Source organism: Papio anubis, chromosome 20 (assembly GCF_008728515.1).
Source record: "Papio anubis isolate 15944 chromosome 20, Panubis1.0, whole genome shotgun sequence".
Classification (NCBI taxonomy): Eukaryota; Metazoa; Chordata; class Mammalia; order Primates; family Cercopithecidae; genus Papio; species Papio anubis.
Window position 1 is genome coordinate 8,936,668 of NC_044995.1, and position 138,208 is coordinate 9,074,875.

At 51.2% G+C, this 138,208-nt stretch overlaps 8 protein-coding genes, 1 long non-coding RNA gene and 2 pseudogenes across 16 annotated transcripts in view; 4 read left to right on the top strand and 7 right to left on the bottom strand.

Annotated features, from left to right (window-relative positions):
• Positions 1-3,216: 3,216 nt before the first annotated feature.
• On the bottom strand, positions 3,217-17,573 carry TMC4 (transmembrane channel like 4). The gene is given in 24 exon segments (XM_031660372.1): positions 3,217-3,493; positions 3,582-3,669; positions 3,975-4,130; positions 4,227-4,321; positions 4,323-4,358; positions 5,149-5,334; positions 5,706-5,733; positions 5,735-5,802; positions 6,061-6,187; positions 6,756-6,880; positions 6,882-6,923; positions 7,480-7,523; positions 7,526-7,628; positions 7,630-7,650; positions 8,306-8,338; positions 8,476-8,584; positions 12,779-12,900; positions 13,056-13,285; positions 13,915-14,060; positions 16,503-16,624; positions 16,626-16,720; positions 17,362-17,394; positions 17,397-17,460; positions 17,553-17,573. Coding segments are annotated over 24 exon segments (2,160 nt in total). The 3' UTR covers positions 3,217-3,427.
• Positions 17,574-17,727: 154 nt separating this feature from the next.
• On the bottom strand, positions 17,728-24,662 carry MBOAT7 (membrane bound O-acyltransferase domain containing 7). Its single transcript, XM_031660373.1, has 2 exons — positions 24,535-24,662; positions 17,728-18,842 (listed from the first exon to the last, which is right to left on the bottom strand). Exons 1-2 carry the CDS (start codon positions 24,660-24,662, stop codon positions 18,494-18,496), a joined length of 477 nt encoding a protein of 158 aa, XP_031516233.1. The 3' UTR covers positions 17,728-18,493.
• An 11,131-nt stretch (positions 24,663-35,793) lies between these two features.
• Positions 35,794-39,659, top strand: TSEN34 (tRNA splicing endonuclease subunit 34). Of its 7 annotated transcripts, none has more exons than XM_009195278.4 (5): positions 35,794-36,168; positions 37,331-37,577; positions 37,693-37,936; positions 38,088-38,345; positions 39,168-39,659. In XM_009195278.4, exons 2-5 carry the CDS (start codon positions 37,335-37,337, stop codon positions 39,353-39,355), a joined length of 933 nt encoding a protein of 310 aa, XP_009193542.1. In that variant the 5' UTR covers positions 35,794-36,168; positions 37,331-37,334; the 3' UTR covers positions 39,356-39,659. The 7 variants fall into 7 exon arrangements, with proteins under 7 accessions (XP_009193542.1, XP_009193544.1, XP_009193541.1 ...); XM_009195280.3 differs by lacking the exon at positions 35,794-36,168 and adding an exon at positions 36,236-36,330; XM_009195277.4 differs by lacking the exon at positions 35,794-36,168 and adding an exon at positions 36,274-36,456.
• A 4,694-nt stretch (positions 39,660-44,353) lies between these two features.
• On the top strand, positions 44,354-51,246 carry RPS9 (ribosomal protein S9). Of its 2 annotated transcripts, XM_031659000.1 has the most exons (5): positions 44,354-44,508; positions 44,780-44,901; positions 45,128-45,250; positions 49,890-50,076; positions 50,998-51,246. In XM_031659000.1, the coding sequence occupies exons 2-5, from the start codon at positions 44,805-44,807 to the stop codon at positions 51,173-51,175; spliced, it is 585 nt and encodes a 194-aa protein (XP_031514860.1). In that variant the 5' UTR covers positions 44,354-44,508; positions 44,780-44,804; the 3' UTR covers positions 51,176-51,246. The 2 variants fall into 2 exon arrangements, with proteins under 2 accessions (XP_031514860.1, NP_001162349.1); NM_001168878.1 differs by lacking the exon at positions 44,354-44,508 and having other exon boundaries at positions 44,805-44,901; positions 50,998-51,175.
• A 9,882-nt stretch (positions 51,247-61,128) lies between these two features.
• Positions 61,129-66,476, bottom strand: LOC101016809 (leukocyte immunoglobulin-like receptor subfamily A member 6). The gene is made up of 12 exons (XM_031660230.1): positions 66,142-66,476; positions 65,663-65,747; positions 65,463-65,498; positions 64,995-65,279; positions 64,546-64,848; positions 63,804-64,100; positions 63,249-63,551; positions 62,894-62,944; positions 61,876-61,992; positions 61,520-61,623; positions 61,399-61,436; positions 61,129-61,172 (listed from the first exon to the last, which is right to left on the bottom strand). Exons 1-10 carry the CDS (start codon positions 66,193-66,195, stop codon positions 61,580-61,582), a joined length of 1,575 nt encoding a protein of 524 aa, XP_031516090.1. The 5' UTR covers positions 66,196-66,476; the 3' UTR covers positions 61,129-61,172; positions 61,399-61,436; positions 61,520-61,579.
• Positions 66,477-72,452: 5,976 nt separating this feature from the next.
• LOC116271725 lies at positions 72,453-81,164 on the top strand. Its single transcript, XR_004180447.1, has 3 exons — positions 72,453-73,766; positions 74,542-75,392; positions 80,952-81,164. It is a non-coding gene; the product is annotated as an uncharacterized LOC116271725 (long non-coding RNA).
• A 978-nt stretch (positions 81,165-82,142) lies between these two features.
• LOC101004814 lies at positions 82,143-105,388 on the bottom strand. Its single transcript, XM_031660374.1, has 25 exons — positions 105,129-105,388; positions 104,930-104,965; positions 104,458-104,742; positions 104,011-104,310; positions 103,263-103,559; positions 102,716-103,018; positions 102,338-102,388; positions 102,000-102,050; positions 100,837-100,953; positions 100,456-100,519; positions 100,336-100,373; positions 100,011-100,063; positions 98,971-99,129; positions 98,767-98,892; positions 93,784-94,171; positions 93,365-93,648; positions 88,108-88,294; positions 86,606-86,761; positions 86,406-86,441; positions 85,939-86,223; positions 85,491-85,793; positions 84,751-85,047; positions 84,201-84,503; positions 83,537-83,896; positions 82,143-82,637 (listed from the first exon to the last, which is right to left on the bottom strand). Exons 1-25 carry the CDS (start codon positions 105,160-105,162, stop codon positions 82,483-82,485), a joined length of 4,668 nt encoding a protein of 1,555 aa, XP_031516234.1. The 5' UTR covers positions 105,163-105,388; the 3' UTR covers positions 82,143-82,482.
• LOC101001531 lies at positions 92,719-94,297 on the bottom strand (annotated as a pseudogene).
• Positions 105,389-114,931: 9,543 nt separating the features above from the next.
• On the top strand, positions 114,932-116,067 carry LOC101001877 (annotated as a pseudogene).
• A 10,363-nt stretch (positions 116,068-126,430) lies between these two features.
• On the bottom strand, positions 126,431-131,941 carry LOC116271753 (leukocyte immunoglobulin-like receptor subfamily B member 1). Its single transcript, XM_031660375.1, has 12 exons — positions 131,919-131,941; positions 131,722-131,757; positions 131,248-131,532; positions 130,799-131,101; positions 130,277-130,573; positions 129,724-130,026; positions 129,029-129,076; positions 128,286-128,408; positions 127,896-127,971; positions 127,781-127,818; positions 127,472-127,524; positions 126,431-126,586 (listed from the first exon to the last, which is right to left on the bottom strand). The coding sequence occupies exons 1-12, from the start codon at positions 131,935-131,937 to the stop codon at positions 126,431-126,433; spliced, it is 1,737 nt and encodes a 578-aa protein (XP_031516235.1). The 5' UTR covers positions 131,938-131,941.
• A 4,934-nt stretch (positions 131,942-136,875) lies between these two features.
• Positions 136,876-138,208, bottom strand: part of LOC101006962 (leukocyte immunoglobulin-like receptor subfamily A member 2) — an 8,182-nt gene continuing 6,849 nt past the window's right edge. The window contains 2 exon segments of the mRNA XM_031660376.1: positions 136,876-137,700; positions 137,851-137,893. Coding sequence (XP_031516236.1) covers positions 137,513-137,700; positions 137,851-137,893 — 231 coding nt within the window. The 3' untranslated portion in view covers positions 136,876-137,512.

The window sequence follows — 138,208 nt, forward strand, 5'->3', positions numbered from 1 at the left end:
TGGGTCGCTGCTTCCTCATGACCCTCCTTCTTTCTGCTGCAATTGCCTTCTCACTGCTGTGCTGCCTCTTCTTCCCCAGATGCTTCTGCTTGCATCTCCGGGCGTCCACAGACGGCTCTTTGATCTTCTCATCTGGGCCACAGGCGGGGCCCTCGCCAGCCCGGGGTAGCAGCTCATGGGTCTGTGCCCACTGCACTCTGGCCCAGGTACGTCAGGATGCCCAGAGCTTTTCCTCTTTGCCTCCGAGGGGGCCAGGTAAATGGCTAAGAGATGGGATATAATCTTCCAAGGTGTTAGGTGGCTTCCATGTTAGGAATCTAAGCAAACAGGTGCTCCAAGGCTTGTCAGTGAACCACAGTTGTACCAGGTGTGGACCCACACTAACACAGAGGGCCAAGTTTCCCCTGGGGACAAAAGTGTGGTACAGTAACAGAAGAGAAGGGCGGAGCCACTGTTCAGAGGCAGGCATCTTTGCAGAGAGACTTGAAGAGAAGCCTGAAGGGATCAAGCAAAGCAGAGGAGCCATGGGTGGGTCAGTCCAGAGACAGCAGGTGAGTGACAAGAGCTCACATGTACTGTTTTTGAGATGGGTCTCGCCTGTTGCCCAGGCTCTAGCGTGCAGTGGCACCATCTCGCCTCACTGCAAACCCTCTTCTGCCTCCCAGGTTCAAGCAATCCTGCCCAGCCCCAGCTGGGATTACAGGCAGCATGCACCACCATGCCCGCTAATTTTTGTATTTTAGTGAGATTTGCTTCTAGTTACACACAGAACTCCTTGGACTCAGGTGATCCATCCACCTTTGGCCTCCTGCTGGGATGGTGTGAGCCACCGTGGCACTAATTGCCAGACATATTTTACACTTGATCTTAGCCAAAAGGCAAGAGCAAAAGCTTAATGATTTTGTTTTGCAAGTGAGATGGGTCTGCCCATCAGAGCTGGAGGCAGTATGCAATCTCAGCTCACTGCAAGTAACTTCCACCTCCCGGTCAAGCCATTCTTCACCAGCCTCCAAGTAGCTGGACTGGCTGGTATGCAGGCACCACCACATTCTGGCTTATTTTTGTATTTTAGAGATACCATGTTGACCAGGCTGGTCTTGAACTGCTGACTTCAGGTGATCCACCCGCCTCAGCCTCCCAAAGTGCTGGGATTATAAGCATGAGCCGCAGCTGGCTCATTTACATTTTTAAAAGCCCATCAGGTTTCAGACCCCTCCAGTTTGGAGAACTGAGCAGTTTGCCTAGCAGCTGGGGACCTCTAGGCATCTACTCCCCAAGCCCCGTGGTGCTCAGATGGCACCACCTCCTGGCGTCATGCTTGCATGGTTTTAAATTCTGTGTGTTCGCTCTCGCTGGACTTGGATCACAAGCAGTGGCTAAAGTGCTCCTCTCCTCAACCTCCATGGCTCTAATGAAGTGGGTGGTGAGGCTGGGCTTACTTTCTCCTGTCGCTTTTCTTCCTCGTACTCTTTATTGCCTCCGATCACCTCTTCCCTTTCCTCCCAGCCTCCCTGGAACAGGTCCGCTGGGCTGTAGAACTTAGTCTCATCACAAGTTTTCCTCAAGCTCAGGCAGTGAGTTCTGATGTCTGGCTTTCTCAGAGGGAATTCCTGGTAATGGCCTGCAGGAAAGTTATAGGCAGGGCATTCAGAACCTAGAGGTAATTCAAAATCAGAGTCAGTGGTGCCCAAACACACAGTAGCCCAGTGGGGTTATAAGAAAGTGGAGCACTTCAGATTTCAAAAAGAGGCACCTGTCCTGGCCAAAGTGAGGTAGGCAAGATGAGGCAACGCCTGGGTTTTGTAAACTGCCTTTCAAATCGTAAACCACGGATCATCAAGGATGGCTGGGAGGAGGTCCCTGGCCTAAACCAAAGGGGTTCCTAACCTCAAGTGAGACACTGCCGAATGCAGTGACCAAACTGCATTAGGGCCAGACGAGACACAGCCATGGCTCCAAGTCAATACCCTTGTCGACGCTGACCTGTCCCCTGCCCAGAGACGCGGATTTCAAACAGCGCCTGTGTTCAGGAGAGATTCTAAAAACCCAGACTACCTCCCACCCACTGTGGAGGATCAGACTAGCTAAGGAACTGAAAGTTGGGTGTACACCAAACAGATTTAAGCATGAGCCACAGAAAGCCCGCTTGTGTGTACATGTGTTCAAAGGTGCTGGCCTGCCCGATGGCGTGGAGCCTACCTGCCCCCCTCTCCTGTAAATGTGCTCTTCTCACACTGAAGCCATCTCCGTGCAACAGAGATGCCACAGTGCCCCTCTAAGAACGGACAGTGCCTATTGGGGATTCCGCAAGTCAGGCGCTCTGCATGCAGTTAGCATACACAGGCAGGTGCTCAATAAAACAGGCTGCGCAGGCAAACCAAAAGATCCGACTTCCTTTAACGTCCAAGCTCAAGTATGTATTAATATTAAATGTTTTTAAGCTTTTTTGTGCTAGACACTGTTCCAGCCATGTGAAATACATCAGTGGGGGGAGACTAAGACGAAGGCGAGAGCAAGGGAGGTTTGGTGGAGTGGCCAAGGTTTGCGGCGAGCACCGTCCTCGAAAAGGGATTCGGCGCCCTGTCCAACACCCCTCACACACGTGGGCACACTGAGCCTGCGCAACGCCTCCGGGCTTCCGGTCCCAATCAGTGCGTTGGCTCCGGCGGTGGCCCGGCCGGCCTCCGAGCTTACCTCTTGCTGAGCCAGCAGCGCTCTCCGCTCACGCTCCTTCTCCTCCTCCCGGGCCTGGGCCTCGTCACGCCGCACGCGGGCAACATTGTCCTTAACCTGACGTACAGCTCTCTTAAGCAAGATATTCGGCGTCAGAAGCGTCCAGGACTGGCACGCCCGCCTCTCTTTTGCCAGGTGACCACTTCCGACGAGGATGCCCCCTTTTCTTGTCCCTACTTCGACCGCGTGATTATGTTCCGGAATTATTGCACGGCCCCTGGCCTGTAACGACAGGTGATTGGCTGAGACGTCCTTTTCACAGCGAAAGTTAGGCGTTCGGCGCATGGTATCCCCTAGCAACCGCCTCTTATCACAGATCTGAACCAATCATAAGTTGGCCCACCCCTGATGGTACGCCAGATGTACGCCGTATTGCTATGACTGCTGGAAAGTCTCCCCAGGGGCGCCTGCACCGACAAACATGCCCATACATTTGATTGGCTCCTGCCCTGCGGTAGCCCTGCCCCCCCCTCAGGACACAGATTTCAGAGCGCGCTCAGCAACCTCGGCTGTATTTATTGATACAAGAAAGATCACCCGAGAGTCAGGGACGTGGCGGCGAGGGGCCCTGGAAATCTCCAGATACCAAAGCTGGAAGGGCGTGGAGTCTTCTCCAGTTCTCCTAGTTTACAGATGTTGTGACCTAGGCTTACAATGGGCCTGGGGTCTGAAAGTGGGACGTGAGCCGCGGGGGTCAAAGAGCCGGTTTGGTGGAGGTCAGCGCCACAGCGCGCCGTGCCAGGAAGACTTTATTCTGCGCCTCCTGCGGCAAAGAGAGGTGGAGGTGTGACAGCCCTCTTCCCCAGCCCCTTTCCGTGTTCCCCATTCTCTCAGGGGTCCTGCCTGGCTTCACCGTCTCTCTCTGACAATGCTTGAGTCAGGAGGATGAGGCGTCCGTAGGAATTAGCCCGAGCCACAGTGTACGCCATCAGGATGCTGGAGGAGAAAGGAACGGAAGCCACTCCTGACACGCTCTTCGAAGTCAGGGATATGGACCCCCAAGCCCCTCCTCGTCCAGGCCCAAGGAGTGCAGTCTCCCAGCACCTCCGCCTTCAGATCCAGGAGTCCAAGTCCCGCCCACCTCCCTCCTTCGGACCCAGCAGTCCAGGAGCCTAGGCCTCCTCCCTCAGACTCAGTACATTGCCTGCTCCCACCCCCAAGCCTTTCCTCTCTTGGACGCAGGTGGTGGCCCCCAGATCACACGCATTCAAACCCAGACCCAGAAGTCTGGCCCACCTCACCTGGAGATCAGCAGAAGGGGCGCAGCAAAAGCCTGGGTCCCCAGGAAGAAGAGGAAGTTCTGGGTGGTCTCAGGGAGGCTGGAAATAGACTCAGGGATCTGGGCCCAGATGGACGACTGCCCCCGGAATGGACCACACGGCTTAGAAGGCGGGATCCTGAAGTCAAGACAGGCTGGGCTCAAGTAGAGCCAGGAGTCTGAACACTGAATGGGGGGAGACGGAGGGAGAGAGGCGGGAACCTCTCGCACTTACAGGAAGATGCTGTAAAGCAGGGGAACGCTGGAGATGGCCAGACCCAGGAGAAGAACCAAGGGGAAAAAGAAATTCGCCGTGGAGGCCCGGAAGGTGTTGTGCAGCCGGAGAGCAGGTGGAGAAGAGGGTAAGCTGGTGGGGGTAAGGCACGGAGAAAGGGGATCTGAAACGCAAGAGTCTGTGCCTTTTTTGTTTGTTTGTTTGAGACAGTCTGTCTCTGTCGCCCAGGCGGGAGTGCAGTGGCGCTCACTGCAGCCTCCCCTCCCAGGTTCAAGCTATTCTTGTGTCTCAGCCTCCCAAGTAGCTGGGATTACAGGTGTGCACCACCACTCCCGGCTAATTTGTTTCGCTGTTGTTGTTTGTTTTCTGTTTTGAGACGGGAGCCTCGCCTGTCACCAGGCCAGAGTGCAGTAGCGACGAAGCCACTCGCACCTTTCACTCGGTTCAAGCAATTCCTGCCTCAGCTTCCCAAGTAGCTGGGATTACAGGCCGCCACAAGCCTGGCTAAATTTTTTTTTTGTATTTTTAGTAGAGATTTGGTTTTGCCATGTTAGGCTGTGGCTGAGCAAAGGCAAACTCCTGACTCAGGTGTGGTCAACCCGCCTCAGTCTCCCAAAGTACTGGGATTACAGGCGTGAGCCATCACAGCCTCGCCTACTCCGGGGCCTCCTTTTCTCCTGAACCAGGAGTCTGAGCCCCTTCCTTATCTAGGACCCCGGAGTCTAAGTCCCCGGATCCTCACACATAGAAGTCAGAATGCCCTAGACTCCTCCTTCTCTCAGATCCAGGAGTCTGTCCTCCAACCCCCTCCTCTCTTAGGACCTAGTAATCCAGGCCCCCGTGATCTTCCTTGCTCAGGACCCAGGAGTGCGGGCCCCAATACCTCCTGCCTCAGACCCAAGAGTCCCCCCTTACCCCTTACCTTCTTCAGGTAGAAAAGCAGCAGGAACTTGACCGTGTTAAGCAGGGGCAGCAAAGGGCAGAAAAAACTCCCCACCCAGACCACCGTCATGCCAGATATGAGCCCCAGCACCTCGTCGGGCACCTGGAACTCCTGGGTCCGCGCCAGACTACCCAGCGCCCCAGGACAGAGGCCACAGAGGAGCCTGAAGGACGGGGCGGGGGCGGGGCCGGGCCCGAGTCAGGGGCGCGGCGACTTGGAGTTTTCCCGCCTCCACCGCCCTGCCCGCCAATAGGAAGCAAGCATATCTAGGAGGGGCGGGACTTTCAAGACTCCACGTGAAGGGGGTGTGTCCAGAGGACTAGACTGGACCCAGGTGTCGCGGCGGTAGGGGCGGGGCCACAGGGAAGTAAACCCACTAAAACAAGGGCGGGGAGTGGGGGAGATCTGCGGACCTAGGGCAAGCAAAGGGAACCGGCAGAGGCGGGAACAGTAAAAAGGTGCGCGGTGAAAACAACAGCGCGATGGGGCAGGGCCTGGGTCCTAGGGGCGTAGCCACAGCAGGCGGGGCCTCTACCTCTAGGAAACTGGATGATAAGGATCAAGCAAGGCAGCCAGCAGACTTCCAAAGAGCAGAAGTTTGTACATTTCCTGGCCCAGGACAGTCTCCCAGCACTGAAGAAGGAAGAAATAGGTCAGAAAGACCTCAGGACCCGAGCACCTGGAGGCCCACGCGTCCGAGTCTCCACATCGCAAGCCATGAGACCCTGTCAATACTTTCTCTGGGGGTCCTCGTTTTCAAACATTCATACCCATGGGAGAGTGTTCCAGCATCCCGAGCTCCCCTCCGCCCAAACCGAGTCTGGACCCACCTAGCTCCATCTTTCCTTCAGGGACCCAGGAGTCCCAGGCAGATCCCATGTCAAGCCTCACCGGAAGTTCTTTGTAATTGTAGCCACAGGTTTTGCAGTCCTTAGCCTCGGAGTCGCCCCCACAAGTGATCTATTTCCAGAGAGAGAAGAGCAGGACCACCAGGGAGGCCAGGCGAAGAAACACGGTCCTGGCGTGGGGAAGGCAGAGAATGGACCCTGATCCGGTACCCACCACGTGGCAGTCCCCTTCAGTGGAATAGCTTTATCTAAACTCCATCTCTACAGATGAAGAAGCAGTGCCCAGCTACAGTCAGATTTCTTTCTTTCTCTTTTCTCTCTCTCTTTCTTTTCTTTTCTTTTCTTCTTTTGAGACAGGGTCTCACTTGTCAGACAGACTGGGAGGCAGTGTGTGATCTCAGCTCACTGCACTCCTCTCTACCTCCCAGGCTCAAGCGATTCTCCTGCCTCAGCCTCCCGAGAAGCTGGGACTACAGAAGCCACTATCGCCGGGCTAACTTTTGTATTTTTACTAGAGACAGGGTTTCACCGTGTTTGTCAGGCTGGTGTTGAACTCCTGACCTCAGCCTCGGCCTCTCAAAGTGCTGGGATTACAGGTTTGAGCCACCACGCCTGGCCAGCGGAGTCAGGATTTGAATCCTGCATCCGACATCAGCAGGATTTCCGTGTCTTACCTGTCAGCCACATCCCTCTGATCACTCCCTCCATCATTCCCAGCCATCCCCATGAGGCTGGAACCTGAGCAGGATAAAAACGATCTGGCGACTTCTAGTGTAGCCTTCCAGTGGAGCAATGAGCTTGAACACGGGCGGCAGCACAAAGTTGACCACAGCTGGCGAAGATGGGATCTGGAGGTAATTCACTGACAAGCTTCAGCAGTGGCAACTGCTGAACAAGGGGTGTCTCCTGGGAGAGGGAGTGGACCATGAGTAGAGGCTTGGGGTCCTGGAGGAGCTGAAGCTTAAGGTCCTCCTCCAGACCTCTTCTTTGTTGTTTTTGTTTTGTTTGTTTCTTTGTTTGTTTTGAGACAGAGTCTGGCTCTGTCACCCAGGCTGGAGTGCAGTGGTGCAATCTTGGCTCACTGCAACCTTCATCTCTCCCGGTTCAAGGGATTCTTCTGCCTCAGCCTCCCAGCTGGGATTACAGGCGCACCACCACCGTGCCTAATTTTGCATTTTTAGTGGAGACGGATTTTCTATGCTGGGGCTGGTCTCGAACTCCTGACCTTGTGATCACCCCACCTCAGCCTCGCAAAGTCCTGGGATTACAGGCGTGAGCCACTGCGCCCAGTCTCTCTTCTTCCTTTAAAACCCCGAAGTCCAGGGTCCAAACATACCCTCTCCCATACTTCCTCTGTAAGATCTCTGGTATCCCAAACTTCCGTTCCCTCCCTCCATCGTAGGAAATGTAGGTTCCAGGACCCCCCGGCTTCCTCTTCTTTCCAAGACCCCTCCCTCCAGACCTGCAGCTTCACGGTTGTCTCTGTAGCCCAGTAGATGCCAGGTTGCCTCCCCTGCTGAGTGCTAGGATCACCTGTGCAGGTTGGAGCAGCACCCGCACTAACCAACCCTGGTTGGGGCCCAGAGTCCGCACAGCAGCCTGGCGCCGCACTCACTGTCTCCTCCAGCTCCACCTGAAGGCACGAGATGCCCGCTTGGACTTCATTTCCCAAGGCGCTGGCCTCTGGGTTCCCAGGCTCTCCAGAGATCCTCCTCAACGTGAACTGATGCAGCCGTCTCCCCACCCGCTAACAACCTCTGTAGTCTCCGTGCCTCCCCACCCGGCCCGGCCGGTAAGAAACCAGTGGCCCTTTTGCCAGCCCTTGCCCCTCCTGGGCTTTCGGCCGGATCCAGCAACCCCAGCCCCCATCCCTGCGCGGCCAATCTTCAGCACTCCCTGGCCTCACTGAAGCTTTTTCTCCGCCTAACACCCCCCAAGACCTACCGAGGGTGGCTCTGCCCCCTGCTGGCCTCACATGTATGCCTGGCCTGAAGTTCCAGTTCATCTATATCAAGACGCCCCGCTGGCCGCCCCATCACTTAACTTTGAACCAAATTGCCTTAAAGCCCCGCCCGCTTCTTGTGCTTACTTTTTTTGGTAGAGAGGGAGCCTCCCTATGTTGCCCAGGCTGGTGTCGAACTCCTAGACCTGCGCCATCCACCTGCCTTCGTCTCCAGTGTCAAGTTACAAGCATGAACATCCCAGCGCCTTGTGCATCTTTTTCCTACACCCTTTGATCTCGGGCAGCTTTATCGCGGCCTCCTCTCAACCCTCTCATTCCCCAGGACCTGCCTTTCTTGGAGAAGGAGCTGCCTGCTTAGCTGCCTTCCTCGAGGCCCCATCACCGGGTTAGGCCCTGTGTTATCTCAGCCCAGTCCTGTCTGGTCCTACCCTGCATAACCCGCCTCTAACGACCTGTAATTCGGCAATAAGATGATGCTACGCAGCTTTCTCAGACGCGGGATCGCTCGCAGAGGCCGAAGTTCCAGGCTGAGAACACCCGGTGGCTGTAGCTGGTCAGATCCCCGGACTCCGCCAGCAGTGTCTGCTTCAGCCCGGACACCGAGCTGAGAGGGGAGACAGGATGTGAAAGGACAGCCAGGAACGGGGGTTATGGGGGCATCCTTCATATTGGGACCAACGGGGAAGACGAACCCTAAGGCCTTGGGTACTAGGGGAGCTGCCACCAGATGGGGAAAGAGTCAAAGAGGCGGAGACACCTACAGTCATTGAAGGCAAAGTCCAAGGGAGATTCAGAGACAGACCTGGGGCACAGGCACCCCACAGAGAGAGGCAGAAACCTAGGAGACAGGGACAGAGCCCGGGAGCGAAGGGGGCAGAAACCCAGAGTGAAAGGGACAGAGGCCCTGAGAAAGACAGAGATGTGGAGGAGAGACAGAGGCCCCCGAGGGAGATTCGGAGAAAGGGAGACAAAGACAGTGAGAAAGGAGAAACTAAATCTACAAAAGATGGGGGTCAAAGACCCATAAGAAGTACAGGCACCCAGAGAAGGGGGCTGGGCGGGAAGACCCGAGAAGAAGACAGAGACCCAGAAAAGATGGCAGGTAAAGACTTAAGAGACGGGGGCACACCAGGCGCCATGGCTCACACCTGTAATCCCAGCACTTTGGGAAGCCCAGACGGGCGGATCACGAGGTCAGGAGATCGAGACCATCCTGGCTAACACGGTGAAACCCCCTCTCTACTAAAAATACAAAAAACTAGCCGGGCGAGGTGGTGGGCGCCTGTAGTCCCAGCTACTCGGGAGTCTGAGGCAGGAGAATGGCGTGAACCCGGGAGGCGGAGCTTGCAGTGAGCTGAGATCTGGCCACTGCACTCCAGCCTGGGCGACAGAGCGAGACTCCATCTCAAAAAAAAAAAAAAAAAAAAAAAAATTGAGACTTCTTCCTAGCATAACCTGCCAGAGCCTACCTGATCTGACCCTTCCCTACTTCTCAAAGCTTAAATCTCTGTCTTTTTTTTTTTTGACACGGTCTTGCTCTGTTGTTCAGGCTGGAGTGCAGTGGTGCGATCTTGGCTCACTGTAACTTCTGTCTCCCAGGTCCAACTGATTCTCCTGCCTCAGCTTCCCAAGTAGTTGGGACCACAGGCATATGCCACCATGCTCAGCTACTTTTCATATTTTTCATAGAGATAGGGTTTCACCATGTTGGCCAGGCTGTTCTCAAACTCCTGACCTCAAGTGATCCGCCTGCCTCAGCCTCTCAAAAAGCTGAAATTACAGGCATGAGCCACCGCGACTGGCCCTGCCCCTTCTTCTCATACAGGCCTTTTATTTCTCAGAACACCTCAAACCTCTTTCCTACCACATGGCCTTTGCACTTGCAGCTCCCTCTGCCTGGAATGCTGGTGGCTTGGCTGTTCACCTGCCTGGCTCCTTCTCTTTCTCTTCATCTGCAGGTCCCTTACTCCAGATAGAAAGGCTTTTACCACTCCATCTAATGAGGGTCCCTACCCATTATTCTGTATCACAGGGGTTGGCAAACAAGACGCCATGGGCCAAATCTGGGCCAACCACTGTTTTTGTAAATAAAGTTTTATTGGAACACAGCCACACCCACTCATTTGTGTATTGTGTGTGGCTGCTTTTGCACTACAGTGGCAGAGTTTGGTTGAGTCCCAGACTGCAAGGCCTTCAAAGACGAAAATATTTACTTCCTGGCCCTTCACAGAAAAAGTTTGCTGATTCTTGCTCTCTATTCTCACATCCCATTCGTTTTCTCTATAGTATTGCTCCCAAACTCAAATAGTTGATTTGCTTGTTTATTTTATTACTATTATTATTATTGAGATGGAGTTTGCTCTTGTTGCCCAGGCTGGAGTGCAATGGTCCGATCTCAGCTCACTGCAACCTCCACCTCCTGAGTTCAAGCAATTTTTCTGCCTCAGCCTCCTGAGTAGCTGGGATTATAGGCATGCACCACCATGCCTGGCTAATTTTGTATTTTTAGTAGAGATGGGGTTTCTCCATGTCTGTCAGGCGGTCTCAAACTCTCAACTTCAGGTGATCCACATGCCTCGTCCTCCCAAAGTGCTGACATTACAGGCGTGAGCCACTGGGCCCAGCCTGCTTGTCTATTTAACAGTCTGTCCCACAGTGTATCTCCCCTACTAAACGGTAAGCTGTACATATGTTTGGGGACTCCCAAATGGTTCTCCATGTCCTAGTACAGTGCCTGGGCTAAGGAGACACTACACTACAATATATATATATTTTAAAGAGTAAAATTGGGCCAGGCGCGGTGGCTCACGCCTGTAATCCCAGCACTTTTGGAGGCCGAGGCGGGCAGATCACCTGAGGTTGGGAGTTCGAGACCACCCTGACCAACATGGAGAAACCCCCGTCTCTACTAAAAATTAGCCGGGTGTGGTGGCACAGGCCTGTAATCCCAGCTGCTTGGGAGGCTGAGGCAGGAGAATTGCTTGAACCCAGGAGGCGGAGGTTGTGGTGAGCTGGAGATCACACCATTGCACTCCAGCCTGGACAACAAGAGTGAAACTCCTTCTCAAAAAAAAAAAAGAGTAAAATTGACTGGGCGCGGTGGTTCACGCCTCTAATCCCAGCACTTTGGGAGGCCGAGGTGGGTGGATCACTTGAAGTCAGGAGTTCGAGACCAGCCTGACCAACATGGTGAAACCCCATCTTTACTAAAAATACAAAATTAGCCAGGTATGGTGTCGCATGCCTGCAATCTCAGCTACTTAGGGGGTTGAGCCAGGAAAATGGCTTAACCCAGGAGGCAGAGGTTGCAGTGAGCTGAGATCGCACCACTGCACTCCAGCCTGGATAACAGAGTGAGACTCCATCTCAAAAAAAAAAAAAGTTGACTTTTGGCCAGGCACATTGGCTCATGCCTGTAATTCCAGCACCTTGGGAGGCTGAGATGAGCAGATCTCTTTTTTTTTTTTTTTTTTTTTTTTTGAGACGGAGTCTCGCGCTGTCACCCAGGCTGGAGTGCAGTGGCCGGATCTCAGCTCACTGCAAGCTCCGCCTCCCGGGTTCAGGCCATTCTCCTGCCTCCGCCTCCCGAGTAGCTGGGACTACAGGCGTCCGCCACCCCGGCCGGCTAGTTTTTTGTATTTTTTAGTAGAGACGGGGTTTCACCGTGTTAACCAGGATGGTCTCGATCTCCTGACCTCGTGATCCGCCCGTCTCGGCCTCCCAAAGTGCTGGGATTACAGGCTTGAGCCACCGCGCCCGGCCTGAGATGAGCAGATCTCTTGAGCCCAGGAGTTTGAGCACAGCCTGGGCAACATTAGCAAGACCCTGCCTCTATAACATTTAAAAAAAAAAAATTTAGCAGGGCATGATGGTGCGTCCCTGTGGTCCTAGCTGCTCCAGAGGCTGAGGTGGGAGGATCAGTTGAGTTCCGGAGGCCCAGACTTCAGGTGAGCTATGATTGCACCACTGTACTCTACCCGGGTGACAGAGTGAGACCCTGTCTCAAAAAATAAAACAGGGTGGGCGCGGTGGCTCACACCTGTAATCCCAGCACTTTGGGAGGCCGAGGCAGGTGTATCACCTGAAGTCAGGAGTTTGAGACCAGCCTGACCAACATGGGAAAACCCTGTCTCTACTAAAAATACAAAAAATTAGCTGGGCGTGGTGGCAGGAGCCTGTAAACCCAGCTACTTGGGAGGCCGAGGCAGTAGAATCCCTTGAACCGGGGAGGTGTAGGTTGCAATGAGCCAAGATCGTGCACTCCAGCCTGGGTGACAGAGTAAGACTCTGTCTCAAAAACAAACAAAAACAAATGGAAAAAAAAAAATCCCAAGACCTTTATTTATTTTATTTTATTTATTTATTTTTTTTTTCGAGACAGAGTTTTGCTCTGTCGCCCAGGCTGGAGTGCAGTGGCCTGATCTCGGCTCACTGCAAGCTCTGCCTCCTGGGTTCAAACCATTCTCCTGGCTCAGCCTCCGGAGTAGCCGGGACTACAGGCGCCCGCCACCACAGCCAGCTAATTTTTTGTATTTTTATTAGAGACAGGGTTTCACCATGTTAGCCAGGATGGTCTCGATCTCCTGACCTCGTGATCCGCCGGCCTCGGTCTCCCAAAGTGCTGGGATTACAGGCGTGAGACACCGCGCCCAGCACAAAACCTTGATTTGAACTCACACAGAAGAAAGGGTTACACCGCAAGACTGAGGATTCTTGGGGAGGGAGTTTCTGCCACCACCACTTGCTTCCCTACCCCAACCCGTCCCGTCGCGGGGTCAGGGGTGCAGGTGCCACTGACCGATGCAGGATGAGCAAGAGGCAGAGGAGGCCAACTGCAAAGGCCCAGCACAGGTAGGTGACCGCCAGGCGTGGGCGGGGCGGGTAGAAGCCATAGAAGAGAGGGGACCATTCCAGGTAACCCTGTGGGGGAAGGCGGCGCGGGGGCCACTGTGGGAGGAGGCGGGGCTCCTGGAGCTGCACAGTCAGGGTCTGGGGTCAGGGTTTGATGTTCGTGTCATTGAAGGCACTGGGCTCACAGTTGGGCGGGGGAAACTCCCAGGGCCCCAGGCACCTACTTCTGAGAGCAAGTTGAAGACCTGGGTGGCAAAGGTGACCAGGCCCTGGGAGTGGGGGTTATAGGAGCCGCAGGGCGAGGAGCTGTTGGAGCCGGGAGGGCCTGGGGGAGCGCCTCCCAGCCAGGTGGGCAGCAGCGTCATGCAGGCCATAAGCACAGAGGCCAGCACGTTGAGGAGGAGCAGGAAGCGCAGCAGGGAGAAGTAGGACTCCGTGCCGGCGCCAAACTGGCCTGTAGGGGGCAGCAGAGAGGCTCAGGTTCCTTCCCGGGAGCAGGACCAGCTCCTCCCATCCCGGCACTGGGGGCCCAGCCGTGCCTTGCTTTCTTTCTATTTTTATTATTATTATTGTTATTTGTTATTATTATTTTTGAGACGGAGTCTCTCGCTCTGCCGCCCAGGCGGGAGTGCAGTGGCGCGATCTCGGCTCACTGCAACCTTCGCCTCCTGGGTTCAAGCAATTCACCTATCTCAGCCTCCCAGGTAGCTGGGATTACAGGCACGCGCCACCATGCTCAGTTAGTTTTTGTATTTTTAGTAGAGACGGGGTTTCACCATATTGGTCAGGCTGGTCTCGAACTCCTGATCTCAGGTGATCCACCCACCTCGGTCTCCCAAACTGTTGGGATTACAGGCGTGAGCCGCCGCGCCCGGCCCAGCCGTGCCTTTCTCAGACCCAAGAGTCCAGGCCCCCAGCCCCTTCTCCCTCAGACCCAGATCCCAGCCCCTCCTCCCTCAGATCCAGGAGTCCAGAGCCCAGCCCCTCCTCCCTCAGACCCCAAAATCCAGGCCCAAGCCCCTCCTCCCTCACACCCAGGAGTCCAGGCCCTGCCCCCAGGACATCATCCGAACCCCACCGCACCCCCAATCCTCTTCAGTGTCCATGACCAGGGCTACAGGCTTCGCAAACCTTCCTTTGTTTTCTCCTTGGACCTCCAAAGTAGCCGCGCCCATTGGTCCCTCCTAGTTCCAGAGCCATAGACCACCTGGTCCCTGGCATTTCTTTGCCTGGGAGGGCAACAGGCAGAAAATGAGGGGTTTTGCAGCCCCAGACTGGGAACCATCCGAATGTAGAAACAACCCAAAAGTAGAATGGAGAAGTAAATTGTGGCCTATACATAAGATAGAATACTCTGTGGCAATAAAAAAGAAACCAATTGGGTGCGGTGGCTCACGCCTGTAATCCCAGCACTTTGGGAGGCCAAGGTGGGTGGATCATCTGAGGTCAGGGGTTCGAGACTAGCCTGACCAACATGGTGAAATCCTGCCTCTACTAAAAATACAAAAAAAAAAAAAAAAAAAATTAGCTGGGCCTAGTGGTGGGCACCGGTAATCCCAGCTACTCGGGAGACTGAGGCAGGAGAATCACTTGAACCTGGGAGACAGAGGTTGCAGTGAGCGGAGATGGCACCATTGCACTCCAGCCTGGGTGACAGAGTGAGATTCCTTCTCAGAAAAAAGAAAGAAGGAAACCTAATGCTAGGCAGAAGAAAACAGCACAGAAGACTGAAGACTGCATGATTCTATTTGTACAAAGTTGCAGAGCACAGAGCTGGCAAAGCGGGAGGCTGGAGTGGGAGAATCTCTTGAGCCCAGGTGTCGGAGGCTGCAGTGAGCTGAGATCACACCACTGCACTCCAGCCTGGGCATCACAGCGAGACTCTGTCTCAAAAAAAAAAAAAAAATGTTGGGGGAGAAGGTTACCATCTCCTCGTGAGGAGAAAGGGGGTGTCAGGGGAGGGACGCACAGGGTGTTGTCATGCTGTGCCGCTTGCCCTAGCTGGAGTTTATCTGGGCTCTCACTTTATAAATACAATCGTCCCTCAGTATCCATGGGGGTTGGTTCAAGGACTCCCCAAGGATACTGAAATCTGTAGATGCCCAAATTCCGTATATAAAATGGCATAGTATTTGCATACAGGCTACACATATCTTCCTGTGGTTTTTCAAATTTTATTTTATTTTTTATCTGATTTTTCAGAGACAGCGTCTTGTTTTGTTGTCCAGGCTGGAGTGCAGTGGCGCAATCATAGCTCAATGCAGCCTCAAATTTCCAGGCTCCAGCAATTCTCCCGCCTCAGTCTCCCAAAGTGCTGGGGCTACCCGTGTGGGCCACTACACCCAGCCCTCCAATGCACTTTAAAACCAATCACCTCTAGATTACTTACAATACCTCATACAAGGTAAATGTTATATAGATAACTGTTCTTTTAATTTGTATTTTTTTGTCATATTGTTACTTCATTACTTTTTTTTCTTTTCTTTCTTTTCTTTTTTTTTTTTGAGACGGAGTCTTGTCTCACACACCAGGTATTTTCGGAGTGCAGTGGCTGACCTCGCTCACACTGCAAGCCTGGCCCCAGGTTCACACCATTCTCTGCCTCAGCCTCCTGTGCAGCTGACGCCACAGGCTTCCGCCACCACGCCTGGCTAACTTTGTATTTTTTAGTAGAGACGGGTTTCACTGTGGTTAGCCAGGATGGTCTTGACTCCTGACCTTGTGATCCTCATCTGCCTCCCGCCTCCCAAAGTAAGTTGGGATTATGGCCGAGTCTACTGCCTGATTATTACTTTAAAAGATACAGATGGGGTCTCGATATGTTGCTCAGGCTGGAGTATAGTGGCTATATTCACAGGCACAATCCCGCCACTGATCAGCAGGGGAGTGGTGATATATTGTTGATTTTTATTGTTTTTTCCATATATATACTATATATATATTTATATTTGAGATGGAGTCCCGCTCTATCACCCAGCTGAGGTAATGGCACCGAGACAGCTCACTGCAAACTGCATCTCTGTGGTTAAAGCAATTCTCCAGCTCAGCCTCCCGAAAGAAGGCTGGGATTACAGGCACATGCCACCACACCCAGCTAATTTTACTTTTTGCAGAGCCAGCTCTCATGTTGGCCAGGCTGGTCTCAACTCCTGACCTCAGGGTGATCCACTACTGCCTCCCAAAGTGCTGGGATTACAGGTGTGAGCCACTGTGCCGGGCCCACAATCATTTTTGAAGGAGGCACCTGCATTTTCATTGGGTTCACTGGGCCCTGTGAATTATACCGGAGAATGGGAAAAGAAAGAAGTTAAAGAGAGGGAGGCTTTGAAGAGGAGGCAAAGATGAAGGAAGGCATAAAGCAGAGAGAAATAAATATGAACAGATTTTGGACACACACAGAGAAAAACTGAGAGGCAGAGATGCATTGGAGGAGAACAGCACTCTGTCCTGGAGGCAGGCGCAGGACCCTGGTTTCCAAGCACCCCACCTGGAGTCCGAAGGAGAGACAAAGACGAGGGAAAAAAAAAAAAAGAACCAAGAGGAAAGTGCTCTGAGCAAGGCAGAGAGAGGCCCCAGAAGCCAGGAGTGGCAGAGGACAGAGGGAGGAGACCTCCATGGCCCATGTATGGGAGAAGGGCCCGTCCAGCAACCCAGCCGAGGTGGGGCCTCACCTGTGTGCCCGTCTGGCCTGCATGGGCCAGGGCAGTTCCTGGGAAGGGTGAGGGTCCTGCAGCTCCGTCTGGGTGACTTCTGTGAAGGCCTTCTGCTCCTTCCTCCAGCTCTCTCCTCCCTCCCTCCTCCGGGCACCCCCAAGGCAGCAAGCACCCCAGGGCCTCGTGAATTAAGGTAGCATCTGCAGTTCTGTCCAGCACAGAGGACAGCGAGTGGCCTGGGAGGGCAGGGCTGTGCCACCTGAGTCTGGGCCCAAATTCTCCTCTCCCTTGTGACTAGGGAAACCAGGCCTCAGTCCCTTCTTCCCTCAGACCCAGGAGTCCAGTCTCAGCTCCTTTCCTCTTTCCCTCAGACCCAGGAGTCCAGACCCCAGCCCCTCCCTCCCTCAGACCCAGGAGCCCCAGGCCTCAGCTCCCCCTCCTCCCTCAGACCAGGAAACCAGGTCCCCAGCCCCTCCTCCCTCAGGCCCAGGAGTCCGGGTGCCAATCTCTACTTCCCCTGGACCCAGGGGCCCACAGTCCTCAACTCCATCCCCAGGGCGCGTGGACCTCATACTCCAGGACAGTCCCAGTCTCCCTAACTTCTCCTTTTTCCTTCTAGCTCAGTGGAACCCAGTTCTTCCTATTCCCAAGACACCCAAACTCCCAGCCCTCAGCCCTCCCCTCCTTCCAGACTAGCCTGGTTCTCTAGGCTTCTCCTCCTCAAACCCCAGAGTTTCAGCCTTCAGTTCCTTTCTCCCCCATAATATCAGGAAGTGAACCTTCTCTTTAGCCCTTAGACTCAGGAGGCCTTTCCTCCCGCAGGACTCCCACCTAGCCTGAAGGTCCGATGGATCTGAGTTTCTCCTGGCATCCCTACCTCCTCTGGCCTCCCGGGGGGCCAGCCACCCCTGGAGGAGCCCCAGGCTTCTGATTCCAAGGTTGGGTTTTCTTTCCATGGCCCCAGGCTGGGCTGTTTCTAGTGGCCACCAGCAAACACTGCCCCAGGTAAGGGAGGGGCCCGGGGCAGGTGTGTACTCACAGTAGGTGGGTCTCGAGGGAGTAAGGTACACTTCCTAAGCTCAGGGCCATGGATGCTGGGTGTCCTGGGAGCTGAAGTCCCTCTGGTGCCCCAGGCCTGACAGTTTGGTTCCTGGGCTGGGCAGCTGGTAATTTCACCCTGACTCCCCGTGGCTCCAAGTCCTTCCCAAGCTTATCACCCAGATACCTGCACAGACACAATGCCTTGTGCAACACTTTATTGGGAAAGATTTACACATGGTGACCTGTCATAGGCCAAGGGATGAGAAGAGGGTGCCAGGAGCGTTGGGGCCCCGAGGTGGCTCAGATGGAAGCCATGGGACGGCCGTCCCCAGGCCGACGCATCTACACCTCAGTTTTTGTGAAATGGGAAGCTTATGCTTCCTTCCAAGTCTGCAATATCGGTGCAATGAGCTAAAAGTGGAGCGAAAGACACAAGAGGCTTCCCACTCCCAGGACCTGCCCCCAAGCTCTGACCCCACATTGTGGATGCAAAGAAAGGGAATTTGTCCAAAACCCACTGCCCAGGGGCCCCTTCCGTTTTGGGGAAGTACAGTGCTCTCTGGATACCCAGAGGCTGGAGCAGGGGCCCAGGAGACTCTTGTCTGGACAAAACTTTGATTTTGTAGGAGTGGAGGTGGTCCCTGGGCGGAGGGCAGGGAGGACACCCCCAGGTCTGCTTCAGTTGCAGGCAGAGTATTAAGCTGGGGAAAAGGAAATTCTCTCCAGGACCCTCTCCAAGGTAAAGACTCTTTCTGGGGAGGAGACAGTGGCCTGATTCACAGAATTCCCGGGACCAGCTGGCAGAGGGGAGCGTCACGGAGCTTACTCCTCCCGGAGCTTCTCCGGGGCAAGGCTGGTGGGCTGGGATGCCACCTTCCTCACCGGGCCAAGGCTGCCCCCACCCAAAGCCAGCCCCAGCCCCAGGGCTGCCAGGGCCAGGAAGTGGATACAGAAGCGCAGATTGAGGCCTAGCACCGGGCTGTCGCGAGAGCACGGCCCATGCACATGTAGTCATAGGCGCGCATCTTCAGGAACCAGTGCACCCAGTCCCAGGCCTTCTGGCCCCCTGGGCTCAGCCGCCCCCACAGGGCTGACTCCAGCCGGCCCTCGGCAGCCAGGCACAGAGGGATGGTCAGGAAGCTCAGGTAGTAGCCCGGTGGAGGCCGTGACAGTAGGCGCTCAGCAGCATGGTCCAGGCGCTCCTGAGGAGGAGGCTGGGGGTCAGGACCTGCAAGTCCAGGTCCCCAGTGCCCACTGACACCAGATCCAGGAGTCCGGGGCTCCAGCCCCTCCTCCCTAGACCCAGGAGTGCAGTGGCTCCCACTCGCCCTCCCTTTCAGTGACCCAGGAGTCTGTGACCCCACCCCTCCCTCCTCCCTCAGATCCAGGACACCAGGCCCCAGGCCCTCCCCACTCAGACCCAGGAGACCAGGCCCCAGGCCCTCCCCGCTCAGAACCATGCCCCTAGCTCCAGAAGGTAGAGGCTATAGGTCTCCTTCAGAGATCCAGGAGCTCGCAGCCTCCCATACACACTCACAGTCCTATGAAGACCCTCTCCTCCTTTAAAGATTTAACATTTTATGTTCCACTGCCCTTCCTCTCCCAGGACCAACAAGTCTAATTCTTCAGCCCAGTGGTTTTTTTTTTGGTTTTGTTTTTGAGACGGAGTCTCTGTCACCCAGGCTGGAGTGCAGTGGCTGGATCTCGACTCACTGCAAGCTCCGCCTCCTGGGTTCAAGTGATTCTCATGCCTCAGCCTCCCAAGTAGCTGGGATTACAGGCAAGCGCCACCAAACCCAGCTAATTTTTGTATTTTTTGTTGTTGTTCAGACGGAGTCTCGCTCTGTCACCCAGGCTGGAGTGCAGTGGCGCAATCTGGGCTCACTGCAACCTCCACCTCCTGGGTTCAAGTGATTCTCCTGCCTCAGCCTCCCGAGCAGCTGGGACTATGGGTGTGTGCCACCATGCCAGGCTAATTTTTTTCACCATGTTGGCCAGGATGGTCTCGATCTCTTGATCTTGTGATCCGCCTGCCTCGGCCTCCCAAAGTGCTAGAATTACAGGCGTGAGCCACCGTGCCCGGCCATTTTTGTATTTTTAGTAGAGATGGGGTTTCACCACATTGGCCAGGATGGTCTTGATCTCCTGACCTTATGATCCATCCGCCTCGGCCTCCCAAAGTGTGGGATTACAGGGGTGGGCCATTGCACCCAGCCTCTTTTTTTTTCTTTGTAGAGATGGAGTCTTGCTGTGTTGCCCAGGCTGGTCTCGAACTCCCGAGCTTAAGTGATCCTCTCACCTTGGCCTCCCAAAATACTGGATTTACATTGCACCTGGCCAAGTCCTGTTTTCTTGAGAAGGAGGACCACTGGTTTTCTGGTTCTTCAAGAGTGTGGAGGCTGGGGGCAACGGCTGGCGCCTGTAATTGCAGCACTTTGGGAGGCTGAGGTGGGAGGGCTGCTTGACGCCAGGAGTTCAAGACCAGCCTGGGCAACATAGTGAAACTCCATCTCTATTAAAAAGAAAAAAGGGCCAGGCGCGGTGGCTCACACCTGTAATCCCAGCTATCTGGGAGGCCAAGGTGGGCAGATCATGATGTCAGGAGATCGAGACTATCCTGGCTAACACGATGAAACCCTGTCTCTACTAAAAATACAAAAGATTAGCTGGGCGTGGTAGTGTGTGCCTGTAATCCCAGCTACTCAGGAGGCTGAGGCAGGAGAATCACTTGAAACAGGGAGGTGGAAATTGCAGTGAGCTGAGGTTGCACCACTGCACTCCAACCTGGGCGATAGAGTGAGACTCAGTCTTAAAAAAAAAGGGCAGGAGTTCGATTCGAGACCAGCCTGGCCAACATAGTGAAACCCTGTCTCTACTTAGAATACAAAAATTAGCCTGATGTAGTGGCAGGCGCCTGTAATCTCTGCTACTTGGGAGCCTAAGGCAGAGGAGAATCACTTGAACCCGGGAGGCAGAGGTTGCAGTGAACTGAGATGGTGCCACTGCACACCAGCCTGGGCAACGAGATTGAAACTCCGCCTCAAAAAAAAAAAAAAAAAAGAAAGAAACCAGGAGCCCCCAGCCTCCCATTCCTCTATACAGCCCAGGTCCCCTCTTCCTTCAGGAACTCAGGATTTCGGAAGCCTGTCCCCCTTCCTCCCTCAGGGCCCCAGGAGTCTCTACTCCTTTCTTTTTAGGGGCCCAGTTCATCTCCTCCCACCCAGAGTCCCTCCCATCCTTTCCCTCAGGACCCGGGATTCGGAGTCCCAGCCTCTTCTTCCTTCAGGGATTCAAGAATATAATTCCTGCCTCCTGAAGACTCGGAAATCTCCAGCCTCGGTCGCCTCCTCTTTTGGGACCCAGAGTTTTGGTCCCCTCTCCTCATATACCTGTAAATTTCATTCCCTAACCCTTGAAGACCTACAGAGTCAGGCTCTCACCCCATCTTTATCAATGACAGAGAAATCGCTGTCCATCTCACTCCCCATCTGTGTATCTATCAGTGAGCTTTGCCACAGACGGTGACCTGAGGGAGGTCTTTCCTGTCGTGGTCACTGACTTGTCCCTGAGACACATCTGAGTGCTAGAAGCACAAAAGTAACCCGATGATTAAAAAAAAAAAAAAACAAAAAAAAAAACCTCTGGCCGGTGCAGTGGCTCACACCTGTAATCCCAGCACTTTGGGAGGCCGAGGCAGGTGGATCACCCGAGGTCAGGAGTTCAAGACCAGCCTGGCCAATGTGGCAAAACCCGGTCTCTACTAAAAATACAAAGATTAGCCTGGCATGGTAGCATGTGCCTGTAATCCCAGGTACTAGGGGGGCTGAGGCAAGAGGATCGCTTGAACCCAGGAGGGGGAGGTTTCAGTGAGCCGAGATCATGCCACTTCACTTCAGCTGTAAAATAAACAAAAAGGATGAATCCTGTGCATTTTAAGGTGTTTAGGAGCATCCCTGGCCTCCACCCACTACATCCCACTAGCACCTTCCAGTTAAAACAAAATGTCTCCAGGGATTGCCACGTGTCTCCTGGGGGTGCAGCAGCAGCACAACTGCTCCCAGTTGAGAAGCACTTGTGTAAACACTGGGGTGCTCTGGGCTTTGACCTGGCTTCAGCCCCAGAGCTTTAAGTATCATCTATATACCTGGCCAGATGCAGTGGCTCACGCTTGTAATCCCAGCACTTTGGGAGGCTGAGATGGGAGGACTGCTTGGGGCCAGGGAGTTTGCTGCAGCCTGGTTGCCAACACAGCCATGATCTCATCTCTATTTTTAAAAAAAGTAAAAAAAAAAAATTAATTGTGTGGCTTGTCATGAACTGCAGCATTTGGAAACAGGCGGTGGATCACAGGCTCAGATCTGCACTGACCTCTGTGGGTTGCCGGGCGAGGCCTGAAAGGCTGAGAAGCTGAGTGGCGGAGACGTGAACTCCAGGAGGCGGAGCTTGCAGTGAGTCGGTAGACGCCACCGCACTCCAGCCCTGGCGACAGTGAGACTCCGGCCTCAAAAAAAAAAAAAAAGGCCGGGCGTGGCTCAAGCCTGTAATCCCAGCACTTTGGGAGGCCGCAGGATGGGCGATCACGCAGGTCAGGAGATCGAGACCATCCTGGCTAACACGGTGGAAACCTCGCTCTACTAAGAAATACAAAATAGCTGCCAGGTGGGCGGGCTGCAGTCCCAGCTACTCGGGAGGCTGAGGCCGGAGAATGGCGAACCCGAGGCTGAGCTGTGAGTGAGCTGGAGATCCGCCACTGCACTCCAGCATAGAGCTTAGACCCGCCTCAAAAAAAAAAAAAAAAAAAAAAAAATTAATTAAAAAATTTTGGCCAGGCATGGTGATTCACACCTGTAATCCCAGCACTTTGGGAGGCCGAGGCAGGCGGATCACTTGAGGCCAAGAGTCTGGGAGACTAATAGCCTGGGCCACATGGTATGTAAACCCTGCGCCTACTCTGCATGAGAACTACTTGAACCCAGGAAATGGAGGTTGCAGTGAGCTGAGATCACACCACTGCACTTCACCCTGGGTGACAAAGCATCGAAATAATAACAACAATAAATAATAATAATAAAAATTTTTAAAGGTATAATTTACACCTAATGCCACTCAAGCGTCCCCTTTTAAGAGCGACTTTTCCCTTAAGCGTCAGAATCACATAATCATATATCCAATAACCTCAGCTGGAAATCTAATAGTCACCTCAAAGTCAATCAGATAAAACCCAAGCCCTGTTTCCTCATCCTTCTTACTCCCAAAACTTACCCCTGCTGGGTCTTCCCCTTCCGCCTTTAATTTAATTTAATTGATTAATTAATTTTGGCTTTTTTACTTTTTTATTTTTTTGAGATAGAGTCTTTTCTGTTACCCAGGCTGGAGTGTAGTGGCGCGATCTCAGCTCACCGCAAGCTCTGCCTCCTGGGTTCATGCTGTTCTCCTGCCTCAGCCTCCCGAGCAGCTGGGACTACAGGCGCCCGCCACCTCGCCTGGCTAATTTTTTGTATTTTTAGTAGAGACGGGGTTTCACCATGTTAGCCAGGATGGTCTTGATCTCCTGACCTTGTGATCCGCCCGTCTCGGCCTCCCAAAGTGCTGGGATTACAGACGTGAGCCACTGTGCCCAGCCTGTTTTATTTTATTTTGAGATGAAGTTTTGCTCTGTTGCCCAGGTGACCTTGGCTCACTGCAACCTCTGCCTCTTGGGTTCAAGTGATTCTCTTGCCTCAGCCTCCTGAGTAGCTGGGATTACAGGCGCCCGCCACCATGCCCGGCTAATTTTCTGTATTTTTAGTAGAGAAGGGGTTTCTCCATATTGCCCAGGTTGGTCTTCACCATATTGCCCTGACCTCAAAGTGATCCATCTGCCTGGGCCTCCCAAACTGCTGGGATTACAGGTGTGAGCCACCGCACCTGGCTATGAATTTCTACTTCTTTTTTTTTTTTTTTTTTTTTGAGACGGAGTCTCGCTCTGTTGCCTAGGCTGGAGTGCAGTGGCGAGATGCTGGCTCCCTGCAACCTCCACCTCCCGGGTTCAGGCCATTCTCCTGCCTCAGCCTCCCGAGTGGCTGGGACTACAGGTGCGCACCACCACGCCCAGGTATGTATTTTTAGTAGAGATGTGGTTGCACCATGTTAACAAAGATGGTCTCAATCTCCTGACCTCGTGATCCACCCGCCTCAGCTTCCCAAAGTGTTGGGATTACAGGCGTGAGCCACCACCCCCGGCCTTTTTCTTTTGAGACAAAGTCTCACTCTGTCGCTCAAGGTGGAGTGCAGTGGCATGATCTCAGGTCACTGCAACCTCCGCCTCCTGGGTTCAAGCGATTCTCCTGCCTCAGCCTCACAAGTAGCTGGGATTACAGGTGCGCACCACACGCCTGGCTATTTTTTGCATTTTTAGTAAGGACAGGGTTTCACCATGTTGGTTAGGCTGGTCTTGAACTCCTGACCTCATGATCCACCCGCTTGAGCCTCCCAAAGTGCTGGGATTCCAGGCGCGAGCTGCCGTGCCTGGCCTGAGTTTCTGCTTCTAAAGGCTGCACAGATAACAATATCAAGCACAGAGTCTCCTTTCAAGAAATACTGGAGAAATGAAAAACAATAAAAACGAATACGTAGCACACGCACTTACCTGTCAGGCCTCACATTAAATACATTTCACATTTTATCGCATTTAGTCCTTCTATCTACCCATGAAACCAGTAATAAACAGCATTAACTCCATTTAACACTTGAGGCAACTAAGAGGTCAACTAACTCCTCAAGGTTTCTTTCCATAACCTGGATGGCCAAAATTCCAGGAAGGCTGGCTGTTGAGTCCAGAGGACTCAGTACATTGCTTCTGTCAAGTGAGGCTGACTTTACAGAAGTAGAAACTGAGGGCCCAGAGAGGGGGAATGGTTTTACACCAGCATGCTGCCACTAATTAGAGGCAGGGCAAAACCAGGCTAAACAAACTACAACTCCTATGAGCCTCTGGGGCAGAAGCCCAGCCAGGGAAGCTGCAGGCTACCCTGGGGCTTGCTGGGTGATGTAGTTCTGCAGTGTCACCTGAGGCTGGTGGGACTCACTCACACCGCCTTGGGACATGAGCAGGTGTGTGCCCGTAGTGCCATGCGCCAGCCACCACTGCACCGTCATGTTCCAGTACACGCCACCATAGCAGCACTTGCATGAAAGAAATCCTGTGCCGTGGCAGTGGGTGTTGGCAGGATGGTCTCATCGTCACTCAGAGAGGAAGCGCCTTCTCCCGGACTGGGGTGGAGGATGAGGTAAGGAGACAGACAGCCACAGCTCAATGAGCCCCTCGGCCTTCCTGCAGTGTCCTTGGATGCTGGGAAGGGATCCACAACCAGCCAGAGCAGCAGCCTTCTGGCTGTCAGACTTGCTAGGGCAACAAGGAGGGTATTTGAGAGAGGGGTGCCTGTGGGGAGGGCGATGGTGGGCCGGGTAATTTTAGTTCACTGACAATGGGCTTCTTCTTCTTTGGGTACCTATTAAGGACTACCCACAGCCATGAAAAACCACTTGAGGGAGCCTGGTTTACTCAACTATAAGTCCTTTATAACAACCAAGCTCAGTGTAATTCAGAAAGCCTCAAGGTCCTTCTAATGTTCGGACACTGCAGTGCCAAGGGAGGTGTGATTATCATCCCTCCTCATAACAGGTGCTTCAGCAGTTGCACAAGGGGAGATGTTCCAATTTCCAATTGAGGTCTACGATCTGTTGCCCAGAAGGCATTCCTTAACAGCAAGGAGCCTGGGATATTTAGAAGGCTTTTTAAGAAAGGGGCGTTTTCCTAATTCATGATAATTGTGGAAGTGTCTTCTAACAATACAGTGGTTCCCTAAATCATTGGTGCGGCAAGCCCCAGCATGGGAAGCAAGCCCACCACCATAGAAACCTTGGTGGCCTCTGATGATGGAGAGAGGAATAATCGCTTTGGTGGACCATGTGAATTTAGAAAAACCTTCAATTCCTGCTTGGATTCACTGAAGAAGGACCTCGTCTGTCAGCAGCTGGGGAATCAAGAGCATGGTTGACATTGAGGCAATGGTAATAAATTCACGTGGGGTGTCGCCCCAACCACAAAGGGAAATGTGATTGGTGACGACAGGACAAAACTAGCAGAGGAGGTAGTTCATCATTTACATCGATGGGCTGTTCCCCAACGCGATCCAAACCCCTAGAAATCTGACTACATGCGAGGAGGAACACAAAGACGTCTACTCCTGGTTGCCGAGACCTGCATTTCCCCTAGCAACAGAACAGCTCTTCCTCAGCCACAAGAGAGTCCACAGCTATGGCCAGTACACATGCTGCCTAACAATACCGGTGCTGGGGGACAGGGGGTGGAGCCTCCTCTGGCAACAGAGGTCAACCTGGGTGCCTGCAGGAGGTTGGCTTCCTTAGCAACAGTGTAACCACAGTTGGTAGGAATGGCATGCCCTCTGCTGGGGAACAGCACTGGTCAGGATTGGGAAATTGCTATTTCCTTGCAAACAGAGGGCAGCTGAGGGCTGCCATGTGAGGATCCCACGGGATGGAGCAGTGCTAGCTCCTAGCAACAAGGCATGACCAGGAGACCATATCTGCAGCAACAAGGCAAAACTACTGTGAAAGGTGATACTGTTGCTAGGGATCACTTCCCCTATGGAAAATAGCAATGTTCATTTACTGGGAACCGTTCCCTAACAGAGGGGGACCCACCACTACCAAAGGATGGCATCCCCAGCAAGCAGGAACAACCTGGTTCTGGGGGTGACACTTCCGTGGCAACAGAGGGGTGGCACAGGGTTGCTAAGTTACCACCTTTTCCTAGCGACAGGGGGCAGTTCACCATACTGCGGGGTGACAAGCGCTAGCAACAAGGGGCATCTGTCAGTACCAGGGGTCTTTTCCCTACCGACAGGGGCTGGCAGGTCGTGGTTGCTGAAGTGACCTCTGCTAACAAAGATGGTGGCCCTATTTTGCACTGCTCCCCAGCTCTCCTCCTGCTGAGGTGACCAATAGGTGGGGCTGCTGGGTCTTGGGAAGCCTCCCTCACTTGCATGGCCTGAGCCTGCTGGGGGTGGGCGATATTGGAGGTGGGGCATGCCCGGCAGACTTTGTGACGAGTGAGCCCCGGCTTGACGGCAATCTGGCCGCCCTGCGGCGGCAATCAAAGACCCGTGAAAGCGCGCTCACGGAAAGAAGTGAAGAAGGCAGGATCATGTAAGAAGTGAGGCGGGCCAGCAGTGAGGCGTGTGAAAGGCGTCTGTGCTGCACGGCCTCAGCGGGAAGAGGTGAGAGAAGGAGCAGGAACAACCCAGGCGAAGCCCGGGAGCCCGGCCAAGCAGCGGCGCCAGCAGGGCAGGCTGGGCAACCCGGGAAGAGCTGCTCCAGCCGATCAGGTAGGTCTTGATAGCGGAAGAGCAGACCTGGGGGCGAGGGGAGGAGAACGCCAATCAGACCCGGCCAGCTGAGCGGAACTCCAGTCTGCAGGAGGAGAGAGGAGCTTAGAGGAAAGGTGGGAGAGGAGAAGAGGGCAGAGACGCTGAAGCCTTGGGGGAGACCCAGGGGTGGACAGAGACAGAGATGGGGATAGAGAGCAAGAGACAGAGGGACAAAAGCTCAAGAGAGACAGAGACAGTGAAAGGAGTGGAAAAAGGGGGCTGGCCTTGGGTGGCTCACACCTGGAATCCCAGCATGGGAGGCCTGTGAGACTAGCCTTGAGCCAAATTCCGAGACCAGTCAGAGCAACAGCAGAAGTTATCACTACAAAAATAAGTGTGTAGCCAGTGTGGTGGAACACCTGTAATCCCAGCTACTGGGGGAGCTGAAGCGGAGGTCGTTTGAACCCTAAGGCTGCGTGAGCAGTGACTATTCTGCATTCAAACCAGGGAAGGAGAAAAGGAGGAAGGAGGAAGGAGGAAGGAGAGGAAGGGAGGAAGGAAAAAGCAGGAATAAGCTGTGGAACTTTGCTTCCTAACATGATGAGTGGTGATCTGGCCTATAGGGAGAGTGATGTGGTCTGAAAAGGACCAGGGTTAAAATTTTTGTATGTTCACAAAAGACCATATATGTTTTAAATCAGCCATAGCATGGTCCATCACTTTTTGCTTGGCATCATCAACTCAGGCATATGTTGTGTGATTCCATTATTAATGTAAGTGCAAATATCCGGGCAATCTGAATGAAAGGAATCAATTACTGGTTTCCAGGGATGGATGGAGGTTTGGGGGATGACGGATATGGGGTTTCTTACAGGTACATAAATTGTTCCCCTAAAACCCTTCTACACAGTGGTCATGTTTTGCCTATGGTGATGATCTACTAAAATCAGGGAGTTGTGTTGGTTACTATTTTTCTTTTCTTTTTCAAATAAAACCAAGAGTTGTATATTTAAGTGTGGATGACTATGTGAATTAGAGTTCCCTAAAGCTGTTATTGGAAAAAAAACTTTGATGAGGTAAACATTAATGAAAAATTTTTTTAAATTTCACACATATATATACATATATATACACATATATATACACACACACATTATATAAATATGTATATATATATACATTGTTTGAGGCCTTGATCTTATGTCGTCAGGCTAGAGTGCAGTGGTAGTAATCTTGTCACTACAATCATCTGCCTCAGGTTCACACCATTTTCCTGCCTCAGCCTCCGGGTAGCTGGATTCCTGGGGTTACCCTTCCCAGCCCAGCTAATTTTTGTATTTTTAATGCCGAAGCCCAGTTTCCACTGCTGTGCATGGAGATGCGTCTCGATCTCAAACCTTGTAATCCCTACCACTGAGCCTCCCAAAATGCTGGGATTACAGACCACCCGCCTGCCTTAACTTATACATATATATTTTTGAGGCGGAATCTTGCTCCCCTTTGTTGGAGTGCAGTGGTGCAATCTGCTTCCTCCTGCAGCTTCCTCTTGCCTCACTGAGTTCAGCGATTCTCCGTCTCAAGCCTCCCAAGTAACTGGGATTCCCATTTTTCCTACATGCCGACTAATTTCTGTAACTTTAAGTAAAAAGGAAGGAAATGGAGTTTCACCATGTTATTACTGACGCTAGTCTCAAGCGCTCCCCAACCTTAAGAATCTACCCACGTCTAAGCCTCAAAAATTACAGTTGAAGCATGTGATGTCGTCCAGCCCTTTTAATTTTATGTTGTTGTTTTTAAATAAAGGGGACGGAATCTTGCTTCATTTGTAGCCGGTGGATCTTGAACTCTTGGCCTCAAGCCATCTCTGGCCTCAGCCTCCCACAGTGCTGAGATTATGAAATCAGTCTACGCATGAATGAAAATATTTCCTTAAACTGAAAGTGGACCCTAAGCTGTGAATATTTGTTATCTGGGCAGAAAACATCAGTTGACATAGATCTTTACCTCCTTTCTCTCTTCTCTCCCTTGCTCCCCTTAGCTTCTGGAGAAAGAAAACAAAATCACCAGGCTGAGAACAGCCAGCTTCTACCCCAAAGCAGCTCTGGTCCAGCGGAGGCATGAGACGTAGACCCAGACACATGCTCACCCTCACAGCAGCAGATGCTAGGATGGAGGTTGCCCCGGGCAGGACGGGAACACAGAACAGGCACTCAGTGCGGCGGAGGAACCCAAACTGGCCAGACAGGCCCCTCACCTGTCATGATTCCCCATGGCAAAAGCTGCCTGTGGCTTCAGGCGTCTCCCGACATCAAGGGAGCCGTCGGGGCAGCAACCCAGGGTGGGCCTTACTTTGAAACAGGCCGTTCGCCAGGCCAGGTGCAGGTCCTGGACTTCACCCCAGCCCAGAGCTCACCAGCTTCGTGGGAAAGGTGAGCAAGGAGACAGATCAGACTTTGGGCCTCCCACCACCATCTCCTGTGCTGCCCTCTGCAGCCAAGAGGAGTCACATCTCGCAGCTCTGTGTGTATCTAAGAGTTGTGTGTGTAGCCTCCTAACTTTAAGCAGTGTTCCCAGGCTCAGTCCCAGGCCTCCTCCCGCCTTCCCACAATTCGCAACTAACCCCACCTGCTCTCCAGGCGATTACAGAGGTTCGATACTATCACACTGATGAGTGGCAAGCTGCTGACCCCAGACCTATCCATCAAGTGGCTTATTGGCATTTGAACTCTGGATATGCTCCCGTGCCAAATGCTGGAAGCGGAAGGCGATGTTGCCAGCCCACAGTAGTCCTCTTCTAGTGTCTCCCCTGAAACAGATTACAAAAATTATTTCAAACCCAAAAACCTCCCCACTCACTTCCTCCTCCCCAAATCCGATCTCTTTTTGAGACAAGTTTTGCTCTGTCACCCAGGCTGGAGTAGAGTGGCACGATGTCGGCTCACTGCAACCTCCGCCTCCTGGGGACTCAAGCAATTCTCATGCCTCAGCTGGCCAGGCTGGTCTCGAACTTCTGGCCTCAGTAATGCGACCTTGGCAAATCCATAAGTTTGTCTGTTGCTCACTGTCTCCTCACGGGCTGGAGTCTGTTGTACTCTCCACCCTTTCCCACCAGTCCCAAGGTCCACCCTATATCAATAGATCTCGTTCTTCCAGCTTGTGGCTGGGTTGTCCATAGAAATCCCTGGTCGGAGTCGGACAAAGTCAGGAGAGGGAGGGCAGGGCTTTTTATTCCCCACACCTGCCAGTGTCTTCAGGCTGGCCATCACCTTAAGCAAGAATCGTTTCAAAGGTGCGTTGGCTCCTCTCATCCTTTAAAAATAATGTTGGCGGTGTGGTGGCTGGGCGCCCATTAATCCCAGCAGCACTTTGGGAGGCTGGTGGGCAGAATCCACCTGGTCAGGAGTTTGAGACCAACCCTTGACCAACAGGAGAAAATCCGTCTCTACTAAAGCCACAAAATTAATGAGCATGGTGGTGTGCCTGTAATTCAACTACTCAGGAAGCTTCCAGAGGCAGAGAATTGCTTAAACAGGAGGCAAGGAAGTTTGTGTGGTGAGCCAAGATGGTGCTATTACACCTCAACCTACAAACAGCAAATGAAACTCATCTCAAAAATACAATAAATAAATAAAACTCATCATAAAGCGTATATATATGTATATATATAGAGGGCCTGGCATGATGTGATGGTTCATGCCTGTAATCCCAGGACTTTGGTTGGCCTAGGTGGGCAGATCACTTGATGTCAGGGGTTTGAGACCAGCCCGGCCAAGATGGTGAAACCTCGTCTCTACTAAAAATATAAAAATTAGCCAGGTATGGTGGTGGGCACCTATAGTCCCAGCTACTACACGAAGAGAGGCTGAAATTGGGAGGAAAATAACCAGAACACTGGGAGCAGAGGAGGTTGCAGTGACATCACACCACCACTGCACTCCAAGCCTGGTGACAGGCCCGGTCATCTTAAAAATTATTTTTGTAGAGACAGTCTCACTATATTGCCCAGGCTGGTCGCCCAAACTCATGGCCATGTCAGCAATCCTCCTTTGCTGACCTCCCCAAGCTGGGATTAACCCTGAGTGTGATCACTGCACCAGACACCTGTGCACTGTCAGGTGCCACAACCTGAGCCTCACTTCCTGAGGCTGTGAGTTGGGGCGGCTCTTGCTGCTGGTCTGGGGTTCAGGCACCACCCCTTTTTTTTTCAGGCAGTCTTGCTCTGTCACCCACGATGGAGTGTAGTGGCACTATCTCTAACCACTGCAAGCTCCCGCCTCCCGAGTTCACCATTTCTGCTACCCTCAGCCTCCCCAGTAGCTGGGACTACAGGTGCCATGTCACCTTGACTAACTTTTTGTATTTTAGTAGAGAACTGAGGGGTTTCACCGTGTTAGCCAGGATGATATGTCTCACAAGGCGTCTTCATTATAAGTCCACCCACCTCTCTCTCTCTCCTCCGGCCTCCCAAGTGCTGGGATTCACAGTAGTGCGCCGCCGACTGCCCTTTGCTGGCTCTCATCCTGCCCACACGATTTGTACTCCTTCAATCATCCTACAAATCATTTCATAACGCGCTCAGACCTACCACGTACGACTATTATTGCATGTCAAGAGCACCCCACAGTCTGTCACCTGGACTTGGATAAAGGGATCCTTTTTATTTGGATCCCTTTATATAGGATAAAGGAGGATCCCTTTATCCAAGTCCATTCCATCTTGCCCTGTTCCACTTCAATTCTCCTTCAGCATTCAGAACAAGTATTTTTGAAGTGGTCTACGCTCTGTGTGTGTGGCCAGGCTGGAGTGCAGTGGCCGGATCTCAGCTCTTTCACCAGGCCTCCGCCTCGGGTTCCTTCCAGTCTCCTGCCTCAGCCTCCCAGTAGCTGGATGGCGCCCCAACCCCTTGACTAATTTTGCAGCGGCAGCATATTTTTAGTAGAGCGGTTTCACGTGGTCGATCTCCCCCTGATGCCAACGATCATACCTCATTCCAAAGTGCTGAGATTACAGGCTTGAAACCTGGCCACGGCCTTTTTATTTTTATTTTTGAGATGGTCTGGCAGCCGGGGAGGCCCAGGCTGGAGTGTGATGGGTGGGATCTGGCTCACTGCAACCTCTACCTTTCAGGTTCAAGCGATTCTCCTGCCTCCACCTCCCAAGTAGCTGGTTAGATTGTCGCCACACGCTGCCTGGCCTAAAGGCTGATATTTCCATTTATTTAATGCAGAGGCCAGTTTGGGCGCTCTTGTCACCGGACTGCAGGAATTAGCAGTGGCTGTGATCTCAGCTCACCCACAACCTCACCTCTGGGTTCAAGCAATTCCTCCTGCCTCGGCTTCCAGTGGCTGGGATTGGTGATCACCACCTGCGCCAGCCTATTTTCCTTATTTTCATTGAGACAGAAGTTTCTCCATTTTGATCAGGCGTCCTGTTTCCCGACCTCAGGTGATCACTTCCTCAGCCTCCCCAAAGTGCTGGGATTACAGGCAGTGAGTACCACCCCGGCAGCCAACCCAGAACAAGTATTTTAAACATGACTGGTCACATTGCTTCACCCAGCGCAGCAAACCAAAAGATCCTCTCTCTTCCCTGACACATCTCAGTCACTCGTGGGGAAGAAGTCCAAAGTCCTCACGGTCGCCAGCCAGACCTAGCATGCTGTCAGCCCTGCTGCCCATTCCCTTTTGCTCTTCCCAGAAAGCGCGTATTGTGCAGCTGGGGTGCAGCAGAACACGTGACCATCCTGCTCCCTCACACCTGCAGAATCATCATCCCTCTTTGACCTGCGTGCTCTCTCTAACCCCTCTCATCCCTGCTCCTTATACGCCTTTGGGCTCCAGTGGGGAACTGGCATTCATGGCTGAGCCGCTCCTAGCATGACCGCTGTGTTCACACCACCAGATAGCCTCAAGCTGAGAAGCCATGACTCTGTGGGTCTGGGGTGGGCCCTGGGAGTCTGTTTTCACCCATCTTCCCAGGCCAGAATGAACCTGGATGCCTAGTTTGTGCCCTTCTGTAAGTACTTTTCCCCAGGCTGCTTTTTCTCATGCCAAAATAGCTACAGGGGTTGAGACAGTATGTTGGTAAACCACAGCTGACTCTGGCTCATGGCTTAATGCTTCCTACTGTTACGCCCATGGGGTTCTTCCTCTGGGAGGAGCTGGGGGTGAAGACCTACAAAGAACATGCAAATGGGAACCCATGCCCCAGACAGCAGTGTGGTGTGACCCACCCAGAAGTGTGGAGGTAAAATCGGGAGGCGGCTGGAGGAGTAAAAGTGGGGGCGTGAAGGGGAGGCCTGGGGGAGGAAACTGGAGAGGGGAGTGGCAAGTCCCGAGTCTGACCTTCAGCGTCAGTAGCAGCTGGGCCAACGTGGTGAAGAGGCATTAAATTGGCATGCGGCCAAGCAGTGAGCTGGAAGGAACAGAATGGAAGAGAAAAAGGTCAGGCCAGAGCCAAGAGTGGCAGAGTGACAAAAAGCAGGTCACGTTGTGTTGACTGAGAAGTCTGTGCCAGCCTACTCGGTCTAAGCCACCAATCCTCCCCCAACTCTCCCTATTCATTCAGAGACAGAAACACAGAAGGGCAGAGACAGAGGACTGGAGGGTGGATGTAGGGACGGAATGAGTATGATTGAAATGGGGAGAAGAGGCTCAGCCACACAGAAACACACAGCCAACAGAGAAGAACGAGGTTCAGAGAGAAGCTGGGTGAAGACCTGCACTCCTCAAGCACTGCTGTTTCCAAGGTCCAGGGCTCAAGAAGAGGGGGGTGGATATGAATGAATATAAAGCAGAGGTGGCAGAGCCATAAGTTCATCACCTCTCTCCATGACATGTAGATGTGGGACCAGGACAAACACACACAGGGACCAGATGCAGAGGGGGAGAAGAAAAAGCAAATGAAGAGGCTACCATTCTGTTAAACTCCACCCTTATAATTCAGCACTTTGGGAGGCTGAGGCAGGCAGATCCACAAGGTCAGGAGTTAAAATGTAACCTGACAACATGGAAAACCCATCTCTACTAAAATACAAAATTAGCCAGGCGTGGTGGTTGCATGCCTGTAATCTAACCTTCTCAGGCTGAGACAGAAGGTATCGTTGAACCAGGAGGTGGAGGGGAGGTTGCAGTGAGCTGGTCTTCCCCATTGAACTCCAGCCTGGAGCAATGGGCGAAACTCCATCTAAAAAGAAAAAAAAAAAAAAGAAAAACATGAAACAGAGAAAGGAGCTGATCAACAAGAGACAGCCAGACAGCCAGAGATGAGGCAGAAGCTGAGAAAGACCCAAAGAGGAAACAGGTTACTTCCCTCCTCCTGCCTCCTCTCCTCCTCCTCCTCACCAAGTCTCACCACATTGAACCTGAATGAGACCCAGGTCCCAGAATGTGATCAGAATGCAAGTGGGGAGCCACAGGTGTGGGTGTGGCCCAGCAGCAGGCCCCACAACAGCGCCCCCATCATTGGGACCCACACCACAGAGGGAAGGACAGCATAAACCCTGGAACCTTGAAGTTCATTCCCTTTTGTTTCCTGCAGGCCTGACTCTGGCTTTCTTAAGGAAGCCGTGGGGATGGTCAGAACCATGAATACGTCCATTCTTCAGGCGACATGGTCTGGGGGAGGGGCAGAGATTCACAGTGAGAACCCAGGAATTCAGGCCCCCTGCCTCCTCCCTCTTCGAGGATCCAGGAACCCAGCCCTCTAGACCCCAGTTTTTGAGGATGATGGAGTCCGAGACTCAGCTCCTCTCCTTTGAGAACCTAGGAACCCGGACTCCAGCCCCTTCCTCCTTGGAGACAGGAATCCACCCCCAGCCCCTCTCCTATGAGCGTACAGGCCTCCAGCTCTTCTCTCCTTTGAGAACCCAGGAAAGCGTGGGGATCTCCCAGCACCCAGGCGCCTCCTTTGCAAAGGCAGAAATCAAAGTTACTCCCTGCACCCATACTAGGGACCCAGATTTGAAGACGCCCCTCTTTTAAAAACCCAGAAACAGCACCCCTCCCAGACCCTTCCTCTTCGACAGCCCAGGAATCTAGACCTCTGAGACCCCTCTTCCAGCGAGGATCCAGGAACCCAGATCCCCTCTTTGGATCCCCCATCCCCCGGCCCTTGTGAAACCAGATATCTGGACCCCCCAGCCCTTCTCCTTCGCGAGCACCCAGAGGAGCCCAGGCCTCTAGTCTCCACCTCCTTCGGTGCTCCAGACCCCTCTCCTACGGAGAACCCGGGGATCGGACACCCTTCTCTTCCCAGGCCCAGGCCCAGCCCCAACCCGTCCCGCGCACCCCAGCGTGGGTCGGATCCAATCCCTGGCAGATCCACAGGCGGTTGCGCCAGCCCAGAGCTCTAACGCGCCTCCGGGGCCGCGCCGCACCCACCAGCCTGCAGAGACCCTGCCGCCATGTAACCTCGCCTTGCCACTGGGCGCCGCCACCCCCGCCCACCTGAGCTGCTCGCCGGGCAGGAGGCGGCCCAGCAGTCCCATCCCGCGGGCAGCTGCGGCTCCGGCCATGCCTCCCCCGCCCAGCGCGCCCCCGCGCCGCCTGCTCCTTCTGGGCGCCCGCTGGGCCGCGCGGATCGGGGCGGGGATGAGGCCATGGTCAGGGTCCCGGGCGAGCAGGGAAGGAGCCCCAGAGCAGGCGACCGGAGCTCGATTCGGCAACGGGACTCGAGTCCAGGTCCACACCGGGCTCCGAGCCCCGAGAACGTGAAGGGGCGGGGCTTCGGGCTCGGAACAAGGAGGAGCCAAAAGCTTTGGACCCGAAGGGAGACAGACGGGATCCGGAAAGGAGGCGGGGTCTGGAGCTCGGCGTGAGGGATGAGGATCGGTCTCCGTTCGGGTTCCTTCGGGCACAATCGGGAGCTTGAGTTCACGGGAGGCGGGGCCACAAACTTCGGCTCACTTCGGAGATAGTCGAGAACGGAGCGCTGGAGCTACTGTGGGCGGGGCCACATGTTTCGGCTTTCTTCGGAGATAGTCGAGTCCTTAGTGTCACTGTTCCGATGTGGGCGGGACCACAGACTCGGCCGGATGTGGGTGGGGCCATAAGCTTCGGTTTACTTCGTAGATAGTTGGGTACAAGGGACGCTAGGATGATAGGCGGAGTCAACAGGTTCGCCAGATACCGATGAGGATTTACAAGGGGGCGGGGCGAAAGCGGCTTGCCCTCAAAGGGGCGGAACCCCGAGGGCCGGCGTGCGCCTAGGGGACGGGGCCAGGGTGACGAGCCTCAAGTTCCCAAGCTGAGGAGAGGAAGCGGCAGAGGGAGGTGCGCTCGGTGGGGCGGGGCCAAGGTGGTCACCGCGGGAGGAGGGCGGGGCTTCGAGCCCGCGAGGGGCGGGTCCTGACTCCCCCCGGCGCTGACGGGGCGGGATGACGAAGTTGACGAGAGGGTAGGCAAGAGCGGGTGGAGGAAGGAGCGCGTGGCGCGGTGCGTAGTGGGTGGCTCCGCCTCGACTGCGAGTTAGTGTTTATGAGGTGACTCGCTGGTTCTGTCGGTGGACCGTGGGACATTCTGAAGGGAAGCAAGGAGGCGGACTGAGCGCTCCCAAGTGGGGTGAGCCCGCCCGAGCGGAGAGTGGACGGCGGGTGCCCAGGGGGCGGGGCTTTCGGCTATGGGGTTCGGTCGTCGGGCGGGAACTCCCCGTCGGGGGTGCGCTGGCGCTCGGAGGGGGCGGGGCCACAGCCTGCGGGACTGCTGGGAGCCGATGACGCCCGAACGCCGAACCTCAGGCGTCCAGCAGGAGGCGGGGCTACGGATTCGGGCGAGCCGAGAACCCCCGAACGCCAAATTGCTCGCGTTCGAGAAGGGGGCGGGGCTGCGGATTCGGTGAAGCCAAGGACGCCCGACCGCCGCACTTCTTGTTCGAGAAGGGGGCAGGGTTTTGTGCTGTGGGAGTCTGAGAGCTTGTAGGCCCGAAAGCCGAATCACAGTGGTTCGGAAAGAGGAGGAGCCAAGGCCGGAGCGTCCCGAAGTGGGTGTGGCCTTGGCAGTGCCTTAGCCTCGAGAGCTTCTTACCCCTGATGGAAGCACCCGAAGGGGGACGCCCACTTTGCAAGAGGGTGGTGCCAAAATGGACCTTTGTAAGGGGGCGTGTCGCCGCGCTTGGGGAGGTTTGTTTTTGAGACTCCAAGGCGCAATGGTAGGTACGGCAGTGTGGGCACAAAGCGGGTGCCGACTGCAGGGTCACAAGGGTAGAGCAGGGCCCCGGGGGCGCGGCGAGGGGCGAGGGCCGCGGGGCCTGGCGGGATCGCCCTGGGGTGGGGCCTGGCGCTCCGGCCCAGCAGGTGGTGAACGGCGGCTGAGCGAGGCCCCGCCCCCTGAGACCTAGGGGCGGGTCTTCGCCAAGACCCCGGGGGCTTTGCTTGTGCTCCGGTGGCCCGCGGCGCGCAGCCGTTTCGGTAACTGCTTTGCTTCCCGGCTCCCGCAGGAGGATGCTGGTGGTGGAGGTGGCGAACGGTCGCTCCCTGGTGTGGGGAGCCGAGGCGGTGCAGGCCCTCCGGGAGCGCCTGGGTGTGGGGGGCCGCACGGTAGGCGCCCTGCCCCGCGGGCCCCGCCAGAACTCGCGCCTGGGCCTCCCGCTGCTGCTGATGCCCGAAGAGGCGCGGCTCTTGGCCGAGATCGGCGCCGTGACTCTGGTTAGCGCCCCGCGCCCAGACCCTCAGCACCACAGCCTGGTAAGGGGGCGTGGCTCGAACGCCTGGGTTCGGTGGGAGCGGGACTTGGGAGTCAGGATTCCTGGTTTCCGAAGGGACCGTAAGCTTGGAGGTTCCAGCGACGTGTGCTTCTCAGGCCCTGACAGCCTTCAAGCGCCAGCAAGAGGAGAGCTTCCAGGAGCAGAGCGCCTTGGCAGCTGAGGCCCGGGAGACCCGTCGTCAGGAGCTCCTGGAGAAGATTACGGAGGGCCAGGCTGCCAAGAAGCAGAAACTAGAACAGGCTTCAGGGGCCAGCTCGAGCCAGGAGGCCGGCTCGAGCCAGGCTGCCAAAGAGAACGAGACCAGTGATGGCCAGGCTTCGGGAGAGCAGGAGGAAGCCGGTGAGTATGGGAGGTGGAGTCCACGAACCACGGGAAGGAGAGGAGAGATCTTTTGGAAATTTTAGCTGGGAATCCAGTGCCTGGGTCTCCCTGAGGGTGAGAAGACTTTGCCCCTTGGATTTACCAAACTCTTCTCTGTACTCCCCACCAGGTCCCTCCTCTTCCCAAGCAGAGCCTTCAAATGGGGTAGCCCCCTTGCCCAGATCTGCTCTCCTTGTCCAGCTGGCCACTGCCAGGCCTCGACCTGTCAAGGCCAGGCCCCTGGACTGGCGTGTCCAGTCTAAAGACTGGCCCCACGCCGGCCGCCCTGCCCATGAGCTGCGCTACAGCATTTACAGAGACCTGTGGGAGAGAGGCTTCTTCCTCAGTGCGGCTGGCAAGTTCGGAGGTGACTTCCTGGTCTATCCTGGTGAGTTTGGGTTGGGGCCTCTGGTTGCTGTGCCTTTCCATACGATCCCAATGTATTCTGCGTTTTTTTTTTTTTCTTTCTTTTTTTTTTGTCTTAATAGAGATAGGGTCTCTATTGTTGCTCAGGCTGGTCCCGTTTCCTGGGCTCAAGCAGTCCTCCCACCTCGGCCTCCCAAAGTGCTGGGATTACAGGCCCAGCTGCATTTTTTTTTTTTTTTTTGGTCTCACTTTCTCTTAGCCTCTGAAATTCATAGACGGACAGGAAACATTTTGGAGCTCCTGAACTCATTGGGAAAGCAGTTTAGCAACTTTTATTAAATGTTTACTGTGATCCAGAAGATTCGCTTAGAAGTAGTTAGACATCAGGCTGGGCGCCATGGCTCACGCCCGTAATCCCAGCACTTTGGGAGGCTGAGACAGGTGGATCACCTGAGGTCAGGAGTTTGAGACCAGCCTGGCCAACATGGTGAAACCCCGTCTCTACTAAAAATACTAAAACTAGCTGGGTGTGGTGGGTAGGCGCCTGTATTTCCAGCTACTCGGGAGGCTGAGGCAGGAGAATCACTTGAACCCGGGGGGCAGAGGTTGCAGTGAGCTGAGATCGTGCCATTGCACTCCAGCCTGGGGAACAAGAGCGAGACTTCGTCTCAAAAAAAAAAAAAAAAAAAAAGTCTAGAGCGGAATAGTTGGGTCCAAGAGCATCTGTTTTAGAGTATCCATAGTGATTGCTGAAATGATCTCAAATCTCCTCCCAGTGGTCGTTCCTGTGGCATCCAGCCCTCTGCCATTGGTCACTGCTTCAGTGCTTCTCTCCCTCCCCCAGGTGACCCCCTCCGCTTCCATGCCCACTACATCGCTCAGTGCTGGGCCCCGGAGGACCCCATCCCACTCCAGGACCTGGTTGCTGCTGGGCGCCTTGGAACCAGCGTCAGAAAGACCCTGCTCCTCTGTTCTCCGCAGCCTGATGGTAAGGTGGTCTACACCTCCCTGCAATGGGCCAGCCTGCAGTGAACTCCAAGACCTAGGGGGACATGGCTGTGTCTGCAGCAAGAGCCTTTCTAGATGTTCCCCGGCTCTTCTCTGGGAGTCTAGAACATCCTCCTACCTTTCTCTGCGGTTAGTTTTTGATTCCAGGTTTTCGAACACTACATCCTTTTTATGTTCTTCCTTGTTTGAAAGCACTTATTGGCTGTGTTTTTGTAGTTACCTGTTTTCACACTGTGAGCTTCCTGAGAATGGGGCCTGGGTTTGATTCATCTGTTTTCTACAGGGTTTAAGTCTCAGGAGATCTCAATAAACTTGTTATATAAATGTTCATGATTTGAATGTTTATGACAAACTGGAACCGGTGGATAGTCTCATCTGCATATACAGATGAGAAAAAGGCCTGGAGGAGGGGGAATGACTTGCCCAAAGTCACACAGTTAGTAAATAGCAGGCCTGGCCTTTCAAAATTGGTTTTCCTCACTCCTAAATCTGCACTCTTTCTACCGCACTAAACTTCCTTTTGAAAAGATTTCTACAAAATTTCCCAGATGCATACAAAGGTTATAAATAAAAATATAGGCTGGGCATGATGGCCCACACCTGTAATCCCACAGAACTTTTGGAGGCCAAGGCAGGAGGATCGCTTGAGTCCAGGAGTTTGAGACCAGCTCTGGCAACACTGTAATACCCATCTCTACAAAAAATAATTTTAAAAAAATTAGGGATCCCTTGAGCCTGGGAAGTTGAGGCTGCTGTGAGCTGTGATTGCACCACTGCACTCCAGCCTGGGAGACAGAGCAAGATCCTGTCTCAAAAATCTACATGTATATATATGTGTGTATATATGTAAATACACACACGTACGTGTGTGTATAGATATGTGTGTGTGTATATATATCATGAAAGGAAATGAGTATTGTAATTTCAGGAGTTCAGAGCATGGGGAGAGTGTCAGGAAGGACTCTGGAAGGCATTCTGCTTTTTCATGGCCTGGGTAGTGGTTGAGAATTTTTTTGATACTATACATTTATATTTTAGATTCTTTTTTTGGATTTGTTATATTCTGCAATTTTTATAAAAGCTAAAACACATGTATATGTATAAAATATGCACTTACGAAATCATTTATCCATGTTTTTGCTTAAGAAAGTACTAGAACACTACCACTATTCCAATAATTACACCTTTATCTTATCAATATGCAGTTTTATTTTGTCACGTTTGTCAGTGTAATACATTCACATGGTGAGGCCGGGCGCAGGGCTTACAATCCCAGCACTTTGGGAGGCCGAGGCGGGCAGATCACGAGGAGGTCGGAGTTCGACACCATCCTGGCCAACATGGTGAAACCCCGCCTCTACTAAAAATGCAAAAATTAGCCGGGCGTGGTGGCGGGTGCCTGTAATCCTAGCTACTCGGCAGGCTGAGGCAGGAGAATTGCTTGAACTCGGGAGGCAGAGGTTGCAGTGAGCCGAGATCGTGCTACTGCACTCCAGTCTGGGCGACAGAGCTAGACTCTGTCTCAAAAAAACAAAAACAAACAAAAAAGACATTCACATGGTAAAGTTCTGGGGCTGAAAGTCTCCACTGCTAGTTCTTCAATTTCTTCCCCCCATGTTTCTTTTTTTTTTTTTTTTTTTTTTTTTTTTTTGAGACGGAGTCTCGCTCTGTAGCCCAGGCTGGAGTGCAGTGGCCGGATCTCAGCTCACTGCAAGCTCCGCCTCCCGGGTTCACGCCATTCTCCGGCCTCAGCCTCCCGAGTAGCTGGGACTACAGGCGCCCGCCATCTCGCCCGGCTATTTTTTGTATTTCTTAGTAGAGACGGGGTTTCACTGTGTTCGCCAGGATGGTCTCGATCTCCTGACCTCGTGATCCGCCCATCTCGGCCTCCCAAAGTGCTGGGATTACAGGCTTGAGCCACCGCGCCCGGCCCCCATGTTTCATTCATTCTCTTTTTTGTGTGAATTGAGCAGGCTCTAGAACCAGAATAGGTTTAGAGAGACTCCCATCTCCCCTCTTTCTTGCCATTCCCAGTAAACAGACTCATAGAATCTCAATTTCCTTTCAGTTTAGATTAATTTAAAATATGATACTGGGCCAGGCGTGGTGGCTCACGCCTGTAATCCCAGCACTTTGGGAGGCTGTGGTAGGCAGATCACCTGAGGTCAGGAATTTGAGACCAGCCTGGCCAACATGGTAAAATCCCATCTCTACTAAAAATACAAAAAAAAATTAGCTGGGCGTGGTGGTGCACACCTGTACTCCTAGCTACTCAGGAGCCTAAGGCAGGAGAATCACCTGAACCCAGGAGGCAGAGGTTGCAGTGAGCCAAGATCGTGCCACTGTACTCCAGCCTGGGCAAGAAGAGCTAAACTCCATCTCAAAAAAAAAAGACAAGACAGTAACCCCTGCCTGGCCAATACTCTCTTTGTGCCTGCTTCATAAGTGGGTTTGTATGTCTATTCTCCACCCTTTCTCCTGTCTACAACAAAGTACTTAGAAGTCTCATTACCTCTGTCAGGAGTCTTCGCTCTGAAATGTTCCTCATTTAAAACCCTTGTGGCTGGGTGTGGTGGCTCAGACCTGTAATCCTAGCAGTTTGGGAGGCCAAGGTGGGAAGATCAGTTGAGCTCAGGAGTTTGAGACCAGCCTGGGCTGAACATAGTGAGACCTCATCTTGTCTCTATTTAAAAACAAAAAAACTTTTGTGACTGGTGTCCCCACATGTTGTCAGTCAACAAATTCTATAGGTGCCATGTTCAAAGCACTGTGGATCCACAGTTTGGCCCCACCCTCCACCTTCACTACCAGCATCTTAGAAAAACCGAACCATGGCTCATTTGATCTTGATAGCTTCCTAACTCATGCCCTGCCTGCTATTCTTGCCCCTCTATTGTCTGTTTTCAACAGAGCAGCCAGAATCATCATATTAAAAGTTAAGTCAGACCATGTCACAGCTCTGTCTAAAACTCGCCTGGAGTTTTCCATCTCAGAGTGAAACCCAAAGGTCCAACTTTGCAGCTTCCTCATGAACTGACCATGTGCATCTTCTTCCTTGCTTATTATTATTATTTGTTTTTGAGACAGAGTCTTGCTCTGTTGCCCAGGCTGGAGTGCAGTAGCACAATCTCGGCCCACTGCAGCCTCTGCCTCCTGGGTTCAAGCGATTCTCCCACCTCAGCCTCCCAAGTACCTGGGATTACAGGCGCCGGCCACGGTGTCAGGCTAATTTTTTGTATTTTAGTAGAGACAGGGTTTCATAATAATTGCCCAGGCTCGAACTCCTGAGCTCAGGCAATCCACCCACCTCAACCTCCCAGAGTGCTAGGATTATAGGCATGAGCCACCGCCCCCCCGGCCAGCTTTGTTCCTCTTTACTGCTGAATATTCCATTTATGGACATAACTGCATTTTGTTTATCCATTCACCAGGTGATTGGCATTTGTTTCTAGTTACAGAATAATATACGCGTGTTCAAGATACAAAAATGCATAAAATTTGGCCGGGCATGGTGGCTCACACCTGTAATCCCAGCACTTGGGGAGGCTGAGGCGAGTGGATCACTTGAGTCCAGGAGTTCAAGACCAGCCTGGGCAATATGGCAAAACCCCATCTCAAAACAAAGAAAACAAAACCCCATAAAACTGAGCAAGGTAGTTTGTAAGATATGGAAGTACAATGCAGATGACAATAATGACGATGATAGCTAACACTAGGCGCTTTATTTACGCCAGACACTTTCCTAAACAGTGGATAGACTCCCACTTAATCCTCACAAATAAGCCTATGAGGTAGGCACTACCATCATTCCCCGTTTTACAGAGGAGGACGCTGAGGCACAGATTGACTGAGAAACTTGTCGAAGGCACTGCAACTAGCAAGTGGTGACATGGCGTTTGAATCCAGGCATCCGAATGGTGCGGATGCGGTGGAAGAGAAAGGGGTGGGTAGGACAGCTTCCTGAGGGGATACTGACTGCCCAGGCAGCAGCGTAGGGAAGAGAACTGAAGAACAGGAGCTGTGGAGACAGATCATCGCATCCGGTGTGGACAGATGGGTATGCAAGCGGACAATAACCAGACTATATATAAAAAGAGAACTCTAGGTCAGGCGCGGTGGTTCACACCTGTAATCCCAGCACTTTAGGAGGCTGAGGCGGGTGGATCACTTGAAGTCAGGCGTTTGAGACCGGGCGTTCGAAACCCCGTCTCTACTAAAAACATAAAAATTAGCCGGGCATGGTGGTGGGCGCCTGTAGTGCCAGCTACTCGGGGCACGAGAATCGATTGAACCCGGGAAGCAGAGCTTGCAGTGAGCCGAGATCGCGCCACTGCACTCCAGCCTGGGTGACAAGAGGGAAACTCCGTCTCAAAAATAAATAAAAATAAATTAGTGATAATAGTACTAATACTCCTTAAGTGGGTATTGATAATAGTACCATGGGGGAGGGCAACTTCTCCGAGAGTGCTCCATAAGTATGTATTGAAGATTGAGTAAGTACATTTAAAATTCTTAGAACAGTATGTGGCACATAGAAAGCGTTCCATAATGCCACATTATTGTCAGTGACAGAAATAACCTCGGCTGGGCGCGGTGGCTCACGCCTGTAATCCCAGCACTTTGGGGGGCCAAGGCAGGAGGCTCTCGCGAGGCCAGGAGTTCAAGACCAGACTGGGCAACATGGCAAGACGCCGACTGTACCAAAAAGAAAAAAAAAAAAAGTTACCCGGGCTCGTGGCGTGTACTTGTAATCCCAGCTACTGGGGAGGAGGTGGGAGGATCGCTCAAGCCCGAGAGGTTGGTCGGGGCAGCAGTGAACCGAGATCACAACACTGCACTCCAGCTTGGGCTACAGAGCGAGACCCTGTCTCAGAAAGAAAGAGAAATACCACCGTCCAGGGACGGAGAAGGATGATTCTCCCCGCTTCTCAGGAGGAGAAGCGGAGAAGGATGATTCTCCCCGCTTCTCCTTGCACGGAAGAAACCGAGTCCTCCCAGGTTAGCACGCCGCTCTAGCCCAGCCTCACGTCTCTACTGCTTCTCAGCCAGCCAACGCCTCTTCTGATTGGCTCAGACGTGCCTGGTGCGTGATGACGTCACGACGCGCCGGCGTTACTATAAGAGCGTAGCCCGGTCGTTTGCGCGCCTCTTTGTCAGTGGCCGGGTCTTGCGCTTAGGTAAGATGTGGTGATGTCCTTTTTCGCTAGGGTTTGGGTTGGATGGTCACGCGGGCCTTCCAAGCTTCCATGAGTAAGCTAAAGGCGTTAGGGATTGGAGTAGGGTGGTTGAACGGGAGTACAACACGGTAGTGGGGGAGGATACTGGCGGTGAGAGCTTTGGAGGTTATTCTCGCGAGATCCAGTCCGGGCGCCGCAAGGTTTTGGCGTAGTTGTGGGACTGCGCAGGCGCCGCCCGGAGCTCTTAGGCTCACGCTTCCCTCCCGGGCAGGCGCAGACGGGTAAGCGGAGCCAACATGCCGGTGGCCCGGAGCTGGGTTTGTCGCAAAACTTACGTGACCCCGCGGAGACCCTTTGAGAAATCTCGTCTCGACCAAGAGTTGAAGCTGATCGGTGAGTGGCCAAGGCTTCTGGGAAGTGGTTCGGCTTCCGGGAGGAGGCGGGTAACACGTGGATGAAGGCGCCCACGTGCTTGATCTAGTCGGCCCTCTAAATTTGGTAGTCTTCGTGGCTTAGGAAGGTTCTGTGTATCCAAAGCTGCCAGGGTAGTTTTTGTACCAGTACGTGGGACTACACTTGTTCACTCCCTTACACTTGTCCACTCTCTTCTCCCCACCAGGCGAGTATGGGCTCCGGAACAAACGTGAGGTCTGGAGGGTCAAATTTACCCTGGCCAAGATCCGCAAGGCCGCCCGGGAACTGCTGACGCTTGATGAGAAGGACCCACGGCGTCTGTTCGAAGGTACGTGTGGGAGTCCACAGCAGAGCGATGGGGCGCAGGGCTAGTGAGGGGCATTCTCCGTTCTGCCGCCTCTGTTCCAGTGATGGGTTGTGTCATTGGACAAATGGAGCCAGCCTTTTAACCTAGTGTTTTAATAGCACTTGTGGAGTAGGAAAAGTGGAACTGGATGAAAGTCTTTGTCCTGTTTCTTAGGCGTGTGGCTTTTTTGCCCAGTTACTGGACCTTCAGTTTAGTAATGACCAGAGCTAAAGATAGGCCTGCACATTTGGGCACTTGTCTATATCTTTATATGGTATCTCAAAACAGTACTGCTTATGTGGCCTGTTTGCTGGTGGTGAGAGTAGACTAGGAAGTGGAATTTCTGGAATAAGTGATGGTGATAACAGGGTTTGCACGTTTGCTTGCTTTATTTTTAAAAAAATTTTTTTTGTTTTGTTTATTTTTTTGAGACAGTCTTGCTCTGTCGCCCAGGCTGGAGTGCAGTGGCTCAATTTCGGCTTACTGCAACCCCCGCCTCCTGGGTTCAAACAATATTCCTGTTTCAGCCTCCTAAGTAGCTGGTACTACAGACAGGCACACGCCACCACGCCCGGCTAATTTTACTTTTGATACGGAGTCTCGCTCAGTTGCCCAGGCTGGAGTGCAGTTGGTGCAGTCTCCGCTCACTGCAAACTCTGCCTCCCGGGTTCAAGCGATTTTCCAGTCTCAGCCTCCCAAGTAGCTGGGATCACAGGCTAATAATGTGCCACCACGCCCGGCTAATTTTGTATTATTAGTAGAGACGGGGTTTCACCATGTTGCCCAGGCTGGTGCTTGCTTTATTAAGCTGGTTAAGGACATGTAGATGGCATTGAACAAAGGCCTGAATAGGAGAAAATCTGTAAAATGTCTCAGGGAACAGCATTTCAGGTGATGACTTTAGAAGGGCATGCAGATCATATAGACTTAGGCTTACTTTAGTAATTGTGGTGGAACAGACATTAACATGAAAGTTGGTCATCTTAACCATTTTGTTTTAAAATCTGCTCTGAGATGCAGTGTTATTGGAGTGCTTTCTACAGCAGATTGGCATGACCAAGATTGGCATTAGTATATCCTGAGACGCTGCTTTTGCCTGAGTTTGGGTAGTCATGATTTGTGGTGAAAAGCAGTCTCTGCACCTGAGCCCTGACTGTGAGGCATGAGAGTGGTCATCCATATTAGGCATTGAGAAAGTCCTGGAGCATGCTTAGCCACAGATTATCGCAGTTTGACCCGGGCTTGCAGATGTTAGAAGAAGCTTTTTTTTTTTTTTTTTTTCTTTTTTTAAATAGGCACAGGATCTTGCATTGTTGCCCAGGATGGTTTCCAACTCCTGGCCTCAAGTGATCCTTCCGCCTCAGCCTTAAATAGTGCACCTGACCCTTTCATTCTTTTTGTCAATTTGTAGACCCCGTTGACAATCTCATGAAAGTGCTGGAGATCCCTCCCCCGTGGATACTGATACTGGGTGGGAGTTTCTCCCAGAGTCCTGTGGGGAGTGGGCTACAGCTGGCTCTGGTTTTAGGGAGGACTTTCTGAATATAGAGCCTAATCGAAATGAAACTTAGTCATGTGAGAAAGCGGTGCAGGTGTCTGAGGGATATTTGTGGTTTTCCAAGGCAGAAGTGAAAATTCCCAGGGGGTAGACAGCTGTTCAGGTAAGTACACTTTCTAGTAAATGAAACCCTCTAGCCTAGCCAGGGACGGGAAGGAGGAGCTTGGATGTTTGCTCTTTGGTGTAATCCTGCCTTGATTCAGATCCAGCCTTTCCCACTAACGTGTGACTGGCAAGATTTGGAGTCTCATCTGTTAAAAGACTGAACAGCCGCTAACATTTGGCTGGCAGTTAACCAACAGATAGAGGCCAGGCGCGGTGGCTCATGCCTGTAATCCCAGCACTTCGGGAGACTGAGGTGGTCCGATCACTTGAGGTCAGGAGTTGGAGACTAGCCTGGCCAACATGGTGAAATTCCATCTCTACTAAAAATACAAAAATTAGCCGGGCCTGGTGGTGGTCCTGTAATCTCAGCTACTCGAGAGGCTGAGGCAGGAGAATTGATCGAACCTGGGAGACGGAATCCGCGGCACTGTGCTCCAGCTTGGGTGACAGCGAGACTCCATCTCAAAACAAAAAAATCAGGAACTCTACCCTCAGCACAACTGTGAATAAATGTAGGAATCGTGTCCATTTTTCAGATCAGAAGTGAAGGCGTTGTAATACCTGCCTTGTATGACAAGGACCTGTTTCCCACTGAGGTCCTCCCTGGTTTGCATTTTTAAAGCATTTTAAATTCTCTTGGTGCATTGGCCCAGCGGAGCCCGTGTAACAGTACTCAGTAGCAGGACATGATTTTGTTGAAGGTGTAAGGTTTATTGTGCTGTTGAAAACTATTGTCTTCATACTTAAAGGTTTTGCCTGTGGTTGACTCTTCTGTTCTTTTTCAGGAGATAGATGGGTTAATCAATGTGGGTCGGGCGCGGTGGCTCACACCTGTAATTCCAGCACTTTGGGAGGCAAAGGCAGGTGGATCACCTGAGGTCGGAGTTCAAGACCAGCCTGAACAACGTGGCAAAATTAGCCGGGCATGGTGGTGTGTCCCTGTAATCCTAGGCTGAGTCAGGAGAATCCCAGGAAGCGGAGTTTGCAGTGAGCCGAGATCACCATTGTACTCCAGCCCGGGCAATGAGGGAAACTCCGTCTGAAAAATAATAAATGTGAAACACTTTCTTTTTAAATCATGGCTTTATTTTGCCTAATGGTGATGATCTCACTTTGTCTCCCAGGCTGGAGCACAGTGGCATGGTCGTGGCTCACTGCAACCTGGACCGCCTGTGCTTAAGTGATCCTCCTCAGCTCTAGTAGCTGGGACTGCAATCCCCCATGTACCACCATGCCTGGCTAATTTAGTTTTCCTTTTTTTTTTTTTTTTTGGTACAAATGGGGTCTCACTATGTTGCCCAGGCTGGTTTCAAACTTCTGGACTCAATCGATGCTCCTGCCTCAGCCTCCCAAAATACTGGTTTTATAGGGCAGGCATAAGGTACTGTGCCTGGCTGAAGTTTCTATTTTCTAATGTAAACACAAAAAGGCATGAAGTGTCCAAGGAGGTAAATGATCCCAAACTCATTTTCATTGCCTTTTGGACATGTTTTTGTATTTTGATATTCAGGTGTTTAAAAATCCTCTGATGTTGAGCATTAAAAAAGAGAACAAAAATTGAAGCCATAGTATGACACAGGATGCTGGAAAGGTACACAGCTGGTGTTTCCATTTTGATTCTATCTCCCTAGCTGTAACTGCTCCCTATTGGGAAGACTTTGGGTCCTCACAGTCAGCTGGCTTTCTTTCAAACTTCGCTTGGAGGGTGACAACAGTGCCAGGAATATCAGAGTGCCTGATGAATGTGGGTCTGTTTATTAAAGCTTGCTTGAAGTGTTTGCTATAACTGGTAAGAGGCACTTTTTATAAAAGTGCACATAATAAGGAAAAGAGTTTGAGGTGTTTACCCCAGTGTCAAGGGGCAGTTGATTTGCTGAACGCGCGTGGGATTATAGCAGTGAGTGGGATCCTACAGGAAGGCATTTGCCTTGAGGGAAGTGGGCAAGGGGAGTCCAGAGTATTAGCTAGAAGCCATGGCTTTGGACAGGGTAAGGAGCATGTCGTCCTGAGCCTGGGGTGTAGTAGCTGACATCTGTTGGATATTTTATGCAGTGTGTTGTTAGGTTATATACATACTGTGTATATTTTTAGTGGAAAATTTCATACAGAATAGTAAAATGAATGACATGTGCTTAGCTGGAAAAATTCTAGTGTTAGAAATTTCTTTTCTCTTCCTAAAAGGTGTAGGTACTGATATTTATGGCATAGGGAATGTGATTTAATCTCACATCTGGTTAATCAGAAGAGCTTTCTGGACTCAGGATATGAACTCTCAACCACTGTGCTTTGTTAACGGTGGTAGTAGCTTAATAGCAGCTGCACTTGGACTTTTGCAGACTGAGTCCTTGTAAGGAGATGATTTCCTTTACTGTTGCTAAGAATGTGGAGCGAGGGATGTTACACTCTTCAGATGAGGAGGCAGGTATATTTTGCCCTTCTATCACCTGCAGGTTACTATGGATGATGGCCTGACACCCATAGGGTGGTTTTGTGTGTGTGTGTGTGTTTGTGTGTGTGTGTGTGTGTGACAGGATCTAACTCTGTTTCCCAGGCTGGAGTGCAGTGGTCCCATCTCAGGTCACTGCAACCTCCGCCTCCAGGGTTCAAGCAATTTTCTTTCCTCAGTCTCCTGAATAGCTGGGATTACAGGCAGTGTGCCAACAGCCTGGCTAATTTTTTGTATTTTTAGTGGAGACAGGGTTTCGGCATGTTGGCCAGGTTGGTATCCTAACCTCAAGTGATCCATCTCAGACTCCCAAAGTGCTGGGATTACAGGCATGAGCCACCATGCCCAGCCCATAGGATAGTTTTGACAGTGATATGGGTCACAGTGACTGGTGCTAATACTACCTGTGTCTCACCACCGTGACATGGAGCTACGAAGAGGTGGAGCCAGAATTGAACCCAAGAAGCCTGAGGTCAGAAGGCTGAATCAGTGCTTCCTCCCACTCTTCCCAGGCAACGCCCTGCTGCGGCGGCTGGTCCGCATTGGGGTGCTGGATGAGGGCAAGATGAAGCTGGATTACATCCTGGGCCTGAAGATCGAGGATTTCTTAGAGAGACGCCTGCAGACCCAGGTCTTCAAGCTGGGCTTGGCCAAGTCCATCCACCATGCTCGCGTGCTGATCCGCCAGCGCCATATCAGGTACCACCTCTGATGGGCGCCCGAACCTTCCTCCACCTCCCCTCTGGTGGCTGCCCTCACTAAGCCTGCTGTCCTATCTCCTATGCAGCCCTCGGAAGTGATGGGTGTGAGCTCACCCAGAGGGTACAGATTGACCCTTGCACACAGCTCACCAGGGAGCTGGGGCAGCCTCATGCCCCAATAGCCCAGCGCAAGGGTCACTGCGGCTCTAGCCGTACACCTTGTGAAGGCCTCTGCCAGGCATGTGGGCAGCTGGACAGGTAACAGCTCTTGGTGTCCCCAGTGGAGGGAGAGAACCAGCCTCTCCTCGCTTGGGTGGTGGGTTCAGCTGTCTCCTGACTCGTTTATGAAGCTGATTCCAGACCCTAATCCATGACTGCTTTCTGGGTACTCAGTGTGCTCTTCTGTAACGTGGCACCATTGACGGGGAGGAGCTATACAGGAAGAGGGCAAGATGTTAGCATTTAGAATCTCCTCCCCAGCCCTTCACTAAGCCTGTGAGCCGCAGGCAGAGCGTCGTGTGTCAGCGTAGCCCCGGGTTGCTGTGCTGTTGTGGGCATTGCTGCCGCACGTGGTAATGCAGCTCAGTGTCAGGCGTGGGGTTCAGGATGCTTCAGACTCGGAACTTGGGCTCTTCTTCGGCCACCTCATTTGCTTTATGGTCTTAGGTGGGATACTTTTGAATTTCTCCTAGAAAATGTGGTTGAGAAACTCACCTGAAGCATTTTTGGGGGTTAAGGTGATACCCTCAAACCCTGGACTCACATGAGGCCCATAGGATCAGGAGCGCCCTTCCCACAGTGCCTCGGTGTCTGTGGCCATGGCAGCCTCATGGGGTGGGTGAAGAGGAGAGAGTGGTGCCTGAGCTGGGGTTAGCATCCGTTTCTCCTCCAGTCCACTTCACTTTGTCGCCTCTTCCAGGGTCCGCAAGCAGGTGGTGAATATCCCATCCTTCATCGTCCGCCTGGATTCCCAGAAGCACATCGACTTCTCCCTGCGCTCTCCCTATGGGGGTGGCCGCCCGGGCCGCGTGAAAAGGAAGAACGCCAAGAAGGGCCAGGGTGGGGCCGGGGCTGGAGACGACGAGGAGGAGGATTAAGCCCACCTTTCCCTCCTGGGCTGCTGGATTGTCTAGTTTTCCTGCCAAATAAACAGGATCAGCGCTTTACAGTTGGTGTGTGTGGGTGTCTCCTTGACTCTCCCCTGCTCTGAACATGCAGCCTTCCCTGGGAGGCTCAGGAGCGTGCCTACCAGACAGTGGTCCCCGGCCTCTCAGTACTTCTCTTCCACAGTACTGAACACATGTTTACCAGAAGCTTCTGTCATCAGGGGAGAGACCAATGGTCTTTTGGGAAAAACAGTGAAAAGCAGATGGAAATTCCAAGTAAGCCGGCGTTTGCATGTAGGGGCGGGAGGGAGCCTGTCGATGCCAGGCAGGGGAGGCAGCAAGTGGAGGTGGGGGCCCGTCCTGCCTGTGGCCCTGGGACCCTGACCCTGCCCAGCAAGAGACAGGTGGGGCAGAGCTGGCCTGAGACTGGTTGCTGGGGATGGTGAACTGTTAGTGACTGTTTTTGTTGGGGAGCACTTCACTGAATTTGCCAGTTTCAAAGCTTGTTTGTGTTGTGGTTGATGTTGGGCAAGTTTCCGGTTTTGTCTTCACATGTAGGGGAAGTGGGTTCGTGTAGGGGAAGGGGCATTGAGGGAACCCTTCCTCCTATCCGCATTTGGTGCTTCTGTGGACTCATGGTCAAGAGGTTGGCAGGCTTCCCTTTTCTCGGCCTTGTTGATCATCTGTGTTGGGAAGGGGTTTGGTTGCTGAGGAAGTGAGAAACTTGAACTTGTGCAACCCCTCAGGCTGCAGGCTGTAGTTGATTGGGTCCTTGTCTGGAGGCCTTCAGGGTTGGAGGTCAGTGCAGGGATGGCTCTGGAACACAGCTGAGTTGCTGTAAACCACGTGGAGAAGTCCACTGCCGCTTACTCGAGCTAGGTGGTGGCCCTTCCCTCGGTTGCTACTTGGGAAGTGATGGTGGTCTTGTTGGACGTCCATGGGGCCAGCTGCTGCACCGTCTGGGCTCACTGTGGTCTTGCTTGGAGCATGGGGTCTGGGTCTTGTGTGGGCTAGTGGATGGCCAGGGTAGCGTAGTCACTGGGCTCCTCTGGGAGCTCCCCTGGGAGGAAGAGAGTGCAGGTGTCTGGTCTGAGGTGGTGGCCCACCTGGGTGTAGCTCACCCAGAGCTCCAGATGCAGCCGCCTGGAGGGAGAGAGGAGTAGGAGGTGAGGTATGCGATTCTGCTGGGGAGAAGCCTACAGGCTTGGGAAGGAAACGGGTCTTCATCTTCAGGGCTCTGCGTACAGAGGCAGCGAGTGGGGCAACAGAGGGAGGAGACTCCATCTCGAAAATTTGTAGAGACGGGTCTCACTATGTTGCCCTGGCTGATCTCAAACTCTTGGCCTCAAGCAATCCACCCACCTCCCAAAGTGCTAGGATGACAGGTGTGAGCCACAATGCCCGGCCTGCGTGGGTCTGTTTAATCTCCGGGCCTCTTGCTCCCCCTTTCTTGGTGATCTCCTTGGACCACTGCCCCCATCCATTTTCTCCCTCTACCCTCATCACCAGGGATGACCCTGAGCCCAGGGTCTGAGCAGAGAGTGGGACGGGGGCTAGGCAGGGGCCCCTCACCTGCAACCAGCATATTGGGTGGGGATGATGGGGCCAACCTCGGGCAGGAGGCATCGTGTCCTCCGCAGCATCCGTGCTGGCCCCCATGGGGGTGGCTCACAGGGCCCAGGAGGAAGTCCGGGGGGTTGGGAGCCCCTTGTCCTGGTCAATGCAGAGCTGTCAAAACTGGCCTGAGTGACACTGGGCGGTCAGGCCATCTCCAGAGAGCACCAGCGATCCCGGCTGTGCTGAGAGGGAGGGCTGAGGGCTGCCTGGACGCCCCGGAGATAAGGCGACTGGTATTTAGGGGATGCACTCTCTCTGGGGCCTGCAGGGAGAGCTCTCACCGGTCTCAACTCCATGCCTTCTGCCTTGGGCTTCTGGCCCATGAAGGTTGGGGTCACCGACCACCCCGTGTCCGCCTAAGGCTTCCCTGGACACAGCAGGGAGATGGGCAATGAGGGTGGAGGTTGTGGCCCTGCCTGTCATGGTCCCCAGCAGTGCAGATGATTAGACCACTGAGCCACAGAGCATGGAGGGCAGATGGGCGTGCTGGGTATTAGGAGCCCTGGGCTTTGTGTTACAGGTCATGTGTTCTCATCAGTGGCCTTGCAGGAGGGGAACAGCCCCTCCCCCAGGGCCTTGCTCGGCTCCCCCTGAAGGATGGGGCTGTGGGGACAGTAGGCTCTGGGGGCCTTTTAGACCACCTTTGACTCCCCCAAGCTCTGCCTGCCTCCACCTCACCCAACTCAAATCCAGGGGTGACCCTTGTTCTAGCACATGAGGCCAGAGAGGGCAGGGCCTTAGGACACAGCCCAGTCACTGTTCTAACTCTAGAGGCAGGTCCCTTGGTGTCCTGAGCTCTGTAATGCATCTTTTCTTTCATCAGCCTCGCGATCAGGCGGTTTATCGAGTGGTTACCACATCCAGGCATGCCGCCAGGAGGAGAGGACTTGTGGGTGAAGCTGATAGGATTCCTGCTGGACTCACGGAGCTTGGGTTACTGAAGACACATTACCCATGGTTAGACAGGAGGTAATTCTGCTCCGGTTTCGACAAGTTGTAGGAAAGGAGGAAAACATGCCCATAGCAGGTGAGCAGCGTGCACCTGGTCACGGGAGTGAGGGGTCCTTCTAGGGGATGGAGAGACCAAGACGTGAACAGCGAGTGTGGTGTGTGGAGGGCGTCCTCCACCAGAAACAGTGTGGGCTGTTCTCAGACCTGAGAGTGAGCCAAAGAAAGCTGGGACCTTGTCATTCAGGGGTCTTGTGCACCATGAAGATTTATTGGATATTATACGTTTAAGAAAATGGGAGATCTGGCTGGGCGCAGTGGTTCACACCTGTAATCCTAGCACTTTGGGAGGCGGAGGCGGGCAGATTACGAGGTCAGGAGTTCGAGACCAGCCTGGCCAACATAGTGAAACCCTGTCTCTACTAAAGATATAAACAATTAACCAGGCATGGTGGTGGACACCTGGAATCCCAGCTGCTTTGGAGGCTGAGGCAGGAGAATCACTGGAACCCGGGAGGCGGAGTTTGCAGTGAGCTGAGATTGTGCCACAGCACTCTAGCCTGGGCGACAGAGTGAGACTCCCTCTCAAAAAAAAAAAAAAAAGGAAAATGGGGGAATCTTTAGAAAGCACAGTAGAAACAGACGTCTCTTTATACAAGCCCAACACTGCACAGAATGCAATATGGAGGGTTTTACTGACGGTTAACCATAACCACACTCCATTGTGAGCCCCACCGCTAGGTGATGTGCTAATAAGGATTCTAAGTGGTTTGCGTGGACTCCTCATGACCTGTGACACAAATATGTTTGCAGTTGAATGGAACGAGGCAGGAGGGCTTGTCTTTATCATCGTCTACGAGCTCTGCAGAGGCGTCGGCTACATCCAGATTGGCTCAGGAAGCAGTCATCAGAAGACTCACAAGTGTTCAATAACGGAGGGTGTGTGTGTCTGGCAGGGGGTGGGTGACTGTGATGAGTTTGCTGTGGCAGAGCGGGAGCCATAGCCTGTGAAGCTGGAAAGCGTATCGGGTTTGGTCATCAACAGGCTTGAACATGAGGTACAGGAACGTGGATCTTATTTCTGGAAGATGGAGCCCCGTCGAAGGAATTTGAGCAGTGGAGGGTCAGAGCCAGGTGAGATTGTCAGAAGAGGCCTCGGAAGTGATGAGAGGGATGGATGGGAGCCGGGAGTAGGGGGCCAGGAGGGAGCTGACGGCAGTGCACAGACAGGGCGTCCTCGGTCTCCAGTTGAGCTTGGACTGTGGGGATGGACCAGGGGACACGGGTGGAGCCAGGTGAGGAGCAACGGGGGCAGAGTGGTTTGAATTTGTTCAGTGTGTGTGAAGCAGAAGAGCGTGAGGAGCTTTTCCACTCTCTGCTTTGGTTGATAGAAAGAGCCGGTGGGGCCGCCACAGGACAGACGACCCGCATGGGAGGAGGCGGCCTGGGGAGGTGTTTCTAAGACCGTTTCGTTCACAGAGGGAAGCACAAGCTTCCTTTGAGCCTGGGTTTTGTTTCCCCGAACAGGTGCCTTCCCTGACTTTTTTTTTTTTTGAGACGGAGTCTCGCTCTGTCACCCAGGCTGGAGTGCTGTGGCACGATCTCGGCTCACTGCAAGCTCTGCCTCCCGGGTTCACGCCATTCTCCTGCCTCAGCCTCCCGAGTAGCTGGGACCACAGGCGCCCGCCACCACGCCCGGCTAATTTTTTGTATTTTTACTAGAGACGGGGTTTCACCGTGTTATGCAGGACGGTCTCGATCTCCTGACCTCGTGATTCGCCCGCCTCAGCCTCCCAAAGTGCTGGGGTTACAGGCGTGAGCCACCGCGCCCGGCCAACTTTCCTGTTAGAGTAGCACTCTCTCTTTTTTCTTTTCTTTTCTTTTTTTTCAAGACACAATCTTGCTCTGTTTCCCATGCTGGAGTGCAGTGGCGTGATCTCAGCTCACTGGAACCTCCACCTCCTGGGTTCAGGTGATTGTCCTGCCTCAGCCTCCCAAGTAGCTAAGATTACAGGTGTGTGCCACCACACCTGGCTAATTTTTGTATTTTTAGTAGAGACAGAGTTTCACCATGTTGGCCAGGCTGTTCTCAAACTCCTGACTTCAATTAATCCTCTTGCCTTGGCCTCCCATAGTGTTAGGATTACAGGCGTGAGCCACCATGTTTGGCCTCTTTTTTCTTTTTCTTTTTGAGATAGAGTCTTGCTCTGTCACCCAGGTTGGAGTGCAGTGGTGCCATCTCAGCTCACTGCAGCCTCCACCTCCCAGGTTCCAGCAATTCTCCTGCCTCAGCCTCCCTGGTAGCTGGGATTACAGATGCGTGCCACCATGTCCGGCTAATTTTTGTATTTTTTAGTAGAGATGGAGTTTCACCATGTTGGCCAGGCTGGTCTTGAACTCCTGACTTCAGATGATCCGCCCGCCTCAGCCTCCCAAAGCGTTGGGATTACAGGCGTGAGCCACCACACCTGGCCTCTTTTTTCTTTGCTTAAAAGATAAGGTCTGCTGCCCAGGCTGGAGTGCAGTGGCACTATCCTAGCTCACTGCAGCCTTGACATCCTGGCTCAAGTGATCCTCCCGCCTCAGGCTCCCGAGTGGCTGGGGCTACAGACATGCACTACCATAGCCACTACTTATTTTTGTAGCAATGTCTATCAGCTGATGAGTAGAGAAACAACGTGTGGTATATCCTTACAACAAAATCTTATTCAACCATACAAAGGAATGACATACTCACACATGCTACACAGGTGAACCTTGATAATATATTAGATGAAAGCAGTCAGGAAAAAAGGGTCACATATGACGTTATTTCATTTATAAGAAATATCCAGGCTGGGTGTGGTGGCTCACGCCTGTAATCTTGCACTTTGGGAGGCCGAGGCAGGTGGATTGCCTGAGCTTAGGAGTTCGAGACCAGCCTGGGCAACATGGTGAAATACCACCTCTACCAAACACAAAAAATTCGCCAGGCATGGTGGCATGTGCCTGTGGTCCCAGCTACTTGGGAGGCTGAGGAGGCAGGATCACTTGAGCCTGGGAGGCAGAGGTTACAGTGAGCAGAGATCACGCCACTGTACAACCTGAGTGACAGAGTGAGACCCTGTCTAAAAAAAAAAAAAAAAAAGGTATTCAAAGAAAGCCAATCGATAGAGGCAGAAAGTAGGTTAATTGTTGCATGGGATTAGGTGGGAGTGATTGCTGAATGTAAACTGGGTTTCCTTCTCAGTATGATAAAAATGTTTTGGAATGAGATAGAGGTGATGCTTACAACATACTGTGAATTTACTAAATGCCACCAAATAGTGTTTTATCTCAATAAAAATATATTTGTTGGGTCGGGTGCGGTGGCTCATGCCTATAATCCCAGTGCTTTGGGAGGCGGGCGGATCACAAGGTCAGGAGTTCGAGACCAGCCTGGCCAGCATGGTGAAACCCTGTCTCTACTAAAAATACAAAAATTAGCCAACTGTGGTGGCGTGTGCCTGTAATCCCAGCTACTCGGGAGGCTGAGGCAGGAGCACCACTTGAACCTGGGAGGTGGAGACTGCAGTGAGCCGAGATTGCACCATTGCACTCCTGCCTGGGCAACAAGAGTGAAACTCCATCTCAAGAAAAAAAAAAGAAAAGAAAAAAACCACACATACACTAGTAGATAAAATCAAATATTCTGTACCCTATAAATATGTACAATTATTATTTGTCAATTAAAAACTCTTAAGCTGGGCACAGTGGCTCATGCCTGTAATCCCAACACTTTGGGAGGTGGAGATGGGAGGCTCTTGAACCCAGAAGTTCGAGGCCAGTTTGGGCAACATAGTGAGACCCCATCTCTACAAACAATTTTAAAATATATTTTTAAAAAACTCTAATACAGTAGTCCCCCTTTATCTGTAATTTTCTTTCTATGTTTTCAGTAACCTGGTGGCCAACCATGATCCAAAAATATTAAATAGAAAAGTTCAGGAATTGTAAGTTTTTAACAAATCAAAACTAAAAATATTTCTTTTTCTTTTTGAGATCGAGTCTCACTCAGCCCCCAGCTTCCGGAGTGCAGTGGCCTGATCTCAGCTCACTGTGTGCAAGCTCCGGGCCTCCCGGTTTACGCCCATTCTCCTGCCTCAGCCTCCCGAGGTAGCTGGGACTACAGGCACCTGCCACCTCGCCAGCTAGTTTTTGTACTTTTAGTACAGAGGCGAGGGTTTCACGTGTTATCCAGATGGGTCTCGATCTCCTGACCTGGGCGATCCATGTCTCAAGCCTCCCAAAGTGCTGCGGATTACAGGCGAGCCACTCATGGCCTGCGCTAAAAATGGCTAAACCAAGAGGGAGGCAGCAGAGCCTTAAGCCAGAGGGAACAAACAAAAGGCAAATGCAGGCTGATCCCTAGGTGCTGCAGGGCGATCAACGATCCTTTCACACATTAGGTATGTGATAAGGTACGGCCCTATATGTCGCCCAATGGGGTTATACCGTAGGTTTTGTGTAAGTGTAAGTACACTCTATAGTCTTCCACACTGTGATGGCGATTTTTTTTTTTTGGTGGAGTCTCCACTCTGTCTCCCAGGCTGGAGTGAAATGGCACGATTTTGGCTCACTGCAACCTCCGCCTCCCAGGTTCTCCTGCCTCAGCTTCCCAAGTAGCTGGGATTACAGGTGCGCACCACGATGCCTGGCTAATTTTTGTATTTTTATTAGAGACAGAGGTTTCACCACTGTTGACAGGCTGGTCTCGAACTCCTGACCCCTCTGGTCACCCATCTTATTTCAAAGGTTCTGCTGGAATTACAGGAGTGAGCCATCATACCCAGCCAAAATTTTTTAATGATGGATTCTCAGAACATATCCCTGTCATTCAGTATTTACCGATTGTAAATGCCATCAGTGAGTTACATTAAATGTAAAGTGATCTAGAATTACAGATTAGTTTTTAGATGGGTTTGCTCTTGTTGCTGAGCTGGAGTGCAGTGGTATGATCTTGGCTCACTACAACCTCCTGCCTCGGGTTCAAGCTGGTGTCTGCCACTCAGCATCTCCCCAGGTAGCTGGGATTACAGGCCTGCCACCACACAGGCTAATTTTTGTATTTTTGGTAGGATGGGGTTTCCTGCATCCCTGGCCAGACTAGTCTTGAACTCTGGCCTTATGATCACCCTCCTCGGCCTCCCAAAGTGCAGGATTACAGGTGTGAATTGCCTTGACCTGTTGTTTATATTTTATCACATTAAAAAGCAGGCCAGGATGAAAAGAATGTATTATGCAAACACTAATCAACAGGTAATTTCACTGGCCTTTTAATTGTTTTGGTTTTTTTTTTTTGAGACAGGGTCTCAGTGTTGCTCAGGCTGAAGTGCTGTGGTACCATCTTGGCTCACTGCAGCCTTGACCTCCTGTGCCCCAAGTGATTCTCCCGCCTCCAGCCTCTCAAGTAGCTTCTTTTTTACAGATGTGTGCCGCCTGCCGGACCTAGTTTGTATTTTTTGTAGAGATGGGGTCTCTCTTATTCCAGACTGGCTTTCAGAACTCGAGGCGGGAGGCCACCCCCACTGACCCTCCCAAAGTAGTGGGATTACAGACGTGAGCCACTGCACCTGGCTATGCTTCTTAATTTTCCCATTTCATAAGTTCGATGTGTAATATTGGCAGTATCATTGAATTTAAAACATTTCTCACTCTTTTTTGAATTCACCATGCACAGGCTGGAGTGCAGTGGCACAGTCAGCTCTGCAGCCCGGCCAGCCCTGAACCTCTTGTGTTCAAGGAATCCTCCCGACTCAGCCTCCCGAGTGCCACACCTGGCCTTTACGTCTGTTTTTTTTTTTTTTTTTCTTATTAACTCATTGATTATTGGGGATCTGTTTGGCTGTTTCCCAAAATCTGGCGATATTAGTCATCTTTTTTTTTTTTTTTTTTTTTTTTGGAGGCGGGTCGCTCTATGCCACCAGGCTGGGTGCGGTGGGCATGATTCGGCTCACTGGCTCTACCTCCAGAGTTCCTGCTTGTTTCCTCCTGCCTCAGCCCCTCCTGAGTAAGCTGCCTAGAATTTTGGCACGTGCCATTAATTTTTGTATTTTTAGTATGGTGGTGGGTTTCACCGTGTGCTGTGGAGTCCGTTGATCTCCTGACATTGTGATCCGCCACCTAAATCCCAGGAGTGCTGGATTGGTGAGCCACCGCGCCGACCAATGAGTCATCACTGGAGTCAGGTGAGTCCCCTGAAGTTCCCAGCGTCTCCTCGTGGTTCGATGTGTAATATTGACATTATCATTGAATTTAAAACATTCACTCACTCTTTTTTTTTTGTCTCCCTCTGTCACACAGGCTGGAGTGCAGTGGCACAGTCATAGCTCACTGCAGCCTCGGCAGCCTGAACCTCTTGTGTTCAAGGAATCCTCCCGACTCAGCCTCCCGAGTGCCACACCTGGCCTTTAGATCTGTTTTTTTTGATAACTCATTGATTATTGAAGTCTGTTGCTTTATTTCCAAAATCGACGATATTAGTCATCTTTTTTTTTTTTTTGGAGTGGTGGCACCTCACAATGCACCAGGCTGGGTGCAGTGGCGCAATTCGGCTCACTGAAGCTCCACCTCGCAGGTTCACGCCATTCTCCTGCCTCAGCCTCCTGAGTAGCTGTACTAGAGGCACCTGGCACCGTGCCGGCTAATTTTTTGTATTTTTAGTAGAGGGCCGAGGGGTTTCACCGTGTTAGCCAGGATGGTCTCGATCTCCTGACATTGTGATCGCCCACCTCGGCCTCCCAAGTGCTGCAAGTGCAAGTGAGCCACCGCCCGGCCAATATTAGTCATCTTTGAGTCAGGTGGAGTCCCACAAGTTCCCAGCGTCTCCTCGTGGTCTGTGTTAGGGGTCCAGGCTGACTGGGGTTCACTGGTGTCCACTGGGGCAGCTCCGTGCCTTCGCTTGGTCGAGTCTCCTGCAGGTGTGGGGTCTGGGTCCCCTCTAGGGTTGAGTGGATAGCCCAGGTGGCGTGGCTGGAGGCTCAGCTGGAGGAGTTCCCTTCCTGGGTTGGAGAGGCTGGGTTGCCTCTCCCGATCTGAGGAGTCAAGCTCTGCAGCTGGTGGGTCACATCCTGGGGGTCTTCCAGATGCAGCAGCCTGCAGTGGGGGAGAGTGAGAGGAAGGGCGTGGTGTGGGGGTGGGGGGAGGGCTGGGGGCCTGGAGAGGAAAGGACCAGCCTGAGTGTCCATCTGCCTGTCCTCTTCCGCCTGTGTGTCCTTTGTGTCCAGGAATTCCTCGGACAGTGGGGAGGGAGGAGAGGATGCTGAGAGCCAGGGGAAGAGGACAGAGAAGTCCTGCAGGATTAGATCTGGCACCAGGAGGTCTTGCGGTGCCGGGACAGAGAAGCGGAGTCTCACCCACGACTGTCAGCTCCACCCCATCCTCAGGCTGTGTCCTTCGGCAGCATCTGCAGGGACAGAGCAAGGGGTTTGTCCCTGGGAAGGATCCCTGAGACCTCTGGCAGTCCCGCCGGCCCCTGCCCAGCTCCCACTAGGGCCACTGCGATCCAGGGAGGTCCCACAGTGGGGGGCGAGACCATCTTCAAGACTGAACCCTTCCCAGCCCTCCCTGTTGCACTGCTGGGAATTTTGGGTCTTCCCAGCACCCCCATTTGTCCCTTCTCTTTCTCTTACAGAGGTTTTCTTCCTGGACGTCAGCAGCTGCGCTGGACCTGGGGGAGGACACGGGAGTGTGAGGGGCAGTACATGGAGAAACATGGTGGGTGGGAATCCTAGGGTCTTCAGGCAGAATTACCTCCTCAGCAGGCCCCTGTCCTTGGGCTCTGGCTCTGCAGCCCCTGCAGGACGCTGGAAATCAGTCTTTCTCTGGTCTGGGTGAAGATGGACAGAGTCTCAGCACTGGAAACATTAGAACCCCCATTCTACACATGCAACTTGAGGGGAAGAAGGAAAACTAAAAATATTCCTGCATAGATGTTTCAAATATTTTATGAGATAGAAAAAAACTCCATGAATACTGAAGTTTGTAAATGCGTGCTGACATTACGTTTCCCTGGAACCGGTTTTCTAAACTGACATCCCCGTGTGTTTGGGTTCCCTCTGGCTGGTGCACCCTCCATCGGCCCATGGGGTCCCCACTTCCCTACTCACCCGATATCTTGTGTTTGCTCTGACGTTGACGTCGGAGGACGAGGAAGAGGAGGAGGAAGAGCAGCAGGATGAAGGCCACCGAGACCCCAATCAAAGCCTCCAGGTATCTCCCCAGACCTTGAGCATGATAACAGGAGTGGGAATGACGTCATTGATGTGAGCACCTACTCTGTGCAGGTGCGTGCCAGGTCTTTCCTTCAAGACCTCCAACCCTTACAAGCAGTTGTGCAACATGGAATTGCCGCCCCCACAACCCATTTCACAGATGCACAAACTGAGGCTCAGAGAGGGGAATCGCCTGCCCCAGGACCCCCAGCCAGGAAGCGGCAGAGCTGGGAAGGGAACCCGGGAGTCTGACCCGCAGCCCTTGTTCCCTGCACCAGAGCTGAGCCCCAGAGATGCAGGGAAAGAGCCTGACCGTCCTGAACCACAGCCCTGCTCCCCTCCCCTGCCCCAGGTCACCGTCACTGCTGCAGGTGGGACAGGACAGGCCCCTGTGGAATCGGGTCTGGGAGGCTTCCCTGGGAGTTCTCCTCTCCCAGGAGGTCACAGCTGCAAGGAACGTTCCCACCCGCAGGCTTCTTTCCTTTACACCTGGAGAAACTGAGGCCCAGGCAGGGGAGGGGCCTGTCCACGTCACCATCTCCAGAGGAGCCTGAACCTAGGACAGAACCGACCTCTGCCTCCCCAGGACCCCACCCACCTTCCTCTCAGAGCCGTCACTCACCACTCTGGGGGCCTGACTCTGAGGGGTTGAGGGGATGGTCCTCAAGGCCTCCTGGGTCAGGACAGGGAGGTGAGGGCTGGGGCTGCCCTGCCCCCCATATCAGCCTGGCTCCTCCTTCCCCAAGCTGGGCCCCAACACCTCCCTCTGCCTTGAACCCCCCACTCCTCACCAGCCCAGCCTCAGAGCCCCTGGGACACAAGCCTGTCCTTGTGGGGAGGGGAATGGGATCCTTCAGGAGACTCAGACTGCCCTGGGGGAGGCCACGCTCCCCAAGAGGCCTCCGTGACTCACCAGGGGTGGAGCGTGGCCCTGTGGGTGGGGGGCTGGAGCCTCCAGAGGGTCCTGCAAGGAGCATGGAGGCAGGTGAGGGGCTGGGACTGACCATAGAGTGCACCCTTCCACTCCCACTCTCCTGCATCTGCCCAGTGGATCCCCTGGAACCATTCCTCTGCCCACCTGGTACCTTCTGCATGCCAGGCAAGGAGAACGGGTGGCCATGCCTAGGAGAACCCCTGTTGGCCTCTCCCCTCTGAGGGCTGCGTCCCCTCTGGCTAAACCTCCCTCACTCCATCCCAGCTGAGATCTCCGGGGGCCTAGGCCTGAGCTGAGCCTTTGAGCTCAGAGGGGGCAGGATCAGGGCCCTCACCTGAGACCACGAGCTCCAGGGGGTCACTGGGGACAGACAGCAGGTGGGGGTTGGAGCTGAGTGAGCTGTAGCACCTGTAGGTCCCCGCGTGGGCTGAGGTCACAGGACCCATGGGAAATTCAGCCTGGTACTTAGGAGCTCGGTGCTTTGATCGCAGATGCAGCGGGGGATGGGCTGCCCCGTCCTTGGTTAGAAGGAAAGTGTGGAACTGCTCCTGTGACTGACACAGCAGGGTCACGTTCTCTCCTGAGGTCACCGTGGGACCCGGCTGCACGGAGAGGGAGACCACATCATGGAACTGTCCTGGAGAGAAGAAGGATGGGTGAGGGGCTCCCACCTTGATCTGAGCTGAGACCTCCCCAGGCCTCTCTCTGGGACCCTCAGTCTGTCTGTCTCTGTTTTCTCTGAGTCTCCCCCTCCCCCCCATCCCCTGTCTCTATCTGTCTCTCCCTCCATTGGTGCCCCCGCCCCTCATCCCGGCCATCACCACCTGGGCTCCCCTGGCAGGGCCTGTGCAGAGCCTGGGTCCCTGACTGAACCCACTGGGTTCCTCACTTGAGATCAGGATGTCCAGGGGGTCACTGGGGGCCGACCACTCGGAGGAGAGGTTGTGTGCACCGTAGCATCTGTACTGGCCCCCGTGGGAGCCCCTCACAGGGCTCAGGGTGAAGTTGGCCTGGGAGAGCCCAGCCTGGCGCTGCTGACCAGGGCGCTGGAGGAAGTCACGTTCCCCCTCCTTGTACAGAGCAAATCTGTCGTAGCCGACATCAGAGCCACACTGGAGGATCAAGTTCTCTCCAGGGGCCACGAGAGGGCCCTGCAGGGTCAGGAGGGAGGGCTTCCTAGACATACCTGGAGGGAAAGAGGAGCCGGGACTCAGAGAGCTGGTTCCTCCCACGCCCCTTCCTTCTGTCCTGGCCCTGCAGGTCTCACTGTCTCTCGCACACTCTGAGTCTCTGACCCCAGGGCCTCCTTCTCATCCGGGGCTGCCTTGGAGTCATTTCCGAGGAGTGGGGTCTCCCTAGCCCTGGCCACTGTGCCTGATCCTTCCTCCTCTCCCTGAGAGCCGGGACCTCACAGCAAACACACTGGTGCCTTCCTGAGTCCTCCCCTTCCAGGTGAGGGTGGCCGAGGCCGCCTCCTCCCATGTCAGAGCCTCCCCATGGGGTCTCCCTCACGCCTGCAGCCCGTCCATTCACACATCACTCTGGGTCCTTTCCAGAGTCAGTCACCAGCCAGACTCCCCAAGCCTGTCAGCTGCCCCGAAAGTGGATTAGAGAAGGCCGTGGTCCCTCACCTGAGGCCAGAATCTCCAGGGGGTCACTGGGGTGGGACCACACCTGGGGGGTGTTCCTGTAGTATCCATAGCATCTGAACGTCCACCTGTGGCTGGTGGTCACGGGGCCCACAGGGAACAGGGCCTGGAACTGCCCACTGTGGAGCTGCTGTGAGTCCAGGATCCGGGAGAGCCTGTGTTCTCCTTCCTCAATCAGAACAAAATGCTGATATTCACCCTGTGAGCCACATCGGAGGGTCACGTTCCCTCCTGAGGCCACCACAGGGCTGGGCAGGGCTGAGAGGGTGGGTTTGTTGTAGAGTCCTAGGAGAGAAGGGGGCACCGTGTTAAATGGGCTCCCACCTTCCACATCATCCCCAGGGCTGGGCTGTGAGAGGGAGATGCCCCTGAGAGCCGACTCCCTTCCTGAGGACACAGCCTGGGGCTGGGACCCCTGAGTGTCCTCTCACCTGTCACCACCAGCTCCAGGGGGTCACTGCGCTCTGACCAGTCTTCAGGGCTGTGATAGTAACAGCGGTATCTCCCTGCATGGCGCTCTGTCATGTATAGGATGGAGAATCTGGCCTTGTTCTTGGGCTCCAGTGGTTTCTGTCTGTCCCAGGGATCTGTACTTCCCTCTTTATGCAGACGGTACTCCTGGGCCTCCAGGGTCCCCTGACACCAGATGGTCACGGGTCTTCCCCAGATGATCTCAGAGGCAGGCTCAGCCCAGAGGGCGGGTTTGGGGGGGCGCCCTGGAAGGAAATCAGAGGCTGGATCCCAAGACGTCCCCACACTCAGATTCCAGCTCCCAGCCCCAGGACCCCCCGTCATTGCCATCAGTCACCCAGAACTGCGGTCTCCTCCCCCAGCTGCCCTAGTGTGGCCCCTGTCCCTAGTGAGGAGGAGGGACCTGGGACAGCTGGGGACAGACTCACCTGCCTGCACGTGGGTCCTGGTGTCCAGACTCAGCCCTGGAAGAGAGTTCCCGGTGAGGGATTTGCCCCTGAAGCCTGAGCAGACCCTCCCTGCCCTGGTGCCTCCTGAGCTTTTGAGGTTTCCTGATGGACCAGGGCTTGTGTGTGGGGTGGGGTCCCTCCAAGACTCGGATCTCTCCCTCCCCATCTTGAAATCTCACCGAGGCAGAGCAGGGCTGTGAGGGTGGGGGTCATGGCGTCTCTTCCCAGTGGCCCCGGGCTCTGCAGATGGATGAACCCTCGGTGCTGGCAGAACAGAGACACACACAGGGTGTGGCCGCTCGGAGGCTGGGTCCTTCTTGTCATGGGATTGTCTCATCCTCAGCCCACAGGAAGGGGAACCGCCCTCCCCCGGAGCCTGGCTCTCATTTCCCCAGGGCTGAGGTGGGGGCGGGCACCAGGCTCTCTGCAGACATTTCAGACAGAAATGGGGTCTCCCTGTCCCTGGGCCACTGTCTGCCTGATTTATCTTTATCTCACTGAGGGCCGGGACATAGCAGCAAATAGACCTGGTGACTTCCTGAGTCAGCCCCTTTCAGGCGAGGACGACCGCGGGCTCCTCTTCCCTCTCACAGTCTCCTCATGGGGTCTCCCTCCCTCCTCCAGCCCGTCCATCGGCTCAGCGTCGCGGGGTCCTTACCATGGCAGTCGTCTCTCCAGCCCTGGAGATGCTTCGGGGAAGACGCAGGTCCATGCTGCAGGCAGACTCAGGTCAGCAGAGACGCACCTGACACCTGGCTGTGCAGCCCAGGCTGAGCTGCGTGTGGCAGTGAGCACACAGGAGAAATGCAGGGTCTACCGTGGTGGCTCACGCCTGGAATCCCAGCACTTCAGGAGGCTGAGGCGGGTGATGGCTTGAGGCCAGTAGCTTCAGACAGTCCTGGACAACATACTGCGATCCTGTCTCTACAGAAAAGAAAAAAGTGAGTTGGGCATGGAGGCTCATGCCTGTGGTCCCTGCTACTCAGGAGGCTGAGGTGGGAGGATCACTTGGGCCCGGGAGGCGGAGGCTGCAGGGAGCTGTGTCACCCCTCGGCATTCCAGCCTGGGCGACACGGCAAGATCCTGTCTGAAAAGGAGAAATAGAGGGGATAAAAAGAAATTTTATATATATATATATGTTTCATTGTAATCTGTAATCTGATTCTGGGGTAGGGGAGCTGATTATTAATTATTATTTATAATAATTATTATTTACTATTATTTATAATTATTTTTTACTATTATTTATAATAATAATTATTATTAATTCCTGAATTATCATCCAAGGTTTATCTTGACTTTAGTTATTAATGTCACCTGCGACTGTCAGTAAATCAGCCTCATCCTGGCACAACATGGGGGTCAGTGGTGCCCAGGACACTGGAGGCGTGGTGAATTTCAGACCAGTTCAGACGGGAGGGTGGGGCAGGAGAGGATCCTAGTCCAGACCAGTTCAGACAGGAGGGTGAGTTGGGAGAGGGGTCCTGGTGTTGGGCTCCTGGTCTGGGAGGATGTGCCCCACTCAAGGCGGCATGGAAACCTGTGCCACTAACAACCCCGTCTAGAAATATAAGCCACCCACGGCCGAGGCACAGAGAAGGTTCCCATCATTGGGGCCATCCCCATCCAATGGTGGTTCAGGCTGAGGTGGCCACAGGTGTGGGACCACCCGGGGTCGTGGGGTTCCCACCTCCGTGTGGGACAGAGAGGAACCCGGGTCTCCCGAGGCGAGGAGGAGGTCAGGCTGGGTGGGAAGCCCAGGCTGTGGCTCCCCTCCGTGTGTGTGGTGGACAGGCAGGGGAGGGTCCCTGCTCACTCACTCAGTCATGATCGCTATTAGCCCTCCTGTGTGTGAAACAGGAATGCCAATCCACCTTGGTTGGCAGACGCGGGCATCACCCCACAGGTGAGTGTGGGAGGCTGGCACTGGTCCCCATCCTGCTGAGCTGTAATCTTGAGCTGACATAAGTTTGGGAGAGTGGTGCAGAACAGCAACAATCCCTTCCTCAGGCTGATGCCTGGACAGCCTGGGAGAAACCCATGAAGGCGGGTGTGGGAGAGCCCACAGGAGGTGACAACTATGAGGAAAGTTGTCAGAAAATGGTGGTGGTGTGACTGAAAACATATTAAGTGCTAAGCAGAGATTTATGTCTGGTGTGGTAGCTCATGCCTGTAATCCCAGCACTTTTGGGAGGCAGATGTGGGGCAGATCACTCAGGCTAGGAGTTGAGACCAGCCTGCTTAACATGGTGAAACCCATCTTTTTTTTTTTTTTTTTTTTTTTTTTGAAGAGCCAGAATTGTCGCCTGCACCTTGGGCTGGAGTGCAGTGGTGGGATCGTCTCCAGCTCGCAGGCTCGGCTCCTCACCCGTTTCGCCATTCCTCCTCCAACCTCCCGAGTAGCTGGGACTACTGGCTTCCCATACCAGCTAGTTTTGTATTTTAAGTGAAGTTTCACAAGTGTTGCCAGGATAGTCTCGATCTCTGACCTCGTGACCTTGTCTGGGCACTCCCAAAGTGCTGGGATTAGGCTTGAGCCGTGCCGGGCCAGTGAAATTCATCTCTGACAAAGCAAAAAGTGTCTGGGCATGGTGAGTGTATAGTCCCAGCTGTCAGGCAGTAAAATCTCGAACAGGAGGTGGAGGCTGCAGTGTGCTGAATCGCCAAAGCACTTTAGCTGGGACAGAGTGAAACTGTTGGCCAGGCGCGGTCTCACACTGTGCTCACATAATCCCAGCACTTTGGGAGGTTGGTGGTGGATCGAGTCTGGAGATAGAGACCATCTGGCTGTGCAAATGAAAACCTAATCTCTAAAATACAAGAATTAATAGATAAATGGTGGTACCAGCCACCGAGGAGGCTAGTAGATAAGGTGAACAGAAGGTGGAGCTTGCAGTGAGTAAGGATGCTGCCTCCCAGCCTGGGCGACAGGCTGAGACTCGTCAAAAAAAAAAAACAAAACCCTGTCTCAAAAAAAGCCGAAACGTGTCTCAAAAAACAACAAAGTAATTTGTGGCAAACCACCTGCTATGCAAACATAACAAAATCAAAAACTTATCGAACAATCAGGGACAGAACAGCTGAAATGAAATAAATATATACATTAGCATAAAAATGTTCACTTCGATTTCCATACTATCATGGAAGAACAAGAAGTAAACAATAGAAAAATAATATATGCAAGTTGAATAGAGAAAGAGTGAACGTGTCACTGTCCCAGTTTCAGAATGAAGAAGGAAGAAGGATGTTAGTTCACGATATGCAGAGCTAATGGTTGAAGTTTTATAGAACTGAAGAAAACATCAGTTTATAGCTACATTTAATATCTCGGTCATGTGAAAACATGGGCATTGGCTTCAGAATAAAATGGGCTCAAGGGCTCCATGAAGAATGTCAAAATAAAATATTCTCATATCAATGGTATCATCATGTCTATCATTCAGTAAATGTTCTCTCAGCACAAAATGTTTCTCATCTGAAATGTGAACCCAACAGAGACCCTTGTATGCAGTTGGTGGGAGATCTGAGGTGGCCACAACCAGGTATGAGGCGGAGTTTCCTCGAAACTGAAAGCTGGGGTGCAGTATGTGAAGGCCAGTAATCCTGCTGGGCATCATACCTAAAGAAATCAGTCTTGCTCATCTGCACTCCCCTATGTTACTAGCTGGAACACAGTGGTGTGATTACATGCACCCTACATTGCCATCGAGGAGTTCAAGTGATTCTTCTGCCTCAGCCTCTGGAGGTAGCTGGGATTGCCAGAGCCTGCCTGCCTGGCTAATTTTTTTGTATTTTTGAGTAGAGATGAGGTTTCCCGTTGAAGCAGTGGTAATCTCGGGCACTTTCCTGTCAGTGATCCCCACTCAGCCTCTGACTGCTGGGATTTCCAGAGTGAATGCAGGTCGTAATATATTTCATTTCTGTTGCTATGCTGGGAGTTCTACCAATGGGAAGAACAGAAACATATTTCTTTTTTTTTTTTTGAGGCGGATCTTGCAGCCAGGCTGGTGCAGTGTGGATCCTCAGCTCACTCCTGTGGCTCGCCTCCCAGTTTCATACATTCTCCTGCCTCAATTCCAGTGGCTGGGACTACAGAGCCTGCCACCTCAGCCCGTGGTTTTTTGTATTTTGGTAGAGACGGGGTTTCACCCGTGTTAGCCAGGATAGTCTCGATCCTCCCTGACCTCAGCTGATCAGCCATCTCTGACCTCCCAAGTGCTGGGATTACAGGCTTGAACCACCTTGACCAGAAACATATTTCAATGTATGACTAATGATTCAGCTGATGGTAAATATAAATCAAATGTCCACATGGCAGTCTTACCTCATGGCGTCTTATCACTGTCTCTTGTGGGGCAGTGGTGATAGTTCAGATCTCCTCTTCCAGCATGACCCATCTTTGTTACCTAATCCCACATCTCTAAGGACCCCTGTTTCTGCATGAGTTCTGCTCACCAGGTAAGAGATTAAAACGCCAACATGTCCTTTTGTGGTTTACAATGCAAGCCTGACACCCATCTGGTTGTGTCACCTCTGGGGCCTCAGGTCATTCTCCTAGCTGTTCTGTGTCAAAAAATAAAGACAAGTACAGTGGCGGTGGCATGTAATCTCAGCACTTTGGGAGGCAGGGAGGGTGGATCATACTTGGAGACCAAACCTGGCCAACATGGGTGAAACCTTATCTCTCCTCAGAAACAACAACAACAACAAATTAGCCAGGCATCCTGGCTGCCTTGTAATCCCTTCTACTCTGGAGTCGAGGCAGAATCACCAATCCGGGAAGCAGGGGTTGCCAATGGATAGAAAGAAAAACCAGGAAGCTTTAAGAGCCGGATACTAGGAAACTCATGAACTTGGCGCCCTTGCTCATGTTAGTCTGAGCAAGGGAGACAGTGCAGTGAAGCGTCTTGAGAGTGGCGATGAAGCATCTTGAGAGCTGACCCTTATAGTGGGTCAGAGCCGAGGAGGGAGGCCAGTGATGTATGAGGACGGGCAGCAGTGGTGTGGGAGTCTGCTTTTTCTGCGGCTGGCAGGAGGCGGCGGCACCATGACATCCATGGCATCAGCCTCGGTCAAGGTGGAGATCACCTGGGAGCATCCTCTACACCATGACACGAACACCTTGCTCCCCATGGCCCTGCATCAAGTTAGGTCCTTTGGTCCAGAAGACAGACCCATGGGCTAGTCCAATACGCCCTAGAGATAGATCTTTTTGTGGTAGTCCTGCTCATGTAGGCTGGAGTGCAGTGGCTGATCTCGGCTCACTGCAAGCTCGCCTCGGTTCCCGCCATTCTCCTCAACCTCAGTAGCTGGGACTACAAGGCCGCCACCGCCTAGCTGATTTTTTGCTATTTTTAGTAGAAGTGAGTTTCACTGTGGGATAATTATGATCTCTGTGGAAATCCATAAATCTTCAGCCCTCTAAAGTCTCTAGGATTACAAACTTGAAACCCTACGCCAACTCAGGAATAAGGTCTTTGAATCTTATATTCCGTGGGAGGCATGAAAGACCTCCTCTTTGCAACCACCCAAACATGGTGTTCTTTGCCCTCGGGACCCTCACTGCAGTTCTCATTATGGGCTCATTGAGCTTCTTCATTTCAGTCGTGGGTTCCTAAGTGGGAATGGGTTGGTTCTGCTACACAGGATAAGTCTCTGCTCTTCAGCTATAGGAGTGGTTCAAGCTCAGTTCATTGCCACATGCTCCTCGGTCAGCAATTACAGACCGCCCTAGGCCATGCACTGCTCCAGCGCGTGTGGGAGAAGGTCTCTTGCTGCCTGGGTATTACCAGCCAAAAGCAGAGAGAATCAGGTACAGGTGGTTGACTGCAACGTTCCCAAGGCCAGAAAATGACAACTCAGAAATGATTACAGAGACAACTCAGGAGTGCTTCAAGCATGAAAGAGGCGATAGGAGTCATGAAGGGTGGCCGAGGAGAATTTAATTGGGCAGAATGATAGACAATGAAACTTGAGAGGACTTTGACTTTGAAAGTCCAAAATGCACAGTCAACAAGGAAGAGATTGGCAAGAGTTTCATAATAAAATTAAGAAATGCTTTTGAAGCGGGAGAAATGGAAATAGAGATATAAAGAGCTAGGAGTTGATACCCAAAACAGTGACGGTTTATATGCTGATAGAGAAGAGATCACCTGGATCTAGTGCTATATGACCAAACTAAATCCTTCTTTGATAATATTTCTTTGTGAGTGACAATGAACAGAGACAAAACACACAGGCTGAAGGAAGAAGATTAAATGCTGAAACATTTTAGAATCCCGTTGTCCAAACCGTGGCCGTGGGGAGCAGAGAGCAGAGGAGGGTCTTGGGTTTCTGTGGTGGCAGAGAGCGTGGTAGTAGCAGAGGTGGTGTGACCACGGTGGATTCTGTGTTTGGGTTCAGGCTGGGATTCTGAGACAGGAGTTTACAGCTAGATCTCAGGCTTTCCTAGCTGGCCCCTAAAAGTCAGTCAGTGGTTTCTTTTTTAGAAAGAAAGACAACAAGCTGCCTGCATAGTCTACAACAAAATCTCTAAATAGGTAAATTCCTATAGTTTTTTGTGGTCCGAAGGTGATTTCAGTCTTTGAGAGAATAGAAGAAAGTCTCCTGTATATTTTCCACCGTCACTGGGTTTTTGTTTTGTTTTCCGTTTAATTTCTTTTTTCTTTTTTTTTTGAGATGGGTCTCTCTCCTTCCAGGCTGGAGTGCAGTGGCGGTTCAGCTCTGCTGCAAGCTCACATGCCTCGGGTTCACATGTTCTGCCTGCCTCAGCCTCCCAAGTAAGCTGGACTACAAGCCCTCCCTACATATGGATTTTGTATTTGAAGTAGAGATGGGGTTTCACCGTGTTCCTTGGGATGGTCTCGTCTCTGACCTCGTGATGATCAGCCGTCTCGGCCTCCCAAAATGCTGGGATTACAAACTTTGAGCCACCTTATTTCGTTAATTTCAGAGACAAAATGCCAGTCAGTTTTTAGGGGAGGAAGGCTTATCTTAAGACATGAGGATTAACTATATTTGGAATAGCAGAAAGTTAAGTAATTTCTTCTGTATAGTTAAACTAAAGCAGTAATTCAGTGGGACTTGTAAGTATTGTTTCATCACCGAAAGTTTTGCTTTTTTTAAAATCACTGAATTGTATGTGGTAATTGCAGCTTGCCTGCATATAGGGCCGTGATACTGTGTTCTGAGCCAAGGAGGGTGTGTATGTGTGTGTGTGTGTGTGTATCTTTCTCCGCCTTTCTTTTGGGGAATCTTGTCATATGAAGTAGCTTATTTCGTCAATTAATTAGGGTGCTGGATGGTAGAGAATTTTGTCAGTCAACTATGTACACACGGTAAATACTGTTTCTTAGGCAAACGTAACTTTTTTATATAGATGTAAAATTTCTTTATATTCCATTGCCAAAGAAACATTAAAAACTTTGTAAAGCTGTGTAGAAAGCAACTATTTTTTTTTAAATAAACATTTTAAAGTTAACAAAAATAAAAGAAAAGGGAAAGGGCAAAGTGATCACTTTTGGCATAGGGTAACCCTTACTTTCTTCCCTAGTGGTAATTTCCCACCAGACAGATCATCTAACCCCAAATCACCTAAAGGTGCAGGCCCAGGATGTGCTTATCTCCCCAGTGGATCACCTGGAAGGATGGGGATGGGGGCTGTTGATGACACGTTCCGTTCCTTTCCCAGCCCGTAGGTCCTACCTCTGAAAAGACATAGCATTTTCATTTGCAGAGCCCATTATAGAAAAATGAATAAGAACAAAAAGACATAGCATCATTTAGTGTTCATTCATATGAATATGTATATTGTCTACAGCTACCTATATCCCTGTTTTATATCTATGTCTATTACACCATCAGAGAGCACGTAAAGTGCAGAGTCTCATCCACAAACCGTTTCTTGCATCTACTGTAAGAGGCCATTCTGATGCTGTCAGCCCCAGCAGCACCCAACCACTACATGGCACGCATGCTATCTCAGGTCATCCCCAGGATATCACGTGGCCCTGTTCTCATTGCCCCACTGATTTCATGTGCGTGTAGGTCCCTCGATCTGAGATTAAGTCATGAGATGCTCCATTTAACAGGTAGGAGACTCTGCTTCCTGGCGGAGAGCGGCAGTGAGCTCAGAGGAACCCGTCTCAGTGCCAGCATCCATCCCGGTCAGGAGGATTTGCTGCCCCCTCCTGGTTGAATGCGCATCATGTTGTCAAGTGGCCACCAGATGACTCGTTGGTCCACTCAAAGGCATCACATCCAGAACACTGCTGCTGGTCACAGGTGACACTGTCAGCGATAGTGGTGGCTACTTGGTCCTTGGTGAGAGGGAGTCGCTGGTGTTGGTTCCATGCATGTCCTTTTTTTCTTTGATTCCTTTTTTTAAAAAAGTTTTTTGAGACGGAATTTCACTCTGTCGCCCAGGCTGGAGTGCAGTGGCGCGATCTTGGCTCACTACAACCTCTGTCCCCTGATTCTCCTGCCTCAGCCTCCCGAGTAGCTGGGATTACAGGCACCTTCCACCACACCTGGCTAATTTTTGTATTTTCAGTAGGGACAGGATTTCGCCATATTGGCCAGGCTGGTCTTGAACTCCTGACCTCAGGTAATCTGCCCACCTGGACCTCCCAAAGTGCTGGGATTACAGGCGTGAGTCACCACGCCTGGCAGCGTGTCCTTTTTTTCTTGCTCCGTGGCCATGACACTCATGGGCCCTCCAGCATGCACTGGGACTTCTGAAACAGAGTCGGCTGAAGCTCACCGCATTAACCAAGTCATCAGCGGATCCTTAGGTCCCCTAACGCCAGCTGTGGGTGCTCCTGCTTGCTTCTCAGGAGAGGCTCGTGGTCGAGAGCAGACGTTTCTCCTGTCCTTCTCCAGCCTCAGTCTCGGGCAGTTTCTGTGTGCCTGGGCCTTGAGGGTGGGGCTGTCTCCATGTTTCTGTCCCCGCTCCTCATGGCAACTGCATTCTACTGGGTAGATTTGTTTGGTGGGGAGGGGTTTTCTGTCCCTATTCCAAATATTCCAAATGTGCATATCTCTAATGGTATTTGTCTAGGATCACGGTCCAGGATTGTTCTCTGCACTCCTCCTAGGGTAGAGGGATTTTATGATCCACTTTCTTCCAGCCACAGTGAGTCATTACCTGGGATCTGAGGTGGGCAGAATTATCTGAGCCTCTTCCAATGGCTTATGTCTTTTCCTCCATGTGAGAGAAGCACCTGGGTAGGAAATGAGATTTCAGGCCATGCACAGTGGAAGCTCTTTCTGTCTGATCACCAGTGTGGGGTCTCCATCTTGCTCCCAATCAGTCTTGTGAATGCTCAGTTGAGACCCATGGGAAAGAACTTGTAGGTGAGTGCACAGTGCCCCTCTGTCTTAGGTCCCCAGGTGTGTCTTGATCTCTAGAGAAGCAGAAAACATTGACTCCCCACATTCACTGTTAGCTGATGTCCCTCCCTCAGTGTGTACAGCAGCCTCCCACCCTTATGGGTTCTGTCTCCGTGGAACCAGTCATGATGCGCCCCCCTTCTTGGCATTCAGGTTACTCAGCTGCTCCTAGAGCTCAGGTTTCTCATGGTCTCAGGAGAAGCTTCCATGATGGAGCTGAACTGAGTTTTCCTCTCTGTTAGGGCTGTGGCGAAACTCTCCAGCTTCCCAAACCCTGGGCAGAGACCTGGATATAGATTAAGTATTTGTTTATTTACTTATGGGATAGAATTCACACCATTTTAGGGTGAGAAATCAGTGTTTTTTGGTGCAATCACCACCTCTATCTAATTCCAGATCATTTCTATGACCCGAGAAAGAAAGCCCCCGAGTCGTCATCCGAATTGTCCTCATCCCTCAGCCTAAGAATCAGGAACACACCTTCTGTTTCTATGGATTTGCGTACTCTGGATATTTCATGTAAATGGAATCATATAAAGTGTGTCTTGTTTTGTGTCATTTTTCACAATAGGTAAATAGGGAAAACAACCCCAGTGTTTAGCAATTGGTGGATGCATAATCAAAATGTGAACTATCAAGGAGGGGCTCCCACCTGTAATCCCAGCACTTTGGGAGGCTGAGGCAGGTGAATTGCAAGACAAAGCACGTCCCTTCCGCCTATGAGCCTGTAAAACTAAAAGTAAGTTAGTTACTTTCTAGATACAATAGGGGTACGGGTATTGGGTAAATACAGCTGTTCCAAATGGAAGAATTTGGCCAAAATCAAGGCCAAACAAAAACAGGGTATGTGGTAGCCCCAAATCTAGCAGGGCAGTCCAATCTTAAAGCTCCAAAATGACCTCCTTTGACTCCATGTCTCACATCTGGGTCATGCTGATGCAGGAGGTGGGTTCCCATGGTCTTGGGCATCCAGGATCCCTAAAATCCCCATGTCTCCATCTGACTATCCCTTAGACATGGCTCCATGATTTAGTGTTTTGCAGGGCATGCTCCTCCCATAACAGGTGCAGTGGGTCACTCAGGACTGAGCACTCACAGGCAGAGCCATCGACAGAGAGCTGCAGCATCTACAGGTCCCATCACCAGCCCCAAGACCCAGAGGGAAGCTGGCCTGAATGCCCCACTGTGTCTCTGCAGCCCAGTGAGCCAGTGTCCAGGGGCCTCCCCTTCCTGGTTAGAAGGCACAGGTCAAATGAGCTTCCAGAGTTGCAGAACAAGGTCACGTTCTCTCCAACCTTACTCACTAGGGGGCACAGCTGGGCTGAGAGGGAAGGTTTCTTGTCGACATCTGGAGAGAAAAGAGTTTTTGATTGCAGAGCACAAGACATGCTTACACTGTGCACAGGGCAGGAACAAAGTATTTTTTTTCTTTGTACTGAGGAGTACTCTGCATGTCTGCTGGCATCTATCTTCATCTCTGTTTTATCTGTAGGATCCTGACTGATTGTGTGTGTGTGTGTGCGTGTGTCTGTGTCTGTGTTTGTAAGTGTGTCTGCCTGGCTGGCTGCCAGTCATAGGCTTTGTTTTCCTTGACTGGCTTTCTTTCTGCCCGTGTCTCTGTGCCTTACTGAGGAAGAAGTGTGTGAAGAAGTGTGTGAAGTTTGTTCATCCTGTGTGAAGAAGATGCTTATGTGTCCCTAGCAGCCGTATAAGATTTGGGCTTCTTCTGGAACATGAAACTATTGACTTTGAGTTTCCTCAGAAAACAGTGCTGGCCTTGGACTTCCTATCCTGAAACTCCAAGTCTTATTTCCTACCCTCATGCATGGAAAAGTGCTAGAATCTCCATAGGATCTGCAAGACCTCTATAGAATCTCCAGGGGACCTCCACAGGACCTCCACAGAATCTCAATAGGACCTCCATGGGACCTCCATAGGATCTCCATAGGACTTTAATAGGACCTCCATAGGTTCTCCATAGGACCTCCACAGGACCCCCATAGAATCTCCATGGGACCTCTACAGGACCTCCATAGAATCTCCATAAGACATCCACAGGACCTCCATAGGTTCTCCACAGGGCTTCCATAGGACCTCCACAGGACCTCCATGGGATCTTCATAGGATATCCATAGGTTCTTCATAAGATCTCCATAGAGTTGTTGTCACATGATCTGCCACTGCAGGGACCAACCAGCATCCTCTACACCCTGAAATGCTGGAAAGGACCACTTGGTGATAGTGGTTACGGATTTCCTACAAGAGGATGTGTGAAACCACGTTCCTGGGCAACTCTGCAGAGTTCCAATCTCAATTCAAATCCTCCAAGGGCCAGGCTGGAGTGGGTGTCTGGTGTGTCGCTGTGCCTCATTGCACAGAATGGGGGCTTCTGCAGTGTTAATGGGAAACCTGCCCAGAGATAGAGGCAGGGATTGGAGTTATGCTGCCACAATCCATGAAATATGAACTGAGGAAACTGGCTAAGCTTGGACTGTAGTGTTGGACAGGAGACAATGATAAGAAGCGCTCTGGGATAGAATGGTGTGGATTTGTTCATCGTGTGTGAAGAGGAAGATGCCGAGGAAATGAAAGCTCTTCCATTCTGTGACTTGGTTGACAAGAGGAACCAACAGGGCCATCACAGGAGCAATGACCCCATGGGGGAAGGAGACGGAAGGAGGTGTATTTAAGACACTTAACTGAGTCAGAAGGAGAAGCAGAACCTTCCAGTACCTGGAAAGTGTGGTTTGTTTCTCCCAAACTTCCTCTTTCTGACTTCTTTATTTCTCTACGTAGCAGCACCTTCTCTTCATTTCTCCATCAAAACCTCCGAGCTGTTTGAGTTCCTCATATATTCTGATGATCAAACCCTTGTTAGAGGAATAGGTAACGAATGTTTCTCCCTGCTTCTGTAGGTCATGACACTGTTGGTTGTTTCCTGAGCTCTGCAGAAGCTTTTTAGTTTGATATACCCATTTTGTCTCTTTTTGCTTTTGTTTCCTATGCTTTTAAAGTTTTATTGATAGAATGTTTGCATAGACCAATGTCTTGAAGCGTTTCCTCTGTGTTTTCTTCTATAGTTTCATAGTTTCAGGTCTTCAGGTTTCATTCCGTCTTGAGTAGATTTTGTATATCGTGAGAGACAGAGGTTGAGTTTTGTTTTTCTGCATGTGGATATCCAGTTATACCAGAAGCATTTATTGAATAGACTGTCCTTTCCCCAATATATGTTCTTGGCATCATTGTTGATAATTAGTTGGCTGTAATTTCTGGATTTATTTCTAGGTTCTTTGCTCTATTCCATTGTCAATGTGTTTGTTTTTAAGCCAGTGCCTTGCTGTTTTGGTTGCTGTAGCTTTGTAGTGTACTTGGAAGTCAGGTAGTGTGATGTCTCCAACTTTGTTCTTTTTTTCTCTAAATTGTGTTGGCTATTTTGGGTATTTTATGGCTCTATATGAATTGTAGCATTTTTAAATATTTCGATGAAGAATGACACTGGTATGTTGACAGGAATTACAATGAATCTGTAGATTGCTCTGGGTACTATGGTCCTTTTAAGAAATATTTATTATTTGAATGTATGAACAGGAGGTATCTTTCCAGTTTTTTCCTGTCCTCTTTAATTTTTTTTATCAGAGCTTTATAATTTTGTTTGTGAGGTTTTTACCTTGTCGGTTAAATTTATTAGTAGGTCTTTCAATGTTTGTGGCTGTTATAAATGGGATTTAATTCCTGAATTCTTTTTCAGCCAATTCTGTTCTTCAGGGTCAAGCATCATGTAAGTTCCTATTTAGGAATGGAATCTGGAATGAGCAGCAGCTGCACACAAATGCCTTTCTCTGATTTCCACTTCAGAGGAGTCCAGGAGATGACAAGGCACATGGAGCATTGTCACATTTGGAACCCAGTCCTGTGTGATCCCTAAAACACCACCTGATTGGGTGGAACCTCATCTCTGGAATAACCAAGCCGTGTGTGATCCCCGTAAACCACCACCTGATAGGGTTGAAACTCATCTCTGAAATAATCCCAAGGCCATGTTGGTGTCCTCCGTCCCAGTTCAGGTGGTTTCAACATAATGAGATCAGAAAGTTATATGGCCACTTAAAAATGTCAATTGCATGTTATGTAGTACTGCACAAGGGGTTTCCTCTTCCCGTTCTTACCTGGGTAGTGGCTCATTGTCTGACTGGACTCAGGTGAGGCTCATCAGGCAGGTTGGGGTCATGTTGTGAATGAAACACAAAGTCAACTTGTGGGATCATTGGTCTGACAGATCAAGAGCCACCTTGTTTGCCATTTAGTGGCCAGGGCAGCCTGTGGCTTTCACCACCATACTTCAATCTCAGCTCCCTACATGGCCTGACAAATAAAGATAGATAGGTAAGAAAACAGAGATATGCCATTCCCTGGTTAAATCTCTAAGACAAAAAATAACAGATGCTCTCAAGGATGTGGAGAGAAGAAACCCTTGTACCTTGGTGGGAACGTAAGTTGGTGCAGCCAATATGGAAACAGTATGGAGGTTCCTCAAGAAACTGAAAGTAGAACAACCACGCCATCCAGTAATCGCACAGTTGGGTATATTTCCAAAAGAAAATCAGTATAGCAAAGAGGCATCTGTATCACCATGTTTATTGCTACAGTATTCACAATAGCCAAGATATGGAATCAACCTATGTCCATCAATGAATGAATGGATAAGGAACATGTGGTCTATATACACCATGAAATAATATTCAGCCAAAAAAAAGAAGGAAATTGTACCATGTTCAGCAACACAGATGAATCTGGAGGACATTATGTACGGTGACATAAGCCAGGCCCAGAAAGAGGAACATTGCATGTTCTCACTCATGCGGGAGCTACAAAACTGGGCCTCGTGATGGCAGAGAGTAGAATGGTGGTCAACAGAGGCTGGCAAGGGAGTGTGGAGGAGGGGAATGGAGAGAGGTTGGTGGATGGGTGCAGAAATACAGGTGGAGAGAAGGAGTAAGTTCCAGGGCCTGAAAGCTCAGTAGGATGACCATAGTCAGCAACAAATTATTGTATATTCCGCATGAGCTAGAAGTGAAGATTTGAAATGCTCTCAACACAGAAATTATAAATGTTGGCCAGGCGCAGTGGCTCATGCCTGTAATCCCAGCACCTTGGGAGGCCTAGGCAGGCGGATCACCTAAGGTCAGTATTTCGAGACCAGCCTGGGCAACATGGTGAAACCCCATCTCCAATAAAAATACAAAAATTAGCCAGGCGTTTTGGTGCACGCCTGTAATCCTAGCTACGCGGGAGGCCAAGGGAGGAGAACTGCTTGAACCTGGGAGACATAGATTGCATTGAGCCAAGATCGCGCCCCTGCACTCCAGCCTGGGCGACAGTGAAAGACTTGGTCTGAAAAAAACAAATATATGTATATAAATGTTTGGGGTGATGGATGTCCTGGGAACCTTTATTGGATCATTACACATTGCATGCATGAATCGGATTACCACATGCTCCCAAGAAATAGGTATGATTATTCTCTATCAAATTAAAAATGTGCTATTGACCAATAATTTGAAGTGGATTGTAGGTCACCAAATGAAAGTCAGCGTTCCAGTGCCTGTGTCCAGCGGCCCTTGTGGTTTCCATGTTGAACAGAACCTTCCAGTATTTCCTGATGTGTAACCACTATTTTGGATTACATAGAGTTATCTACTTCCTTTATTTATGGGGTCTATTTTGAATTTGCCTCCCTATAAAATAAATGTTGCCTCCTTTTGAGCTTCATGTGCTGAAATAGCCGTGCACGGCTTCTTTTTATACTCTTGTGTCTTTACTCAACCTCATGATCGAAGGTTGGTTTGTGTTGCTCTTTGTAGATTTCGTCTGTGCCTTTGCATATGCTCGTAATATCCCATGGTGGAATTGAACCACACTTGTTTCTTTTGTTTTAGATGTATTTTTGGGCTTTACGGCTGGTGTCTAATACGAGCACCAGTCCTGTCCGTGTTGTTGTGAATGAAACCTCACCATACGAACACATTTTCCTCTAGTTTCTGTACTTTATGTTTATAGCTGTGTGTCTCTTCTTTTTAGTTAGGTGCTTCTGATATTCTCCCCAAATTGATTGAAGTAATTTGCAGTCCTACCACGGATGTATTGGATTTCTAAGTGAGCCCTACTACCTCTGACTTTGATGATGTCATTTTCGTCATGTGAAATGAATACCTCAACATTGATCCCTCTCTTCGGGAATGATTGGCAGATAGTCCAGAAAGCACAGGCTGTAGATTTTCTTGCAGAACCTCCTGGGATCATCACATCTGTCCCCGAGGTTCCACCACTCCGAAGGGTGCACTGTCCTCTCTGCTGTTCACCTCCCGGCTGCCTCTTGGGAGCTTCTCTGGCTGCGCAGAGCGTCAAATAACAGAATCCCGAGGACCACCAGGATCAGGCCAGCCATGCCCATGCGGATGAGATTCTCCACTGTGTAATCCTGGGGATGTGAGGCTGGGGATCATGGACAAAGAGGCGACAGAGGTCAGGGCAGATCAACATCACCCAGGACCCCTGGATGCCCACCCAGCACACGTCCCCCATCTCCTGTTGACAGACCCTGACCCTCTGTGCCAGTCCCATAACTCAGAGCATCTCCTCACTCATCAGTCTTGGGGTCTGACTTGTTTTGTGATGGGCTGAGGGTCTCAGCTCCTCCTGAGAATGAAAACAGAGCAGGAGAGCCCTGAGCCAGCCTCTCCCCTGAGCTCTGCGTTCTTATTCTTCCAGGCCTCATGACGTGGCTTTTACAGAGTTCCTCAATAAATCCTCCCTCTCCTGGAGCAGGGTTCCCTCCAGTCTCCTCACGGAACTAGTTCAGTTTTCCTGTGTTCTGTGAATTTAAACATTGCTCCTGAGTCATCTGGGGGAGAGTTTTCTTGCACCTCGAGGGCTCAGGATCTGCAAGGAAAGTCCCCAGTACAGAGGTCACTGAGCCCTGTGTGCTGTCTGTGCAGCCTGGGACACAGGAGCACGTAAGCCGATTCCCCCCGAGATGAGAGTTTCACAGATCCACCAGTGGAGGACCCAGGCTGCGTGGATGAAGGGTTGGTCATCAGGAGCTCCTGAATATCAGGAGCACAAAGCGGTGAAAGTCTGGGGCTGCCTCCTTTTCACTCCAGCTCAGCCACTACCCCTGAGGTTTCACCTTCCATTTAATCTCTAGGTAGCTAATTATTCATATGGGCAGCAACAGGTAGAATGTGATACACCGAAAAACACAAACACAAATAGAAATCTATGTTATATATATGGTGGGCCCTAAAAGCTCTCTCTGCTTTCTGAACAAACATCTGAACAAACATCGGAAACCACAATAGTGGAAATTTACCAGTCACAGGGATAGTTTTAGATGTACGGGTAGAGATCTATATTTATGTATGAGTATATATTATCTGTATACATATACAGATAACTAGGTTTTAATATCACATAAGATGTCGGTGTGACACACATATGTGTATGTGCAGAGATGGTGAAAGAGAGGGAGTTCAGCTGCATGGTGTAGGTTGATTACTTGACGTTGATGAGAAGCAGGCAGGTCTGGGCTGAGCTGTGTCATCAGTGAAGGTCACACTTGGAGGTGACACTGAAGCTGATTCCTCAGTAGGAAAAAGAGCCAGGAAGGAGGCGCGTGGAGACCCAGACAGGGAGCATCAGAGGCTCCAGAAAGAGCCGGTCCCAGAAAGGTCTCAGCCTGTTCTTCAGAGAGGAATGACCGCTTGTCTGTGGGGTGGAGGGGAAGGCAGAGGAGGAGGGGAGCTGAGCTTCAGGGCTTTGGTGGATTGAGACTAGGCCAGGATGAACTGCCCAGGAAAGGGCGGCCCCAGCATGTCTCTGTCTCTGTCTCTGTCTCTGTCTCTGTCTCTCTCTCCCCCCCTCTGAGAGCTGGACAGTACTGTAGGGTTTCAGGGAGTAGTGCCAGTCACTTGACTTTTTCTTAAAAGATAAGCCCTACCCCCTCCATAGCAAACGTCCAGAACAAGGGAAGTCCACATTTCTATCTGAGGTTTACCAAACCTAGGGAGTGCGTAAGATCAGGGCTGTTACAGAACTGGGTGAGAATGAAAAACAGGCGATGCTGCAAATCTACTTCGACAGAAAGGCCAGTACGAAATTAAAAACCCAAATAAAAATGTGGTGAGTGGCACAGAAGAGGAGCCGTGCACAGTCCCTGAGGTGCTGCAGGAGCAGGTGCGGGTCCCTGTGAGGCTCAGGTGTGCGCTGAGTGCTGGGGAGGCTGCCAGGGGAGACAAGGAGAGGGTCAGGTGGCACCTGAATTCTTCTCCCTCCAGGAGGGCGTCTGCTGGGGGTTGGGACCCAGAGCTCTGATTCTGAGGTGGAGACATGAGGAGGGGAGCGGGTGGAGCCTCCGTCTTCAACCCTCAGTCTAATTTCATCTCCTCCAAGGTTCACCCCTGTGTCCTCCCAGCCCTCCCTGCTCTTTACCCTGCTGGGACTTCAGGGGTGGGAGCCAGGGGTGGGAGGTCCCCGTCTATTTCTCCCCTCCCATGGGCTGGATTCTCCCCCTTCACTCCCCTGTTTTCTAGTGTCCCAGAGCTCTCCTGGGTGCAGAGCCTGAGCTGAGCCTTTGAGCTCAGAGGAGACAGGGTCAGGGCCCTCACCTGAGACCACGAGCTCCAGGAGGTCACTCGCCTGACCCTGAGGGGTTGAGGGGCTGGTCCTCAAGACCTCTGGGGTCAGGACAGGGAGGTGAGGGCTGGGGCTGCCTTGCTCCCCACATGAACCCAGCTGCTTTTCCCCAGGCTGGGCCCCAACACCTCCCTCTGCCTTGAACCCCCCACTCCTCACCAGCCCAGCCTCAGAGTCCCTGGGACACAAGCCTGTCCTTGAGGGGAGGGGAATGGGATCCTTCGGGAGACTCAGACTGCCCTGGGGGAGGCTGCGTTCCCCAAGAGGCCTCAGTGACTCACCAGGGGTGGAGCGTGGCCCTGTGGGTGGGGGGCTGGAGCCTCCAGAGGGTCCTGCAAGGAGCACAGGAGGCGGGTGAGGGGCTGGGGCCGTCCATGGAGTGCAGCCTTCCACTCCCACTCTCCTGCATCCGCCCAGTGGATCTCCGGAACCATTTCTCTGCCCACCTGGTACCTTCTGCATGCCAGGCAAGGAGAACGGGTGGCCATGCCTAGGAGAACCCCTGTTGGCCTCTCCCCTCTGAGGGCTGCGTCCCTTTTGGCTAAGCCTCCCTCACTCCATCCCAGCTGAGATCTCCGGGGGCCTGGGCCTGAGCTGAGCCTTTGAGCTCAGACAGGACAGGATCAGGGTCCTCACCTGAGACCACGAGCTCCAGGGGGTCACTGGGGACAGACAGCAGGTGGGGGTTGGAGCTGAGTGAGCTGTAGCACCTGTAGGTCCCCGCGTGGGCTGAGGTCACAGGACCCATGGGGAATTCAGCCTGGTACTTATGAGCTCGGTACTTTGATCTCAGATGCAGCGGGGGATGGGCTGCCCCCTCCTTGGTCAGAAGGAAAGTGTGGAACTGCCCCCGTGACTGACACAGCAGGGTCATGTTCTCTCCTGAGGTCACCGTGGGGCCCGGCTGCACCGAGAGGGAGACCACATCATAGAACTGTTCTGGAGAGAAGAAGGATGGGTGAGGGGCTCCCACCTTGTTCTGAGCTGATACCTCCCCAGGCCTCTCTCTGGAACCCTCAGTCTCTCTGTCTCTGTTTTCTCTGAGTCTCCCCCTCCCCCTATCCCCTGTCTCTGTCTCTCCCTCCATTGGTGCCCCCACCCCTCATCCCGGCCATCACCACCTTGGCTCCGCTGGCAGGGCCTGTGCAGAGCCTGGGTCCCTGACTGAACCCACAGGGCTCCTCACCTGAGATCAGGATGTCCAGGGGGTCACTGGGGGCCGACCACTCGGAGGAGAGGTTGTGTGCACCGTAGCATCTGTACTGGCCCCCGTGGGAGCCCCTCACAGGGCCCAGGGTGAAGTTGGCCTGGGAGAGCCCAGCCTGGGGCTGCTGGCCAGGGCGCTGGAGGAAGTCACGTTCCCCCTCCTTGTACAGAGCAAATCTGTCGTAGCCGACGTTAGAGCCACACTGGAGGGTCAGGGTCTCTCCAGGGGCCACGACAGGGCCCTGCAGGGTCAGGAGGGAGGGCTTCCTAGACACGCCTGGAGGAAAGAGGAGCCGGGACTCAGAGGGCTGGTTCCTCCCACGCCCCTTCCTTCTCCCGTCCTGGCCCTGCAGGTCTCACTGTCTCTCACTCTGAGTCTCTGACCCCAGGGCCTCCTTCTCACCCGGGGCTGTCTTGGAGTCATTTCCGAGGAGTGGGGTCTCCCTAGCCCTGGCCCCTGTGCCTGATCCTTCCTCCTCTCCCTGAGAGCCGGGACCTCACAGCAAACACACCGGTGCCTTCCGGAGTCCTCCCCTTCCAGGTGAGGGTGGCTGAGGCCTCCTCCTCCCATGTCAGAGCCTCCCCATGGGGTCTCCCTCACGCCTGCAGCCCGTCCATCCACACATCACTCTGGGTCCTTTCCAGAGTCAGTCACCAGCCAAACTCCCCAAGCCTGTCAGCTGCCCCGAAAGTGGATTAGAGAAGGCCGTGGTCCCTCACCTGAGGCCAGAATCTCCAGGGGGTCACTGGGGTGGGACCACACCTGGGGGGTGTTCCTGTAGTATCCATAGCATCTGAACGTCCACCTGTGGCTGGTGGTCACAGGGCCCACAGGGAACAGGGCCTGGAACCACCCACTGTGGAGCTGCTGTGAGTCCAGGGTCTGGGGGAGCCTGTGTTCTCCTTCCTCAATCAGAACAAAATGGTGATATCCCCGCTGTGAGCCACATCGGAGGGTCACGTTCCCTCCTGAGGCCACCACAGGGCTGGGCAGGACTGAGAGGGTGGGTTTGTTGTAGAATCCTAGGAGAGAAGGAGGCACCGTGTAAATGGGCTCCCACCTCCCGCATCATCCCCAGGGCTGGGCTGTGAGAGGGAGACGCCCCTGAGAGCCGACCCCCTTCCTGAGGGCAGAGCCTGGGGCTGGGACCCCTGAGTGTCCTCTCACCTGTCACCACCAGCTCCAGGGGGTCACTGCGCTCTGACCGGCCTTCAGGGCTGAGATAGTAACAGCGAAATCTCCCTGCATGGCGCTCTGTCATGTATGGGATGGAGAATCTGGCCTTGTTCTTGGGCTCCAGTGGTTTCTGCGCATCCCAGGGCTCTGGGCTTCCCTCTTTATCCAGTCGGTACTCCTGGGCCTCCAGGTTCCCCCGACACCAAATGGTCACGGGGCTCCCCCGGATGATCACAGAGTCTGGCTCAGCCCAGAGGGTGGGTTTGGGGAGGGGCCCTGGAAGAAATCAGAGGCTGGATCCCAAGACATCCCCACACTCAGATCCCAGCTCCCAGCCCCAGGACCCCCCATCATCGCCATCAGTCACCCAGAACTGCGGTCTCCTCCCCCAGCTGCCCATGTGTGGCCCCTGTCCCTAGTGAGGAGGAGGGACCTGGGACAGCTGGGGACACACTCACCTGCCTGCACGTGGGTCCTGGTGTCCAGACTCAGCCCTGGAAGAGAGTTCCCTGTGAGGGATTTGCCCCTGAAGCCTGAGCAGACCCTCCTCACCCTGGTGCCTCCTGAGTTTTTGAGGACTCCTGATGAACCAGGGCTTGTGTGTGGGGTGGGGTCCCTCCAAGACTCGGATCTCCCCCTCCCCATCTTGAAATCTCACCGAGGCAGAGCAGGGCTGTGAGGGTGGGGGTCATGGCGTCTCCTCCCAGCGACCCCGGGCTCTGCAGATGGATGAACCCTCGGTGCTGGCAGGACAGAGACACACACAGGGTGTGGCCGCTCGGAGGCTGGGTCCTTCTTGTCATGGGGTTGTCTCATCCTCAGCCCACAGGAAGGGGAACTGCCCTCCCCCGGAGCCTAGCTCTCATTTCCCCAGGGCTGAGGTGGGGGCGGGCACCAGGCTCTCTGCAGACATTTCAGACAGAAATGGGGTCTCCCTCCCTCCTTCAGCCCGTCCATCGGCTCAGCATTGCGGGGTCCTTACCATGGCAGTCGTCTCTCCAGCCCTGGAGATGCTTCAGGGAAGATGCAGGTCCATGCTGCAGGCAGACTCAGGTCAGCAGAGACGCACCTGACACCTGGCTGTGCAGCCCAGGCTGAGCTGCGTGTGGCAGTGAGCACAGAGGAGAAATGCAGGGTCTACCGTGGTGGCTCACGCCTGGAATCCCAGCACTTCAGGAGGCTGAGGTGGGTGATGGCTTGAGGCCAGGAGCTTCAGACCATCCTGGGCAACATACTGCGATCCTGTCTCTACAGAAAAGAAAAAAGTGAGTTGGGCATGGAAGCTCGTGCCTGTGGTCCCTGCTACTCGGGAGGCTGAGGTGGGAGGATCACTTGGGCCCAGGAGGCGGAGGCTGCAGGGAGCTGTGTCACCCCTCGGCATTCCAACCTGGGCGACACAGCAAGATCCTGTCTGAAAAGGAGAAATAGGGATAAAAGAGAAATTATATATAGGGATAAAAAAGAAATTATAAAAGGGGATAAAGAGAAATTATATGTGTATGTTTCATTGTAATCTGTAATCTGATTCTGGGGGAGGGGAGCTGATTATTAATTATTATTATTTATAATAATAATTATTTATAATAATTTATATTATTATTATTATTATTATTATTTTTTTTTTGCATAGAGTCTCATTTGTCGCCTAGGGTTAAAAGTGCAGTGGCGGGATCTCGTGCCTAACTGCAGCCCGGCCTCCCGGTTCACGCATTCTCCTGCCTCAGCCCCTCCCCGGTAGCTGGGGATCACAGGCCTCTACAACCGGGCTACCGCTGGCTAATTTTTGTATTTTTAGTAGAGACGGGGCTCACCGTGGTCTCGACCTCCTGACTCAGGATCCGGCCTCTCGGCCCCTCCCAAAGTGCTGGGATTACAGGCGGAGCCATCACACCGCCTATTATTATTAATTAATTATTAATTCCTGATTATCATCCAGGGTTTACGTGACCTTGGACATTAATGTCACTTCTGAGCCTGTTGTCATGAACCCCACTCATCACAGTGGCTGTGGGATCAGTGGTGCCCAGGACACAGGAGGCTCAGCCGTGGTGAATTTCCTGTACCCAGACCGAGGGTGGACGGGAGAGGATCCTGGGTCCAGACTCAGTTCAGGACCGAGGGTGGGACGGAGAGATCCCAGTCCAGACCAGAAGTTCAGACCGAGGGTGGACGAGAGGATCCTGGTCTTGGGGTTCCACAGTCCGGGGAGGATGACGACACTCAAGAAGAGCCGACATCGGCTCCAAATACCAAGAAATGCTCCTTGTGACACGTCTGTAATACGCAGATCACCACAGCCACAGGCACAGAAAGAGAAAGAAAAGTTCCCATCGTTGAGATGTGTCCCCTGCAATGAACAGAGTTCAGAGCTGAGTGGCCACAGGTGTCTGGGACAACCCAGGGTCATTAGGGTGGAGGTTCCCACCTCCGTGTGGGACAGAAGAGGAACCCCGGGTCCTCCCAGGCAGGGAGGGGTCAGGGCTCTGGGTGGGGCTGGAAGCTGTGGCTCCCCCTCCCCTGTGTGTGTGGACAGGTGCTGGGGGGTCTCTGCTCACTCACTGGAGTCCACGCTCACCTCTCAGCCCCTCCCCTGTGTGTGAGAAACAGATTCAATCCACGGTGCTCAGACATGGGCGTCTGCCCCACAGGTGAGTGTGAGGCTGGCGTTGGTCCCATCCCTGTTGGGCACAATCTTGAGCTGACGCTAAGTTTGGGAGAGTGGGGCAGGAGCAGCGGCAACAATCCCCTTCATCAGGCTGATGCCTGGACAGCCCTGGGAGAAACCCTTTGTGAAAGGCCAGGTGCGCGGGAGGAGAGCCGCCCCACAGGAATGACAATCATATGAGGAAAATATAGGCAGCTGGTGAAATACATTAGACAGACATTGTGAAGCTGAAAAATAGCAAATTGAATTAATATCATTGAAAAGTAATTTAATAAATATATACACCTACTATGTAGTCATAAAGTGAAAAATCTGACCGGGCGCGGTAGCTCATGCCTGTAATCCCAGCACTTTGGGAGGCCAAGGTGGGTGGATCACCTGAGGTCAGGAGTTTGAGACCTGGCCTGGCCAACATGGTGAAACCCCGTCTCTCCTAAAAATACAAAAACAATTAGCCGGGTATGGTGGTGCACATCTGTAATCCCAGCTACTCGGGAGGCTGAGGCAGGCGAATCGCTGGAACCCAGGGGGCGGAGGTTGCAGTGAGCTGAGATGGCGCCACTGCACTCCAGCCTGGGCCACACAGCAAGACTCTGTTTCAAAAAAATAAAAATAAAATAGAAAAAGTAAACAACTTCTAAAGCAATTCAAGCCCTAGAAGGGTTCAAATGAAAATGAGACCAAAGGAAGTAAATAAAAAGGAGGAGGGGATTTGTGAGAACACATTTTAAATGGTCCATTTTCAAAGCATGGACCTTCTCAGCACTGGCAGCCAGTCTGTGGATTTAACAAACCGCAGGGCTCATGCTCCCAGCAAATCACAATAAATGAACAGAATGTAGAGCGGAGGGTCAGCCCATAAAAGGGAAAAAAGTTTCGTTACTGGGAAATTACAAGTTAAGCGGGGAAGGGGACGAGGTATATAACCTTATAAGGGGGATAATGAAACTCAGGGGAAGTCTGGGAAGATTGTAACCTCATAATACTGGACCAGTGAGGAAGTGGGGGAGGGACTTGCGTGCTAGGAGATAAATTACCTGCTGTGACTGCCCCAGGTGTGCCTGCCTAGCAGACGCCCAATCTCGCAAGACCCTATTAAAAGTCTCACTTTCAGGCCGGGCGCGGTGGCTCACACCTGTAATCCCAGCACTCTGGGAGGCGAGGCAGGCAGATCACGAGGTCAGGAGATCGAGACCATCCTGGCTAACACGGTGAAACCCCTTCTCTACTAAAAAAATACAAAAAACTAGCCGGGCGAGGTGGCGGGCGCCTGTAGTCCCACCTACTCGGGAGGCTGAGGCAGGAGAATGGTGTAAACCCGGGAGGCGGAGCTTGCAGTGAGCTGAGATCCGGCCACTGCACTCCAGCCTGGGCTACAGAGCGAGACTCCGTCTCAAAAAAAAAAAAAAAAAAAAGTCTCGCTTTTGCTGTTGCCCGTGCCTCTGAGTGCATTCTTTGGGTTTTCAAGGGTGAGTGTGTTTCTCACACTGACTGTCCAGCTCCACCCCGTCCTGGGCTGTGGGTCCTTCATGGCAGTGTCTGTTCCCCTGAGCCCCAGCCCCTTCCCAGCCCCTTCCTGTTACCACTGAAACTGCAGGGCCCCCATCTGCACCCCAGGTGCACCCCCTCTTCCTCTCACTGAGGTTTTCTTCTGGATGTCAGCAGCTGGGCTGGACCTTGGGGAGGACAGAGAGTGTGGTTGGTGGGGAGTGTGGGAGTCTGGGGTCTTTGGGCAGAATTACCTCCTCTGAAGGCCTCTGTCTCTGGGCTCTGGCTCCACAGCCCCTGCAGGGTGTTGGACATCAGCCTTTTTCTGGGCTGGGTGAAGGAAGGATAGATCTCTCAGCCCTGGGAACCTTAGAGACCACGCACCCTGTACATGCGACTTGGGGAAAGAAGGGAGACTTGAGAAACACACTCATATATGTGTGTATATATATATACACCCACACATACACACACACACACACACACATATATATATATATATATATATATTTTTTTTTTTGAGACAAGGTCTCGCTCTGCCGCCCAGGCTGCACTGTCAACTTCTCAGCCTCTGAGGTTTTCGGACTTGGAAGGGCTTCCTCGCTCCTCAGCTTGCAGACGGTCTATTGTGACACCTCACCTTGTGATCGCGTGAATCAATACTCCTTAATCAACTCCCCTTTATACGTACATCTATCCCATTAGTTCTGCCCCTCTAGAGAACCCCGACTAATACATAATGTTTCTGAAATACGCAGCCCTAGAAGGAAATGAGAAATGAAACTTCCTGACACCGGCAGGGAACCTCAGGAAGCAGCAAGCTCAGAGCCGAGTGGCTGCTGGTGACTTGCAATGTCAGGGGGTCACTAAGGGGCACGTTTCTACTTCTGTATGAGACAGAGGAGAACCCCAGGGCCCTCACAGTCAGGGAGGGGTCGGGGTTTTGGGTGAAAGTGGGACGTTGTGGCTCCTCCTCCCCTGTGTTTGTGGATAGCACTGGGATATCTCTGCCCATTGACTGAGGTTCATGGTCAGCCCTGAGCTGCCTCCTCCATGTGTGTGTGATACAGATTCACTGTAGACTTGTCAGACATGAGGTTCACACCGGACCCTCCCCTGCTGGTTACAGCCCGGAGCAGACTCTCGAGACCCAGGCAGGTGGTGCCTTCCTCCCCTTTTCAAGCCTAACTCCCAGTACAGCCCTGGTAGAAACCCTCTCTGACAGATGAGATGCTGGGAGGTGTGTGTCCAAGAATGAGAAGAAAGAGGAATCATCCTAATGATAACAAGTGCTATGATTGGCTGCCTGCCATGGCTCATGCCTATTTTCCCAGCACTCTGGGAGGCCGAGGTAGACAGATCGCTGGAGCCCAGGAGTTCGAGACCAGCTGGGCAACATGGTGAAACTCCATGCATACTAAAAAGACAAAAAATAACTGGGTGTGGTGGTGCATACTTGTAGTTCCAGGTACTCCCACGATGGGAAGGCCTGCTCAGGCTCCCAGGGGGACAAATCTCTTACAGGGAACTCTCTTTCAGGGCTGAGTCGGGGCCCCAGGACCTGCACGCAGGCAGGTGACTCTGTCCCCAGCTGGGATTACAGGCATCTGCCACCACACCCAACTAATTTTTGTATTAATGGTAGAGACGGGGTTTCACCATGTTGGTCAGGCTGGTCTTGAACTCCTGACCTCAGGAGATCCTCCCGTCTTGGCCTCCCAAACTGTTGGGATTATAAGCATGAACCACCACGCCCAGCCCTTTTGCTCATGTCCTAATGGGATTTTTTCTTTTTCTTTTAACTTTTGTTTCAAGTTCAGGGATACATGTGCAGGTTTGTTATACAGGTAAACTGTGTTGTGACAGTTTGTTGTGTAGATTATTATTATTATTATTTTCTTTCTTTCTTTTTTTTTTTTTTAGAGACAGAGTCTCACTCTGTCGCCTACTCTGTCACCTAGGCTGGAGTGCAGTGGTGCGATCTCAGCTCACTGCAAGTTCTGCCTCCCGGGTTCATGCCACTCTCCCACCTCAGCCTCCCGAGTAGCTGCTGGGACTACAGGCGTTCACCACCACGCCTGGCTATTTTTTTTGTGTTTTTAGTAGAGACGGGGTTTCATCGTGTTAGCCAGGATGGTCTCCATCTCCTGACCTTGTGATCCACCCGCCTTGGTCTCCCAAAGTGCTGGGATTACAGGTATGAGCCACCGTGCCAGGCCTTTTTTTTTCAATATTTCTCCACTTTATTAAGGTTGACCACCATGATATTTATGTATCTAAGCATTTTCTGTAAGTTTTCAGTGATGTTTAGATTCTGAATTATTTTTCCAGAATTAATTTAGGCACATTGGTTTGTATTTTATAGAGAACACTTATCTTTAGGACACAGATAGGAAAAATATAATTTGCAAATATTACAAAAATGATTCCAAATCTCAGCTGACCTCTTTCCCAATTGCATCCTGTCATTTTGTCTTTAGTGACAGCAGAGACCAAAACCAACCACCTACACATCTCTGTGTGAGATTCTGGTGGCTTAGAAATCCCTGAAAGAGCAGTAAACTGTGATTATTGAAAAGGTCAGAAACACTGGCAAGTCTTAAGTGCAAAGTGTCTAACAGAAGGCCACAAGAATTGCTTTCCTAAAGGGAGCTAGGAGCTATAAATGTCATTTCGGAATGCACTGAAATAGTGTTGCCTAGTGTGAGTGCTGCACAGAAACTTCCAGTCATTTCTTCTGCATCTATTATTCTGGATAAGTTTCCACTATCATAGCAGGGGCCTGCCCTCCGGCTGCACAGGCAGCCACTAAGCCATACTGACCTCCTTCCTTCTGTAATCTGTTGGCAGCTGCTGTGACCAACCTGCAGCCAGTGGCTCCAAACGGGTGTCCCAGGGGCAGAGATCCACCCTAGTTATTAAACTTCTCCAAAGGAGGCAATCCCAACCTTCGTTTTTCTACCGGTGTAGTTTTGTGAAAACCAATCAGAATCCATGGCTCTAACGTTTGCCAAAATCTGACCCGAGACAGCTTCATGAAATTCAAAAGCATCAGTATCATTCATGGTTATTCCTGCCTGTTCTAGAACTTCTGGAGTGGCATACATAGTCCGAGTCATAGTTGGTCTTTTGGATCGTGAGACACATACATAAAATCCCTCAAATATGCCTTCGGCTTATAACCCATGGCCAGAGCTTTTTCCTCTGCCATAATCAACATTGCAGATGCGCCAGCAGTCAAGAAAGAAGAATTTCAGCTGTCACTGTGCCGTAGGGCTTGATGAATGCAGGTTTTAGTTTGGCCGTCTGCTCCAATGAGGAAGGATGGATGCCATTATCTTTGGTAATTGTATCTTTTCCTGGTACTTCGAATGGTACGTCATCAGAAAGGAATCCTTCATCCTGTGCCTTCTTGGCCAGACTGGGAGAGCACAGTGCGTCTTCATACTGTTCCAGCCAAGAAACAGCAAAGGAGGTGGCCTGTTGGTCTGCAGAGTGACCCATGGTCTCACCGGTGGAGAACTCGGCAACCGCAGGGAGCTCAGGTGCTAGGAAATTCAATCGGAATTTAGAGATTAAAGACGGTCGCCGGCCCACAGTTTTGGTTTTATTGAGAGCAAGCACCAGTTTTCTCATTTTCCTTCAATGGTGAATAGGGACATCGGACATCAGCTGGACGCCACCTGCCATGATCACATCACACTGGCCGGAAGCAATCAAGTCAACACCTGTGGTCATGACTTGGTTGGCAGAGATACAAGCCATGGTGACAATGTGAGCAGGAGTCTTGTCAGAGAAGTCAGTTCCAAGGGCAGCCTCTCTAGCCACATTGCTTGTTTTCACTTCCTGAATAACTGTGCCAAAGATGATATAATCAACTTCCTCGTGGACACTGGTCTGATGCAACAAACCCGTAAATGCTGCTCTAGCCAAATCATGTGGCGTCAGATCTTTATGTAAAGTGCCTGACAGCAAAAATGGAGTGCGAACACCATCCACCACCACAATATTCCTTATGTTGGGTTTGGCTAATGTCTTCTTCATTTTGGTCTGGACGGCTTTCAGATAAAGCTAAAAATCCAATGATCCATCCATATAGGAGCCAATCCAGAAACCAGTGTCATCTATGTGTAAGTGATCAACTGTGCTGGTCAGATTCTCTCTCTGGGGCAGCTCGCAGCTGGAGGAACAGCTCAGAGGTCTTATAACTGGAAGACAAAATTAAAAAATCTGAGGGCCTGTTTTGATGTAGTGGGAAGATTTTTTTACTTTTTTTTTTTTTGAGACAGAATTTCTCTCTGTTGCCCAGGCTGGAGTGCAGTGGTGCAATCTCGGCTCACTGCAAGCTTCACCTCCTGGATTCACGCCATTCTCCTGCCTCAGCCTCCTGAGTAGCTGGGACTACAGGTGCCCGCCACCACGCCTGGCTAATTTTTTTTTTTGTATTTTTATTAGAGACGGGGTTTCACCGTGTTAGCCAGGATGGTCTCAATCTCCTGAGCTCATGATCTGCCCATCTTGGCCTCCCAAAGTGCTGGGATTACAGGCATGAGCCACCATGCCCGGCCGTGTAGTGGGAAGAGTTTTAAAAATGTAAGTCAAGATGGTAGTCATTCTGGAAACTTAACTGATGTTCGCGCAGACTCCTACTCTGAGCAAGGTTCAGACCCAAGTGCCAAGGCTCTGACTGTTGTGCAGATTATTTTGTCACCCAGATATTAAGCCTAGTACCCATTAGTTATTTTTCTTGATCCTTTCCCTTCTTCCAACCCCCACCTTTCAATATGTCCCGCTGTGTGTTGTTCCTCTCTGTGTCCACATGTTCTCATCATTTAGCTCTCACTAATAGGTGAGAACATGAGGTATTTAGTTTTCTGTTCTTGAGTTAGTTTTCTGAGGATAATGACCTGCAGCTCCATCCACATTCCTGCAAAGGACATGATCTCATTCTTTTTTTATGGCTGCATAGTATTCCATGGTGTGTGTATATGTATGTCTGTGTGTATGTATGTATGTGTGTATATATATATACACCTCATTTTCTTGATCCTGATTGTGTATTTTCAAATAACCTGTCTTCACTAATTATTCTTCTGCTTGATCAATTCTGCTATTAAAGGCCTCTGACGCATTCTTCAGTATGTCAATTGCATTTTTTTCAGTTCTGGAATTTTTCTGCTTGATTTTTAAAAATTATTTTAATCTCTATGTTAAATTTATAAGATAGAATTCTGAATTCCTTTTCTGTTTTATCTCGAGTGTCTTTGACATTCCTCAACAAAACTGTTTTGAATTATTTGTCTGAAAGGTCAGATATTTTTGCTTCTCTAGGATTGGTCCGTGGTGCCTTATTTACCTCATTTAGTGAGGTCATGTTTTCTTTTTTTTTTTTTTTTTTTTTTTTTTTTTTTGAGGCCGGAGTCTACCGGCTCATGCATGGGCTGGAGTGCGATGCCAAGTGGCGATCTCGGCTCACTGCAGGCTCCGCCTCCGGGATCCCGCCATTCTCCTGCCTCAGCCTCCTGGTAGCTGGGACCACAGGCCCGCCACATCGGCCGGCTAATTTTCTTGGCATATTTTTTAGTAGAGACGGGGTTTCACCGTGTTAGCCAGGATGGTCTCGATCTCCTGACCTTGTGATCCGCCCGCCTCGGCCTCCCAAAGTGCTGGGATTACAGGCGTGAGCCACCGCGCCTGGCCGAGGTCATGTTTTTCTTGATGGTGTTGATGTTAGTAAATGTTCTTCATTGTCTGGGCTTTGAAGAGTTATATGTTTATTGTGGTTTTCATTATCTGTGCTTATTTGTAGTAATCCTTCTTGAAAAGGCTTTTCAGATATTTGAAAGAACTTGATTGTTCAGCCTAAAAGCTCCTCCAGTTGATAAACAACTTTAGCAACGTTGCAGGATACAAAATCTATGTACAAATTCACTAGCATTTCAATACACCAAGAACAGCCAAACTGAGGGCCAAATAAGAAAGGCAATCCCATTCACAAGTGTCACACACACACAAAATAAAATACTAGGAATACAGCTAACTGGGGAGATGAAAGATCTCTACAATGGAAATTATAAAACACTCCTTAAAGAAATCAGAGGAGACACAAACAAACGGAAAAACATCCCATACTCAAGGATCAGAAGAATCAATATCATTAAGATGACTATCCTGCCCAAAGTAATGTACAGATTCAATGCCATTCCCCTCAAACTACCAACAACATTCTTCACAGAAGTAGAGAAAACTATTATAAAATTCATATGGAACCAAAAATGAGCCTGAATAGCCAAGGCAATCCGAAGCAAAAAGAAAAAAGCTGGGGGCATCACATTACCCGACTTCAAACTATACTACCAGGCTACAGTAACCAAAACGGCATGGCACCGGTACACAAGCAGGCATATAGACCAACGGAACAGAATAGGGTGCCCAGAAATAAGGCCACACATCTATGACCATCTGATCTGTGACAAAGCTGACAAAAACAAGCAATGGGGAAAAGACTCCCTATTCAATAAATGATGCTGGGATAACTGGTTAGCCATATGCAGAAGATTGCAACTGGACTCCTTCCTTATACCATACACAAAAATTAATTCAAGACAGATTAAAGACTTAAATGTAAAGCTCAAAACCATAAATCCCTAGAAGACAATCCAGGCAATACTATCCTGGACATAGGAATGGGCAAATATTCCATGACAAAGACACCAAAAACAATCACAACAAATGCACAAATTCACCAGTGGGATCTAAGTAAACTTAGGAGCTCCTGCACAGTTGTCTGTATCAACAGAGTGAACAGACAACCTACAGAATGGGAAAACGTATTTATAAACTACGCATCTGACAAAGGTCTAATATCCAGCATCTATAAGGAACTTAAGCAAATTTACAAGAGAAAAACAAACAACCCCCTTAAAATGTGGGCAAAGTACACAAACACACACTTTTCAAAAGAAGACATACATGTTCCAACAAGCATACAGAAAAAACCTCAACATCATTGATCATTAGAGAAATGCAAATCAAAACCACAATGAGATACCATCTTTCACCAGTCAGAATAGCTATTATTAAAAAGTCAAAAAATAACAGATGCTGGTGGGATTGCACAGAAAAGAGAACACTTATACACCATTGGTGAGAGTGTAAATTAGTTCAACCATTGTGGAAAGCAGTATGGCGATTCCTCAAAGAGCTATCAGCAGAACTACCCTTCAACCCAGCAATCCCAATTCGGAGTATATACTCAGATGAATATAAATCATTTTACCATAAAGACACATGGACGCAAATGGTCATTCCAACACCATTCACAATAGCAAAGACATCGAATCAACCCAAATGCCCATCAATGACAGACTGGATAAAGAAAACGTGGCACATATGCACTATGGAATACTATGCAGCCATAAAAATGAATGAGAGCATGTCCTTTGCGGGGGCAGGATGGAGCTGGAGGCCATCATCCTTGGGACACTAATGCAGGAACAGAAAACCAAATACTGCATGTTCTCACTTATAAGTGGGAGCTAAAGGATATGAACACATGGACACATAGAGGGGAACAACAGACACTGGGGTGCATTTGCGGGTGAAGGGAGAAATGAGGGAGAGGATCAGGAAAACAGCCTAGTAATCCCACCACTTTGGGAGACCGTGGAGGGTGGATCACAAGGTCAGGAGTTCAAGACCAGCCAGGCCAAGATGGTGAAACCCCATCTCTACTAAAAATACAAAAATTAGCCAGGTGTGGTGGTGGGCACCTGTAGTCCCAGTTACTTGGGAGGCTGAGGCAGGAGAATGGCGTGAACCTGGGAGGTGGGGCTTGCAGTAAGTGGAGATTGCACCACTGCACTCCAGCCTGGTGACAGAGCGAGACTCCATCTCAAAAAAAATTAAAAAAAAAGCCACACACAAAAAAACAAAACAAATCCCCTTGACACAAGTTTATCTATCTAACAAACCTGCACATGTATCCCTGTACTTAAAAGTGAAAAAAATAAAGGCAATATGTGTCAGATTTGTGGTGCTGTCTGCTGTTTCGCCCCCATATGGAAATGTGTGCCTGACCCCTGCTTTTTTCCTTGCTTATTGTGGCTAGGATTTGTGAATGTAATTACCATTCTCAAGAATGAGTTTTTTGGCTTCATTGAGTTTTCACGTAGTTGTTTTGTCCTCATTAGTAACTCCTCTTGTTATTTTTGTCCACTTCCTCACACCTTCATTTGGAATAATTTGTCGTTCTTTTTCTAAATTCTATCATTGCCAAGGTCATTAATTACGTAGGTTTTATTCTTTTCTAATTCATTCACTCATTTGTAGTTTTCCGATTTCATCATTTAATGTGTAATATTTACATTATCATTCAATTTATACCAATCTCTAATTTCTGTTTTAGTTTTCTCAGCTCATTGATTTATTAAGAAGTCTGTGGCTTTATTTCAAAAATGCAAGGATATTAGTCATCTTTAACTGCAGAATTGAGTGAGTCCCAAAGTTCCCAGGATATCCTCGTGGTCTCTGTTAGGGGTCCAGGCTGGCTGGGGTTCATTGGTGTCCACTGGTGGCAGCTCCCGTGCCTTCTGGAGTCCCTGAGTCTCCTTCTGTTGAGTGTAAGATCTGGGTCCCCCATGGGCTAGTGGATGGCCAGAGTCTCAAAAGACTCTGGGCTCAGCTGGAGGTTCCCCTTCCTGGGATGGAGGAGGCTCAGTTGCCTCCCGTCTGAGGGTCAAGCTCTGCAGCTGGGCGTAGGTCACATCCTGGGGGTCTTCAGATGCAGCAGCCTGCAGTGGGGGAGAGTGAGAGGGAAGGAGCGTGGTGGGGTGGGGGAGGCCTGGGGGCCTGGAGAGGAAAGGACCAGCCTGAGTGTCCATCTGCCTGTCCTCTTCCACCTGTGTGTCCTTTGTGTCCAGGAATTCCTCGGACAGTGGGGAGGGAGGGGAGGCCATTTCTCTCCTAGGTCTGGAGTGTTTCACCCGGGCATATGTCACTGCCTGGGGGTCTTCATCGTGTGGTCTCTGCTGGAGAAAGACACTGGTGGGGGGTGTCCTTGAGTCCCCCTGCCCCCCTGGAGTCAATTTTCCTCACTGTTCCCAGGGTGATCCGATTACACCCCTTTCCTGATGGAATCTCAGGGATGCCCTAAGGCCGTGGAGGGTCTGGCCGCTCCCTCCCTGTGGTTCTGGCCTCTCCTCCTCACTCTGACCTTGCCCATTTGGCTGAAGCCTCACGCCCACCTTCCTGCAAGAGCTTGCTGCTGCCTCAGGACCTTTGCACGGCTGTTTCCTCTGCCTGCAGGGGCTCGTCCATTAGAGGATCCTGTGGCCCCCTCCGTCCAGGCTTCTCAGATGACAGCTGAGCAGAGAGCCCTCGCCTTACATTCAGACTGGCCCCACTGCCCCACACTCTGCCCTTTCCCTGGTTTATGTTTCTTACAGCACGCTGCACTCCTGCACATGGTGCATGTAGTTGCATTTTGTCTCCCACCACGAGGTGAGCTCGGGAGGCGGGGGTGGCTTTGCTCCCTGCTGTGTCTGCAGCTCCCACAGGGAGCCTGATCCACAGTGAGCTCCTGGGAACACTCGCTGGATGAATGAATGAAGGGAGCCCAGGGGACCGGGGTGGTTCATCTATTCCTCATCCTCCTGAGGCCTGGGGGGCGCTCTAACCACCAGACCGCCAAACAGAGGAGGAGGAGCGGGAAGGGGACCCAGGAGGAGGCCCGCGAAGTCCCAGGACAGCAGGAGAGAGTGAGGTCACAGCAGGCGGGAGGCAGCGTGCTGGACAAAGAGGGGTCCACTGCGATGATGCTGAGAACCGGGTGAAGAGGACAGAGAAGTCCTGCAGGATTAGATCTGGCACCAGGAGGCCTTTGGTGCCCGGAACAGGGGCGGGGTCTCACCCGACTGTCCAGCTCCACCCTGTCCTCAGGCTGTGTGTCCTTCACGGCAGCATCTGCTGGGCCAGAGCAAGGGGTTCGTCTCCTGGGAAGGTTCCCTGAGAGCTCTGAGTCCTGCTGGCCCCTACCGAGCTCCCACTAGAGTGGCCGAGATCCAGGGAGCAACTGTGATGTCCCCGAGGTCATCCCACCCAACCCCGAGGTGTGGGTTCAGACCACCTTCCCCTTGGCCCCAGACCCTTCCCAGCCTGTGCTCATGCCCCCATTGCTACAGAAACTTTGGAGCCCCCTTGCCCACCCCAGGTGCCCCCCTTTTCTTGTCACTCACTGAGAATTTCCTCCTGGGCGTCAGCAACTGGGCTGGCCCTGGGGGAGGACACGGGAGTGTGAGGGGCAGTGAGGGGGCTGTGCGGGCGGATGGGAGTCTGGGGTCTTCAGGCAGAATTACCTCCTCCGCAGGACCTGGCCCTTGGGCTCTGGCTCCGCAGCCCCTGCAGGACGGTAGAAATGGGCTGGGCAGAGATGGACAGAGTGTCAGGCTTGGGAGAATTCGAACCAGCTGCCCTGTACACACAACTTGAGCAGAAAGAAAGAAACCTGGAGGCCCACTGGCCCTGAGGTTTTAAATACATCATAAATTTAAAGTAAAATCAGAAGAATCAAGCACTGCCACGCATGCTCACATTTATTCTCTTCTTTCTCGATGTTTCACCTGGGAATTTCTGGAGCAGTTTTTCTAAGCTGAGTTTCCTGTGTGTTTGGGTTCCCTTTAGCTGGTGCCCTGAGCCCACCCTCAGTCAGCCCACGGGTCACCCCATTCCCTACTCACCCGATGTCCTGTGTTTGCTCTGATGCCGATGTCGGAGGAGAAGGAAGAGGAGGAGGAAGAGCAGCAGGATGAAGGCCACTGAGACCCCGGTCACAACCCCCAGGTGCCTTCCCAGACCTTGAGCGTGATGACGTCAGGAATGGGTATGACGTCATTGATGTGAGCACCTACTGTGTGCAGGCGCGAGCTAGGTCTTTCCTTCATGAGCTCCAACCCTCACAGCAGTCGTGCAACATGGGATTGCCAACCCCCCAATTCACAGAGGAGCAAACTGAGGCTCAGAGAGGGGAATCGCCTGCCCCAGGCCCCCCAGCCTGGAAGAAGCAGGTCTGGGAAGGGAACCCGGGACCTTGTGTTTTCCCCAGTTGTTCTCCTGCTGCCCTACCAGGTGGACACCCGCTTCCTGCTCTGGGTCTCTTCATCTGACAGGAGAGGCCTGTGCTAGTGTCTCCATCTGGGGCTGGTGTCCTCCTTACCACCCTCCCTTCCCCAGCACAGCAGGACCTGGGGGAAGGAGTGGGCTGTGCAGGACGGACCCTGCATTGCTCTCACCCCCAGCTCAGCCAGGTCCGCTTCCCGCTCTGCCGAGTTCCCACACTCCCATGCAGCACCTGTCTGGATAGAGGCTCTGTGTGTATCTGGGAAGGGCCGAGGGTAGCAGGAGGGCTGTGTCCCTGCTGAACTGTGTACAGGGCCAGATCCCGAGATTTCACTTACGCCTCGTAGCGGTTCTACGAGCTGGATGGGACTGAGTCCGTTTACAACTGCTGAACCTGACTTGGAGTAGAAAATTGACCTGCCTGGGGCCCCACGGTGGGATGCAGCCGAGCTGGGAAGTGAACCCGGGAGTCTGACCTGCAGCCCTTGTTCCCAGCACCAGAGCCGAGCCCCGGAGATGCAGGGAAAGAGCCTGAATGCCCCAAACCATGGCCCTGCTCCCCTCCTCCACTCCAGGTCTCCGTCACTGCTGCAGGTGGGACAGGACAGGCCCCTGAAGAATCCCACCTGTGCAGGCCTCTCTCCTTTACACTTGGAGAAACTGAGGCCCAGGCAGGGGAAGGGCTTGTGCATGTCACCACCTCCAGAGGAGCCTGAACCTAGGACAGAACCCACCCCTGCCTCCCCAGGACCCCGTCCACCTCCCACTCAGAGCCCCCACTCACCACTCTGGGGGTCCGACCCCGTGGGGGTGAGGGGCTGGTCCTCAGGGCCTGCTGGGTCAGGATGGGAAGGTGAGGGCTGGGGCGGCCTTGTTCCCCACGTCAGCCCGGCTGCTCCTCCCCCAGGCTGGGCCCCAACACCTCCCTCTGCCTCGACCCCCCGCCCCTCACCGGCCCAGCCTCAGAGCCCCTGGGAGCCTGTGGCCCCTCCTGTGGCTCTGCCCGGCTCCCTGGAGGGAAGCTCGTGCTTGAGTCTTTGAGGGGAATGGGATCCTCCGGGAGACTCAGGGCTGCCCTGGGGGAGGCCGTGCTCCCTCTGAGCCCAGATCTCAGCGACTCACCAGGTGTGGGGGTGGAGCCTGTGGGTGGGGGGCCGGGGTCCCCAGAGGGTCCTGGGAATAAGCACAGGCAGGGAGTGAGGAGCTTTGGTGCTGCAGTCCCCTCCTCCACTGAGACCCCTCCCTCCACCTGCTCTGTGGCTTCTCCGGAACTTCCTTCTGCTTACCTTTCACCTTTTGTGTCCCAGGAGATGGGGCCAAGGGTGGGCATGCCTGGGGTGCCCCCACTGTCCTCCTCCCCTCTGAGGGGTGAGTCCCCCTCTGGCTGAGCCTCCCATCACGACCCCCCCAACCCCGACTCCATCCCAGCCCAGAGCTCTCCTGGGGGCAGGGTCCGAGCTGAGCCTTTGAGCTCGGACAGAACAGGGTCAGGGTCCTCACCTGAGACCACGAGCTCCAGGGGGTAACTAGGGCTTGACAGCAGGTAGGGGTAGGACCTGACTGCGCTGTAGCATCGGTAGGTTCCACCCTGGGCTGAGGTCACAGGACCCATGGGGAATTCAGCCTGGTATGTATAAGACTGGTACTTTGACTTTAGACGCAGCGGGGGATGGGCCGCACCCTCCTTGGTCAAAAGTAAAGTGTCTATGTTGTGCCATGATTGACACAACAGGGTCACGTTCTCTCCTGAGGCCACCGTGGGGCCCGGCCGCACTGAGACGGAGGGTGTGTCACGGATCAGTTCTGGAGAGAAGAAGGATGGGTGAGGGGCTGCCCCACCTTATTCTGAGCTGAGACCTCCCCAGGCCTCTCCAGGAGCCTGTGTCTCTGTTTTCTCTGAGTCTCCCCCTCCCCACCCATCCCATCTCTGTCTGTCTCTCCCTCCCTTGGGACGCCCCCACCCCTCATCCCGGCCATCACTAACTGGATTCCCCGGCAGGGCCTGTGCAGAGCCTGGGTCCCTGACTGAACCCGCTGGGCTCCTCACCTGCGATCAGGATGTCCAGGGGGTCACTGGGGGCCGACCACTTAGGGGAGAGGTTGTGTCCACCGTAGCATCTGTACTGGCCCCCGTGGGAGCGGCTCACAGGGCTCAGGGTGAAGTTGGCCTGGGAGAGCCCAGCCTGGGGTTGCTGGCCAGGGCGCTGGAGGAGGACATGTCCCCCCTCCTGGTACAGAGCGAATCTGTCGTAGCCGACATCAGAGCGACACTGCAGGGTCAAGCTGCCTCCACGGGCCACCACAGGGCCCTGCGGGGCCAGGAGGGAGGGCTTCCTAGACACGCCTGGAGGGAAAGACGGGTTGGGACTCCGAGGGCTGGTTCCTCCTCTGCCCCTTCCTTCTCCCGTCCTCGCCCTGCAGCTCTCACTGTCTCTCACGCTCTGTGTCTCGGATCCCAGGGGCTCCTTCTCACCGGGTCTGTCTTGGAGAAATTCCAGACCACTAGTGTCTCCCTGGCTCCTGGCCACTGTCTGTCTGGTCTGTCCTCTCCTCACAGGGGGACAGGAAATTGCAGCAGATACACCCAGTGCCTTCCTGAGTTGACCCCTTTGCAGGTGAGGGTGACTCAGGCTCCTCTTTCCCTATCGAGCCTCCCCATGGGGTCTTCCTCACAGCTTCAGCCCATCCATCAGCACATCCTCCTGGGGTCCTGGCCATGATCAGTCATCAACCAAACTCCCAACAACCTATCTGGCTCCCCAGAATTATATAAAGAAGCCTGGTGGCCTTTTCACCTGGGACCAGAATCTCCAGGGGGTCGCTGGGGTTCGACCACGCCTGAGGGTTTTTCCTGTAGTAGTAATAGCATCTGAACCTCCACCTGGAGCTGGGGGTCACGGGACCCACAGGGAACAGGGCTTGGGATGGCCCTTTGGGGAGGTTCTGTGAATACAGGGTCCTGGGGAGCTTCTGTTCTTCCTCAACAAGAACAAACGTGAGAAATCCGTTCCGTATATCACACTGGAGGGTCACATTCCCTCCTGAGGCCACCACAGGGCTGGGCAGGGCTAAGAGAGTGGGCTCTGCATAGAATCCTAGGAGAGAAGGAGGCACCGTGTTAAATGGGACTCACATCTCCCGCATCATCCCCAGGGCTGGGCTGTGAGAGGGAGACGCTCCTGAGAGCCGACCCCCTTCCTGAGGACAGAGCCTGGGGCTGGGACCCCTGAGTGTCCTCTCACCTGTCACCACCAGCTCCAGGGGGTCACTGGGCTCTGACCAGCCTGCAGGGGTCTCAAAGTAGCAGCGGTATTGCCCTGCAGTGCTGTACGCCACGGAGCGAATGTGGAACTTGGCCTTGGCTCCAGGCTCCAGTGGGTTCTGTCTCCCCCAGGTCCACTGGAGTCCCTCCTGATCCAAACGGTACTGCTGAGTCTCCAGGGGCCCCTGACACCAGAGGGTCACGGGGCTCCCCCTTATGATCACAGAGCCTGGCTCAGCCCAGAGGGTGGGTTTGAGGGGGGTGCCTAGAATGGAATCAGAGGCTGGATCCCAAGACATCCTCATCCCTCAGATACTAGCTCCCAGCCCCAGGACCCTCCAGATGTCCCCATCAGTCAGCCCAGAACAGCAGTCTCCACCCCCAGCTGCCCGGGGTTGGGCCCTTGTCCCCAGTGAGAAGGAGGGACCTGGGAGAGCTGGGGACAGACTCACCTGCCTGCACGTGGGTCCTGGGGCCCAGACTCAACCCTGGAAGAGAGTTCCCTGTGAGAGATTTGCCCCCTGAAGCCTCAGGAGTTCCTCTCCTCCCTCAGAGCCTCTGATAGACCAGATTCTCTGACAGACCAGAGTCTGGCTTTAGACTGAGTTCCCTCCAAGACTGGGGCCTTCCTTTCCCCTCTTCAAACCTCACCGAGGCACATCAGGACTGGGAGGGTGAGGGTCATGGCGTCAGCTCCCACTGGACTCAGCTGTGCAGGCGGATGAGACCACAGTGCCTGGCGGGACACAAAAACACGCAGAGTGTGGACTGGAGGCTGGGTTCTCCCTGTCACAAGGCTGTCCCATCCGCAACAGGAAGGGGAACCGCCCTCCCCAAGAGCCTGGCTCTCATTTCCCCAGGGATGGGGCTGGGGTGACCTCCAGGCTCTCCGCAGACATTTCAGACAGAAATGGGGTCGCCCTGAGCCCTAGCCACTGTCTAGTGACCTATGCTCAGCTCACCAAGGGCTGGGGCAGAGCAGCAAAACCCGCTTCTCTGGGAATGAACCCCTGAATCCTTCCTGCCTCCTCAGTGCCCCTTTGTCCTTGGCCGTCCCCCTGTACCTCCAATCACGTTCAAGGTTTTCAGGACAATTACTCAGGTTTGTCATCTGACTCAGGGGGTGGAGGAGGGAGCTGAATTTTATTCCCACTTCTGCTGATTATGTGACCTTAGACAGTAAAGTGGCTTTTGCTTGAGCCTTGTTTATTTGGAGCTTGTGGTCATGACCTCAGCTTCTCAGAGTGGACATGGGGGTCAGTGGTGCCTGGGACATGGGAGGGGGCTCAGCCATGGTGAATTTCCAGACCAGGTTAGGACAAGAGTGGTTGGGGTGTGAGAGGATCCTGGCGTTGAGCTCCGTAGTTGAGGAGGATGTTTGATGCCCCCACTCAAGGGCCCACATCTGCTCCAAATACCAAGAAACGCTCCTTATAATATGTTTGAAGTTCCCGGCACGGTGGCCCACCCCTGGAATCTGAGCGCCTAGGGAGGCTGAGGATGGAGGATCCCTTGAGCTCAGAAGTTCAAGACCAACCTGGGGAACGTAGTGAGACCCCGTGTCTGCCTATAATAAAAAAGAAATAATCAGGTGTGTTTGTGCACGACTGCAGTCCCAGCTACTTGGGAGACGGAGGTGGGAAGATTGCCTGAGCCTGGGTGGTCCACGCTGCAGTGAGGTACGATCATAGCACTGCACTCCAGCCTGGGTGAGACAGCAGGACCCTGTCTCGAAACATACATACATATATATATCTGAAATGTGTAGATTATGAAAGTTTTGTGCAGAAAAAGAAATGAAAAGTTTTTTTTAACTTGAGAAGGTTGCACATCAAAGAACAGAGTTGAAAGCTGACAGCTAGCGTGTGTCTAAGACCATCCCGGGGTCATTAGGGAGGAAATTTCCACTTCTGTGTGGGACAAAAGAGGAACCCCTCACAGTCAGGGAGGGGGTAGGGGCTCCAGATGAAGCTGTTTGTGGACAGGAGCTGGGATATCTCCGCCCACTGACTGAAGTCCGCGATCAGCAGATCAGCATGGGGCCGCCTCTCCTGTTTTTGTGTTTAATAGATTCAGCCGCAGGGCGTGGTGGCTCATGCCTGTAATCCCAGCACTTTGGGAGGCTGAGGTGGGCGGATCATCTGAGGTCGGGAGTTTGAGACCAGCCTGACCAACATGGAGAAACCCTGTCTCTACGAAAAATACAAAAAAATTAGCTGGGCGTGGTGGCGAGCGCCTGTAATCCCAGCTACTTGGGAGGCTGAGGCAGGAGAATTGCTTGAACCCAGGAGGCGGAGGTTGCGGTGAGCCGAGATCGTGCCATGTACTCCAGCCTGGTCAACAAGAGCTAGACTGTCTAAAAACAAACACACACAGACACACAGACACACACACACACACACACGAAAAAAGCCCCCAAAACCAGATTCAGTCCACTGTTGTCAGACAGAAGCATCTGTCCCACATATGAACGTGAGGCTGGCATTAGTCCTGTCCCTCCTGGGTACAAACCAGAGCTGATGCTACTTTGGGGACAGTGAGACAGGAGCAGCTGCCACAATCCCCCATCACGAGGTCTGATGCCAGGGACAGCCTTGGGAAAAATCCTTTTTGCAAGATCAGGTGTGTGGGAGGAAAGTCACCCGACAAGAATGAATAACAAATGGTATATTAAACAAAAAAGGTGTCTGTTTATTTATTGGTATTTTTTAAACAACTGGGTATGTATTGAGATGAGTTAGGCAGATATTGCGAAGGCAAAATTGTACCTTAAATTAATACCATTAAAAATAAGATCATATTGGCCGGGCGCAGTGGCTCATGCCTGTAATCTCAGCACTTTGGGAGGCTGAGGTGGGCAGATCACGAGGTCAGGAGTTCAAGACCAGCCTGGCCAATATGGTGAAATCCCGTCTCTACTAAAAATACAAAAATTAGCCGAGTGTGGTAGTAGGTGCCTGTAATCCCAGCTACTCAGGAGGCTGAGGCAGGAGAATCGCTTGAACCCAGAAGGTAGAGGTTGCAGTGAGCTGAAATTATGCCACCGTACTCTAGCCTGGGCAACAGAGCAACACTTTGTCTCAATAAGAGTAAATAAATAAAATAAAATAAAATAACCATATCATCTGCAAACAAGGATAATTTGACTTCTTCCTTGTCAATTTGATGCCCTTTATTTCTTTCTCTTGTCTGATTGCTGTAGCTAGAACTTTCAGAATTATGTTGAATAACAGTGGTGAATGGGGGCATTCTTTGTCATGTTCAAGATCTTAGAGGAAATACTTTCAGTTTTTCTTTATTCAGTATGATACTAGTTATGGATCTGTCATGCTTGGCTTTTATGATGTGGAGGTATGTTCCTTCTACACCCAGTTTTTGAGACAGAATCTCGGTCTGTCACCTAGACTAGAGTGTGGTGGTACGATCTCAGCTCACTGCAACCACAGCTTCCTGGGTTCAAGCGAGCACATAGCTAATTTTTGTATTTTTAGTAGAGATGGGGTTTCACCATGTTGGCCAGGCTGGTCTCAAACTCTTGACCTCTAGTGATCTGCCTGCCTTGGCCTCCCAAAGTTCTGGGATTACAGGCGTGAGCCACTGTGTCTGGCCACACCCAGTTTGTTTGTTTTTTTTTTTTTTTTTAAGGCTTGTTGATTTTTATCAAATGCTTTTTTGGCATCAACTGAAATGATCATATGCTTTTTGTCCTTCGTTCTGTTGATAAGATGTATCACACTGATTGATTTGTGTATGTTAAATTATCCTTGTACCCCAGGGATAAATCCTGCTTGGTCATGATGAATGATCTTTTTAAATGTATTGTTGAATTCAGTTTGCTAGTGTTTTGTTGAACATATTTGCACCGATATTCATCAGACATTGACTTGTAGTTTTATTTTCTTGATTTGTCTTGGTCTGTTTTTGGTATCAGGGTAATACTGGCCTTGTAGAGTGACCTTGGAAGTTTTCCCACCTCCTTTTCTCTGAATAGTTTCAGTAGGATTGTTACCGGTTCTTTAAATGTTTGGTAGAATTCAGCAGTGAAACCATCCGGTCTTGGGCTCTGCTTTACTGGTAGACTTTTTATTATGGCTTCAATCTTGTTAGTTACTTGTTATTGGTCTATTCAGAGTTTGTATTTCTTTTCTTTTCTTTTTTTTTTTTTTTGAGACAGAGTTTCGCTCTTGTTGCCCAGGCTGGAGTGCAGTGGCATGATCTCGGCTCACTGCAACCTCCTCCTCCTGCGTTCAAGCGATTCTCCTGCCTCAGCCTCCTGAGTAGCTGGAATTTCAGGTATGCGCCACCACACCTGGCTAATTTTGTATGTTTAGTAGAGATGGGGTTTCTCTAGGTTGGTCAGGCTGGTCTCGAACTCCCCACCTCAGGTGATCCACCTACCTCAACCTCCCGAAGTGCTGGGATTACAGGTACGAGCCACCACGCAGGGCTCAGAGTTTGTATTTCTTGATGATTGAATCTTTTTTTTTTTTGAGACGGAGACTTGCTCTGTTGCCCAGGCTGGAGTGCAGTGGCGTGATCTTGGCTCCCTGCAAGCTACGCCTCCCGGATTTACACCATTCTCCTGCCTCAGCCTCCCAAATAGCTGGGACTCCAGGCACTCGCCACCACGCCCAGCTAATTTTTTGTATTTTTAGTAGAGATGGGGTTTCACCATGGTCTTGATGTCCTGACCTTGTGATCCACCCACCTCGGCCTCCCAAAGTGCTGGGATTACAGGCGTGAGCCACCACGCCTGGCCATAGAAGCAGTCTTTGAGCTCTGAGATTCTCTTCTCATCTTGGTCTATTTTGCCGTTACTACTTTTTATTGTATTATGCAATTTTTGTAATGAGTTTTTCGGCTCTGTAAAATCAGTTTCTTTCTTTCTTACGATGTCTATTTCATCTTCCACCTCTTGTGTCATTTTACTGGGTTAGATTCCTTGGATTGGGTTTCAACTTTCTTCCGTACCTCAACGATCTTTGTTTGGCATCCAGATTCTGAATTCTACGTCTGCCATTTTAGCCATTGCATTAAAAATCACAGATGGCCACATAATAAATGAAAGTAGCACTGTACCTCTATCACCCCATCCCCCAGTCAGGATCAGCTTGGAATAAAGAGGGACTTCTCCTTGCTGGAAAAAGCTGAGAAAATAAACTAGCAGCTTCCATCAACACTTTGGACACCTGTAGATCTCACCATTGGAGATTCCCTTTCACAGATGCTAAGCACAGCTGATGGAGCTACCCACCACACAGCTGCACTCACCCAGGAGAAAAGACCGACACTGTGCCCCACTGTCCGTGGCCGTTGTGGCTCTGGCACTATGCCATTGTGGAATGGGATCCACTCCTGGATCTCCGGGGGACACGTAGCCACAGCATCCTTCCATCGCTGAGGAGTTGTCACCACTGAGCCAGCCTTGCCTAGTGGCCTGCCATCCCCAGGCTGAGCTGCTGCTATTCACTATCCTGTTGTGCCAAGTTGCCATAGAGCCACTCTATCCACCTTTCCCAGTAGCAGATGCATCCTGACCCTCAGGGACTGAGCTGAAGTGGAAATGGTGCCATGGGTTTCACAAGAGTAATGACCCTGTGCCTGTGCTGATGTGACAACCTGTGTAGTAGGGTTCTCCAGGGGGACAGAACTAATGGTGTATATATATGTGTGTGTATGTATATATATGTCTGTGAATATATATTATTATGTTAGTGTATCAGTCAGGGCATATATATTATTATATTAATGTATTAGGGTCCTCCAGGGGGACAGAACTAATGGTGTGTATATATATGTGTGTGTATGTATATATATGTCTGTGAATATGTATTATTATATTAGTGTATTAGTCAGGGCATATATATTATTATATCAATGTATTAGGGTTCTCCAGAGGGACAGAACTAATGGTGTATATATGTATGTGTGTGTGTATATATATGTCTGTGAATTTATATTATTACATTAGTGTATTAGTCAGGGCATATATATTATTATACTAATGTATTAGGGCTCTCCAGAGGGACAGAACTAATGGTGTATATATATGTGTGTGTGTGTGTATATGTATAAAATCATATATATGTATACATATGTGTGTATATATACGATTATGTATGTATATATACACACACAGAGTATATATACTATTATATTAATGTATTAGGGTTCTCTAGAGGGACAGAACTAATGGTATATATGTATATATATAGATATGTGTGTGCATATGTCATATATGTATATTATATATACTGTATATATGTGTGTATATATACCATACCATACATATATACACACCATACATATATATGTATATACACCATATATATATGGATGTTTATTAAGTATTAACTCACACTGTTTTACAAAATTAGCCAGGCGTGGTGGGGTGCACCTGTGGTCCCAGTTACTCGTGAGGCTGAGGCAGAAGAATCAGTCGAACCCGGGAAGCAGAGGTTGTAGTGAGCCATGATTGTGCCACTGTACTCCAGCCTGGCGACAGAGTGAGACTCCGTCTCAAAAAAAAGTTAAAATTAAAAAATAACTCACACTATCACAGCATCCCACAATGGGCTGTCTGCAGGCTGAGGAGCAAGGAGAGTGAGTCCGAGTTCCAAAACTGAAGAACTTGGAGTCTGAGGTTCAAGGGCAGGAAGCATCCAGCACAGGGGAAAGATGTAGGCTGGGAGGCTAGACCAGTCTCATTTCTTCACATGTTTCTGCCCGCTTTGTATTTGCTGGCAGTGGACTAGATGGTGCCCACCCAGGTAAAGGGTGGGTCTGCCTTCCCCAGCCCACTGACTCAAATGTTAATCTCCTTCTGCAACACCCTCGCAGACACATCCAGGATCAATACTTTGCATCCTTCAATCCAATCACGTTGACACTCAGTATGAACCATCGCACCCTGCATCCTGGTGGAACAATGCCCTGGCCTCCGAAATCAGCCATGTCTTCCATGCCTGAGCTAAAGTGACACCCTGCCTCTGGACAAAGTGGTGCCATGGCTGAGCTGAGCATCCCCGGGGTGATCTGACGTGTTACCCCGTTTCCCAGGGAAATAGAGTATTGACTGAGCAGAGACACATGACACTGTAGGCTGAACAACTGTAGTAGTCCACTTCCCTAGAATTAGACCAGCCCCCTTGAGTCCGAGCTGCAGATACGCCTCTCTTCCTGGGCAGTGAAGTAATCCTTATAACGCTCCCTATTTCCCAGGGCCCAATAAGCACCTCCATTTGTCTATTCTGGGGTCCCTGCTGCTGCTGAACCTGGCCTTACATGTTGTAGGAGATTCATTTACTTTTATTTTATTTTATTTTTTTGAGACAGTCTTGCTCTGTCGCCCAGGCTGGAGTGCAATGGCTCAATCTTGGCTCATTACAACCTTTGCCTTCCGGGTTCAAGCGATTCTCCTGCCTCAGCCTCCCGAGTAGCTGGGATTACAGGTGAACAGCACCACGCCCGGCTAATTTTTGTATTTTTAGTAGAGACAGCGTTTCACCATGTTGGTCAGGCTGGTCTCGAACTCCTGAACTCAGGCGATCCACCTGCCTCAGCCTGCCAAAGTGCTGGGATTACAGGCGTGAGACACCGGACCTGGCCCATTTATTGTCTTTATAGCTATACCTATTATGTATATCATCTACAGCTTTCTATATCCTTATTTACATCTACGGTAGCAGAACCCCCAAACTGCAGAGTCTCATTCACAAACTGTTCAATACATCCAATTTTAAGAGGCCATTTCAATGTTCTTTCGGTACCAGTAAAATCAAGCCACTGCATGGTACATATCTCAGGTCTTCCCCAGAATATCCTGTGGCCATGTTCTCATTCCCTGCACTGATTTTGTGGGCATCTGCATTTCCATTCTGAGAATAAGTCTTGGGCTATTTCATTTAAACACGTCAGGCATTCGGAGTCCTCACAGACTCCTTCCATGAACTCCGACAAACCCATTCTCAGCACAAGCATCCACTGGACTAAGGGAGGTTTGCTGCCCCCTCCTGGGTCGAATGTGTTCCATGTCATCAAGTCGTTACCAGGTGGATTGCTGGTCCCTTCTATGGATGGCATCACATCCAGACCTCTCTGCTGGTCACAGGTGAGACTTTCAGCTACAGTGGTGGCTACATGGTCCTTGGTGAGAGGGAGTCGCTGGTGTTGGGTCCATGCGTGTCCTCCTTTCTTGCCCCATGGCTCTCCCAATCATGGGCCCCTCCTGCTTGCACTGGGACTGCTGACCCCACAGCTGGATGGACTCCACTGCATCCATCCTGTGCTCCACCTGGTGCCTGCCCCCGCTGTGGACTGCTTTTGCTTGCTTCTCAGGGGTAGGCGCACGGTGGGGAGTAGAAATTTCTCCCGTCCTCACCCAGCCTCAGTCTTGGGCAATTTCTTTTCTTTTTTTTTTTTTTAATTATACTTTAAGTTCTAGGGTACATGTGCACAACGTACAGGTTTGTTACATATGTATACATGTGCCATGTTGGTGTGCTGCATCCATTAACTTGTCATTTACATTAGGTGTATCTCCTAATGCTATCACTCCCCCCTCCCCCTACCTCACGACAGGCTCCAGTGTGTGATGTTCCCCTTCCTGTGTCCAAATGTTCTCATTGTCCAATTCCCACCTATGAGTGAGAACATGCGGTGTTTGGTTTTCTGTCTTTGCGATAGTTTGCTGAGAATGATGGTTTCCAGCTTCATCCATGTCCCTACAAAAGACATGAATTCATCCTTTTTTATGGCTGCATAGTATTCCATGGTGTATATGTGTGACATTTTCTTAATCCAGTCTATCATTGATAGGCATTTGAGTTGGTTCCAAGTCTTTGCTACTGTCAATAGTGCTGCAGTAAACATACGTGTGCATGTGTCTTTATAGCAGCATGATTTATAATCCTTTGGGTATATACCCAGTAATGGGATGGCTGGGTCAAATGGTATTTCTAGTTCTAAATCCTTGAGGAATCGCCACACTGTATTCCACAATGGTTGAACTAGTTTACAGTCCCACCAACAGTGTAAAAGTGTTGCTATTTCTCCACATCCTCTCCAGTACCTGTTGTTTCCTGACTTTTTAATGATCACCATTCTAACTGGTGTGAGATGGTATCTCACTGTGGTTTTAATTTGCATTTCTCTGATGGCCAGTGATGATGAGCATTTTTTCACATGTCTGTTGGCTGCATAAATGTCTTCTTTTGAGAAGTGTCTGTTCATATCCTTTGCCCACTTTTTGATGGAGTTGTTTGATTTATTCTTGTACATTTGTTTAAGTTCTTTGTAGATTCTGGATATCAGCCCTTTGTCAGATGGGTAGATTGCAAAAATGTTCTCCCATTCTGTAGGTTGCCTGTTCACTCTGATGGTAGTTTCTTTTGCGGTACAGAAGCTCCTTCATTTAATGAGATCCCATTTGTCAATTTTGGCTTTTGTTGCCATTGCTTTTGGTGTTTTAGTCACGAAGTCCTTGCCAGTCTTGGGCAATTTCTATGTCTGTGGGCCTCGGGGGTGGGGCTCTCTCAGTGTTCGTGTCCTCCTTCCCCTTGGCAGCTGGATTGTACCTGGTAGCTTTGGTTGATTAGGGCAGGAATTTCCTGGCCCTCCCCTGACATTTGTATATCTGGGATTATAGTTTCAGAAAATTTCCGCAGTACTCCTAGTGATAGACTCTTAAATCTACCTTATTACGTCCTCAATGGGTTGTTTCCTGTATTGTGAGATTGGCAGGTTTTGCCCATCCTCTCCCAATGACTTAAGTCTTTTTCTACTTAAGTGGGAGAAGTATCTACACATGGGAGAAGTTTCAGGCCACGCACAGTGGAAGGTAATCATGTCTGACCACAAATTTTGGGTCTCCACCTTACTTCCAATCTATGTGGTGAATGTCCAGTTGAGATCCACGGAAAAGAGCTCGTGGCTGAATGTGAAGTGCTCCTCTGTCTTAAGTTCCCAGAGATCCTCATCTCTTGGAGGCCAGCAAACACGGACTCTTGAATTCCTGACAATTTCATCTGATTTCTCTTTCCCAGCTCGTATGGCAGCTTCCCACCCTCTTGTGTTCTGCCTCTGTAGAGGCTGTCATGGCATCCTACTCCTCCTTGGAATTCAGGTTACTCCGTTGCTCCCAGAGCTCGGATTTCTGATGGTCTCAGGTGAAATATACATTATGGAGTTGATCTGAGTTTTACTCGTGGTTAGGATGGCAGTGAAGCTCTTTTTTGGGGGGGGTGGGGTGGGGAGGCATGGAGTTTCACTCTTGTTGCCCAGGCTAGAGTACAATGACACGATCTCTTGGCTCACTCACTGCAACCTCTGTCTCCGGGTTCAAGGGATTCTCCTACCTCAGCCTCCCTAGTAGCTGGGATTACAGGCATGCGCCACCACACCCAGCTATTTTTTTGTATTTTTAGTAGAGATGGGGTTTCATTATGTTTGCCAGGCTGGTCTCAAACTGCTGACCTCAGGCGATCCACCCTCCTCAGCCTCCCAAAGTGCTGGGATTATAGGTGTGAGCCACTGTGCCCAGCTAGTGAAACTCTTTCCAGCTTCCCAAACCCTGGGCAGAAGCCTGGATATACATTATTTATTTATTTACTTAGTTATATGACATAACTCACACCATATGAAATGCACCATTTTTTAGTGTACAAATAAATGGATTTTAGTGTCTTCACTATGCTGTGCAATCACCATCCCTACCTCATCCCACAGCATTTCCATCACCTCAGAAAGAACCTCTTAAGTACTCAGTCCTAATTCTCCCCTTCCCTCAGCCTTAAATCACTAGTCTACTTTCTGTTTCTATGGCTTTATCTATTCTGGACATTTCATATGAATGAAATCACACCAAATATACACCCTTTTGTAGCTGTTGATGGAAAAGAAGTGGTTACCATGAAGGAACTGAAGTTTTCCAAAGACAAAATTATAATGTGGCCTGACAGAAGAGGCATAGAAATTGATAACAAAAGCAAATCCATCGCAACGTATCATGAATCTGGTCATGCCATTATTGCATATTACACAAAAGATGCAATGTCTATCAACAAAGCTACAATCATGCCACAAGGGCCAATATCTGGACATGTGTCCCTGTTACCTGGTGATGACAGATGGAATGAAACAAGCCCAGCTGCTTGCACAAATGGACATTAGTATGGGAGCAAGAGTGGCCGGGGAGCTTATATTTGGAACTGACCATATTACAACAGGTGCTTCCAGTGACTTTGCTAATGTCACTAAAATAGCAAAGCAGATAGTTATCAAATTTGGAATTAGTGGAAATCTTGGAGTTATGACTTACAGTGATACAGGGAGACTAAGTCCAGAAACTCAATCTGCCATTGAACATGAGATAAGAACCCTTCTAAGGGACTCATACAAATGAGCGAAACTTATCTTGAAAACTCATGCAGAGGAACATAAGAATCTAGCAGAACCTTTATTGACCTGTGAGACTTTGGGTGCCAAAGAGATTCAAATTGTTTTTGAGGGGAAAAAGTTGGAAGTGAGAGGAGAACTCTCTTGATATGGATGCTTTGCCGGTTTTATTGCAAGATTGTAAGTAGCATTGCAGTAGTCTCCTTTTTGCAATGCTTTCTCCTCATTCTTGACGTGATGTAATTTAAGGGTGTGAAACATTTTGTCAATCTTTTGTCACATTTACTCAATTTTGGTTATTCCCATCGTGACTCCTATTGCAAATCAGCATCCTGTGGCAAATAGATTAAAAAAAAAATAAAGAATTATCAGGATTAAGGACAGCTCATTTGGGAAATGTCAATTAGTTATTAAGTTGAAAGTAACTAATGATTTTATGGTTGGTTACTCTACTAGATGTGAATAAAAATTCTCCTTTTTGGCTGGGCGCGGTGGCTCACGCCTGTAATCCCAGCACTTTGGGAGGCCGAGGTGGGCGGATCACGAGGTCAGGAGATCGAGACCATCCTGGTTAACACGGTGAAACCCCGTCTCTACTAAAAATGCAAAAAATTAGCCAGGCGTGGTGGTGTGTGCCTGTAGTCCCAGCTACTTGGGAGGCTGAGGCAGGAGAATGGTGTAAATCCGGGAGGCTTGCAGTGAGCCGAGATCGCGCCGCTGCACTCCAGCCTGGGCGACAGAGCGAGACTCCATCTCAAAAAAAAAAGAAAAAATTCTCCTTTTAGCCTTCTATATACATCAGTGGCAACTGAATTAAGATGCATTATGTTCCAGATTGACCATAAATAAAATGTTTTTTAATCTAAATGTAGAGAATTGTAAGCATACAGTTGCAACCCGAATTTAAATGATTATAACCTTTTGGCACAGTGTGGTGGCTCATGCCTGTAATCCCAGCACTTTGGGAGGCTGAGGCGAATGGAAGGCTTGAGGCTAGGAGTTCGAGACCAGCCTGGCCAACACAGTGAAACCCTGTCTCTACTAAAATACAAAAAAAATAGACACTTGTGGTGGCGCACGCCTGTAATCCCAGCTACTTGGGAGGCTGAGGCACAAAAATTGCTGAAACCCAGGAGGCAGAGGTTGCAGTGAGCTGAGATCACACCACACTCTAGCCTGGGCAACAGAGTGAGACTCTGTCTCAAAATAAAATAAAATAAAATAAAATAAATAATTATGACCTTTCAAAAATGAAAAAACCAACAAATGTATGTCCTTTTGTGTCATTATTCATGATAGCTAATAGTGAAAGCAACTCAAATGTCCATCAATTGGTGAATGCATAAACAAAATGTGATACAGCCGTAGGATGGAATATTCTTCAGTCACATAAGGGAACAAAGACCAGTGACATGTTATAACATGCATACACCATGAAAACATGATTCTACGTGAATTTGGGTTTTTGCCATTGTTGTTGTTGTTAATGTGATAAATTTATTTTTATTTATTGTTTTTTTAAAAAATTCAATAGTTTTTGGGGAACAGGTGGTGTTTGGTTACAGGAATAAGTTCTTTAGTGGCGATTTTTGAGATTTTGGTGCATTCATCACCCGAGCAGTGTACACTGTACCCAGTGTGTGGTCTTTTATCCGTCATCCCCCTCCCATTGTTCCCTGTGAGTCCCCAGAGTCCATTATATCATTATCGTGCCTTTACATCCTCATAGCTTAGCTCCCACTTACGAGAAGAGACGATGTTTGGTTTTCCATTCCTGAATTACTCCACTTAGAATAATGGTCTCCAACTTCATCTAGGTTGCTGCGAATGCCATTATTTTGTTCCTTTTTATGGCTGAGTAGTATTCCATGCACACACACACACATACACACACACACGTTTTTCATATACACACACACACGTTTTTCATATGTTTGTGGACCGTTTGTATATCTTCTTTTGAGACTTGTCATAAAGGGAACTGGATTTGGAGGGAACAATTTTATGGCTATTTTTCAGTATAATCATCAGGTGAATATAGTGTCTCTTCAGCCAGTGTTACTTTAACCCATTGCCTGTAGCCAGGAAGGGAGATGTTTATCACAGAGATAGGCACCAACCTGGGATGCTTTTCCTCAAAGGTGAGTAACTGTAGTGTGAGCCCTAAATTTCAGTGCAGTTTGGTCCTGATTTGGCACAAGATATGCTTTATCCACTGACGTGAAATGCCAGGTGTTTTTCGTATGGTTTTGTTGCTGAAAGACACAACTCCCTCTAATCTAAGGCATCCTCTCCAAATCCCACTGAGGCACAGGAGCGACACTAGGGAGGGGGTCCCAGAACTTCCTGTGAGAGATTCGCCTCCTGAACCCCGGGCAGATCCTCCCCACCCTGGGATCCCTGCGAACCTCTGGGGTCTCCTATTCAATCAGGACCAAGTTGTGAGGTGGGATTCCTCCCAGGCTACAGTCTCCCTGCTCCCTCTTTCAATTTCATCAAGACAGATCAGGAGCATGAGTGTGGGAGTCATGGCGTCTCCTCCCACAGCCCCTGGCTCTGCAGATGGAGGAGGCCACAGTTCCTGGATGGAGTAAATCTACTGGGAGCCTGGGTTCTCCATCACGAGGCTGTCCCGTCAGCAGCCCCACAGGAAGAGGAACTGCCCCCTCCGGGAGCCTGACTTCCATTTCCCCAAGGCTGGGGCTGGGGCAGGCACCAGGCTCTCTTCAGATACTTCGCACAGAAATGGTATCTCCCTGACCCTTTTCTGCTATTTGCCCCATCTGTCCTCATCTCACCAAGGATCAGGACATAGGAGTCAATAGACCCAGCACCTTTCTGAGTCTGTCCTGTCCAAGTGAGGGTCACTGGGGGCTTGTTCTTCTCAGAGCCTCCCCGTGGGGTCTCCTTCCTTCCTGCAGCCTGTCCATCAACACAGCATTGTGGGATCCTTACCATGGCAGCCCAGCCCTGGGGATGCTTCAGGGAAGCTGCAGGTCCCTGCTGCAGGGCAGACTCAGATCGGCAGAGACGCGTCGCACATCTGGCTGTGAACTTCAAGTTGAGCTGCAAATGGCAATGAGAAAAAAAGGAGAAATAAAGAAATGCTGACTCTTCTTTTGTCTTTGGAGTATGGGTTTTATTTCTTCCAGTTTCCTTCTTAGACTTCCCTCTTTTTTTTTTTTTTCTTATTTTTTAAACAGTGCTCACCTCTCCCTCCCTTAAAAGTAACCTCTGAGTCATTCCTGCCTCCTCGGTGTCCCTCCCACCCCCAACCCCACTTCCTTGGGCATTCCCCTGCATCTCAGTCTGCCTTCAAGGGTTTGGAAACAAGTACTTAGTCTTGAGTTCTGATTTCGGGGTGGGATAGGGAGTTAATTTTTTCTGAATTGCTGACCTTCACCCCTGCCTGCATGACCTTGGGCAGTAAGTCCCATCTCTGAGCCTCGGTTTCCTCATTTGGAGCCTGTTGTCATGAACCCCCCTCCTGAGTGGTTTGGGGGCCAGTTGTGCCTGGGTCATGGGAGGGCCTCGGTCATGCACATTTCCAGACCGGGTTAAGACTTGAGGGGTGGACACATGTGTGGATCCTGGTGTTGGACTGTACAGTCATGGTGAGCGACTGATGTGCTCAACAGCCCACATCTGCTCCCAGCACTGGGAAAACCTGCTTATAATGTGTCTGAAATATGCAGCCACAGTCCTACAAAGAAAATGAGAAATGAAACTTCTTGTTATAGGCAGGAAACATTAAGAAGCAGAAGAGGTCAGAGCCGAGTGGCTGCTGGTGACTTGCGATGTCAGGCGGTCACTAAGGGGGAGGTTTCCACCTCTGTATGAGACAGAGGAGAACCCCCGGGCCCTCACACTCAGGGAGGGGTCATGGTTTTGGACGGAAGTAGGGAGTTGTGGCTCCTCCTCCCCTGTGTTTGTGGATGGCACTGGGGTATCTCTGCCCATTGACTCAGGTCCATGGTCACCCCTGAGCCGCCGCCTCCATGTGTGCGAAACAGATTCACTACAGCGTTATCACACATGGGCGTCTGTCCCGCATGCGAGCCTGAGGCTCACGTTGGCCCCTCCCCTGCTGGTGACAGCCCTGAGCAGACTCATGTGGCACTGGCGGGTGGAACCATCTCCCCTTTTCCAGCCTTAGCTCCCAGCACAGCCCTGGTAGAAACCCTCTCTGGAAGGTGAGGCATGTGGGAAGCATGTGTCCAAGAATGACAAGAAGGAGGAATTATCCTCACGATCAAAAGTGCTATGATAGACCGGGCACCGTGGCTCATGCCTGCAGTCCCAGCACTTTGGGAGGTCAAGGCGGGCCGGTCACTTGGGCCCAGGAGTTCAAGACCAGCCTGGGCCACACAGCAAAACCTCATCTCTACAAAAAATACAAAAATTAGCTGGATGTGGTGTCATGAATAATGGCCTCCAGCTCATCCAAGTTGCTGCAAAACTCAATCCCTTGTGCAACTGTTGCAAAAAATTAAAAATACCTAAGCAGATACCTAACCAAGGAGGTGAAAGATCTCTACAAGAAGAACAGTAAAACGCTGCTGAAAGAAATCGTAGATGGCACCGCAAAACAGAAATAAATCCCATGCTCATGGATTGGAAGAATCAATATTGTGAAATGATCATACTGCCCAAAGCAATCTTCAGATTCAATGCAATTCCCATCCAAATGCCAATATCATTTTTCACAGAATTAGAAAAAACAATCCTAAAATTCATATGGAACCAAAAAGAGCATGAATACCGAACCAATCCTAAGAAAAAGATCAAATGTAAATTTAATACACATATCCTAGGCTGAATTGCGGGGCTTTTTAAATTTTTTCTTTTTGACAGAGTCTCACTCTGTTGCCCAGGCTAGAATGTAATGGCATAATCTCCTCTCACTGCAACCTCTGCCTCCTGGGTTCAAGCAATTCTCCTGTCTCAGCCTCCTGAGTAGCTGGGATTACAGGTGTGCGACACCACGCCCGGCTAATTTTTGTACTTTTAGTAGAGACAGGGTTTCACCATGTTGTCCAGGCTGGTCTCAAACTCCTGACCTCAAGTGATCCACCTGCCTCGGCCTCCCAAAGTGCTGGGATTACAGGCATGAGCCCCTGCGCCTGGCCTGAATTGTGGGTTTTAAAATGTTATTTTTATATTACATAATTTTCAACTCATTAAAAAAATACAAAGAGGTCTGGCCTGGAAACAACAACAACAACAACAACACAAATCCTAAAATTATTTCTTGGTAAAAATGCAAATTATTTCCAATGGATTTGCATGCTCATTGGGATTGGAACTTCCAACACCAAATTCAGCACCAGGAGATACTAAAGAGATGCCTTCAGAAATTCATGGTGAGCGAAGAATTCTATGTTAACCCACATTACTAAAGACAAAAGTAAACGACCTGTTGGCAGCTTGTCTCACACATTAAACCCAGCACGTCAGGCTTCATCTTGAGAAACGGGGACGGGTTGGCCGTAGTCACCTTAACCATTACATGTACTTTCCCTTCTACATCTTTTTCCTTATGCTTTATTTAATATGATTCAGGACATAGGCACGGGCAAAGATTTCATGGCAAAATCACCAAAAGCAATTGCAACGAAAACTAAAATTGACAAATGGGATCAAATTAAACTAAAGAGCTTCTGCACAGCAAGAGAAATCCTTATCAGAGCAAGTAGACAAGCTACAGAATGGGAGACACTTTTTGCAATCTGTCCATCTAACAAAGGCCTAACATCCAGAATCTACAAGGAACTTAAACACATTTACAAGAATGAAACAAACTCATTAATAAATGGGCAAAGGACATGAACAAACACTTGTCAAAAGAAGACATTTATGCAGCCAATAAACATGAAAAAAAGCTCCACATCACTGATCATTAGAGAAATGCAAGTCAAAACCAACCACAATGGGATACCATCTCACACCAGTTGGAATGGCGATTATGAAAAAGTCAAGGCGAAACAGATGGTGGTGAGGTTGCAGAGAAATAGAAACACTTTTACACTGTTGGTGGGAATGTAATTAGTTCAACCAGTGTGGAAGATGGTGTGGCGATTCCTCAAAGATCTGGAACCAGAAATACCATTTGGCCCAGCAGTCTCTGGGTATGTACCCAAAGGAATGTAAATGATTCTATTACAAAGATACATGTACCCGTATGTTTATTGGAGCACTATTCATAGTAGCAAAGACATGGAATCAGCCCAAATGCCCATCAACGACAGACTGGATAAAGAAAATGTGGCACATACACACCATGGAATACTATGCAGCCATAAAAAGGAACAATATCATGTCCTTGTCAGGGACATGGATGGAGCTGGAAGCCTTTATCCTTAGCAAACTAACGCAGGAACAAAAAACCAAACACTGCATGTTCTTACTTATAAGTGGGAGCTGAACAATGAGATCACGTGGACACAGGGAGGGGGACAACACACACTGGGGCCTGCTGGAGGAGGTGGGGTTGGGAAAGGGAGAGGATTAGGAAAAATAGCTGAAGCATGCTGGGCTTAATACCTAGGTGATGGGTTGGTAGGTGCAGGAAACCACCACGGTACACGTTTACCTGTGTAAAAAACCTGCAGACCCTGCACATACACCCCAGAACTTAAAATAAGAATAAATTTTAAAAAAATTTCACAAATCTTGATAGAGAGTGAAAGGGAAAGGAAGGTATTTCCAGAGCTACATTTAAAATTTTTTTACTGTTTTCACACTCAGTGAAAGCAATTCTAAATGATGAAACTTAGTTGGAAGATCACAGGATTCAAAATGTGTAATGTGATACCCTCGAGGGAGGAAAAATGGGAAAAAACACACACGAAAACACACACACACACACGCGTGAACATGCGCCCTCAGAGACACACACGTGGGTGAGTACTCAGACTGGGAAAACCACATACCGAAACACACACACACGCGTGACCATGCGCCCTCACAGATACATCCATGGGTGAGTACTCAGACTGGGAAAACCACATACCGAAACACACATGAGTGAGTACTCAGAGTTCAGCTAATGTGTAATTAGAGCCCGTTTTCTCTACAAGGAGAGCAGAAATGAATCCTTATTCAAAAATACAGAATTGTTTGTGAAACTTGGCAATTGTGAATAGTGCTGAACTTAGGAGTGTGGACATCTCTTCTGTGTGTCAATATCATTTCCTCTGGGTTTGCTGGATTACACGGTGGTTGCACGTTTAGTTTTTTGAGAAGCTTCCATACTGTTTTCTAAAATGGCTGTATTAATTTACACATCCACCAATGGTGTGTAAGGATTTTCTTTTCTCCCCATGCTCACCAATCTGATCTTCTACCATTTTGATAACAGGCAATGTGACAGCTGTGAGGTGATATCTCACTGCAAAATTTCACTTTTTACACATACATGTGTATACATATGTGTATATATATACATACACATGCATGTATGTACATACGCATCTGCACATATGTGCATATGTATGTATGGATCCATATGAATACATACTTTTTCATATATAAATATACATATATACATGTAAACTTCAATAAGCTATAACCTCACTTTTGTTAGGGTGGTTACTATGAAAAAGAATAGGCCAGGCGCGGTGTCTCACGCCTGTAATCTCAGCACTTTGAGAGACTTAGACGGGTGGATCACCTGAGGTCAGGAGTTCAAGACCAGCCTAACCAACAAAGTGAAACTCTGTCTCTACTAAAAATACAAAAAAATTAGCTGGGCATAGTGGCAGGCACCTGTAGTCGCAGCTACTCGGGAGGCTGAGACAGGAGAATTGCTTGAACCCGGGAGGCGGAGGTTGCAGTGAGCCGAGATCACGCCACTGCACTCTAGCCTGGGCCACGGAGCATGGGTCCATCTAAAAAAAAAAAAGTAGAGTAACAAGTGTTGGCGAGAAAGTGGAAAAATGGAACCCTGCACTCTGCTAGTGGTAATGTAAATGAGTACAATGACCGCAAAAATACTATAGATGTTTTTCAGAAGTTAACGATCAGAACTGCCCTATGCTGTAACAATTTCACTGCCGGGTGCGTATCTAAAGGAAACGACATCAGTACGTTGAAGAGACGCCCGCCGTCCCATATTCATGACAGCTTTAGTCACCATAACCAAGACATGGAACCCGCCCAAGTGTCCACCAGCAGGCGAGTGGATAGAGAAAAGGAAATGCTCAGTGTATCCACAGCAAAAAACTACTCAGCCTTCTAGAAGAAAGAAATCGTTTCATTTGTGACATGGATGAGCCTCGAGAACATCACGCTACGTGGAGTAAAGAAGACACAGGAAGACCCCTGCTGCCTGATCTCACTTACCTGTGGATTGCCCCAGTTCAACTCATGGAAGTAGAGTTGAAGGTGGTTCCTGGGAGCTGAGGGGGCGGGGGTGGGATCAGAGCACTGCATCGAAGGATACCGCGTTTCAGTTAGACAGGAGGAGTGAGTTTAGCAGATCCGTTGTACAATACGGTGACTACAGTTGCTCACAATGGATTGTATACGCGAACACTGGTAAGAAAGTAGATTTTAGGGTTAGCGCAGTGGCTCACACCTATAATCCTAGCACTCTGGGAGGCCAACGCGAGTGAATCACGAGGTCAGGAGTTCAAGACCCACCTGACCAACATGGACAAACCCCGTCTCTACTAAAAATACAAAATTAGCCGGGTATGATGGTGCATGCCTGTAATTCCAGCTACTCGGGAGGCTGGGGCAGGAGAATCGCTTGAACCTGGGAGGTGGAGGTTGCGGTGAGCTGAGATTGCGCCACTGCACTCCAACCTGGACAACAAGAGTGAAACTTCGTCTCAAAAAAAAAAAAAAAAAAAAAAGTAGATTTTAAATGTTCTCTTAACAAAAAGATAACTATGTGATATTACAGATACGTTAATTAACTTGACCTACTGATTTCACAGGGTATTCATATATACTAAAATATCATGTTGTATACCCTAAATATGTAGACTTTTAAATTGCCAAATAAAATAAAGTAAACCATTAAAACAAAATAAAAAATATTATTTTGAAACAAAAAAACTGTAGAGTTTCAAACGTGCCTTTTATAGAATGGAAAATTCCATTTTATATGTGATGACTTTTTTTTTTTTTTTTTAATTTTTTGAGAGAGTCTGGCTCTATGGACCTGGCTGGAGTGTAGGAGTGGGATCTGAGCTCACTGCAAACTCCACCTCCTGGGATCAAATGATTCTCCTGCCTCTGCCTCCCCAGTAGCTGGGATTGCAGCGTGCGCCACCATGTCTGGCTAATTTTTGTATTTTTAGTAAGAGATGGGGTTTTACCACGTTGGCCAGGCTGGTCTTGAACTCCCGGCCTCGAGTAATCTGCCGCCTCTGCCTCCCTATGTGTTGAGATTTCAGGCGTGAGCCACCGCACCCAGGCACATTGCCTCTTTTTCTATTCTCAAGAAACATTTGTGATGCTCTGGGTGTGTTTGTGTGTTTCATTAGTGTGTCAATATTTGTAAAAAATCACCAATGAAGCTTTGTGAACTGGAGTTTATACCATGCGAACATTTTTATTAGTCAGTATATTTCTCTCACACACACACACACACACACATCTAAAATGAGTCAGATTCTCTGATTACTCTTACGTTCATTAAGTAAACTCCAGTTTGGAATATTTCATCTATTTAATCTGCATTTTCTGGTATATTGGCATAGGTTTGCACCCTGTTCTGAGGTTAGTTTTTGAAAATGTGTGTAGGATCTGCTGGGCTGTCTGCTTCTTCACGCCCACATGGAAATGCGTGCCTGCTCTTTCTTTTTCTTGCTCAATGTAGTTAGGATTTGAGTGTAATTAATATTTTCAAGAATGAGCTTCACTGGCTTTGTTGAATTTTCAAGTTTTGGTTTTTCCTCATGAGCAACTCTGCTTTTTCTTATTATTCCCTTTCTCACACCTTCATTTGGGATAATTTGTTATTCCCTTTCTAAATTCCTGATACGAAAGCCAACGTCATTCATTTCCTAGTGGTTTTTTTTGTGGTTTGCAGTTTTTCCATTTCATTGTGTGGTGTGTAATATTTATATTGTGATTTAGTTGCAAGCACATTCTTACTTCTGATTTTAGTTTTCTCAGTTAACTCGTTGATTATTGAGAAGTCTGTTGTTTAATTTAAAAATGTAGGGATATTAGTTATTTAGACTGCAGAATCAAGCGATTCCCAAAGTTCCCAGAGGTCCAGGCTGACTGGGGTTCACTGGTGTCCACTGGGGGCAGCTCCCGTGCCTTCAGCAGTCCCGAGTCTCCTTCTGCTGAGTGTGGGGTCTGGGTCCCCTCCGGGTTAGTGGATGGCCAGGGTGGGCGTAGACGCTGGGCTCAGCTGGAGGTTCCCTTTCCTGGGTTGGAGGGAGGCTCTGGTGCACTCCCGTCTGAGGAGTCAGAGCTCTGCAGCTGAAGTAGGTCATCCTGGGGGTCTTCAGATGCAGCAGCCGGTGGGGGAGAGTGAGAGGGGAAGGGCGTGGTGGGGGTGGGGGAGGCCGAGGGGCCTGGAGAGGAAAGGACTCACCTCAGGTAATCCCATCCTGCCTCCTCTTCACCTGTGTGTCCTTTGTGTCCAGGAATTCCTCGGACAGTGCGGAGAGAGGAGAGGCCATTTCTCTCCTAGGTCCGGAGAGTTTCACCTGGGCGTATGTCACTGTCTGGGGGTCTTCATCGTGTGGGCTCTGCTGGAGAAAGACACTGGTGGGGGGTGTCCTTGAGTCTCTCTGACCCCCTGGAGTCAATTTTCTTCACTGTTCCCAGGATGATTCGATTACATCCCTTTCCTGATGGAATCTCAGGGATGCCCTAAGGCCGTGGAGAGTCTGGCCGCTCCCTCCCTGTGGTTCTGGCCTCTCCTCCTCACTCTGACCTTGCCCATTTGGCTGCAGCCTCACACGGCCTTCCTGCAAGAGCTCGCTGCTGCCTCAGGACCTTTGCACGGCTGTTTCTTCTGCCTGCAGGGGCTCGTCCATTAGAGGATCCTGTGGCCCCCTCTGTCCAGGCTTCTCAGATGACAGCTGAGCAGACAGCCCTCCCCTTACCATTCAGACTGGCCCCACTGCCCCACACTCTCTGCCCTTTCCCTGGTTTATGTTTCTTACAGCACGCTGCACTGCTGGACACTGCATTTATTTGCATTTTGTTTCCCACCATGAGGTGAGCTCCAGAGGCAGGGGTGGCTCTGCTCCCTGCTGTGTCTGCAGCTCCCACAGGGAGCCTGATCCACAGTGAGCTCCTGGGAACACTCGCTGGATGAATGAATGAAGGGAGCCCAGGGGACCGGGGTGGTTCATCTATTCCTCATCCTCCTGAGGCCTGGGGGGCGCTCTAACAACCAGACGGCCAAACAGAGGAGGAGGAGCGAGAAGGGGACCCAGGAGGAGGCCCGCGAGGTCCTGGGACAGCAGGAGAGAGTGAGGTCACAGCAGGCGGGAGGCAGCGTGCTGGACAAGGAGGGGTCCACCCCTGACGATGCTGAGAACCGGGGGAAGAGGACAGAGAAGTCCTGCAGGATTAGATCTGGCACCAGGAGGCCTTTGGTGCCTGGGACAGGGGCGGGGTCTCACCTGACTGTCCAGCTCCACCCCGTCCTCAGGCTGTGTGTCCTTCACGGCAGCATCTGCGGGGACAGAGCAAGGGGTTTGTCTCCTGGGAAGGTTCCCTGAGACCTCTGAGTCCTGCCGGCCCCTGCCCAGCTCCCAGACAGGGCCACTGCGATGAGGGAGGGGCTGCGATGTTCCCGAGGTCCCACAGTGTGGGGTGAGATCATCTCACCCTGAACCCCAGACCCTTTCCAGCCTGTGCCTTTCCCCATTGCTACAGAAACTTTGGGGCCCCCATCTCCTCCTGGCTGGTCCCCTCTTCCTGTCACTCACAGAGGTTTTCTTCCTGGGTGTCGGCAGCTGGGCTGGACCTGGGGGAGGAAAGGGAGCTTTAGGGGCAGTGTACGGGGGGGCCCAGTGGGAGTCTGGGGTCTTCGGGCAGAATTACCTCCTCTGAAGGCCTCTGTCTCTGGGCTCTGGCTCCACAGCCCCTGCAGGATGTTGGAAATCAGCCTTTCTCTGGGCTGGAGGAAGAAGCACAGAGCCTCAGCCCTGGGAACATCAGAGCCCCCTGCCCCCCACACACAGCTGGAAGGTAAGGAAGGAAACCGGAAAACACTCCTGCCTCCGTGTTCCAAATGCCCCATGAGATGGACAGAGCCCGAAGGACACTTTACATTTGTAGATGCGACTGACATTAAGTGCTTTTTCCATTTGCCTGGTGAGAAATGCTGGAACAGTTCCTCAAAGCTGCATTTGCCCAGTGGTTTGGATTCCCTTTGGCTGCACCCTGAGCCCACCCTCAGTCAGCCCACAGGGTCTCCCCTTCCCTACTCACCTGATGTCCAACGTTTGCCCTGACGTCGATATCGGAGGATGAGGAAGAGGAGGAGGAGGAGGAAGAGCAGCAGGACGAAGGCCACCAAGACGCCGGTCACAACCCCCAGGTGCCTTCCCAGACCTTGAGCATGATGACATCAGAAATGGGGGTGATGTCATTGAAATGAGCTCCTACTGTGTGCAGGTGACTGCTGGACCTTCTGTTCACCACCTCCAACCCCTACAACAGTCGTACAGCACGGAATGGAAACACCCACCCACCTTACAGATGGAAAACTGAGGCTCAGAGAGGGGAACCGCCTGTCCCAGGACCCCCAGCCGGGAAGCGGCAGAGCTGGGAAGGGAACCCGGGAGTCTGACCCGCAGCCCCTGTTCCCTGCACCACAGCTGAGCCCCGGAGATGCAGGGAAAGAGCCTGACCGTCCTGAACCACAGCCCTGCTCCCCTCCCCTGCCCCAGGTCACCGTCACTGCTGCAGGTGGGACAGGACAAGCCCCTGCGGAATCGGGTCTGGGAGGCTTCCCTGGGAGTTCTCCTCTCCCAGGAGGTCACAGCTGGGAGTCAGAGCTGAAAGGAACGTTCCCACCTGCAGGCCTCTCTCCTTTACACCTGGAGAAACTGAGGCCCAGGCAGGGGAGGGGCCTGTCCACGTCACCATCTTCAGAGGAGGCTGAACCTAGGACAGAATCCACCCCTGCCTCCCCGGACCCCGCCCACCTTCCTCTCAGAGCCCCCACTCACCACTCTGGGGATCCGACCCCGTGGGGTTGAGGGACTGGTCCTCAGGGCCTGCTGGGTCAGGATGGGAAGGTGAGGGCTGGGGCTGCCTTGCCCCCCATGTCAGCCCGGCTGCTCCTCCCCCAGGCTGGGCCCCAACACGTCCCTCTGCCTCGACCCCCCGGCCCCTCACCGGCCCAGCCTGAGCCCCTGGGAGCCTGTGGCCCCTCCTCTGGCTCTGCCCAGCTCCCAAGATGGAAGCCCGAGCTTGAGTCCCCGAGGGGAATGGGACTCTGGGAAATGTGTGGGAGGCCGTGCTCCCTCTGAGCCCAGAGGCCTGAGAGACTCACCAGGTGTGGGGGTGGGACCAGTGAGTGGGAGGCTGGGACTCCCAGAGGGTCCTGGGTTAAAGAATGAGAGGAAGCTGAGGAGCGGGGCTTCCTTGCAGTCCCCACCTCAAACGAAATTTCTCTACACGGGCCATGTGGCCTCCTCAGGCCGCTCCCTCCACCCACCTCTCCTCTTCATGATGCTGGCGATGCCGCTGAGGGTGGGCATGCCTGGGAGGGCCCTGTTGTCCTCCTCCCCTCTGAGGGTGAGTCCCCCTCTGGCTAAGCCCCGCTTAGATCCCTGCTCACTCTATCCCAGCCCAGAGCTCTCCTGGGGCAGGACCTGAGCTGAGCCTTTGAGTTCAGAGGGGACAGGGTCAGGGCCCCCACCTGAGACCACGAGCTCCAGGGGCTCACTGGGGTGAGTCAGCAGGTAGGGGTTGGAGCTGAATGAGGCGTAGCACCTGTAGGTCCCCGCGTGGGCTGAGGTCACAGGACCCATGGGAAATTCAGCCTGGTACATGTGAGACTGGTACTTTGATTTCAGACGCAGGAGGGCATCAGCTGCTCCCTCCTTGGTCAGAAGGAAAGTGTCCATCCATCCCTGTGACTGACACAGCAGGGTCACGTTCTCTCCTGAGGCCACCGTGGAGCCCGGCTGCACTGAGAGAGAGGGTCTGTCAGGGATCTGTCCTGGAGAGGAGAAGGATGGGTGAGGGGCTGCCCCACCTTGCTCTGAGCTGAGACCTCCCCAGGGCTCTCTCTGGGACCCTCAGTCTCTCTGTCTCTGTTTTCTCTGAGTCTCCCCCTCCCTACCCATCCCTGTGTCTGTCTCTCTCTCCCTTGGGACCCCCACCCCTCATCTCGACCATCACCAGCTGGGGTTCCCCGGCAGGGCCTGTGCAGAGCCTGGGTCCCTGACTGAACCCGCTGGGCTCCTCACCTGCGATCAGGATGTCCAGGGGGTCACTGGGGGCCGACCACTCGGAGGAGAGGTTGTGTGCACCGGAGCATCTGTACTGGCCCCCGTGGGAGCCCCTCACAGGGCCCAGGGTGAAGTTGGCCTGGGAGAGCCCAGCCTGGGGCTGCCGGCCAGGGCGCTGGAGGAAGTCACGTTCCCCCTCCTTGTACAGAGCGAATCTGTCATAGCCGGCATCAGAGCCACACTGGAGGGTCAGCTTCTCCCCAGGGGCCACGACAGGACCCGGCTGCACTGACAGTGACGGCTTCTTAGAAACACCTGGGAAAAGGTGGTCACGGTTTCCAGGAGCGACCCTCAGGCTTCCCCACAAACCCTCCCTCTCCCCCTGGGCCTCACCACTGCTCATCTTCCTGTGTCTCTGGCCCCAGCAGCCCTGAGCCCTCTCGTCCCAACATCATCCCACCTGGCGCTGCCCTGAGACGCGGCTCCTCCCCACCTGCCCGGAGACTCAGGGAACTCCAGGCAACGCTGTGAATTTCTCACCTGGGACCAGGAGCTCCAGGAGATCACTGGGTAAAGACCACACGTAGGGAGAGCGTGAGTCATAACCATAGCACCGGTACGACCACCTGCGACTCGGGCTCACGGGGCCCACGGAGAAGACGGCCCGGGATGACCCATGGGTATGGGGCTGAGAGTTCAGGCATTGTGGGTGTTCATCTTCTCCTTCCTTACACAGGATGAAGCCATCAAATGCCGCCCATGAGACACACTGGAGGGTCACGTTCCCTCCTGAGGCCACCACAGGGCTGGGCAGGGCTGAGAGGGTGGATTTGTTGTAGGCTCCTGGGAGAGAAGGAGGCACATCGTAAATGGGACTCACACCTCCCACATCATCCCCAGGGCTGGGCTGTGAGAGGGAGACGCCCCTGAGAGCCGACCCCCTTCCTGAGGGCAGAGCCTGGGGCTGGGACCCCTGAGTGTCCTCTCACCTGTCACCACCAGCTCCAGGGGGTCACTGGGCTCTGATGAGTGAGTGTGGCTGTAATACCGACAGCGATACTGCCCTGCGTGTTCCAAGGTGATGGATGCAATGGGGAAATAGCCCTTCTTGACAAGCTCTTGTCGTATCCGTCTAACCCAGGATGCTGGGTTTTTTTCCCTATATAGACGGTACTCCTGAACCTGAAGGCTCCCCTGACACCTGAGGGTCACAGGACTCCCCTCGCTGATCACAGACCCTGGCTCAGCCCAGAGAGTGGGCTTGGGAAGCGTCCCTGGAAGGAAATCAGAGATCGGATTCTAAGTCATTTCCCACCCAACAGATCTCAGCTCTTGATGGCAGGACCCTCCACACGCCCCCATCAGTCAGCCCAGAACTGCTATTCCCCATCCCCAGCTGCACGGAGGAGGCCCCTTGTCCCCAGGGAGGAGGAGGGAACTGGAACAGCTGGGGACAGACTCACCTGCCTGCACGCGGGTCCTGGGGCCCAGACTCAGCCCTGGAAGAGAGTTCCCTGTGAGAGATTTGCCCCTGAAGCCTGAGCAGGTCCTCCCCTGCCTGGGATCTTTGTGAGCCCCTGGGGTCTCCTTATGCACCAGCGTTTGGCTGTGGGGTGAGGCCCTTCCTAGGTTAGAATCTCCCCTCCCTCTTCGATCTCACCGAGACAGATCAGGACCATGAGGATGGGGTCAGGCGTCTCCCACTGCCCTGCTCTGCAGATGGATGAGCCCTCTCAGTGCTGGCAGGACAGGAGCACTTACAGAGGGTGTGTGGACACTCAGAGGCTGGGCCTTCTTGTCAAGAGATTTTGTCATTTGCAGCCACATGGGAAGCAGAACTGCCCTCCCCAGGAGCCTGGCTGTCATTCCTTTAGGTCTGAGGTTGGGGCAGGCACCAGACCCTCTGTAGACAGTTCAGACAGAAATGGGGTGTTTCCTGACCCCCAGCCACTGTCTGTCTGGTTTGTCCTCATTTCACTAAGGCCTGGGAGATAGCAACAAATAGAACTGGTGCCTTCCTGTATGTGCCCTTCCTGATCAGGGTGAGCCAAGGCTTTTCCTTCCTTCTCACAGCCTCCCACAAGGTCTCCCTCCCTCCTTCAGCCTGTCCATCAGCACGGTGTTGTGGGGTCCTTACCATGGCAGTCATCTCTTCAGCCCTGGAGATGCTTCAGGGAAGACACGGGTCCATGCTGCAGGCCGAATCAGATCACCAGAGACGCACTTGACACCTGACTGGGCAGTCCAGGCTGAGCTGTGTGTGGCAGTGAGCACAGAGAAGAAATGCAGGGAAATAGGGGAAGAAAAGTTGACTTCTCTCTTGGCACGGGATTGTGGGTTTTTTTCAACCAAAGAGTCTCCTTCTCAACTTCTCCTTTTTAAAATATTTTGCTGCAGTGTACACCCCCACACCCTTGAAACAAACCTCTGAGTCTTTCCTGCCTCCTCGGTGCCCCTTGCATCCTTGGCCATCCCTCTGCACCTCAATTCTTGGTCAACATTTTGGGAACAATGACTTATGTTGTTTTGACTTGAGGAGTTGAGGAGGGAGTTGATACTTATTTGATGACTGGTTGTCATCCACTGCCTATGTGACCGTGGTCTGTAGTGTCCCATCTCTGAGCCTCAGCTTCTTCCTTTGCAGACTGTTGTCATGAATCCCACTCGTCACAGTGGTTGTGGGGTCAGTGGTGCCTGGGACATTGGAAGGGGCTCATTTCTGTCTGCTTTCCAGACCAGGGTAAGACCTGAGGTGCTTGGGACATGAGACGATCTTGGTGTTGGACTCCACAGTCTGTGAAGGTGATTGATGTCTCCACTTAAGATGTCGCATCTGACCCTAATGGAGAAATGTACATCAGGCATTTCTGAAATACCCAGAGCATCAATATCATGAGCAGAAAAAGACGTGTGGAAGTTCCCAAGTGTAGACGGATCAACAACAAAGAACAGAAGCCAGAGATGAGATGCCACAGGGTCCTGGGACCATGAAGGGGTCATTACGGTTGAGGTTTCCACCACTGAGTGGAACTGGGAGAGGAATCTCGGGATTTGCAATGACAGTGAGGAGCTGAGGGCTCCAGACCAAGGTGGGAGGCTGCATCCATCCAGCCACACCTGAGACTGGAGTGGACCCCAAGCAGCCCAGGAGAATTCCCTCCAGGGAGTGCACCAAACCATCCAGTGACAGAGCTGCTGGGATTCCAAAGAAAGAAGCACTAAACACCAGAGTGTTCATAGAGCATTTATTAAGGGGACTTCCGTACTGTAGGGAGTCCTTGTCTCCTTGCCCAGTGTCTACTTGTGGACCTCAAGGATGTGCTTCCACATAGCAGCATGTTCTTCAGATGAACAAGGAGACACTGGGTGTTCTATCCAAGACTTTAACCTAAAACAAAAACAAAAATAAACCCCTAGAGAATATGTCTCGGTAGAGTTGTTTCTTGGGATACACAGGGAATTCATTTCAGTATTCCCTACATGTACCAAAACCTGATGTACCAAAGCAACTGACAGAGCTGCTTAGAAACAGAGTTCCCTGGTTCCAGCGGTTCAAAGCCAGAGTTGCTGTCGGTCCATTGGAGAAGATGCTGTTGCTGGGCAAGTGTTCTTTTAAGAGCATCTTATCCGAATTCCTGACGTCCTAAAGAATATCTAGTGATAAACCTTGTCAAAGCAGGAGATGAGCGAAGGACATGGAAGAGTTTCTTGTAGCGTTTTTAAAAAGTCCTTAGAAACAGTTCTTATCTGAGACCTGGAAGCATGAGCCTTCTCTCCTTCAGGTCTTCCTGGCCCTGTGGGGTCTGAGTTTGACCAAAGTCATCTCATCCTTGCACATGTGAATTTCCTATTGGGTGTCCGCAGTGAAGGGAGTGGGTTACAAAGTTTAACCTGAGAGTTTCAGGAATTTGGTTCAGAAATGGCTTGTTTCTACCTCTTTAGCAAAAGAGTTAATTTTTCAATGTTTTCTAGAAAAACCCTAAAGTGCTTTATCAGTACCTGGGAATGCTCAGGACCTCAGCTTGGGTTCATGCCTGCAGGTGGAAACATGCACCTGTCCAACCCACAGAGCAGTCATGGCGCTTTGTCTCTCTCTCAGAACAAAGAAAGAAGTGGAGGAGACCGTCGGACCCTAGAGAGACTGGCTCCGCCTCTTCAGTGTTTGTGGACAGACACTGGGATAGCTCCCCTCAGTAACCCGGGCCACACTCAGCACTAAGCCACCTTCCCGGGTGGACAGGACAGACTCGCTTTATCATTGCTGGACCGGGCATCTCTCATACATGTGTGTGAGGCTCACATGGGCCCTGACGTACTGGGCACAACACGGAGGGAGCTGATTCTAAGCTTGGGAGCGTGGACACTGCAGGACATGAGCGGCCACAGCAGTGCCCCCCATCAATTTTCATTGCTGAGTCAGTCCTGGGAGAAAACCTGAATAGAAGATCAATTGTGTAAGAGAAAATCACCAAAAGGAATAAAAGTCAAACAGTCTATTAGAGAAAAAACAGGTAATTATAGAAATGAATTACAAAGATATTTTGAGGTGAAAAATAGTAAATTATATTAACACATTTAGAAATAATTTCATCCAGAACAAGACACAGCTGAAATGATAAATATTATACTGGTGTAGAATATTTACTAAAATTTTCAGAAGTCATCAGAGCAACTTTAGAAATGAGAAAATAGAAAACATAATTAATGCACACAAGAAACAGAATGAGAAGGGTAAAGAGATATCTCTCTATGGATCACACTTTCAGAATGAAAGAAGGAGTATGTCAGTAAAACTTGCAAAGAAAACAGTTGATGTTTTTACAGAAATGAACAAAGAACATGAGCTTAACGTGCACAAATTTATAAATAAAATTAATGTCTTGACCATGGTAGAATGAAAGATATCTAGAATAAATAAAAAGTAGTTTTAAAACTACAGGAGAAAATGAAAATTATTCTCAAATGAATGACAAGCATGTTGGGACTGAATTTCCCAAAAGTAAAAAGTGGTGGAAAAAATGACCAGGGGATCAGGCTCAATTTGGGTGAATGGGAAGAGCAGACGTGTGCCTCTCTCCTTAAGAGGAATCAAAATGGTGAGTAAATACCGAAACGCCAAGTGGATCTTCTCAGAGAGCAGCCTGGGGCTCACCAGAGAAACACGGGGACATGGAAAGCACAGAGGAGAAAAGCCCAGAGTGGGGAGAGCCTCCTAACAAGAGGAGGGGGTGAGTGAGTGAGAGGCCCCCTAACACAAAAAAGGGATGAGTGTGTTAGTCAAGGTTCTCTAGAGGGACAGAACTAACCTAAAGCCTTTTGATTTGTGATGCTGGGATGACTTTTTCCTCATTTACGTCTTTCGTTATTTCTTTGAGCAGTATTTTTGAATTGTCAGTGTATATGTATTGCATCTCTTTAGTTAGATGTATTTCATTTCTTTTCTTTTTCTTCTTTTTTTTTTTTTTTTTTTTTTTTTTGAGACTGAGTCTCACTCTGTTGCCCAGGCTGGAGTGCAATGGCACGATTTCAGATCACTGCAACCTCTGCCTCACAGGTTCAAGCAATTCTCCTGCCTCAACCTCCCGAGTAGCTGGGATTACAGGCACGTGCCACCACCATGCCTACCTAATTTTTGTATTTGGTTAAATGTATTTCGATGCGTTTTTTAAAATATAAATTCCCTTGTTCCCCTAATACACATGTTAAAATTCTGAGACCCATTAGCTATAAATGTGAACATAGTTGGAAATAGAGTCTTTGCAAATGCATTTAAGGTATGATCAAGGGATCATAACGAATTAGGATGGGTCCTACTCTGATCTGACTGGTGTCATAATCTGAAGAAGAGAAGAGACACACAGAGAAGAATGGATGTGAAAACAGAGGTACCCAGGTAGACGTAGGCACTGAGAAGATGGAGGCAGAAATTGCCGCTATGCTGCCCCAAGTCAAGGAGTGTCTGGACCAGCAGAAAATAGGACAAGTCATTTAAGAATTATTCCATCAACTGGGCGCAGTGGCTCACGCCTGTAATCCCAACACTTTGGGATGCCAAGGGGGCAAATCACCTGAGGTCAGGAGTTGAAGATCAACCTGACTAACATGCTGAAACTCTGTCTCTAGTAAAAATAGAAAAGTTAGCCGGGCATGGTGGCACACACCTGTAGTCCAGTTACTTGGGAGGCAGAGGCGGGAGAACTGCTTGAACCCAGGACCGGGAGGTAGCAGTGAGCTGAGAGTCCGCCATTGCAGCACTCTAACCTGGGTGACGATAGTGAAACTCTGTCTCCAAAAAAAAGAAGAATTCTTCCATCGAAACTGCATAGTTCTGGTAACACTTTTCTTATGTTGTACTTAGATTTTTAAGTGAGTCGTGTTATCTCTCACATATTAACACGTTTGTCTTTTGTGGATATGCTAGGATAACAGTCTGAGAATTTCATTTCACCTGTGCCATAACACTGAAATAGAAGTGATCATTGCCTCTGAATTAGAAGGTAGATGAGTGAGCTCTCAGTGGGATGTGCCACAGGTGCCTGGTGCTCATTAGTGAAGACAGCTCTGTCCCTTGATTCCCAACCCTGCATTCAGTGAGAACTCATTGGCACCTTGATTGGGGCCATGAAAAAAAAATTTTATGTCACAGAAACTGGTAGATACCATTAATAATAGCATTTTAAAGATGTCTTTTTCAGAATCAACATAGCTGTGGTGTCACTTGAAATGTGTGAGTGATGATTCCTAGCGGTGATATTTCAGGAGAAATTACACAGATAGCACCTAAGAAAGAGGGAAGGGCTCATAGGGTCCAGGGAGGGCGTTAAGTCTTCAGGGTGGATTTATGTTTTCCTGGTTGGAATCTGATCTCCTGTTGTCGATTTAGTTGGTGGTTCAGGTTTGGATCTCTGAACTGAAGAGATGGCGACTCGGTAAGGGACATCAAGGAGTGTGACAATGAGGAATAAGGAAGACTGTGTTACATGCCGTGGACCAGAGCACGCAGGTGTGCAGAGGTGTGGACCCAACGCTGCCATGTGGGATGGAGCTTCATGTCTGGGGATGGGAAAAAAGGGGGATCCAGTCAAGGAAAGTCAACATTCATAGACAAAAAATGTGTCACAGTTTAATGATCTTCTAGGAATCACCCCAGACGGTTTCCCTGCACTCAAATATGGGTTCCTGTCTCTGGAAGTGACCAGCAGACAGTTCAGATAATGTAGGTCCTAGATTGTCCTCCAGAACTTCCTGGGATCATCAGATCTGTTCCTGAGGCTCCACCACTCTGAAGGGTGCATTGTCCTCTCTGCTGTTCACCGGCCGGCTGCAGGGGCTTCTCTGGCTGTGCTGAGCCTCAAATAGCAGAATCCCGAGGATCACCAGGACCAAGCCAGCCACGCCCATGCGGATGAGATTCTCCACTGTGTAATCCTGTGGGTGTTGGCCTAGGGAGGTGGTGGACAAAGAGGCCACAGGGTCCGCGGCAGGTCAGAATCACCCCGGGACCCCTGGATGTCCACCCAGGGCACCCACCTCCCTGGACAGTCCCTGACCCTCTGTGCCAGTCCCATAACCGAGAGCATCTCCTCACTCACCAGTCTTGGAGTCTGTCTGGTTTTGTGACAGGCTGAGGGTCTCCTGAATCAAAACAGTGGAGAGAAGAGCCCTGAGCCCCATGCCTCGGCTACAGGTTCTGCATTCTTCTTTTCCCCTGTGTCTATTGACATGAGTTTTATGGAGTTCCTCAGAAACCCTTCCTCTGCTGTAGCAGGGTTCCCTCCAGTCTCCTCATTGAATTATGTCAGACTTCCTGTGCTCAACAAATCCAAACTCTGCTCCTGAGTCATTCGGGAGGATTTTCCTGCCATAGGAGCTCAGCATCTATAAGGAAAGTGAATTCCCCAGTCAAAATAACCGGACACTTTGGGTGCACTCTCTGGCCATCCTGGGACC

Coding starts and splice junctions, on each gene's coding strand:
- LOC101004814 (XM_031660374.1), bottom strand. CDS start 105,162: ATGACCCTCACCCTCCCAGTCCTGATGTGCCTCG. Junction 98,893..98,970: donor ACAGGCAGATGGACACTCAG/GCTGGTCCTTTC, acceptor CCCCCACTGCAG/GCTGCTGCATCTGAAGACCC. Junction 82,638..83,536: donor CCTGGAGCTCGTGGTCTCAG/GTGAGGGCCCTG, acceptor TCCACCCCACAG/ACAAGCGGTCATTCCTCTCT.
- MBOAT7 (XM_031660373.1), bottom strand. CDS start 24,662: ATGACGGTGCAGTGGTGGCTGGCGCATGGCACTACGGGCACACACCTG. Junction 18,843..24,534: donor ATCACCCAGCAAGCCCCAGG/GTAGCCTGCAGC, acceptor GGCGAGTGGGAG/CCACTGCACTCCTGGGTCTA.
- TSEN34 (XM_009195278.4), top strand. CDS start 37,335: ATGCTGGTGGTGGAGGTGGCGAACGGTCGCTCCCTGGTGTGGGGAGCC. Junction 37,578..37,692: donor ACCCTCAGCACCACAGCCTG/GTAAGGGGGCGT, acceptor TGTGCTTCTCAG/GCCCTGACAGCCTTCAAGCG. Junction 38,346..39,167: donor TGACTTCCTGGTCTATCCTG/GTGAGTTTGGGT, acceptor TCCCTCCCCCAG/GTGACCCCCTCCGCTTCCAT.
- LOC116271753 (XM_031660375.1), bottom strand. Junction 127,972..128,285: donor GGGCAAACGTTGGACATCAG/GTGAGTAGGGAA, acceptor TTCTTCCTCCAG/CCCAGAGAAAGGCTGATTTC. Junction 127,819..127,895: donor GACAGAGGCCTTCAGAGGAG/GTAATTCTGCCC, acceptor TTCCTCCCCCAG/GTCCAGCCCAGCTGCCGACA.
- RPS9 (XM_031659000.1), top strand. CDS start 44,805: ATGCCGGTGGCCCGGAGCTGGGTTTGTCGCAAAACTTACGTGACCCCG. Junction 44,902..45,127: donor CCAAGAGTTGAAGCTGATCG/GTGAGTGGCCAA, acceptor TCTCCCCACCAG/GCGAGTATGGGCTCCGGAAC. Junction 50,077..50,997: donor ATCCGCCAGCGCCATATCAG/GTACCACCTCTG, acceptor CGCCTCTTCCAG/GGTCCGCAAGCAGGTGGTGA.
- LOC101016809 (XM_031660230.1), bottom strand. CDS start 66,195: ATGGACCTGCGTCTTCCCCGAAGCATCTCCAGGGCTGGAGAGACGACT. Junction 64,849..64,994: donor CCTGGAGCTGGTGGTGACAG/GTGAGAGGACAC, acceptor CTTCTCTCCTAG/GACTCTACAACAAACCCACC. Junction 61,624..61,875: donor GAGCAAACACAAGATATCGG/GTGAGTAGGGAA, acceptor TAATGTTTCCAG/TGCTGAGACTCTGTCCATCT.